Source organism: Myxocyprinus asiaticus, chromosome 41 (assembly GCF_019703515.2).
Source record: "Myxocyprinus asiaticus isolate MX2 ecotype Aquarium Trade chromosome 41, UBuf_Myxa_2, whole genome shotgun sequence".
Lineage (NCBI taxonomy): Eukaryota > Metazoa > Chordata > Actinopteri > Cypriniformes > Catostomidae > Myxocyprinus > Myxocyprinus asiaticus.
In genome coordinates, this window is record NC_059384.1 from 6,396,011 (window position 1) to 6,511,883 (window position 115,873).

Below are 115,873 nucleotides of genomic sequence, written 5' to 3' on the forward strand. Positions count from 1 at the left end.
TTTGAATGATGCAGGATCCAGGAAACTAGGTGTCAGTGTAAGCCATACTTCGATATAAAATTACTGAGTGCATCTTTGCATATTTATGTTCATTGTCACATATCAGATTTCAGCATGGGAAGGCTTAAGAAATAACTCTTATCTTACACTGTTAATAAGCATACAATTCTTAACTTTAATATGTTAATTTTAATAGACTAACAATTAAATCAAGGCAAATCAAAGGCTCATCAAGTTTATGCATTGTAATGTAATTATTATTTTTTACATTGCTTCATAAACAACACATACAATAATACAGCAACAAGCATATTTCATATATATTTTTCTTTTTGCCTAATATTTTTTATAGTCACCTTATGTTTGGATCATTATTCATGTACTCCTTGGTAAACACTGCAGTTTTCGTAATGGCACGGAGCTTCACCTTTTAAAGCGAGTGTTCACTAAAAAGCATCTCACTGACACACCATTCCATGTTTCAAGTAATTTTAAGTTCATTTTGATTTGGATGTGACCAAATGTGATGTTGTCTGTGTCATTTATTTGTTTACTGTGTAAATAGCATTTGTGGCATAATATTGATTAACACAAAAACTTTTACTTGTCCCTCATTTTCTTTAAAATATGCTAAAATCTGGGTATCAGTGAGACCCTTACAATGGAAGTGAATGGGAGCCAATTCATAAATGTAAAAATACTCACTGTTTCAAAAGAATAGCCACAGGATGTAAACAATATGATTGCTAACATGATTTTAGAGTGATAAAATCACTTACCAACCTTTTCTGTGTAAAGTTATAGCCAACTTTACAACTTGGTTGCCATGACAATGTAGTCAACAAACCCTAAAATGACTTTATAAACAATGATTTAAACAACTTTACAGCTCAAATAATACATTAATTTTAACAGATTTAATGTAAGTGCTTTTAGAAAATTATAAGCTTCACATTTCTGCCTTTAAACCCTCCAAAAATTGGCCCCATTCACTTCCATTTTAAGTGCCTCACTGTGACTTAGATTTTTGCTTTTTTTTTTTTTTTAAAGAAATGGACGAGTCGAAAATATTTTTTGTGGTAATCAACATTATGCCACAAATGCTCTGGATTGAGCTTAACTTGCATTGAACCCGGAATATTCCTTTAATTTTACATGGAGCTTTTGCTCTAAATCCTCAGGATTGGGGATGAAGATGTGCTTCCCTGCAAAATGGACCGATATGATTGCATGCCATGCATGCTTGCTTCCCTGCAACTACCTGTAGCTGAAATACGGCATTGCATATTAAGAGCTGTGTGATTCTTTCATTCAAAACCTGGAATCGAGAACCCCCAGCCCCTTTACAACCCTCCCCCAGTGTTTCTCTCTGTCTCACACACATACACACACAAACGATGTGGCTAGGCAGACGATCAGCAGTGGGATGGATCCTGACTACTAAAGAGCAGCAGAGAGAGAGAGAGAGAGAGAGAGAGAGAGAGAGAGAGAGAGAGAGAGAGGGGGGTGGGGGTGGGGGGGGGGGGGGGAGACAGCCAGCTTGCAAAAGAGAGAAAAAAGGAAAGCAGTGGCAAAGGTGCATAAATCCTCATTCCCACATCTAGAGGAAGCAACATTCGCTGTCCGGGAGAGACTACCACCACGTTGGTTTTTCCAAACATCAAGGAGTGCTTCCGCAGCTTGCTGTGCATCTAGGAGAGAGACGAGGAACCCAGTGAGGCAGCGAACCCCCAGCTGTCAAGCACAGAGGTGGGCTAGGAGGAGATCTATGACCCTTCATTTTCAGCAGGGGAGTGGCACACGGAGGGACGTAGCTGCCAACAAGCAACAGACACCCGGCTCTTGTGATCTTCCCATTCACGAATCCATTCCATGCCATTGTCATTGCAATGTAAAGCCGTTCTCTTCTGACTGGAGGAGGCAGGCTCCAATCAACTGCTGAGGCACATCTGCTCTCTTCATGCAAGATCTTTCTGTTACGAACCCATTGCCACACTTGCTCTTTTTCATCAGTCTCTTTTGATCTGCCTTCTCTCTTTGTGCTTTTCATTGTCCCTCTGAAACCGGACGGCTTTTCGGTCTTTTCATGCGACTTGGGTCTTTTTTGGGGGCTGTCATTGTGTTTGGTTCTACACGGAATGACAACTGCTTTTCAGAGGGGGTGAGGAATACATGAAGCCATCACTAACTGGAAAGCTCCTTGAGAAATCGTAAAGAACCTTTGTTGTCAAGTTTCTTCAAAGACTTGCTTCTTTAAACCCCTTTAGATTTGCCTCCTCACACACTATACGGTAGGAAATTTCTACTTTTTGTCCAAGCAGTAAAACTAGTTTTAACTGGATACAGCCATGAAGGGAGACTCGGAAGACAGTATTGAAAGCACTAGGCCATCCAACTTGCAGGTTTTTGCCAACAGCTCTACATTACATGGCATGAGTCACATTTTTGCATATGGGCACATGACATTTCGTCGGTTTCTTTGGACACTGTCCTTCATGGGCTCTTTGGGTCTTCTGATGTTTGTGTGCATGGACCGAGTTTACTACTATTTTGACTTTCCCCACGTCACCAAACTGGACGAGGTTGCGGCACCCAACCTCACCTTTCCAGCTGTTACCTTCTGTAACCTCAATGAGTTCCGTTTCTCTAAGATCTCCAAGAACGATCTGTACCATGTCGGGGAGTTGCTGGCTCTGCTAAATGAGAACTATCAGATAGCAAACCCGCACTTGGCTGAGCCAGAAGTTCTTGCTTTACTGAAAGAGAAGGCTAATTTTGCCAACTTCAAGCCCAAACAGTTCAACATGACAGATTTCTACAACCGTACAGGCCATGATATCAACGACATGCTCTTACAGTGCACCTTTAGAGGGGAAGAATGCTTCCCTCTGAACTTCACCACAGTAAGTTGCCATTGTGGTATATTCTTCTACCACATTTAAAAAGTTTGTAGTCTAAAGTTTCGACTTGCACTGAGTACAGTTCAGTAGGCAAATAGTTCCTTTGCTCAACAAGGGGTTATAGAGGAAAATGGACTCAGACTGTGTTGATCAAATTACACAAAACAGTACAATCTTGTACACTATGATCTAAAGAAATCGTTTTTTCCATCTGAATTCCACTATTTCGAGTAATTATACAATTACAATTATGCATAATTTCCTGGTGGGAAGAAACGTATCAAGAATCACTGTCAGTAACTTTCAAATGTCTACTGTAGATGTGTACCGAAAGATATTTCTGAGAGTTAAAATCAATGACAGTTCTTGACTAAGTCTAAATATAGTTTTACAAATAACTAAAACAAAATATATTTCCATGGCTGACTTCAGAAGGTACACTTGACAAACTTTTTTCTTGCTTTAGAATTGTAACTTTGAGACGAGAACATGCAGTCCTGTAGCCATGTAACTTGTTTGAGGCAAGTTTTGCCATTTAATATTCAATGAGACAAGTAAGCAGTTCTAATATAGAAGTCTTTCCTTGTAATGCAACTCCTTGTAAAGCCAATAAGGATGGAAGTTTGATTATAATTAATACTGAATATATCAAGTAATGCATTTTAAAGAGCAAGTTCTGAAATTCAGATTAACGAATTTCATCAAAACTGACATTGTATTAAAACAGTTCATTTTTTATGTGGCATGTATGGACTAATACATGATAAGCATTTAAATTGGATCGTTATCCTGCTCATTACACTGAACAAAAGCATAAATACCTTCCTGATATAAGATAATTACATAAAAGCAAAAGTAAAATTTCCAAGTTCCAGCAGTTAGTTATTACACAGAAAGGGCAGGATGACTACGAACACATTTCATGTTAAAGGGATAGTTCACTCAAAAATGAAAATTCTGTAATAATTTACTCACCCTCATGTTGTTCCAAACTCATATGACTTACTTTCTTCTACATAACACAAAAGGAGATGTTAGACAGAATGTTAGCCTCAGTCACCATTCACTTACATTGCTTCTTTTTTCCATACATTGAAGGTGAATGAAACTGAACTGAACATAGTCAGTCATACAGGTTTGAAATGATATGAGGGGGAGTGAATGATAACAGATTTAAAAATTTTTGGTGAACTAGTCCTCAAAGATGAGCAATTTCTAGAGAAAATTAGTTATGCAGGAGAGAGGGTAACATACTGTATATGAATTGGTATAATAACATCATTCACAGTGAAAATCCATTTGGTGTTTGTGGTACATTTGTGGTTGAAGTACATAACAAGTAATTTCCTTTAGATGGTTTGAACCAGTGGGGTTCCATTTCTGTTTGTAGCTTTTGCATTTTAGTTATGCCAGTTATATTCCAGCTATACAGTTAATTTCTTCTTTGATCTTGGTTTGGACAGAAAAAATTACTTAGCTATCATTATAGTCAAGGTTACGGTAATGTTTAACATTGGGGTTAATGTAGGTCCTCACCTCATATAAGGAGCCTTCATGAATGCTTTAATAATCAGAATGGATAATCATAATAGGATTTTTGCTGGTGGGATACAGTATTAAGCATGAATAGGATGGGAAGTTTCAGGAAACTAGTGGAAAAGCCTTTTCGTCAGGGGAATCCTCCACCTTTGCATGTTTAGTCTCCATATTTGCTATCCAAAAAAAATAGATAAAGGTAAAACTGTGCATACTGTCATCTTTATTTGCACTGTGGCATATTAAAATGAAAGGTACTTAGATGAAGCTATAGTGATTATTTTGTGTGTTCAACACATCCACCTTCTCATTTTGTTACATTGTATTCATTTGCCTTAATTCCAGTCACAAGTGACCAAATGAGTAAATGAGGTACAATGGGGTCATTAACTAGTCTATGAGTGCAATAAACTCTGAGTGCAAACATTAAACTAATTTGAAACTAAGTGGTTTTTGATTGACTGTAATGAAAATAAGTGTTTCGATCAGGTATGTAGCCTCCAGACAATAGATAGCCTACATCAGTGTTCAGTAGGGTAGCAACACACAAAATTTCTCAAATCATAAATAAGCTATACTGAAGATGATGCTTACTCTGCACATGCCCAGTAAGGGTCTCTGGGTCTCTGAGAAAAAAAGTGTATTGAATGTTTGTGAGAAATTTTCAACAACAATTTTTTTTTTTCGATGTCCAATATTTGTTTTTGCCCTCTGAAGTTTTGATGCATTTATATTTAAACTTAATCCATTAAAAATTAATCTATTAATTTAACACTGTTGTTGTCAGCTTCTGTATAAAATTTAATCAAGGCTGTGAGGTTGGGTGTAATTCTATCACTAGGCAGGACATACAAATTGTAAAGCTAAACTGAAAAATTTCATCTATAATAATAGATTATTGAAATATTAAATTTAGTTGAAGACATATATTTGGTTTTTGACTCATCAGCTGATCAATATACTGTATTTTACTAAAATAAATTTAACTTCAGCTTAAGCTAGCTTTTTAAACTTTAAAACTTTAAACACATATTATTCCTGATAACTAAAATATTTCGTTGCAAACACTCAAAAAATATTTTTGCCTATTTTTAAGATTTACGTATTTCAATGTTTTATTTTAATTAAATTGTGACATTACATTGTGAATTTTCTTTCATTATGAACATTTGACCACCCCCCCCCCCAATTTTCATGACTGCAATGCGAAAAAATAATATATAAAAATGCGAATAAGTATATACTGTATTATTTAAATTGCAAAGTATTTATACATCAAAGTAGTACTTTTTTCGTTACTGACTTTCATTTTTTCGCTGATTCTAATGTACTTTTTTTTTTTTTACTGTTATGCAGTCCAAAAATTACTGTGTTGCGGTATTGAAAATCATCATTAAAAACAAAAAGAATTGTAAAAGTAAAACACATTACGCTAATCAGAATTGGGAGATAAGATGTGCTTGAGTGTCCTGAAAATAACGTCACAATGCAAAATATCTTAATGGTCCTAAATGGGGGCTTAATTTTCTTTATGCAAAATATGATTTTTTATTTTTTATTATTGATTTAGGGTTAAAAATATCATGACATTTCTTGACAGGTTCATCCTATAATTACTTTAAGGTGTTTAAGGTTATTTGAGATCCTGTGGGTTAATATATATATATATATACCTTTTTTTTTTTTTGTGTTATATTTCCCCCAACCACTATTACCGTAAAGTGGCTGATTGTAACAATCTGTTTTCTTGTATTAAATTCACTATTATGTATCTATTAATGCTACACTTACTTCAGGCACATATAAATGTTTCTTATACCAAAAGATGACAGGTAGGTTTTGTTGTAGCCTGTGAGTTATGAAGAAAAATGTTGTTATACAGTAACTGCCTCCAGTCTCCCCTATACCTGTATATTATGTAGTTGTGTAGTTTAGGAAGAATTTAGTGCTTGATGAGAATTAAGCATACTTAGGAAAAACCCAAGCACTGTATTAACATTTGCCATCGCTCTTGAAACCAAGGGCGTAGAATATGAGGGGGATGCGGGGGATGTGTCCCCCTCACTTTCAACAAAATCAAACTTGGTCCCCTGCACTTTTTCATGGGACAAATTTGTTTACGTTGTGCTTCATACAGCAAATGTATATATGTGCAAATCCAAACGTTTAAATTCTCTGGTCAGTCGCATAAGAGACAATAACTGCTCAACCATGTACTGCATGTGCTCTTCATGTAGCGTTGTTTCCATTGTGGCCATGTCAATCCCCCGAGCTGGATCTCAGCCACCGGTCATTGGTCACAAACTCAGTGTGGCAAAATATTCTCCACTCATGTTTTTACTGTGACATCAAGCAATGCAAGTTTTCATATGGCATCTGTTGGATGTTTTTGATGATGATCTATGATATTATTATGGTATTATAGTTCGCATCGGATAGCGGAAGAAGCTTAATTACATGTACAATCGGCATTCGCACTAACATGCGAATTAATACGCATTTTCATCCAACACTGTATCATAGTGGGTGACACAACTTTGCCAGATCATACCAGTTTATTCGCCCATTTTGACGATTGCGTAAGTCGCTCACAGCAATAATGGTAACTACAATTAATTAGGGAAAGAGGTGTTAAATAAATATTTTCTCAATGCTTCCAAGTCTCCACTGAATGATTATTAGATATAATGAATTAGTACTGATTCTTTGCTCTCTAAATTTTCATTATCAAATTTTCACACTTTCATTATCAAGTTTTCTCTGAATCTTTGGTTAGTTGTGCTAAACTAGTCTGTCACAGGACAGATCACGGTAAAAAGTGGTAACCTGCTATTGTTACCTTAAGGAGCTATTTCTACATGATCTAAACACCAAAGCTATCTTTTTGTGTTGTAACCTAAAGTAATAATGTTTATCCAGTTAAGTTAAATAATATTTTTGACTTCAAACCCATTTCCAATAATTTAGATGTTAGGACATGAAGCACATTTTAGTCTAAATAGTCGAAGACTGAAATAGACTCTAAAGAGACCCAGTTCCAGTCATGACTCAGTTGGGACAAAATGTGTTGTTACTGTGTTTTGCCTTTGATATGCTGTATACTTCATATGTAAAACATTTTTTTAGCTTGTGTTAGGTAAAAATGTGCTTCATGTGGTAACACCTAAATTAACTGCTTTTTTTTATTTTTTATGAAAAAGGAAACCATCATTTAATATGATTTGAATCAACCTGATTACATTAAGTTATTAAGTTGATTCTGGACTTAATTAAAAAAATATATCTTATATACTTACAATATGTTCGTATTGTGCTAAACATTTCGTCCCCCTCACTTTTAAAATGATGGCTACGCCCCTGCTTGAAACCCTCGAGGGCTGGATCCTTATCCTGGTCTTTAGCATTCAAAAGGACAACCCCTTTGCACCTTACATACATGTTCTCAATTACTTGAACATCACAGCTGAATCACTGCAATCCGACTCATTTTAAAGCCCCCCTTCTGTTTGTAGAATAACTGGCCCTATACTTTTTACTTAGAGAAACCGCTTTCTTCATTAACATGAGTGTTGCCTGGCAACAAGGCATTGCATTGCCACAGCAAATCATTCGTGGGTAATTGCTATTGTTGTGCACAATGACAAACATTCACTAGGTAGTTGAGATGACTCGAAAGCCATCACTTGTGCATGTTGGTGTGTTTAAACTATTTTGTAAAAGTACATCTAATAGCTGACAGATTACGATTGGTCACAAACAACAATGCTGAGGTGCATGCACTCATTCCTGAGCTGAAACAAATTGTCAAATTTTGTATTCTCCTTGTATATACACAGATGATTATGTATTCCTATGTATACCTTGCTTGGACAATTTAGATGCAAGGGATGGAAGCCAAACACTCATGAAACAATTTTGTTTAGTCCACTGAAACATTGTTTCAGTCTGTATGTGGAAACGGAAGGTATTGTACGAACATAAATCAATTACGCTAAGAGAGAGTCCTGAATGTTTTAAGTCAGAGTAAAACCTTTCTGCCGTGTTTTGCAGCTGTGATAACGATTGTAACACTTAAATGGCATATATTTAAAGGGATAGTTCACCTAAAAAATGTAATTGTTTAATTTGTTCCAAACCTGTATAATTATTGTTGTTAGCACACATGTTCTGTCACATTGAACTGTGGAAGACTTGGGTTCGGTTCAGTTCTGAAATCTATTTAGTTCCATTTTTTGGGCTGTTTACAAGCATAGGACAGGTGTAATGTCTCAGGATGCCTATTTCAGGGAAATCTGTCAGGAAATAGGCACGTGTATGTGTATTTGTCCAAAGAAATTGCTTATATCACAATGTCTGAAAGGAATCTTGTTCCAGAACCAACAAAAGATGTTAACCCAGGAACTCATCATACTTGTCCAAGTCATGGTCGCTATTATAACACAGTTTTGTTTAGCACTAGACTTTATCTGCACTCAAAAACTTGGGACAAAATGTTACAGTGACTGTTTTTATATTTGCCCTGAACCAAGGGCTCACAACCAAGATGTGTTTACTTGTGGATCCAAAATGCAAATTAGCCTTAGTTTCTTTTTAATCTGTTGTCCAACTGTTCAAGTGTGATTAGGTGTGGTTTAACACACACTCTTGTCTGATGTAATGCTCCATATTTCCATTGTTTCCTTTCACATTAAAACAAAGGCACACTGCACTACACAAGAACACATTATCTAATTGCCCTGTTCATACTATGTCAGTATAATACAATGAGTGAGAGAATAAACGTAAAAATCACATAATGGAAGTCTTTCTGTCTGTACAATGCTGCGCTCCATTCAATGTCGGAAAAGAAGCAAAGTAGCAAAGCAACTTAATTATTCATAAGCACTCAGTTAAAATCATTTAAATTACGGTAATTTACAGTAAATGCCCAAGTTCAAGTTGACATGATGATTTCGCATTTTTCATATTTCTCTTTCAGATTTGATACAATGCATTGAAAGAGACTGTATGAGAAAACTGGATTTTTACATTTTCTGAAGAAAAAGGAGGTCTTAAAGTAATATTCCGGGTTCAATACAAGTTAAGTTCAGTCGACAGCATTTGTGGCATAATGTTGATTACCACAAAAGAAAAGAAAAAAAAATTAGACTCATTTGTCCTTTTCTTATAAAAAAAAAAAAAGTTATAGTGGGGCATTTACAATGGAAGTGAATGGAGCCAAATTTAAAGGCAGAAAATGTGAAGCTTATAATTTTATAAAAGTTTATTTTTATAAATTACATTAATTTTTTACATTAATTTATTACATTAATTATTCTGTTAAAACTCATGTATTATTTGTAAAGTTGTTTAAATCCTCATTTATACAGTCATTTTAGGGTTTTAGGTTTTGTTGACATTATATTGTCACGGCAACAACGTTGTAAAAATGGCCATAACTTTACACTGAAAATGTTAGTAAGTGATTTTATCACACTTAAATCATGTTATCACACATTTTGTTTATGTCTTGTGGCTATTCTTTTGAAATAGTGAGTATTTTGATGTTTATGGATTGGCCCCATTCACTTCCATTGTAAGTGCCTCACTGTAACCCAGATTTTTGCTTTTTTTAAGAAAAGGAGGGGCAAGTTCAAATTAATTTTTGTGGTAATTAATATTATGCCACAAATGCTGTCGATTGAGCTTAACTCAAAACCCGGATTATTTCTTTTAGTGATTGCAAAACTTGCCATCACGATGCTAGGGTGCTGGAGCTGGTTGCGAAGGCTTTGCTATGTAGTTGCTAAGGTTTTCTGAGTGGTTGTTATTATGTGGCTATGTGGTTGCTATACAATAAAATGTAAGACTTATCTCTTGAAATAACGTGACTGTGACGACATGTCCAGTGAGTGGCGCTAAATGCGAGTTACATTTTCTCCCAAACAGGTTTGAAGGTTAAGGTATAAATTAGGGCTGAAATGCTTAGTTGACGTCATCGACAGCGTTGACAATAAACGTAACATGAGATCAAATGAAACTCTAATGATGGTGTGCGAGAGCAGCACTGCAGCTTATGCCTGATTAAGGAGAGAAAGAAAACAGCTCACAACCCAGATGCACTCCAAAATTTCCAAACAGACCAAAAGGTGATGTAGATTGCAAAGTATGTCATCATGTGTCATCATGAAAAAAGCAGAGCTGGATCTGGCATTCAGATTAAGCAAAACGTGCATATCAGAGCATCTAAAAAGGAAGCTATATCTTTAATGCATCCTTTATTAAAGTTCAAATAATAAGGAAGTGGGTCATGTAAATAAACAAACTTCGAAACTGGCATTTCTCTGTGCGGTCAGTGCCGCTTCTGTGAGTCGCGTAAAGTGACCCAATCTAAGGGGGAGAGATTCAAACAGCACCTTGCTGATGCACACGTATTTGCTGCAGCTAGATTATAACAATGGCTTGCAACGTATTGAATCATAATATACTATAATGGCTCACGGTGTGTATCTTATTGTGAAGAAAATTGGCTATACGCAGCTCTATTAAGAAGAGAGAGTTTTTTTTGTGAGTTAAAGATGGATCGAAGTGAACAAAAAGGTGAGAGAGTGTAGTCTTAGCCCATTATACACTGCAACAAAATACGTATGTTTTTTGTCTCGTTTTCCAAAATAATATCTAAAACTCCTGTAAAACAACGCACATTTACTTTAAGAGCTATACAGCAGAAGAAAAATGTGTTATCGGAGAATGTTGAATACAATATTTAATATTTAAATATTTTAAAATATCTAAAAATCCTTAAAACAAGATACATCTACCAGAGAAGAAACATATAAGATATTTAGACTTGCTTTCAGAGAATATATTTTGAATATGAGTTTTTTTTTTTTAACTGCACCGGCTGAAGTATGAACAAATGAAAAAATACACTTATATACAAAATACACTTATATTCAAGACACATAAGTCTAAATATCTTATAAATATTTTACATGTTACTTCTCAAGTAAATGTATCTTGTTTTAAGGATTTTTAAATACTTTTAAATGGAAAACAAGACAAAAACTCTTGATATATATATATATATATTTTTTTTTTTGGCAGTGATTTTTTTACTGAATTAAATTAAACTTTTCCTCTTGTAATTCAGTGAATGTCATTTAGAGGTATTTTTTAAAATATTATTTTGTCCTCTTTTTTTGTTAGTAAGCACGTTGAATACAACCTTTAAAGTCGAGGCACTAGCTGAATAGTTGGTTAAAAGCTAATGAGTAATCGTTGCAATAATCGCCTGAATTGTCGAATAATCGTTCTAATAATCGTTAGATTAGTCGATTATCAAAATAATCATTAGTTGCAGCCTGTAATGTTTCTGGCAGTGAAGTAACAGGCAGACGAAGACGATGATGAAGTGAGAACCCAAGTGCAGTTTATTTACAAAGTACAGTATATCCAAACGTGAATGCCAAACAAAACAAAACAAACATAAACGACTTGATGTAACTTGAAAGAACAAAGACACGATGTTACACCAACAATACTTGACAAAAGACAATGGCAAACATGAGGGCTTAAATACATGGACATGGGCAAACACATGACATTGACAACCAATCAACAAACAGAACTGTAAACAAGATAACAAGACTAATAAACTATTACCAGTGAAAAGACAAGACTGCTAACAAGAACTCAAACAATGAACCAATGAAAACAAGACACATGGACAGGGGAAACACATGACAAGATTACATGAGGGAACAAGAAATCACATGACATGAACACATGACTATAAAACAGGAACTAAACTTCCAAAATAAAAGACATGAACAAAAACACATTTAAATGTGACACAGCCTGAAGGCTGATATCAATAAGATATCAAGTTTTAGATCAATAAAATCTACCTCCCTACCCTAAACCTGAAACCTAAACATAACCGATTGTGTCATAAAAAGCAACTGTTACATGAAAAACTCAATTGCCGAAGCAACTGCATCATTTTGTGGTTTTTCTGACACTTTCAGCTCACATGACAACTCGTGCGCTCTACAGGACTCGTACCACTGTTCTTTGCACTACAAGAGCAAAGCTCTATCAGTCGAGCTACCGCTCAGTTTAATCACATTCAAACAAGTTTGTAAATGTAGATGGTTATGTAATGCAAACATTAAAATGTTTCATGCATTATAGTCAAAGCTTTTTGATGTCATAAGATAGCATTGCGTGCGGTACAGGGCAAAATGTAAGTGTTTATAAACAAAAAATCTGCCGTTTTACTTGTGATTTATGAAAAGTGAATAAGTCATTATTTTAGCATCTCTAGTGGTCATTCACCAGGAAAATGCTTTGACTAATTCAATCCTTATGCATGTGGATGGTACAATCATCATGTTCCAAAAGAACACATTTAGCTTGTGTTCGTAAACAAATTGAGTCTAAGGTATCGAAAGAAGTTTATTGGAACATTGTGATTCTTTTGATTTGTTTATTGTTGTTGTACCGCTAATGGCGTGTTGTTGCAATTACAAACGTTCTCTTTTAAACTCGGCTAATACAACCATTTGCCGTTTACCATTTGATAATGACGGTGGTTATTAAAGTCTAATCAGGTTCTGTCTTTGAGCCTAGTCCCTTTGTTCTTCAACTTTCTGATCAATATTCATCTTGACCTGCTGCTTAATGCAGCCGTCTTTGAGAAGAGATTTGCCTCACATTTTTATTTTTCGCAAGGCATCTGCTGTTGTGCTTCAGGGACTTCAACGGATTGAAGTGGCTTATAACTATAAAGGACAAATGTTATTGCTTCAACACTGACGAAAGTAACGTTTCCTCAAAAGGTGATGCTACTTGTCTCCATGATAACCACCTTATGATATTCATAGTTTTACTTGAGGGTGATTTGCCAGAAGTGAAGTCACTACATTAATACATTTTATTATGTTTTTCGGAAACGGGACAAACACTTTGTAGGGAATCTTCCTGGAGTGATCATTCTAGCGTGTGAAGGCTGTATTATAAATGAGTCATGAGAGTCAAAGGCCACTGTTTCTGGCAGGAAAACGAATGCCACCACCATTAAAGGTAATGCTAGGTCAGCTTGCCTTAAAATATGTTCGCAGATTTGCAGTGCATTTTAGAAAGTGGTGCTGAGCTGTACACAACCAGACGTTGCCCAATGTTTCTTTGATACTGACAGTGAATGAATCCCCACATATTTGATAGTTTTATGCAATTGTTCTCTCAGTTTTAATACAGTGTTCTTTATTGTTTTGTGAATAAATAAAAGAAGCAGCAAGCCGAGAGAGAGCGTAAATTAGTGATTTTATCGTGGTTAAGAGCTTAAGTGTGGTAAAATCATTGTTATGCACTCTCGTGGCTCAAATGCCTTTGTGTCAGTGCCTTGAAGGCCATTTTTTGTCCAGATCTATTAATTTATTCAAATATACATTAAAAATGCAATTCAAACAGAGAAATTACTTCAATACACCTGTGTTTTAAATTTTTTAGTTCAAAGTCATTTTTATATTTTCCTAATGATCACTGACGTGCACAGAACGGGGTCTACAGGGGCACAGCCCCTGCCCCTTCCTCTTTCGTACACAAATCTAAAAATGCCCTTTTTGGTCGAGGGGAGATTTAAGCGGAGGTGCCTTTCAGAGTGCGCACTACAGCACAATCCCCCGCTGATAGGCTTAAGCAGGCAGCACAACACAAAAATATTTTTTACCATGAAAACTATGTTTGACATTTTTTTATTTAACTTTATTAATAAGTAAGTTGTGTACACTCACGTGGATTCAGGGTGCAATTAAAGTATTTTAATACCTTTTACTTGAAGGTTTATACCACTTGACATTTTTAAGTCATTAAAAAGTCAAATGCTCTAAATGTTTTTCAAATTTGTGAAGCACCATGGACATAAATATTACGTTTATAATAATACAAATATATCACATTTATATTGCCTCGGACAACCTTATTTTTAGAAAACAATTATATTTTTATAAAAAAAAAATTATAAAACATTTTATAAAAAGCAATATGACAAATAAATGAAAATACATTGTATGGGATGAAATACATGCTGAAAATGCTTTGGATGTAGAGATTTGTTCAAATCCCTAACCCCGCTAAGGGCAGAATTATTGTTTGCCCAAACACTTTATACAGTATGTGCCCTCAGTGACATTTGGCCAGTACTGATAGTGATGAGTGTTTACCCTGAATGTCAGGGGAATAGCTTGTAGATGGTTTGCTGTGGTAGCCTCAAGTATGTTTACTGTTTGTTGCTGAAAGTCTTATTTTATTTATTGGGCTTTACAAGACTCCAACCACATTCAGCTTGGAAAAAGTGAAGGAGAGCTATTATCTCTTCCCTTCTTTTTACCATGGTGCAATCCACCTTTTTCACAGGCAGCAAAATTACCCATTATGCTTAGCGTGTTCTTCCAATGCAGATGCTACAGACTTCCGCTTCGCAGCTTATTCCCATTACCAAGCACTGAAATATCACTAACAACAGTCAAAAACGAGTGAACAGTCTGTATTTACTTAATGTAAATCCCTTTCTCACTAAAGACCACATGTGGACTTTCGGTTTCAATGGCATCCCTGAATAGATAAGTACACAATCACACACATTTACATGGTAAAGTTACTGGGCTCTAGCGCTCTCTGCACGCTCCCTGTATGTGTGTGTGAGTGAAAGAGATAGACATACAGCACGCAGAGAGAGAGAGAATTCACGTATATGATGCGATAGATTTAATTAATTTTTTGTTGAGCAGTTCAATATGAATACAGCCAAATCGCGGACATTTAGGGAATCTAGAAATCCCGACTGGTCACTTTTTAAGGTCCGTGAAAAGAGGGCGTATGGTCATAATAGGTTCCATTTACAAATCGTCAGATTTGATGCACGTACCTTTGCATTATTTCTGAATTAAAAAGTGCCGCCTTCTCACGCACTCTGCCGAGAACAGCATGGTATCGCCCTCATTCACATACACTCACAGCGCGACATGAGATATGAACCTTGTAAAGATTATTAATAAAACAAAGGCTTGGTTTAAATGTTTTTCATCTTTGTTATCTTCCAAAATGACAGACAGTATTTGGAATTATCTGTCAATGCTTACAAAAAAAAAGGCAAGTGACGGAGAATTAGTTTAATGCAACCTCTGATTATTAAATCTGGTTAGTCTCGGAATGTTTCAGCATTGGCAGCTTTTGGGGGGCTTATCATTGTGACATTTATTTTCCAGTAGTTTTTAAGCCACCTGTAGTTTTATAACACCCTATAACAGCACATAATTATACAGACTCTTAGCTGCTCACCATCACCAGTAACGTTAGTCTAGCTGATAATAACAACTAAGCGGAAGCGTGGAGCATCTGAGAGGAAGTCTCTCAACGCAATGGTGCCGCCCATGGAGAAGTCAGGAAAAAGGTGGATAGACCATGGATATGGATTTATTTCCATTGTAACATGTCCAAAAAATATGGTAATACCATGGTGCTTTTTGGTAGTAAGTGCCTTACTATAAATGCTATTATTGCTTTAAAAAAAAAAAAGGAACAAGTAAATTTTTTGTGGTAATCAACATTATGCCACACATGCTGTTGATTGAGTGAAATGTTATTGTATCGAATATGGAGCATTCCTTCAAGAATAAATCTAAATGAGGTGTATGCTTGAAAAAACTATTTGCCAGTGTTGTAAGAAAAATAACTTAATTCACAATATTTTTTTTCCTTAAAAAAGTCTTTAAAAATAAGACAATAAGACTTATAAAAAAAAATTAAATAAAAAAAAAAAACCAGATCAAGAAAATAATTTTTGCTGTGTAGGACAATGTTTTCCTCATTAAAACATGTTTGTCACAATTTGACCATAAATGCTGCCTCATAGACATTGTTAAATCCCCGTCCTTATATTCATTGGCATTAACACTCCATGAGCCCATCTCTCCTGCAGCTCACACTGCCTGTTGTAATCTCCTTCCTTCAATTCATCCATCCTGCTCGCAGAATGCCTTGCTGTGCTCTCTGAGAGTCCATATTCACTCAAACACTCATGATGGTTATATTAATGGATTTCTTGCTAAGACATTATGGTGATACTCTCCTGTTACTGTGTGTAATGCTCAGACATTGGGATGTTATTAATTTAAAAAGTCAGCAGTATTTAATTGATTCTTACCTTGAAATCATGTTCCAAGCTTGTGTATTTCTAAAACTGGCAAAGACATAAATGACATGCAGGGCTTAGCCCATAAATGTAAGTAATTAAAATTCAGAAATTTTCAAGAATGCCCTGGTTGCTCTTTTCCATGCAATTTCAATGAAGAGGAATTGAGCTTTCAAGCTTAAAAAAGGATGTAAAAGTGATATAAAAGTATTATAAAAGTATCATAAAAGTGGTCCGTATCACTTCTGCGCTATTTTAAACATTTACTGAACCCAGAAGATAGCCTTGAATCATTCAGATTGGTTTTGTGAATTGGATCAAATGATTCATTAAGAAAATTGCTTACATTTTCGTCTGTTCCTAACATAAAGCTTTTGTATTTCTATGGAAGACTTGCACAAAATATAACGCATGAGTCATACAGACCACTTTTATGATCCTTCTATGATGCTTTTGTGTTGTTAGGAATTGCATGAAAAAGTGTGACCTATTCCATTGTAGAAAGAAAGTCATACAGTTTTGGAATGACATGTGGGTGAGTAAGTAATGTCAGAATTTTCATTTTTGCGTGAACAATTCCTTCAAATACCCATTTTTATCAGTTCAAGTCAATTTTGTGACCAATGCATTCAACTATGACTTGTCTCAATCTTTATATTTTTTCTGGATGATTTGTGTCCAGTGGAGTGTGGAATTAGTCATTTGTTTCAATCATTGAAATCTCTGCTCAATTTGAAGAGAATGTTTGGATTATAGTCTCACAATAGAGCGATCTGAAGATTTTGTGAACTCGTCCATTGCCAGGAAAGCTGTAGCCAATCAAATTAGATGAGGCTTGAATGGGGACAGCATCTAACGTCTATTGTCTGCTGTAGAGGCCTATGGCCACTCTGGGACAAAGTTGTGATGAGAAAAGAGAAGGAGATGGTGATAAGAAGAGACCTGCTTTGAAGTGAGTTAGTGAATTTCACATTAAAGAGGCTGGTTTTGAAATCATACATTTTTGAGACCATGTCACAATCCCCACATAACAAACCAATCTGCTTAAATTTCAAATGGATAAGGTTTGAAGCCATAAAGTCAAGAAGTTATTGTGAAATCCTTTAGCAGCTTAAGCGAAGTCAGTTTGTAGATGCAAGATGTGACTGCAAAATATGTACGTAATAATGTACAGTCAGCCAGTCATTATTGCAAATAAACCCCAACAAGGTCACAAATAGGTCTTGTATCACCCTGAAGGCACTTATTTATTGATGTTAATGGGCTGACTGGACATGATCATGCTTATTACACACCCACTTGGCAAATATAACAATAAAAGGACATGAAATACTGTTTTAAGTAACTATGTTGGAAATTTAGCCTTGTCTCATGAACATTATGTGACTGTGGCAGCTTTTTTGCAAAACAAAATTACTTTCATTACATATTTAGCTGCAGTTTCCTAGTGAAATATCCAGCGGGGGGCACCAAAAGCGATTGAAATGATGATGTAATCAGACAAGGTTTTTCAGGTGAATATTAGACAGGGGTTTTAATGAATAAAACTTACCTCCCAAACCTAAAACTGTAAACTAAACCTAACCAACAGTGTTTTAAAAAAGCAAATGAGAGGTGAACGAAACCGACAACCATACCCTAAACCAACACCTAAACCTAAACCTAATCAATAGTGTTGTAAAATGAAATACGACATGAAAAGCAAATTTCTTGAAGCAACCACGTCATATCGTGTCACTTCTATGGCACTTTCGCTTCAGTTTCACTTTCGTATTGAGCGTCCTTGGCTGGGCTGGAGCCTCATTCCTCCGAGTCCAAAGTCCAACACTCTGTCAGGTAAGCTACCGCAGAAGCTAGTCACATTGGAATATGTGTGTAAATGTGCATTATAGTAAAAGTGTTTCGATATCATAACATAGCAGTGTGTGAGTAACAGAGCAAAAAATAAGCATTTATACAGTCATAATCGGCTGTTGTAGTTATGATTTATGTAAAAGTGTTCGAGTGTTAGTTTCACCAGGAAACTGCAGCGAAACGTAGAATTCGGCACGTAAAAGTCAGTTGGCAAAAATGTTGTTATAGTGGCCTAATGTTCTTTTGTGGCAAGGTTGAGGAAATTGCTTGCCTGGGAAAACGGTCAATTATACAGTTTAGCGTCATTATACTGTACTTACAACAATATTTAACTAAAGAATGTAGCAACTGACCAATCGGAATCAAGTATTCCAGAAAGCTATGTAATATGCATATTTGAAGTCAACACGAAACTATGTTTTCTACCCATTTTGCTTCCAATATCCTACATATTTCCAAATTTACATTTATGCATTTGGCAGATGCTTTTATCCAAAGCGACTTACAGTGCCCTGATTACAGGGGCAATCCCCCTGGAGCAACCTGGAGTTAAGTGCCTTGCTCAAGGACACAATGGCAGTGGCTGTGGGGATTTGAACCAACAACCTTCTGCTTATCAGTTCAGTGCTTTAGTCCACTACACCACCACCACTCCATACACCACCACCACCACTCCATTGAATATCCAAATAAAACAGGATATTCAATGAAAAAATAAATAAAAATAAATTAGGGTGGGAATTAATTTTATCTGTCCATAATTGATTAGATTATAAAAAGCAGTTAAACATACCAAAATTGGACCAGGTGGTTGGAGGGCAGATATTGAGAAATAAAATGGATTGGTGACATCAGCTAAAAAGCTAAGTTGTTTCAGATGCAAAGCAAGTTATTACACTTTGATGAAAGATCACAAAGACAAACATGTATTTTCTTTGAAATTACATGCACTATATCCCAATAAGACCAGGACAAAATAAGGAAATAGGGTCCATTTTAATTTCAAGTTGACTTAGTTTAAACCCTTATTACAGGATGTATATGTATGAAATCCTGTTTATTTTCAGTCCGAATGGTGAATTTTAGAACTACATAAAGCTAAATGAAAAAATATTGTTTATTGCTGACATGTTTGTATGAGATTTCATGTGTTGTTTTTACTCATTTTATTTACTTTAAGATAACTATTACATTGTGTTCTCTTGAGACTTGTTATCCTTCTTAAACTGAAGGTTTAGAAATAATATTTTGTCAGGGGACCGCATTTAGAATCATTGACGTGAGTGCACAAATTATTGTCCATATCACACCAGTGATATGAAAAATGCTCTCTGGGCTCTGGTGAGAATCTTTTCTCTCATAAAAATTGTCAACTCAATATACTACCTAGTAATTCTGAATTAACCATATATCAATATGCTCTCCTCCATCAATGCATGAAACAAAATCATTGGTAGAACACTGAAAGTGGTGAGCTAATAATGAGCCTGTTTACATGCACAGCAATTCACTGATAACTCCCAAAAAAACAGCTTTTTTAAAAAAAATCAGACAAAGCAAGAAGTTTACATGAGATTTGAAACAATCAAGTTATTCTCAGCTTTCGCATGCAACACAAAATCAGGATAGTAGGCAAAAAAATCAGCCTGTGTCGATCAGTTTATCCTTACGCCGTTTATGATCTTACACCGATAAAGGAAAGTGTTTAATGCATTTACATGACCACCCACGTTGTCGGCTTATTATGCATAATCAGTGTAAGACCGTGCATATAAATGAGCTCTATGATAAGGGACTTTGAAGTGTCATAACATGGCACATGAATATGGTAATACCACTGATACCACTACTATATGGTACTGTCACTGTTCATGAAAACATGAAGACAGATGTGTCTTGGTAACATAATATTCTGGGAACAGACTGAGCATTTACTTTTGATCTAGGAGCAGCTGCAAACCAAATCCAAACCTGAGGTGTTAAAAGCGTAATGGTAAAACTCAATTTAGATCAGCATATGAGCTATCACAATAGAATTTCATTAGAATTTCATTTACATGTGTACAGTATATAGTATCTGAAAGTAGGAGAGAACCAGTTTGGATGACTCAGTAAATGGTATATTGTTAATAACTTCATTTCCAATGCACTCTTTTTAAGTTTTAGTTACAGTAGGGACGTGATTGCATTTACAGTGAATAAAATCATGCAACAATTTAAAATGTATGTCTCCTTCCAAATTTAAATGTTATTTTTGATTTTGGGCCTGATTTAATAATATATACAAAATTCTGTCTACAGTACTGTTCGAGGATGTTTTGTATTGACTAATAATATAAAGATAGAAATTGTAAGGAATTGAGCAATTCTGGTTCCAAAACTTTTTAAAGGAAAAGTTACCCAAAAATGATAATTCTCATAATTTACTTACCCTCACGCCATACCAGATGTGTATGACTTTCTTTTTTCTGCTGAACACAAACAAAGATTTTTAGAAAATATTTCAGCTCTGCAGGTCCCTCACAATGCAAGTAAATGGGTACCAAAATTTTGAAGCTCCAAAAAGCACATAAAGGCATCTTAAAAGTAACACATAAGACTCCAGTGGTTAAATCTATATCTTCAGAAATGATGTGAAAGGTGTGGGTGAGAAACATATAAATATTCAAGTCCTTGTTTACTATCAGTCTCCACTTTCACTTTCACATTCTTCTTGTGTTTTTGGCAATTCGCATTCTTCATGCATATTACCACCTACTGGGCTGGGAGGAGAATTTATAGTAAAAAAGAAGGACTTCAATATTGATCATATTAACAGTGTTCTGTTACAGTATATTGTACAGTGTTCTGTCCACATCTGCTGAAAAATTTACATTCAAGATCCTTGAACAGAACTGAAAGTCATGAAATCCGGATACTTTTTTTTTTTTTTTTTCTCAAATGGAACCAGTTCTGAATAAAAACTGACTCTCAGCTCCCAACCGTATATGTCATGCATTACAATGTGACACTGAGTCCTAACCCGTGAAGTGAAGTGGCAAGGAAAAAATCTCCTACTTGTATGTTTTTATTCTAACTCGCTGCGAATAGTAATGAACAAAAGGACATTTTGTCAGTCGCTTGGTTTTTATTACTGTGACGTCAAACTGGGCAGACATGCTCACATTCTGAAATCTCACTCATAGTAAATGTATATTAAACATCAAATATTTTTTTCAGTGCTTTCAATGTGGACAAATTACTTGTCACTGGAAACCTGTCACATCATGCCTTCCAGTTTAATTGTATTGGACTAGATTAAGTTAGAAATTTAACTAAGATGGGTAATAACTGCTGACATATCAAAGATGTTTGAGGCAAAATGTCAAAACTTTAAGCTAAACATTTTCTGAGTAAATGAAAAAAAAAAAAGTCATCATCCCTGCCCACCTCTATATTTTAGTGTGTTATTTAATGCAATGAGGCCGACCTTCTTTTGTTGGGGTTTCTGAGTGGCTCTATCTGCAGATTTAGCGATTTCAGGCTGTTAGGGTATGAAAATGTGTATGAAGAACATCACATTGTATACTGGATTGATGCCATCAATGGGATTTACTGTGATTAGACAGTCCGTTTTCTCTGTGAGGTCAGGAGTGTGGGAGTGCAGATGAACATAAGGGAATAATTGACATCTGAAATCGTCTCTCTGCCAGGGCTTATCTGCACATGCTCTCCCAGCAGTTGTCACTATGCTGATGAAGTTACATCTAGCTAAACTTATTGACACCGCACACTCTTGAATGACTCACAGTTATCGTTAATTCCTCTGTTCTTGCTTGCTGCTGAAATGTTTTATGTTGGAATGTTACTGTAGCAACATTTTTGCAAAATGATTTTTACGTTGCTCATTGTATGTATCATGGCAGTATTCTGGTGAAATGAAGACTAGAAGCGCTAAAATGATTTTTATTTCCTTTCACAGAAATCACGAGTAAAAGGGCAGATCTAACAATTCATAAAGACTTACTTGACGTCCTGTTTTCTCAGTGCATTCTTATGAAATGTTCAAAGTTATCAAAACACTTTTACGATAGTGCTTGACTTGTAAGGTGATACAGTTTAACATTTACATAACCAACTACATTTATAATCTTGTTCAAATGTGATCAAATTGTGCAGTAGCCCAACTGGCAGAGCGTTGCACTTGCGCTACAAAGGACCAGGGTACAAATCCTGAAGAATATGACTCGACACATGAGTTGAAAGTGTCAGAAGCACCACAAAATGGAGTGGTTACTTCAGCAATTTCGTTTTTCATCTCACATTTGCTTTTTATGACACTATCAGTTAGGTTAAGGCACTAAAATATTGCTCTTTGGCTGAACCTGATTTAATCGTGAACAGGTTCCACATGTTTGAAATGAGTTTTCTTAACTTAAAAATAGTATGTTAACAAAGAACCTAGTTGAATAAGGTAAACCCCCAAAAATTAGACGTCAATGTAACTCAAATCTATTTTATTTTGTTATGTACTTACAAGTGAAAGTGAATGTTAGCATGCTAAATACATGCTGTTTGTTAGCATTACAGAGTGTAGTTTTAATGTGCAACATCTTATTGTTAGCTCAAGCTCCACTTCTCCATAATGGTAACCCCTGAAACTTCAACATAAAAGAAACTCTTCCAAATCTCAACATAAAACATTAAATGCTAACAAGTATCCCACTTTATATTCATATTGCACAAAAACACATTAAATATCACTTAAAATGTATAGTATGTCGGAATGCACAGTATTCATGAAGCAGTAAGTGAGAAATACCCGTATGACATATTATTTCCGGGGAGATTCTGAAGTGCGATCGACTGTACACTTAACATCCCTCGGGAGCTGAGGCGACGTCACGTTCTAAACACTGTATTTAAAGGAATGCTGGTGAATCACGAGGTGGACGGTGCTTCTTAAAAGTGCAATATGTAATGTTTCATGTAATATTCGCCTTTTTTTGCCAATGTGTGAACGGCTTGTAATGCAACTTAAAAAAAATGAGCCCTTCCAGGACTTCCTAGGTTGCCTATTAAAGCCTGTAGACAGATTTTCATGCGAAGGGAGCGGGTCGCTTTTGCTGGGAAAATCCAATGGATGTGACATTTATGCATGCTCCCGAGAGCCTTGCCTCAGTGCTTCCGCTATTCAACAGTGACAACAAACAGTCTGCAACACTAGGCAATGTTATCTTAGAGATGGAATCCAGCAAATGTCCGGCTCCCAGCACAACATTGACTCCTACACAAACTCAGAGTAAGCCCCAAAAAAAAAAAAAAAAAACATTTATCTACTGAATCCCATCTGGATAAGCGGAAATGTGATCGTGGTCGAGCGAAAACTAGAGTGAACATCGGCAGGGCATTTGATTCCTGGAGGGACCTTCGTTCGGTTTTGGGGATCAAAACCGACCCTGAATTGGCATTCTTCTTATTGGACAGGTAAGCTTACATAAATGCAAAGCATGTGAAACATAGTGCCAAAAGGATTGATCTGTGCAATTTTAGCTAACTTGATCTTGCCTGCTAACGCTGACGAATTGCAAGCTTCCTTGCTTCGTAACATTCAAATAATTTCAACTATCTTCTCTTTATACTAAAAGTCAGGTATACAGGATCAGTTTAAGCAAATACGCTGGTTTCTTATTCGTAGTACAACATATGACGTACAAAACATACAACAGTGCAACATAACTGCAGTGCAACAGTAAACTGTCTGGTATAGTTCGGTAGTATGTAGCTGTATGTGTGTATCAGTATGCTATGTTAGCTTATAAGTAGATTTAGTTTAGTCTCAAAGTTTTTAGTATAACAATCATAACTGTATAATTTTAATTATTCTACCTCATTTTTCAGCATGATGCCAGTGAATCACGTTCAACCTCTTTGTACGTTACGTCATTGTTTTGGTCGATGCTCGCTCTCGTCCCTATGGAGTGTATACACGAGGTAGCTGGCTGCAGTTCACTTAACGGTCACAAGTGTCATTAACAACAAGGGTTTCTGAATCTTACATATTGCACCTTTAACTGTAAGTGCTACAGTTGAAGTCAGAAGTTTACATACACCTTAGCCAAATACATTTAAACTCAGTTTTTCACAAATCCTGACATTTAATTGTAGAAAACGTTCCATGTCTGTTAGGATCACTACTTTATTTTAAGAATGTGAAATGTCAGGATAATAGTATAGAGAATGATATATTTCAGCTTTTATTTCTTTCATCACATTTCCAGTAGGTAAGAAGTTTACATACACTTTGTTAGTACTTAGTAGCATTGCCTTTAAATTGTTTAACTTGGGTCAAATGTTTTGGGTAGCCTTCCACAAGCCTCTCACAATAAGTTGCTGGAATTTTGGCCCATTCCTCCAGACAAACCTTTTTTATTACTGAGTCAGGTTGTAGGCCTACTTGCTCACACACGCTTTTTCAGTTCTGCCCACAAATTTTCTTTCAGATTGACATCAGAGTTTTGTGATGGACACTCCAATACCTTGACTTTGTTGTCATTAATCCATTTTTCCACAACTTTGGAGGTATGCTTGGGGTCATTGTCCATTTGGGAGACCAATTTGCAACCGAGCTTTAACTTCGTGGCTGATGTCTTGAGATGTTGCTTCAATATATCCACATATTTTCCTTCCTCATGATGCCATCTATTTTGTGAAGTGCACCAATCCCTCCTGCAGCAAATCACCCCCACAACATGATGCTGCCACCCCCATGCTTCACTGTTGGTATGGTGTTCTTCGGCTTGTAATTTCACCCTTTTTCCTCCAAACATAATGATGGTCATTATGGCCAAACAGTTTAATTTTTTTTTTCATCAGACCAGAGGAAATTTCACCAAAAAGTAAGATCTTTGTCCCCATGTGCACTTGCAAACTGTAGTCTGGCTTTTTTTTAATGGCAGTTTTGGAGCAGTGGCTTCTTCCTTGCTGAGCAGCCTTTCAGGTTATGTCGATATAGGACTCGTTTTACTGTGGATATAGTTACTTGTCTACCTGTTTCCTCCAGCATCTTCAAAAGGTCCTTTGCTGTTGTTCTGGGATTGGATTGAAAATTTTTGCACCAAACTTAGTTCATCTTTAGGAGACAGAATGCGTCTCCTTCCTGAACAGTATGATAGCTGCGTGGACGATAGTGTTTATACTTGCATATTCTATTACTATTTTCTACATATATTTACATACTATTGTTTGTACAGATGAACTTGGTACCTTAAGATGTTTGGAAATTGTTCCCAAGGATGAACCAGACTTGTGGAGGTCCACAGTTTTTTTCTGAGGTCTTGGCTGATTTCTTTTGATTTTCCCGTGATGTCAAGCAAAGAGGCACTGAGTTTGAAGGTAGGCCTTAAAATACATCCACAGGTATACCTCCAATTGACTCCAATTAGCCAATTAGCCTATCAGAAGCTAATTGGCTAATTGCCTAAAGGCTTGACATAATTTCTGGAATTTTCCAAGCTGCTTAAAGGCACAGTTAACTTAGTGTATGTAAACTTCTGACCCACTGAAATTGTGATATAGTCAATTAAAAGTGAAACAACCTGTCTGTAAACAATTGCTGGAAAAACTACTCATGTCATGCACAAAGTAGATGTCCTGAACGACTTGCCAAAACTACAGTTTGCTAATATGAAATCTGTGAAGTGGTTAAAAAAATGTGTTTTAATGACTTCAGCCTAAGTGTGTGTAAACTTCTGACTTCAGCTGTATATATACCAAGATAATTGTTCCTTATGCTTAAATGGTGATTGTTTAATAAAACTAAAGCACATAGTTTTCGCGGTTGTTGTTATTACGTCATATATTCGGGGCATGAGACAGTGCCAACAACTCTGGATGAAGTATGTACAAAATCTATTCATACTAATCGCATGCATACCTAGAAGAACGTACTGTTTTGCCAGCAGATAATGTGTCCTTCATCAAGTACAGTACATACTGTGACATTATGCGGTTTCGTATGCAGCTTTACTCTCCTTATGGAGTCCCATGCAAAGAATGCTTTGAAATAGAAATCCCTTGCCCAGTTTCATCAATGCCACATTAGCACCACAAAAAGTATATATGTAGTCCCAACTCAAATGGATTAAGTAAACTTAAATTTTAAAAATGTAAATTAATATAATGCAATGAAATCAAGTTGTGACAAAATGTTTTAGAATTGTGTTGCTTTAGTTAATTTTAATTAAGTAAATCGAACAAGCAGCAAAAATAGGGAGTCGATTTTGTAGATTTAAAACTATGATAGCACATTAACCTTAATCTCATCTGTTTGGGAGAAAATTTAACTCTAATTAAGCACCACTTAGTGGACAGTTCGCCTCAGAAATCCTGCCATTCATTTAAGGACCCACGTAATATCATTTTGCAAAAGGCTCTAAAAAGTCATTGAAAAGTTTTTGAAATTTCTACAGTACAGTGACTATTATTTTTTCTAGTTTTATTCTGCTAAAATATTTCAGTAACACTTTCTATGAAGCCCATATTTACTGTATAATGCATTGTAAAGGCATCATAATACACATTATAATGTGTTATAACTTCTCATAAATAATTGTAACCACATTTATAATACATTATAATACTTACCTATTCATAGTTATACCTTGAGTATAATGCATTATAGCACAAGCAACATTCAATTTTATCTGCAGAAGTTATAATGTATTATATTTATTTATAATACATATAATAGGTATGCTGTAAATAAAGTGACAAAAGCAATGTCTTCATATAAACATCCATTAGATATTTTTAAATGGTTATAAGACATTACAAGTCAAGCTGGAAGTTATATACATTACACATACACAAAATAAAAAATAACATCCATTCGATGTAAATTGTGAGATATTACGAAAAACACTGCAAGGTTAAAATATTGATCACACATGTAGCCAATCTTCTTGGGTGTAAACACACCCAAGAATAATAATAATAAAAAACTGATTCTAAATTGGACTCTGTTCAACGAAAAGACCACTTATAATATGATCATGTCATAAAGCCTTTTGACTGTTTACACTATACAGCACTTATATGATTAACTTTATTAACTTCTGCTGTGTTAAAATTTGATGTTGCTTGTGTTATGATGTATTATACTCTAAAGTATAACTATGAATAGGGGAAGTCTTACAATGTATTATAACTGTAGTTATAATTATTTATGAGAAGTTATAACTTATTATAAGGTATATTATGAGACATTGTGAATTCAATATAATGCATTTATAATGCCTTTATAAAGATAGGCTTCATAGAAAGTGTTACCAATATTAAAATGTGCATTTTGTGAATGCAATGTCTATTCCAGTTATCTCGAATGACTAGAAAGGTCGTGGGAAAGTTATGGAAATTATTTGGTGAAAGGTTGTGTGAACCCAGACTGTCAAAAGCATTTTTGAAAGATATACACCTAATACATTAGAGTTGTAAAAGGCAACATGAAATGCTGGCAATATCTGTACCTGTGATATCTATTTCTTCACTGAATTTGTTAATCACATTAATGCTATATGGACATATAATTAATGTAAATTATTACAAACAATTCAGTGTGATCTTTTATGGTTATAGGGGACGGGGAGGTATTTCATGCTCACTTAACAAATCATGTTATCAAATATGTGCGGTAGGCCTTCAGAATGCATTCAAATCCATTTTTGAACACTCAAAACCCCCAAAACAGGTTTAGTGAATTCCACGTTCTTTACACTCAAAACTAATTCTGACACCTGAAGCTATTTAGTGCTTAAACTGTCACAATAAAAACACTTTTAAACACCTCCAACCCTGCTAAAAGACAGGATTTCAACTCAAATGTCTTTATCTCAGAAAACACATTGGATAAATGCAACGCAAATAAACAAGCACACTAATCCGACAGTCTAGACTGGGCTCTGTATTGTTGAGTGCTGCTCATATGCTTATTCATGAAAATCATTTGATGTTTTGAGCACTATCAGAAGTAAACACACAACAAAGACTAATAAGAAGTGGCTGCCATTAGAAATGGCTGAAAATTTCTTTTTGCGTATCAAATCGAGACCACTAATTATGCACGTCGGCTTGCAAACCGAGAGGTCATGGACGAATAGTGGTTATGTAGAACAAGCTACAGGCTTTTGGGCTCAAAGCCTTTAAATTTGAGAAATAACCTGGTCTGCTTTCACATGTAGCAACCCCATGGTTCAATCATCCGATAACAATCAAGTAAGTACATTGAGGTACACAGTTGTCTTGGTAACGACACATGGCTATAGATACTCAGCAATGGGCTTCATTCATTGCCATTCTAGCACAGTTAAAACCAATACTAATGGTCCCCTATCAATAGGCTCTTTTGTATGGCATATTGCTTTAAAGGGGATATATGTCTCTCCACTTGAAACAAAAAGTGGAGAAAATTTTTTAATGTAGGAGGTGTAATTAGGCTGCATAAATGAAAGCAATTGAATAGCAGTGTCTCAACCAGATGTTTAAAAGTTAGTTCACTTAAAGCTGAAGTATGTAACTTTTTCAGTGTTAAAATAGTTTCTTCTTTCCCAGCTTAATATGCAAAGACAACTATAAGTAAGACATTCATAGGTTATTTTCTCGAAAACTGTAAACACTGTGTCTCTGTGGCACTATGAAAATTCCTGTTTGTTTAGAGCTTAGACCCGCCCCAACAACATTACTCAACCAATGGCATAAGTTGGGGGCGGGACAATCTGACTGTTTGAACAACTGAAGACGAGGGGCGTATTCAGAAAGCTGTTCTGAAAACACTGTTTATTTTTGCAATTCAATCCGGTGGCGCTAGTGTCGCATAAATTACATCAGCTTTAAAAAATGTAATTCTGTTATTTACTCACACTCAAATTGTTACAAACCCATGTGACTTTTCTTTCTTCAGTGGAACACAAAAGGAGATGTTAGGCAGAATGTCAGGAACTGACAGCCTCAGTCACCATTCACTTTCATTGAATATTTTTCGATGCATGCCTTTAATGTGACTTTAATAGTTTAAATATGTCTTTATCTGAACTGTTTGTATTTAAAGCAAGTGTTTATTTGTAATCTGTCTTGTATAATAGAGTATATCAGTCACTTGTATTCTGTGGTTGAGGCCACACTGAACAGCTTATATAATAATGTTGCCATGAGAACAGTAGAAAGCGTTACAGTGATTTCAGTCCTATGTTTGTCCCAGGTACAGAAATTTGCAATTACAATTACTTCAGCTGAATTATTTTGCAAATACCTATAAAATGTACTTACTTTATAGAGTGGGGACCAAAATTCTGAGACCCTAAGTTCAAATGCTTTTATTATTTTGAATTTTTATAATGTAATGCAACATTTAATATTACAAAAGACATTATCAACAATTCAAGTTAAAAGTTCCCCTTTTGATTTAATAACAGCATGCACTTGAGCTGGCATAAACTACTAAACTAAATTGGTGCAAAACCTGATGAATATGTTATCCAATGTGATTTGAGAATGTTCCAAAGAGCATCTTGTGTGCTTCAATGCAAGCAAGGAAATCTGACCTTTCGTGCAAAAAGTTAACATGGCCAACATCACACATTTGCTTATTTGACTGGTATTTTTCAGCTAGCTTTGGGAGTTATACTGTAGTTCATTGTGTATTCGGTTCACACTCGAGGGCAAAAAAAAGCTTGCGTTTGGATTCTGAAGTTCTTACAATAAGCTTACAATTATGTGCAGTTCTTGCTGGCAGTAAAAATAAAAATAGCAATTCCATCTATTTAATTGTGCATAAGAAAATAATATTTTGGGAGGTTATGGAATCCAATTGGGAATTGAAGGCATTTATTTGATTTCCAGATTTTGGAAGTGTTGCCATATCCCTTCTGTTCTATCTGGAGTTCCAGAATATCTGATGATATTTACTATTTTTGTGTAATGTTCTTATGTTTGTCAGAGACATCGTCATGGTTACTTGTGTAACCTCCGTTCCCTGATGGAGGGAATGAGACGTTGTGTCGATGTAGTGACACTAGGGGTCACTCTTGGGAGCCCGAGACGTGTCGACGTGTCGACCTGGTGTGCTGGCTATGAGGCACACAGCAGTCTGCCCACCACACACCGCCAGTTCACGTAACACAGTTCAGCCAGTTGTGGCATTTCGTATAGGGACCCCTAGTGTCACTACATCAACACAACATCAAGTGAGTGACAGATAGGGAACGTCATGGTTACTTGTGTAACCTCCGTTCCCTGATGGAGGGAACGAGAGGTTGTGTCCCTCCTGCCACAATGCTGAACTACCCGCTGAAATGGCCGGACCTTATATCGGCTCCTTAGCATAAAACCTGAATGAGTGGTTGCATACCAGCTCCTTTTATACTTGTATGTCCGGGGGAGTGGCATGCAAATACCACTCACCAATTTTCATTGGCCTTTTATCAAAGACCAGAGGTGTCTCAGGCTCCCAAGAGTGACCCCTAGTGTCACTACATCGACACAACGTCGAGTGAGTGACAGATAGGGAACTGAAGATTTTCCAGTAATGAATATCTTAAAAAACACAAACAGGTGAGGTAACCATGGAAAGATGTTTATAAAAAGTTTACTTAAAAAAAAAAACATTGTGGTTTTGCAGTAGATACTGTCTATGTACTGTATATAAATCTAAGCGAGACTGCAGCTAGTTGTCACACTGTTTATGCAAGTGAGTATCCTCATCTTAGGTTTATTGTTAAAGTAATATTCCGAGTTTAATACAAGTTAAGATCAGTTGACAGCATTAGTGGCATAATGTTGATTGCCACAAAAATGAATTTCACCTTGTCCCTCCCTTTAAAAAAAAAAAAAAAAAAGGGTTACTGGGAAGCACATACAATGGAAGTAAATGGGCCAATTCGTAAGTGTTAAAACACTCATTTTTTCAAAAGTATAGTCATAAGACGTAAATATTATGCATGTTAACATGATCTTTGTGTAATAAAATCACTTATCAACGCTGTAAACCCTAAAACAACTGTTAAAAAGACTATTTAAATAACTTCACAACACATACAATGCATGAATTTTAACAGAACAAAAGTAATAATAAAAGTGCATTTATAAATTGACAAGCTTCACATTTCTGCCTTTAAACCTTAAAATTTTTTGGTAGTCAAGAATATGCCACAAATGCTATTGATTGAGCTTAACTTGCATTGAACCCGGAATATTCCTTTAAGTCTACAGGCACATACTTTAAAGAATTGGCTACTAAAAAGCAATTGAACATTTGCATGGTTATTGCCCAGGAATAAAGATACAGTTCATTTAGCACATATTTACATTTATCGGGAGCATGTGAAAACCTCTCAGATTCACGTTTTCACAAGTCTTAGTGGATTCCAAATGTTATCCATGTAATTTACTACTTGGTACTAAATACATTTAGAACAAATTTATTACCAGATTTATCACATTACCATGCTTTGAGTTTCCTCCAGTTCCAGTGTGGCTAGTACGAGAATAAACTGCACAAGTCGATGCTTCACCAGTCGCTGACTCAGGTCCAAAGGGAGATCTTTTCCAGATTGTAAATTAAGCAGTGACTTCACTTCCTCCAGCTACATTTTCTGAAGTATTGAAAGCCATTAACAGGGTAACATACAGTATATGCAACAGTGCTTGTGTCAGAGTGCTAATTATAGCATATTTAGATGCATTAGGTAATTATGAATGTATTAATTAGAAAAAATAACCCAAGTTGCAATTGGATGAAGAGGATTGTTGATGATTTTTGATATCTTACATTTCTAGTGGTCACCAACCGCATACTGCGCACAAAACTGGAAAGCACTTGTGAAAGTCGCAAGCACCAAATAAGATTGCCTGACTGCAACACCATTTCTGAAAGTCTGGGTACACATGTCTTTATCAGTCCGCCTGGAAGCAAAATCGTGTTTAAAAGGTACCGGATTGCTATTATCAGATTGCTTCGGAAAACGATCAATTAGACATATTAGTATTATACGATTTAAAAAATATAGTTGATACACTCACTGAGCACTTTATTAGGAACACCTGTACACCTACTTATTCATGCGATTATCTAATCAGCCAATCTTGTAGCAATGCAATGCATAAAATCATGCAGATGCAGGTCAGGAGCTTCAGTTAATGTTCACATCAACCATCAGATTAGGGAAAAAATGTGATCTCAGTGATTTCGACCATGGCATGATTGTTGGTGCCAGACAGGCTGGTTTGAGTATTTCTGTAACTGCTGATCTTCTGGAAAAAAAAAAAAAAAAAAAAAAAACATCCAGTGAGCGGCAGTTCTGCGGACGGAAACACCTTGTTGATGAGAGAGGTCAACGGAGAATGGCCAGACTGGTTCGAGCTGACAGAAAGGCTATGGTAACTCAGATAAACACTCTGTGCAATTGTAGTGAGCAGAATAACATCTCAGAATGCACATGTAAAACCTTGAGACGGATGAGCTACAACAGCAGAAGACCACGTCAGGCACTTTATTAGGACCTTAGTTTCCTAATAAAGTGCTCAGTGACTGTATAATATTTTTTTATATATATTATTAGATACAAGTATTCCAGAGAGTTGTGTAATAAGTGAATATAAAGTGATATCTTGTGCCATCAAACAACAGGAAAGCATGCATGCACTCTACATTACAGAACAATTAGCCTATCTAGCAGAGAAAATTAAGGAATCGAACAGGATATGATGCTGTTTTACACAGGACAGCAACATATCAGTTTAATGGTGCATTGTCTGCTTTTTTCCTAATCCATTATCTCAAAAGCTCTGGTTGTTGATTGTTCAACTGGAGAGTGCACATTCATTTCTGTCAGATATCGGAATCAGGGGTATGCAGAACAGTAGACTGCATGAGTGAATAGTAGAGATCCCGTTCAATTGACATTTTTCTGCACTGGTAATTTACATGTATTTGTCACCACCGTGACCCCTGCGAGATAGAAGCCTGTTTGAATTGTTCAAATATCAAGACCATTTGAATATCAAATATCATTGGTATTCTGCATCGTGCGTCTGTGAGCTTTCGAGGGGAGGCAATGAAATGGGAAGGAGTGATGCCATGGGGAGTGAGCAAAGCCTTTGAGCCTGACGCAAATCAATGAGACAAACATGTGGGTCTGAATGTCACAGTATCCGTTTACGAGAGGACTGTTAAATTACCACTGACTACTTGCATTTACATGCGTCATGCTGAAATTATCCTAAATATACATGTATTGATTTTCCGACAACAAAGGCTGAGGGCAGAAATATATTGGTCTCCATATAGCAGAAAACAATATACAGTATATATGTATGTGTATATATATATATATATATATATATATATATATATATATATATATATATATATATATATATATATATTAGGGCTGTCAATGAATAAAACATTTTAATCAAATTAATTACATGGTATGTTGATTAATTAATCGAATTAAGCGCAGTTAATCGCATACATAAATATTTGTTTAGAAAGCCCTTCAAATAACAATGATTCAATATATAATGATTAAATAATTATAAATAGTTACATTTAAATAATTCTAAATAATATATATATTATAAAATAATACAGATAATTAAAATGCATTATTTTGGAACACAAGTAAAGCATTAAAAAAGACAAAACAAAAAGTGGCTTTAGAATGCAATATATTGTTTGTTTTGTTATTACTGAACATAAGCCCATCATTGGTCTACAGTCCATAGCAATCCATTTTACAACTGAATTCATCAGTCAGTCTGAGATTTAGTAAAAGGGCTTGTTTAAGGACATGTCAGTGTACACCTGCCTTGGTTGTGTTGCATCATAAACATACCGTTTTTAGGTCGCTGTGTCAAGTTAAACAAAATTTGTCTTGATCCCTGCGTTCGGATTTGCGCTCCATCAAGTTGTGTTTGTATGCATGAACGTGTTCTCATCTTGTGCTGTCTGCTGTCTATGAGTGTGGTTCACATTCATACATCTTTACAAAGACGATTCTGCCCGATTCCAGCCTTGCTGAAGCACCCCCAGATCATCACCGATCCTCCACCAAAAGACACCTACTCTCCAGGTCTCTGTCCAAACATTAGACGACCAGGTGGAGGATCGGTGATGATCTGGGAGTGCTTCAGTGAGGCTGGAATCGGGCAGATTCGTCTTTGTAAAGGATGCATGAATCAAGCCATGTACAAGGTTATCTTGGAAGAAAACTTGCTTCCTTCTGCATTGACAATGTTCCCCAACTCTGAGGACTGGTTTTTCCTGCAGGACAATGCTCCATGCCACACAGCCAGGTCAATCAAGGTGTGGATGAAGGACCACCGGATTAAGACCCTGTCATGGCCAGCCCAATCTCCAGACTTGAACCCCATTGAAAACCTCTGGAATGTGATCAAGAGGAAGAAACAAAGCCGAGCTGCTTGAATTTTTGCACCAGGAGTGGCATAAAATCACCCAACAGCAATGTGAAAGACCAGGACTACTTTTCTCAGTATAGGTTTATTTTAGAAAGTGACTTTTTTTAAGCCTTGGCTACAAAAAAACTATTGAACATTTCCCCCTGTTAATGTCCATGATAAAAGATGCTATACATTGAACACACATTGACCTTTTGTGATAACATGCCATAAGTTGTCAGAATGCAAACTGCCATTAAAGAAGTGGTATAGGTTTCATGTGAACATTGGGCAGGAAACATATCCTTGTCACCCCCTGATCACTACCACCACAACAAAATATATGCCTTTTTTAAATCTATGCCTGAATTAAACTTTCTGTTATAGGTTTTTCAGGAAAATGCAAAATGTAAACAATACGCATCACGAAACAACAAAAATGGAAAACGGAATGTGCAGAAATAGCAAACCATTGTTTTTGCCAACAAATATTATAAATATTGAAAAATGAATTGAATACATTTATGACATTCAAACCACATGTGACAACATGCCTCATCATGGCTTTCATGAAAAATACATTTGTCCTAAGAACACAAACATTTTGGTTTAAATCTGCCCTCATAATTGAGGTGACTCTTGCCTTGATGTATGCCAGTGTGGTTTGATTATGTTTGCTTGTTTACCCAAGAGCTACAACACAAATATGATGATAGAGAAAATTCACTTGAGGACAGAATACATAAAAATTATTCAAATTTAAGAGGGTTTTGAAACTAGTTGTTTGAAACCAAAAACTCTGCAAGAGAAAATACAAATTTTTGCAATTGGACTCCTAATTTTGATGACGTTGGTTTGATTGGGTTGGTTTGATGATCGTTACTGCGATATCGCCTTTGTGACAACTTCCTGTGTGACAACTATATAATATTAATACATATACTGTATAATACTATATAAATACAGTCTGCTCTGAAGTGTCTTAAAACTGAAGAAAAAAAAAGAATTGCTAAGTAGATTCAAAATGTGTAAATGCATCCATTTATAAGATCTAATGAGCATTCTACAACAAAAAAATAGAGAAGGAGAGCAGATAAAGAAGGGAGCATTGAGAAGAGAGGGCAATAAATAAATACACTGGTGGCCAAAAGTTTGGAATAATGTACAGATTTTGCTGTTTCGGAAGGAAATTGGTACTTTAATTCACCAAAGTGGCATTCAACTGATCACAAACTATAGTCAGGACATTACTGATGTAAAAAACAGCACCATCACTATTTGAAAGAAGTCATTTTTGATCAAATCTAGACAGGCCCCATTTCCAGCAGCCATCACTACAACACCTTATCCTTGAGTAATCATCAAGAGGATAAGTACATCAGAGTCTCTAGTTTGAGAAATAGATGCCTCACATGTCCTCCGCTGACAGCTTCATTGAATTGAACCTGCTTAACACCAGTTTCATGTACAACAGTAAAGAGAAGACTCAGGGATATAGGTCTTATGGGAAGAAAATCCACTTTTGAAACAGAAAAACAAAAAGAAAAGGTTAGAGTGGGCAAAGAAACACAGACATTGGACAACAGATAATTGGAAAAGAGTGTTATGGATCTTAACCCCATTGAGCTTTTGTGGGATCAGCTAGATTGTAAGGTGCGTGAGAAGTGCCCGACAAGACAGCCACATCTATGGCAAGTGCTACAGGAAGTGTGGGGTGAAATGTCACCTGAGTATCTGGACAAACTGACAGCTAGAATGCCATGGATCTGCAAAGCTGTCATTGCTGCACTTGGAGAATGTTTTGATGAGAATTCTTTGAAGAAGTTTAAGAAGTTCTGAACATTTTTTTCAAATTGTAATAGTAATTTTTCACCTTATTAATGTCCTGACTATACATTGTGATCAGTTGAATGCCACTTTGGTGAATAAAAGTACCAATTTCTTTCCATAAGAGCAAAATCTGTACATTATTCCAAACTTCTGGCCACCAGTGTATATCACTGTTTTAATGAATGCATATTTTGAACTGTACAGTATTTGGGTGCTCTATATGTCAGTGAGATGGACCTTTCCTGTCTAAGTGGGCATTTCTTGACCAGAATAAGCTACAGTGTTTGGGCTGTGAGTCAAAAGTTTGGCTACATGACACTATTGGAGTTCTTACAACAAATATAAAAGATTATTTACTGTCGGCTGGTCATTATCACACAATAAACCCTGACAGTGTTATCAGGAACTTGATGCAATGCGGAAGGATCTTGTTTCACCCTGAAGGAGTTCATTTTGTGATTATAACAGACTTACTGTATACATTATCTTACATTATAGCTTATTACATGGCTACTTACCAAATAAATAAATAAAAGTGGTCATCATACAAAAAATATTTGACCACAGAATGCCACAATGGCCAGAATTAAAGGTATAGTTCACCCATTTACTCACCCTCATTTTGTTCCAAACCAATGATTTTTTCCCCTCTATTGAACACAAAAAGAGATGTTAGGCAGAATGTTACAGATTGACAGCCTCAGTTACCATGTTCTCTCATTGCATCTTTTTTTCATATACTGAAAGGTGGTTAGGGTTAGGGTTATTGAAGGCATTGAAGTATTACCGAGAGCCATGTAATAAGTGACTATAAAGTTTTATCATGTTCATCCATCCACCTAGAAGCTCTAGGTCTAGGCATGAATACATATTTACAGATTTTTGAAATGAATAAAGTAACTTGTTTTGATTCATGTTGAGATGTGGAAATGAGTCTGTCAAACGAGCGACATTGGTTCCCAGTAGCTAACAAATTACACTGCCAATACAGCCCTGTGAGCACACTGTCTGTTTTCCTGATAGTTCTTGCTTTACTTTACTCATCTTGCCGTATCTTTCCCACGCCTTTCAAAACGTCTCTAGTGCTCTTGTTCTTCACTGTTCACTTTAATGAAAACTTGTAGAAAAATGCTCTTGCTGGGAGGATGAGATTTTATTCAGTGTGCGTTGTCTCACGCAGTCGCTCTTATGAATATAATGTCTGTACTTCATAGTGATAGTTTTGGCTCTTGGAAACCACTGTGAAAAGCCCTTAGAGGTTATGTTGCATCTTTAAATTGAATCAGTTCATTTCAGGTGAACTGTAAAAGTGTTATGAATGGTTATGGGCACATCAGATGTGCCGTAACAAACATGGGATTGTTTCCAGTGGGTGTACAACGTTTCATTTTCCCAACACAATATAGCGGAGATCAATGTTATAGGCCTATTTAAAGGAATAGAAAAATATGCAAACCCAATATGTTTCTTCAGTTGAACACAAAAGACAAATTTTAAAAGAACTTTGCAGCATGAACATTAAAAATTTTCTCTGTTCCATGGAAGAAAGAAAATCATGTTTGAAACTACATGAGGGTGAGAAGATGAAACATTTTTGAGTTAAATATTGCCTTTAGTTGAAGGCCTTTTCAACAAAACTGGTTATTTACAATCGCTCTGAAAACATCCTGAATGCTATCAAAGACTATTTAGCCCTGAGTCGGAGCACTTTTATTAAAATGAATGGGAGAAATTGGAACGCCCAGTATGGAGGATATTGAAAAGAAAGTCCCTTCTTACAGGTAAAAGAGCAAATCACCTTTTAGATACATATATCGGCTGTCAGTCAACTCGAGAACACGCATGCATATTAGCTGGACCGGCCTGAAAATGTTTGTTTTTTAGCGTGAACTGAGCTGCCCGAGAGTGTTCCAAAGAGCATTCCTAAAAGACTTCAATGCTGTTTAAAGGAATATTACGGGTTCATTACAAGTTATTCTCAGGTTAGGTTTAAACAAATATTCTGGGTTCAATACAAAGCTCAATTGACAGGATATGTGGCATTATGTTGATAACCATAAAAAAATATTTCATCTTGTCCCTTGTCCCTTTTTCTTTAAAGGTGCACTTAGTAATTTTTCCCTCTTTAAAATGGTTTTATTTAAATTAATAGTACTTTTGAAACATATGTATAAAATCATGACCACTCACATGACATGAATGCTTCAGTCTTACAGTATGAGTAACTTCATAAAAGCTGTTTAAATCTACATGGAGAGGGTCACCTCATTGGGGCCGCCATGTTAGGATCACATGACTAGCTGAATACTTCTCGCTTAATCTCAGTAGCCACCCTGTTATTGGACACTTTCATAGATTAAATTTATCATGGCTGACTGTTAATAGACAATTTTTACAATGGCTTTGGTAACTGAAAACTACTGCGTTTGAATGATGGTGCATCCACACCACTAGGTGGCAAAATATTATTTACTAAATGCACCTTTAAAAAAAATCTAAAAGCTGTGTCTCGAAAAAGCTAAAACTCTGAATGCAGCCTTCGAATGCAACCTTCTTTCATGGGAATTCGGAGGATGCATGAGGTGTATCCGTGGGCACTCACACCCCACAATTCTTTGCTTCAATGGAAATTAACATAATTTGTCTAAAGAAAAAAACTACGCCAATTTGTCCAAAAATATGATGTTCAGACGCAAGTAATGTTAATTCCCAAGTTGAAGTACCTCAGTAGACGGGTGCAGAGTATATAATATGTATAATTATAGTAATATATAATTCAAATGAAGTATTATAGACTAAAAGTACACCTGAAAAATCTATTTTCTTTTCTTTCTACATCATTATATCTCTCCTAAATTTACCTCATACATTCCCTTCCAAAGGGACTTTGTTCCCTTCTCACTCAAATCACTTGTTCTTGTTAAAGAGTGGTGTGCTGTCATAGCAACTATGATAAGTTTGGTTTCCGTTTGCCCTACGAAGGTTGTCTCATTTAAAGGAGCTTGTTTAAAGGAGAATGCTCGGTATACCACTGCCTTCAAAGGACATGTCCTAGCTAGCATGCAGCCTTAGAAACGAGGCACAGCTAAAGTCAAGGTTACAGAGTGTTACTTACAATGGAAGTGAATGGGTACAATCAGTAAACGCTAAAATACTGTTTCAAAAGTATAGCCACAAGACATAAACAATATGTGTTTTAACATGATTTTAGTGTGATAAAATCGCTAACTAACTTTTCTGTCTAAAGTTATTTCCAATTTTACAACTTTGTTGCCATTACAACATAACGCAGAAAACCCTTAAATGACTGTAAAAATGATGATTTACACATTACAGCTCAAATAAATCACAAGTTTTAACAGAAAAATAGATTTGAGTGTTTTTATAAAATTATAAGTTTCAAAAAAACCTTCCAAAAACTGTCCCCATTACAGTGCCTCACTATAACATATTTTTTGTGGTAATCATCAGCATTATTTCAAAAATGCTGTCGACTGAGCTTAACTTGTGATATTCAAAGCAAAAATTTAAAAGAATATAAAATAATGTCATTTAAATTAGAGATGATAACTGTAAGCCGGGATTGCATTCAATTAATTAAACATTTCTCTTTCAATCAGGGTGATTCGATTCCTCTCCACCTTAGACATGTCTAGACGTGATCCAATCATCATAATGCAACACATGAAGGCTAGACCTGAGATCATATTTTGAGTCAAACATTTGATTAAGAACTTTTTTTTTACAGAGAAATCTATCCATAACCTCGCTCAGTCCCAATCCCATTTAATGATCTGGTCTTTTTTCTTGAAAGTTGCCCTGTGCTGTATTACGCATTTCCCATTTTCAGGCTGTCATAGGCGATGAGTCACTTGCTCGCAGGCTGCGGCTGTTACCGGTGGCCACACGAGAGAAACGCAGCATTCACTTTTATTATTGCGGTGCAGACCTGAGCCCTTTGCTATGGCTGTAATTACCTCTGCTCCAGTCACTAGCATTACAGCTGGCTAAAAATAGCCTCTGATAGCACAGGAAATACAGCATTTTAGCACATATGGCCATCATTTGTGTGCTTTGGCAGATTTTATCTGTAGAGCCTGATTTGTTAGGGAAATATTTGTCACATTCTCAACACACTAGATTTTTTATTTTTTTGTCCCACCTGTTTACATTCACTTAAAGGGGTAGTTCACCCCAAAAATGAAAATGCTTTCCTTGTTTACTCACCCTCATGTGGTCCAAACCCATATGACTTAAGCTGCATCCCAAATCGCACTATTCTATGGCATTTTTTTTTTTTTTGTGTGTGTGTGTAAGTAGTGTATTCACAGTGAAAATGCAACTGAAAGAAGAGTACTACGAGTTTCCAGATGATGTACTTCTTCAACCAAAATTAAAGAGTGTGGAAAGTTGAACACTTTGTGCACTTAGCATCTGCGGCTTGCCTTATATAACGGAAAGGGGCGGGGCTACCTGGCTGCGAAGTTGAGCGGACAAAACAATTGTAATTAATGATGAATGTGGCAACCACTGAAACTTCTGTGAAGACAACACCTTACAAAAGTGAGTTAAAAGCTTTTCCATCATCCCACACTGTGTGAATATGTGCATTATCTGAGATATAAGTGTTGGACTGAGGTTGGCTAATGTGCTAAAGTTTTGTAGGGAACTTTGGTAGTATAAATGTACATGGTATGGATTGAAGTGCCTGCATACCTTCACCAATAATATGTAGGAAATTGTATAATGGAATTAGCCGCATTCGACCACCATTTTAAGAAGGTTTAAATGACAAATAATCAGATTAGAAATCTGAATAAAGATTCTCCACCATTTAATATGTAATACAACAGGCTTGTTGTTTCCAGTCACAATTAATATGTAAGGAATTATCTTAAGGAAATTATGATTAATTCACTCATTGAAAGAATTACAGTATACGTCTAATCACTCGGCCACGCTGAGTTGATATGACACAGCTGTGAAATCTTTAGAGTAATACTATTCTCATGGCTATTGAAAATAATATCACAAATATGTTTAGAAATGGTTCAAGCTTCGGAGTGCAGATCTTTTTAAAAATCAAGTGACGAGATTATTTATCAAAATGTACCACAGTCAAATTGTCTTTGAATACAAACAAGACTTTATTGCTAATCTTAACACATAGACAAACGTGACAAACATGTTGGTGAGTAAATTGTAACAGAAGGTGAATGAAATGATCTGTGCAGAGAAATGGAACTTTATGGAGTCTATAGACAATTCCTTGAGAACCAGCGATACTTCATTTAGAATAAATACCTTGATTTGCAATCGGGTTACTCAAATTATTTTAAAGAGACACCAGCACATTCAGCGAAAGTTGGAGATGTACTTGCATTTCCTTCTGTTGCTTTGGTTGTTTGGCTCTTTGTAGGAAGTTCTGGTTGTTCCGTCAATGTTTTGGAATATTGTGGACGTCGGATAGTTCTTTGTCTACTGTATCGATGGATGTGTGATGGAATGACCAGGCGGGGCTTTGAAGCAAGGCCTCCCACATTGGAGACTCGCTACTCCCCGTCACGTGCGTGAGTCGTAGTGCAGAGAAGTGAAAAGATTCCTCTGAACTTTGCATTCTGAGCCTTTCTGGACTCTACATTGTGCAGATCCTGGGCAGATGGGCTAAGAGCCCAGAGGGAAGAGTGTGAAAAGAGGAGAAGTGCGTAAGAGTAAGAAGTAAGAAAGAGTTCTTCCTTGATGGGGAGGCTTTGTACTATTGTGGTTGGTTGCACCCCAAAGGTGTCTTGAGCCAATCAAAAGTGCCTTTTGCAGGGTCACATGATCATTTCTGTCCCTCCTTCAGAAGGTGATTGATGAGCCTTTGTCTGTGAAGACTCAGGTTTCCCGCTCAAATGTACATGTTTTAATCATACATTTTATGTATCACGGATACAACTGAATATATAAAAAAATAATTAACATAAACATTTCTGAAATGCAGAAAGAATCTCAACGATAGTAAACATGATGTGCTTTATCATGAATGTTTACCATTCTAGTAATATGACATGAATAAGACAAGATTAAAGATTATAATCATCAATTCGTCAGTTAGCAAAGTGATTAAAGGTCATAACAACATAATTTTCAGAATTATCTAGCAAGGCTAAGTATTGTGTACATTTTGGTACAAAAAGGTAGATTCTGTGCATTTTAAAGGGTTAAGTCAGCAAAGTACTGTGACTTTGTGTGAAATGTTCATGGATTAAGTCTTAGTATTGGAATTGTGTTGTCCATTGCAAACATGAGGGTCTCATAAGGGAGTTTGCTTTAGCTCTGTGTCTTAGTAATACGTTTTGAGCATTTGACACAGGATATGTCTCATTTTTAAGTGTTCATGTGTTACTAAATGAATGAAACAAAGGGACTTTCTTTTAGATTTCTGGTATGGGGGTTTCTTTAGAAGAGTAGTCTTTAAGTCATGTGATGACCATTTACGTTCAGGGCATTCCTGATTTACAACCTGGATGAGGAGGAATTTTGGTGTGTCCACAGAACTCTCTTTGTTCTCAAGATGGTTGACACTCAACAGAGCAGATTTTAATGGACTCTTTTCAGGCCTCTGTGTCTTAGTTAATAACTTGGAAGGAAAGTTATTTTCACCCTGGATTCAAATCATTTTGTGTAGAAATCGTTTATTCTTCTGTCCATAAGATCCTACAGTTTGCCGCAACACACCGCATATGTTTGAAACATCACTTCCATCAGCTGAAAAACATTGAATGCTTTTGTGTAGTAAAAAAAACAACAAATTTAGTGTTCTATTTGGGACATGATACCCTTCAAATTCATACACTTGAGTGCATCATTTGAGATGTGACTTTTCTTCCAATACAAAAGATATTTCATGCAACTCTGTCCCTAGTCACCATGGAAAAGATGTCTAAAATACAACAGTTCCACATCATGTACGTGAATGAAAAGCATTGCACTCAGTTAAACTTAAAGGAATAGTTCACCCAAAAATGAAAATGTGCTCACCCTCAGGCCATCCAAGATGTATCCGAGTTTCTTTCTTCATCAAAACAGAATTTAAGACTTTTAGGATTTCATTTCAGGCCTTCTCCTCTAAACAACGCAAGTGAATGTCCTCCATTTTTTGACGGTCCAAAATGCATATTTATGGTGCATCAAAATAATCCACACGACTCCAGTCGACACATAAAGGTCTTCTGAACCCAAACGGTTGATTATTTTTAGAAACAAAACAATACTTATATACTTTTTAACTACAAATGTTTGCTTCCGTACATCTCTGTGTCGTGCGCTCATGAGAGGGATGACGTAAGCTCGTTGGTATGGTCACGTGTCATGCAGAGGAGTCAGGAAGCATGCCATTCAAAATTTGAGAAATGAGGCTCTTTTTTATGTCTGTTAGCTTTGAATCCATCTATATGATAGTGTACTCCTAAAAGTTGAAAAATTCACATTTAAAATTTACACACTCTCTCTTACGGGAAACCTTTGTCCAATCAAATGCCCTCTAGAACATTTGATATCATATTATGATGTGACATCCGTCCCCCTAATAACACTTGCCGAGACTAACAATTCGCTAGTCATGGGTCATGGCTGTGACGTAACTAAAAACAGGATTATCCTCTCAATATGTCCTATCCAAACTTCCTGTTTTCATAAGAAATACATCAATAAAGAAAATAAAACTGTGCTTGTGAAGTGATTTCATTGGGCCTTTAAAGGAAGAGTTCGCCCCATTTACTCACCCTCATGCTGTCTCAAACTCATATGACTTTCTTTCTTACTTTTTTCTTACTTCCTTTATTGTGAATAAGAACTTCAATTTTGATCCGTTTCTCACCCAAAGCAATTGTATTGCTTCAGAAGACATGGATTAAACCACTCAAGTCCTATGGATTACTTTTATGTGGCCTTTGTGTCCTTTATGAAACTTGAAAGTTTTGGACTCCATTGACTTACATGGTATGGAAAAAAACACCTCATACTTTCTTCAAAATATATTTGTGTTCCACAGAGGAAAATTATTTGAGTTTGGGAAGGCATGAGGGTGATGAGAGAATTTTTAAAAATGTTTTAGGTAAAGTATCCCTTTAAATGTTGATCTCATTAACTAGAGAATGACATTGTTACTGTTTATTTTATGGTAAAGTTGTGAAATGTATCCAAATTGGACTAATAATTGATAGAAATTGGTTATTACTTCTGCTACAGTCACTAACATTAGCTGGCTAAAAATAGAAGAAATAAAGCATTTTAGCACAAATGCCCATCTATTCATCTATTCATGTGTGTGCCTCAGCAGGTTTGATCTGCAGGGCCCATTATCTGATGTGTTGGGGAAATATTTCTCTCATAGCAGCCCATGGCACTAAATGTACTCATCGTAACCCTGCTGCGGCTAAGCAGGTCTTGATGGATGCCTCTAAATGCCTGTTAAAGGACTGATAGCTAGTGGTCTATGAAGTCCATTTATCCTCCATGCCAACACTGTGCACAAAGAGCCCAGGATGCAACAGTATTTCAATCAAATCAGAGTCCTGTGCTCACTCATCGTTGCATGTCTCTTAAAGTGAACATCCTATGCAGATTGTCAAGGCTTGTATTCCAAAAAAGCAAAAGGAAGTTTGTTTTGATTTATACTGTTGAAATGTTGGCCATAGCCTGTGGTTCTCTGATTGGTGGATATTTCTCTGATGTACCATGGGTAATGTAGTTGTTTACCATGAATTCCACTATCAAACGTGATTTTTATACAATGAAGTTGAGATAATGCGGATGTATGGCTTCAACGGAAACATATACTATTGATGAACAACCTCGTAGCTCACGGTAGGTCTGTCTTTAAAGTTTTATAAGTATCACTGAAAATCAATTAGTCTATGGGATAAATAAATGGGATTTTTACTTCTGGAACCAGACTATTGCACTCTATTGTGAAGAAAGCTATGTGTGCACACAGCTGGCTAAGGTCATGGGGTTTTTACCTTCTATGATTTAAGTAAGTCCCTTGACACTCCCAATATTCCCCTCATCAAACAATTTAACCTTTACATAGACCATATAAATGAATAAGGAAACAGATCTAGCCAAATATTAGTGAGCACATTTACTCTGATACCTCAAAGAAGTTTCAAGAAATCTGAGAAACTATTTATTTAAAGCTGAAAATTGTAAAAAAAAAAAAACAAAAAAAAAAGAAACATTGTTTTTTTAACAGCTTTCCCAATTACTTCCCCCATCTGCCATTGACTGAACAAATGGAGATTACCGCCCCAAACTCATGCCCAGTGTTACACAAAGTAATCCACTACAAATAATTAATTCACTAAAATTGTAATGAGATTACTGACTCATCACTTAATTGTAAAGTAATCACTTATTACTTTCTAAAACACTTTTTTATATAAATGTTTTTGTTTTTCCAGTCAAAAAATTTAAAATAATGTCTATATATTTTCTCCTTGTATATTGTTGCACACAAGTCATACACTCAGCACCACATATTTTTCCCTTACAAAACTCAAAAACATCATGTTTTATATGTATTCTACATAACAACTATTATTTTAGAAATAAAATAATATACTTGAGTCACCTAAGTAATGTACTTAAAGTAATTAACTTAATTGAGAGTCAGTAATTGTAATCTTATTACAATAATTTATAATGTAGTGTTACACATATTTTTGTGCTAAAAGTAATTAAATTACAGTAACTAATTAGTTTGTAATCAGATTACAAACTGAGCCAGTGTTGCTGTGTTGGCCGGTCAGGATGCTCAAACAAACAGAGCAATTTTTATTACACCACAAAATCACTGTGTTTACAGTTTTTGAGTAAATCAACATACAAATGGTTTACTTATAGTTGTTTATGCATATATACAGATTTTTATGCAAAGACAAGCCATTAATTGGTTGATGTGCTCTAAATGCTCTAAATGTACTTTAAATGTATAGGTTGGAAAGGAGAAATTATTTTAACATCGGAAAAGTAACACAATTCAGATTTTTAAGCAATAAGATATGAAAGGCTGGTTTTCATTTATTCTTTTTCATTTAATTTAATTTGATTGTCAGTCCGTGTTTCTTTCAACGCTTCCTGGTCACAAACCGATGAAATCTTAGTGTCAAATGCTTGTCATTGTCAGTCGCTTTTCCCTGTATTTAGGAAATTTTATTCCAGAACTTTCTTTTGAATCAAACAAAGCCTTGTCTCGGCCCCAAAGGACCTTCTTGATTATGTGCCTACTGAGAATTGCAGATAAGAACCAGTTTCATTCTGGTGACTCATCACAGCTGAAAAAGTTTTTTTATTTTTTTTATTTTTTTTTTATGTTTCTCCCCTTAGAACTTTCATTTTCATCTCACAGTGTACAGTGTGTAAAATTTAAATTGCCATTGAAATACACTTTCCTCAGAGATTAAAACACAATGAAAAACCTTGTTGTTCAAGATACCATTTGATCAGTACTCATTTGTAAATAAAGTTAAATTATTATTCAGCACAAGATAATGCTCATGTGTTGCTCTTTGTGATGTGGTCCCAGCTCTCTTTTCTTATCTACAGACTTTTATGCTTCCTCTGCAATTTTTCTTTTCTTTTTCTTTTTTTACTTTGAAAAATCAGTCAAAAGGGCACAGCAGCAAAACAAACTTGCACTGTAGTCAATCCATGCTTTTCTATGCATTCATTATTTTTGTATTGTTTACTTCTTTTTTTGCTAATCAGTCAGGTTTTATTCTTGCTTCTCCGAGTGATCTTCTCAGATCTTTTGAATGCTATTGGAAATGCTTGCTTGACTATTTACAATTTTTTTTTTACAGGTACTACAGAGAGTACATTAAATGTTTTAAGGTGTTGTGTGTTTTTTTTTATGTTAATATTAGAGCTCTCAAAGTTATTGCATGCAATTAATTAAAAAAGTTAAACTCGTAAAATTTTCTTAATCACGATTAATGCATTTATCGTTAATAAAGCATAAACCAGGAAGGAACCTTTGCGATTTGTCCGCCCAGACACCTATGCACACACCACAAACAGCTGACCCACACAACAGCCATCTCAGTGATCAAATGATGGGGCAGTGGTTCCAAACCCTGTTCCTGGAGGCCCCCCAACACTGCACATTTTGTATATCTCCCTTTTCTGACACACCCAATTCAGGTCTTGGAATCTCCACTAACGAGCTGATGAGGTGAATCAGGTGTGTTTGATTAAGGAGATATCCAAAAAGTGTAGTGTTGGGGCCTCCTGGAACAGGGTTGGGAACCACTGTGATGGGGAATTGACCTCTTAATGCTATTTGTTGTACAAAACAAGCCCAGATGGTACTTGTGACAGAAATCAAGTACTTTGCAGCCTCTGTAAGGCACATTTAATGACCACAGAAGCATGTCAAGTCTTAACTGCAGAACAAGACTGTTTTTAAGCGCTTTTGCACGTGGAGTTCAAAGTGGCGCTTGATACTGGCGTTGATGCCCCGATGCGAAACATGAACGCGGCTTCACGATTGCCACAGTCTGCCAGCTGATTAATATTGTGTAGCGTGAGAGTTTAAGAGATTTAATGTGCAGTGCAATGAAAATACAACCTATGGGGAAACTAGTTCTTTTAACTAGTCAACCACCCACTTAGACTTTGCGAAACATTTGATGTTACTTAAATCTGTACTACTTTAGTGCAATTCTAACTTTATGCTGTGGAAGGCTTCATTTGGAAAATATTAATAAAGCATTATTGTTACATTTTGTTTTGTTTTCTTTACTAAAAAGGAAACTGTGCATTTAAAATAAGTATACATAGTGTGTATATAGAGTAAAATTTCAGCACTTTCAAATTCTGCTTTTAAATACGATTAACTATGAAAAAATATGCGATTAATCGAGATTCCAAATTTTAATCGACTGACAGCACTAGTTTAATACTTCTATCCCAGCTAAATATGCAGAGACAACTTTGGCCCCATTTACACCTTGCATTAACATGTGTTTTCGGTAATCGGATCACTATCGGAATGCACTTGACCACATTAAATTACACCCAAGACGCATTGTGATCGGATCACTGAAACCACATTTGGAGGTGGTCAGGGACAGATTCTGACCACATTCAAAGAAGGTGTTAATGAAAATAAATTTTTGTTATCCGGATACAACTACGTAAGTAATTAATTATGGAATGAGGTTACACTACAGTCATCCGTTGTTAAAGTGCTATGTTGTAAGTTCTTGCCTTTAATTGTTTATTCTGCCATTGCAGTGTGAAGAACACAACAGACACTGCCGTTTTGCAATCTTATCACACGAACAATTAATTATTCCATTGGAATACACTTGGAATGTCTCGTATGTCTCCTCAAATACCCACTCACTCGCGTCTCTCTCCTGTTTTCTAATCACTATGTGGCTCGCGCGACACTCACATGAAACCAGGCTTCACTCGCATGTTTCAGAGGAGAAGCCTGTTTAGTACTTCATGATGAATAATCATTAAATTTGCCCACCCAGCCTGACACAGCAATATTAACTCGACCAATGGCACGAGTTTGTGGTGGGGCTATCTGTTTGGCCAAACAATGGCAGATGGGGGAGTGTTCTGGAAACTAGTTTAGGATTTCTGTTTGGTGACAGTAAACTATATTGCCTGGTAAACTATATACTCTGATCGATTAACCTCTATCAAAAAATTATATCAAAACATTTATGCAAATATTTAAGAGAGTAAAGATTTACTAAGAGTTGATGCTGGTTGCTATGAATGTAAAAGTGCTATTTTTAGGTTTTGTGACTCAGTTTATTTTTACTGACCTGATAGCCTACAGCTTTGGTGGTATCAATGCCGTACTAATAGTTATTATGTAATTGCATAATTTTAATGGCGTCCTCCTGGATTCATAAAGTGTGACACTAATTGGCACTTGCGTGATTATGTTCATGTAAGTCATTAGTAAAATGTTGTTGGTAAGAAATGACCTGCTAAGATTAAATGTAAGTGTAAAGGTAGGCAGGAATTCTATGATAAATGAACCATGTTAAAATGGTACTCACTTCATGCAGCATGACAATAAATCAGCAACATTCACGCACAGTATGTTTTATAGTCTTATAATAGAGACACTCTGAGTCAAAGTAAATGCAAAAGTCATCATTTCATGTAAGGGGGAAAAAGTGAAGGCTCAAACCCAGGGTTTTCAACCAGGAGTTTATTGAAATTAAAAAACGCAGCAATTTCTTATAGTATAAAATATTCTATGCATTTCAAAATGTATTTCTACATGTGGTTGTATAGCTTTTTATTTTTCTTGCATCATCCTTTGTGTCATTCTAAATCCATTATGACTTCACTTCGTAAAAGTTTGTCAACTATTTAACCATTAAATAACTTTTTTCCCTCTACTTTTTGACTTTTAGCTACATGCGTAACTCATATTGAGTGATCTCCCTGGTCAGACATGCAAATAAACTTTTTCTTTTCTTTTTTTAAGAGTTAAGAGGTCAGAAATTATTCACCACTTGATACAATCATTAGTCTAAACGTCCTTTGGGACCTTGAGTCAGAAGTCAAAAAAGCAAAAAATTTTCCCCATCTTGAGTGGGCTTTAAATGTACATTTGCATATTTCGACGGGAGTTTGTGTTAGAAAGACTGACGTTGGATGTAAATGATTATGAATTTATGAATGCAGATTTATGCCCTCTGTTAAATCACCTGAATTACTTCAAATCTGAAGTTCATAATTACCACCATTTGTTGTTGAAGAGTCTCTTACTCACCATGTTTTGTTATTTATGACACATTATTTGGTTTCTGGCTGAATTTTCACACCCCGCTCATAATGCTCGAGGGCATATGACTTTGTTTTGATGGCCCTTGAAAACTTGCTGGTTGTACTGAATGAGAACGTGGGTTGTTTACTTGGCTCACGCTCCTGTAGACATTGAGGTACAGTAGAGCGAATACATTAACACCTACCTGCTTTTTCTTTTAACAAGCTCTCAACGTCCTGCCCAAGGGATTCTTCTTCCATTTCAGTTCTGGCTCATCTTCCACCTAGCTATTGCTGAAACTTGTCAAAGATACATGGGAGAATCAGGTCAGTGTTTATAGGGCTTTACAAGTCTTTTTCATGCTCTTGGAGTGAACCCATTGTGCTCTAATTAAAATTAATGCTAGACTCAGCAGGGGCGATTACCAGCAGGAGGCAGTATTGAACGTCCCTGGATCATAATGTTAAATGTCACATTTTTAAGCTGAAATATCATTGGATTTGAGGATAATTAACATCTGGGTCTTATTGATTCTCTGTATGGGCCTTGCTGGTGTATATGTTGTAGAGCAGCATTCCTACATTACACTATAGTTAAAGGAGAATTTTAACCAAAAATGAAAATTCTGTCATCATTTACTCACCCTCATGTTTTTCCAAACCCGTATGTCTTTCTTTCTTCCATGGAAAACACAGATAGTAGAATGACAACCTCAGTCACCATTCACTTGCATTGTGTGGAAAAAAGATGCAATGAAACTGAGTGTGGTGACTGAGACTAACGTCTCCTTTTGTGTTCTGTGGAAGAAAGGAAGTCATACATGAGGGTGATTTAATGATGATAAACTATCTCTTTAAATAATCTTTTACATACTCTTAAACTTTAAATTTGCTGTCTCTCGAGTTCCTCTGCTTGACAGATTTTCTGCCCTGGCTCCTCCGTACTCCAGCGGTTTAAGACTTCCCCTTTATAGAAGCTAAGTGGATTTGGCAGTCTTCATATACTAACGCTGACATTTCCTGCATATCTGGGAAACAGGTTGCGGGGTGTGAAAGAGCGCGCCGGCTGCGATCAGTAATCTGGACACGTGTGCATGCAGCTCTCTGGGTGTTGAAAGAGGGTGAAGACGCATTTGGGCCCCAGTTTGTGTGTGTTAAAGCTTTAGATTGCAGCCTGCATATGAGCGAGTGTGCTGTGCTTCACTGATTTCAGAATTGCAGAGCAGGAGATTAATTGCTGAAATCGCCTGGCCGAAGTAACAGTTTTCTACAATCTTGAACACTCATGCTCACATACGCACTCCTTTGTCTCTTTTGATCCTGTCATTGTAAATTTATTGTGTGTTTGTTTGTGAAACTATTCATAGATAAACACAATTCAGGAACGATTAATGTTTAAAGGAACAATTCAACCAAAAATTTAAATTCTGTCATCGTTTACTCTCCCTTATGTTGTTCCAGACCTGTATGACTTTCTTTTTTTCCACTGAACACAATAGACTTGACATTAGAGGGATAGTTTACCAAAAATGAAAATTCTCTCATCATTTACTCACCCTCAAGCCATCCCAGATGTGTATGTCTTTTTTTTTTTCTTCTGCAGAACACAAATTAAAATTTGTAGAAAATAACTCAATTCAGTTGGTCCATACAATGCAAGTGAATGGTGACCAGACCTGCCAGGCTCCAAAAATTAACATAAAGGCAGCATAAAGGTAATCAATTAGACTCCGGTGGTTAAATACATATCTTTTGAAATGATATAATAGGTGTAAGGGGGGGAAATTTTTACTTACTTTTTTAATGTAAGTCTCCACTTTCACATTCTGAAAAGTGAAAGTGGATATTTATTTAAAAAAAGGATTGAAATAGTGATCTGTTTCTCACCCAAAGTGATTGCATCACTTCAGAAGACATACATTAAACCACTGGAGTCATATGGATTACTTCTATTCTGCCTTTTAGTTCATTTTTGGAGCTTGAAAGGTCTGGTCACCATTCACTTGCATTGTATGGACCTACAGAGCTGAGATATTCTTCTAAAAATCTTCGTTTGTGTTCTTACATCTGGGATGGCATGTGGGTGATTAAATGTTTAGAGAATTTTCATTTTTGGGTGAACTATCCCTTTAACTTTCAAAAACACATCTTGAGACAACTGTGTTCTGTTGTATTAATTGTGCTGCATCTAGCTTTTTTTTATTTTTTTAGCACGAGAACATGTTCGGTCTGAATGGTCTCTAACAATTCTAAGATCTGAAAGGAACAGTATAACAAACAGTGCAGGGAGAGTTGTGCTTCAAAGTTAATACTTGGTGTTAGGGGTTTAAAAAATCTATTAATTACCCTCAGCCCCATTGCTCGACATTCCTGTCTGCCTCTAAGCTGCTATTGGATTTCTGACTAGTTCTTTATTGATTATTTTCTCTGGTTTCTCATGGGCTTCTCCTCAACCCTTATCTACCAAGGCACTAACTTTCATCCCAATGAAACCTAATCTTTGGCCCTTTTTGCCCTACAAGAATGCACAAAACGGAAAACACTGTCAGCAAAAAAGGGCATCTCGTGTTTCCACATGGAAGAGGGTGTTATGATCCTAGAACTTGCTTAGACTGCACCACCCACAGTTCACAACAATCCTGAAAAAGGCTCTTCTAAGAGTGCCAGCTCGCAGGGAGGTTTGCTCGCAGCAATTATGGGTAACACCGAAGAGGATGAGCAGCCGCGGCCATCGGACATTACTGTGTTTGGAGCAAATTGTACGCTTCACGGCCTAAGCCACATCTTCTTGCCTGGAGGAGTGACCTTTAGGCGTCTACTCTGGGCAGCAGCCTTTCTATCCTCGCTGTCCATATTCCTCAACCAGGTGGCTGGAGCCATCATGGAATACTACCGCTATCCTCACGTTACCATCTTGGATGAAATGGACAGTCCGGTTATGTACTTTCCGGCCATCACTTTCTGCAACTACAACAGCTTCAGGCGCTCCAAAATGCTGAGGAATGACCTGTTCTGGATGGCAGGATTGCTTGGTGTGGAGCAAAGCGACTTTGACGACTTCATGACTGCATTGGGGCAGCCACCAGATGACAGCAAGTTCTTTCCAAGCCAGACCTTTAACATGCTGGAGTTTGTGCAGAGGACGAGCCACAGCATTGACGAAATGCTGCTGGATTGCAAATATCGTGGAAAAGATTGTGGTCCAGAGAACTTCACGACTGTGAGTAAAGGGGGTTGACTCTGAACGGTATCTACTGAACGGACAGGGGTTTTACAGACATTTTAACCACTTCTGTTGTCTTGTAGTTCAAAACTTTGGTCCTTTGCTGTAGGGGGTTCAATCATCATATAAAGACAACAATTTCTATGTTAACCAAGAACACTAAGCAGCATTTAAACCTCTACTGATTTGAGAGATTAATCTTTGGTAGAGCTGTCTGGTAGTTCCAAACTTTGGTCATAGCATGTTTCATTAATTTCTGTTTTAAGTTGGGCTTAATTGCTATGTAATGGAAAAAACTCACAAGACCATCGATTTCATTGCTACCACATAAATATGCATTCAGTGTAGACTTCTTTAAAGTTCACCAAAATTGTGCACTGACTTTATCAAGATGGTTGGTCTGAGATCTTTTGAGGCAATTAAAAAGTGTATACATGTAACATTTTAATATCTTCTCTTTTGAAGGAAATTATGCTAGAAAACATCTTAGTCTGCCAGCGAGTGATTGTCACCACAAGCAAAGCCCAGAGAAGAAGGATTGCATTTCAATGATACGGCCCATTGATTTTAGTAATGAAAGTGGAGCTGCGCACAGGGTCTGTTGCTCTGAAAATAATCTGTATTTTTGCACTGATCAGTTGTCCATGTGCTTTATCCAAAACTTCATCTTATTTATCATGACGGAAGAAGCAGAACTGATAAAATGGGTTACTTTTATAAACACCTGGTAAATTTGGATCAAAATATTACTTTTCTTCTTTTGGGTCTAGGGTTTGACTCTGAGCCCTAGATATGATGGATTTTGCATGTCCTTGCTTTCTCTGGACTTTCGATTTCGGCTCAATATCGGTAATTTAAGCTGCCTGGTCAGCTCTAAGTATGGAGGGATTTGATTAAATATGTATGAATGACTTCATCCAGTGCATATGTTTCCCAAGCCTTAGGCACGGTGGCCTAAAACTCTGGTAGGGATCATTAGCAAGAAATATATCCATCAGTCTGCCACTAATGCAGATGAGAGTTGATAGAACTTTTAATTGCTGCAGTAATACAACAAAGCACAAATGACCAAGCAAGGAAGTGAGCCAGAAATGCTGGGTACCGTATAAATTAACAAAATTGAAACACTGTTTGTTTTGTACTTTTCATCTTGCACGTTTGAATCAACTGCAATGCACATGTTCCAACATTTCATTCTCAGAAACTAAAATAAAATGCAACTAAACTAGTCAATAAAGTAGTCGATAAGGTTTGTGTAAAACAATCAGAAAAAGTCCCAAGCATTTCTATACCAAATTAGTTTAGAACTGTTTGTATTAGATACCAAGTTTGAAGTGGCAGGTGTCTATTACTTTTGTCAGACAAAAGCACAACAACCAAACTGATCTATAGCAGATGTCTAAGGCAGTCTTGTATGTTGATGAAATTGTCACTCAAGTTGCCGTCCAGACTTGAGACTAATTGTTTTGCTGGGACTCACCATGTCTACATAATGTTCTGGTTACTTTCGTAACATCCGTTCCCTGATGGAGGGAACAAGACGTTGTGTCAATGTAGTGACACTAGGGGTCACTCTTGGGAGCCCCAAACACCTCTGCTTTTTGAAAAAAGGCCAATGGGAATTGGCGAGTGGAATTTGCATGCCACTCCCCTGGACATACGGGTATAAAAGGAGCTGGTATGCAACCACTCATTCAGGTTTTGTGCTGAGGAGCCGAGACAAGGTCCCGGCCATTTCAGCAGGTAGTTCAGTGTTGTGGCAAGAGGGACACAAAGTCTCGTCCCCTCCATCAGGGAACGGAGGTTATGAAAGTAACCAGGACGTTCCCTATCTGTCACTCACTCGACGTTGTGTCGATGTAGTGACACTAGGGGTCCCTATACAAAACGCCACAACTAGCTGAACTGTGTTATGTGGACTGGTGGTGCGAGATGGGCAGACCGATGTGTGCCTCGTAACCAGCGCACCAGGCCATCACGTAAACTCCCCCAACACTCTTATGAGCGTCGAACGGTCCTTCGGGAACAAGTTCACTGCCCAAAAAATAGGGACAGGCTAGCCCAGCTGTGGCCTCTTTCCCTCTTTTTTTCTCCCCAAAAAGATTGGAATTTGTTAACCGACTGGGGGCCATAATGTCTACGTCGGGGGGGGTGTCACGGAGCCCACACCCTGCCCAGAGAAAAAAAAAGGGGGGGGGGGGGATTTTGAGTGGAAATACGTCACATGGTCTTACCGAGTCTTGTTGGAAGTATGGCATGTGGAGAAGTCCCATGGTAGGTCCTACCCGAGGGGGGACCCATGGTAGGGCCTCTGCCCAAGGAAGACGCAGTTTACCGACAGGGAAAGATTTAGCGGAAGATATCACATGGGGTCACCTACGGGGAACCACCACATGTGGAGCATCTACCTCAGTACAGGGCCTAATTAGCACATGTACTGGGCCGGCAGCGAGTTTCTCCGCAAACTTGTCTACCACAGGGCTAAGGAGGAAAGTCATTCAGGGATTTTAACTTGTGAACACGACTGGGAGTCAAAAGCGCACGTCTTCACCTCATGGGAGGGGAAAGTGGTACACCCGGCCAGCTGTCCCGGAACTTACCTGTTTGGATCTGACAACACACGGGACAAAACCGGCTCAACCTGGAGTTTATAGAACCTCACAAAGGTGTTGCAATTTAAAATCTAATATACACATAATTACAACACAATATACACATAATAACATACAATGTACAGTATACAATACACACAATAGAGAATACACATTATACAATAAAAAAGTATATATAGTATATATAGAATGTACAGTAGGTTGTATTGTACTGTATTGACATTCAGGCTGTTGGTTGATAGTAAGTTGCCAGTGTGTTGTTAAGAGAGAATATAATATAATAATAATATAATTTATGACAGTGTTGCCCAGCCCGTTGCTCTGCAGATGTCTACCAAAGAGGTGCCACTGGTCAGGGCCCAGGAGGCCACTACACTCCTAGTAGAGTGGGCTCGTAACCCCACGGGGGGTGGCATGTCCTGGGGATGATATGCCATCACAATGGCGTCAATGACCCAGTGGGCGATCCTCTGTTTGGAGACAGCGCTTCCTTTCCACTGTCCACCAAAGCAGACAAAGAGCTGCTCGGCGCTTCTAAAGCTCTGCGTGCGGTCCAAATAGATGCGTCAAGCACGCACCGGACACAGCAATGCCAAATCTGGGTCTGCCTCCTCCTGGGGCAGTGCTTGCAGGTTCACCATGGGAACCTTGGGCACATAGCCTGGTCGAGGTCTCAGGATCACATGAGAGTAACCCGGACCGAACTACAGGCACGATTCGCTGACAGAGAACACCTGCAGATCCCCTACCCTCTTGATGGAAGTGAGTGCAGTCAGGAGGGCAGTCTTCAAAGAGAGTGCCTTAAGCTCAACTGACTCCAGGGGCTCAAAGGGAGCACCCCATAGACCCCGAAGGACTACAGAGAGGTCCCACGAGGGCATGAGGTGCGGTTTGGAGGGATTCAACCTCCTAGCGCCTCTCAGGAACCTGATGATCAAGTCATGCTTCCCCAAATACTTACCATCCACTGCCTCGTGATGTGCCGAAATCCACTCTCCCCTGAGCGTAACCTGTCGTGACAGTGCGTCCGCTGGTGTTGAGGTCGCCCGGGATGTGAGTGGCTCGTAGTGACTTGAGGCACTGGTGACTCCAGAGGAGGAGACGGTGGGCGAGTTGTGACATGCAACGGGAGCGTAGACCACCTTGATGGTTGATGTACACTACCATCGCCATGTTGTCTGTCTGGACCAACACGTGCTTGCCCTGGATCAATGGCCGGAACCTCCACAGGGCGAGCAGTACTGCCAACAACTCGAGGCAGTTGATGTGCCAATGCAGCTGTGGGCCAGTCCAGGAGCCTGCGGCTGTGTGCCCGTTGCATATGGCACCCCAGCTCATCTTGGAGGCATCCGTCATAACCACGACGTGCCTGGAGACCTGCTCTAGGGGAACCCCTGCCCGTAGAAATGCAAGGTCGGTCCAAGGGCTGAAGAGGTGGCGACAGATCGGCGTGATGACCACGCAATGTGTCCCGCAGCGCCATGCCCATCTCGGGACTCGAGTCTGAAGCCAGTGCTGAAGTGGTCTCATATGCATCAACCCGAGCGGTTTGGCAACCGCTGAAGATGCCATATACCCCAGGAGCCTCTGAAAAAGTTCCAGTGGAACCACTGTCTTCTGTCTGAACGCCTTCAGACAGTTCAGCACCGACTGTGCGCGCTCGTTCGTGAGGCGCGCCGTCATCGAGACTGAGTCCAACTCCAAGTCGAGAAAAGAGATGCTCTGAACCAGGGAGAGCTTGCTCTTTTCCCAGTTGACCCGAAGCCCCAGTTGGCTGAGGTGCATGAGCACCAGGTGCCTGTGCGCACACAACACATCCCGAGAGTGAGCTAGGATTAGCCAGTCATCGAGATAATTGAGGATGCGGACGGCCACTTCCCTTAGCGGGGCAAGGCCTGCCTCTGCGACCTTCATGAAGACGTGAGGGGACAAGGACAGGCTGAAGGGGAGTACCTTGTACAGGTATGCCCGGCCCTCGAAAGCAAACCACAGGAAGGGTCTGTGTCGAGGTAAGACCAAGACGTGGAAGTACGCGTCCTTCAGGTCTACCGCCGCGAACCAATCTTGATGCTGGATGCTCGCTAAAATGCGCTTTTGCATCAGCATCTTGAACGGGAGTCTGTGCAAGGCCCGGTTCAGTACTCGCAAGTCCAAGATTGGCCGCAACCCACCGCCTTTCTTCGGTACAGTGAAGTAGGGGCTGTAAAACCCTTTCTTCATCTCGGCTGGAGGGATAGACTCTATCGCACCCTTTCTTAGAAGGGTAGCAATCTCCACACGCAAGGTAGCGGCATTCTCGCCCTTCACCGAGGTGAAGCGGACGCCGCTGAACCTGGGTTGGTGCCTGGCAAACTTAATCGCGTAGGGTTTCGACACAACGTCGAGTGAGTGACAGATAGGGAAAGCATTTTATCTAGGAGTGTGCAGTTGCGCCACTGCTGTATATCTTTCAATACACAGTATATGGTGCAGCCTAATCGATGTAGCAAACGAGACTGTTGTCCCATAATGTTTTTAAAGGACAACGCTCAGATAATTACTAAATTAGTTACTGGAATTAGTTGCAATACATTTGGAATTAGTTGCATCAGCTACTTCTGATCTTGTTCACACATGATCAGTGGAGATTCTTCATGTTGCTAACCTTCGTACAATGGTGCAGTCATGATATCAGATGGAAATTCCATGCCACTTCGATATTTAGGCTGCCATGGTACTCAATGATTACCATATTCAAATCTCTGCTGATACAAACCATCTTTAGCTGGCTTGATCTGGTCTTAACTGGTCTCCCACCCTGGCGATGCTGGTGTACAACCAGTTTAGCTAGTTGGCCAGGTGGCAAAAAGCCTTCTAAAGCCATAATAACAGACCAGCCTGGTTGGGAGACCAGCTAACAAACTAACAAACAAGCATTTTTTTTTAAATCGTGCTCCAAAGTTCTTCAATGTATAACATGGTATAACCACAGCAATTAAATGTTACTTTTTTTGTAAGAAATCTGACCGCTGCTGAAAAAAAAAAAAAAAAAAACAGCTTTTGTTTAAGCTAGTCTACCAGCCTGACTAGTTGACAAGTCCCCAAAAGCTGTCTAAAGCCAGCAAACAGACCAGTCGGTCCAGTTTTGGAGAACAGCTAAAGCAAGCAAACCAGCATAGGCTAGTTTAAGCTATTTTTTTCTACAGGGTACTCTTCTTAGAAAAAAGATGTGTGTGCTAGGCAAGCTAAAACTACTTGACTAGAAACTGCTAGGCTAAAAACAGCAACACAAAACACACCAAGCGCTAGTTAGCCAGCTTAGCATGACTTAGCATTTCTATAGCTGCTCAACCAACGGTAGTATGTTCAAAATAAGACTCGTCATTGCAATACATGTTGGTGTGAATGGTTCTGTTTACATCTTTGCTTCAGTGGGAAACTTACATGCCCAGCAGGATTCTTTGTTTGTATCATGTGTAAATGAGCTAGTCAGTTAAGAATGGCTCAAAATATTAGCTCCCTGCCAGCTGAGCGTACCCAAGGCAACAGTGGTAAGAGTATTATGGCTTATGTTCTGATCACTCCAGGGTAATCTTGCAAGGAAAACAGTATGACTATACAGCGCAACTGACACATAAGCTGTTTTCAGCCACATCACTCTGCATTATAGCCAACTAATAATGGGATAGCACAGTTTGGTTCATAATACAGTTAGACGCTCTGGTTTCTTCAGGCACTACAATCATTTTGTTTATATCCTTAAAGCACTAACAAAAAGGTATCAAAAATACTATGTTGTATTATTTTTAGACATGTACTGTCATAGTACCATGTGTTCTGGACATGCACCATGGTAAATCCATGGTACTCTTTGAAGTAGTTCCTACTGGACCAAAAAACATAAAGACCACCAACTTATTAACCTACTAATGTTGGTCGAGCTATTGAATGCAAGGTTTTCTGGCTAACTAGCACTATGACATGTTTAATGTTGCTGTTTTTAGTCTAATAGTAATCTTTTCTTATACTTCATTCCAAAATCAACACGCTAGCTGCCTGACACACAGCTTCTCCAAAGAAATGTCATGGAATATACAGTGCATCTGGAAAGTATTCACAGCGCTTCACTTTTCCACATTTTGTTATGTTACAGCCTTATTCCAAAATGGATTAAATTCATTATTTTCCTCAATTCTACAAACAATACCCCATAATGACAACATGAAAGAAGTTTGAAATCTTTGCAAATTTATTAAAAATAAAAAACGAGAAAAAAAAAATTATACGTACATAAGTATTCACAGCCTCAATACTTTGTTGAAGCACCTTTGGCACCAATTACAGCCTCAAGTCTTTTTGAGTATGATGCTACAAGCTTGGCACACCTATTTTTGGGCAGTTTCTCCCATTCTTCTTTGCAGGACCTCTCAAGCTCCATCAGGTTGGATGGGGAGCATCGGTGCACAGCCATTTTCAGATCTCTCCAGAGATGTTCAATTGGGTTCAAGTCTGGGCTGTGGCTGGGCCACTCAAGGACATTCACAGAGTTGTCCCGTAGCCACTCCTTTGTTATCTTGGCTGTGTGCTTAGGGTCGTTGTCCTGTTGGAAGATGAACCTTCGCCCCAGTCTGAGGTCCAGAGCGCTCTGGAGCAGGTTTTCATCAAGGATGTCTCTGTACATTGCTGCATTCATCTTTCCCTCGATCCTGACTAGTCTCCCAGTTCCTGCCGCTGAAAAACATCCCCACAGCATGATGCTGCCACCACCATGCTTCACTGTAGGGATGGTATTGGCCAGGTGATGAGCAGTGCCTGGTTTCCTCCAGACATGACGCTTGCCATTCAGGCCAAAGAGTTCAATCTTTGTTTCATCAGACCAGAGAATATTGTTTCTCATGGTCTGAGAGTCCTTCAGGTGCCTTTTGGCAACTCCAGGCGGGCTGTCATGTGCCTTTTACTGAGGAGTGGCTTCCGTCTGGCCACTCTACCATACAGGCCTGATTGGTGGAGTGCTGCAGAGATGGTTGTTTTTCTGGAAGTTTCTCCTCTCTCCACAGAGAAACGCTGGAGCTCTGTCAGAGTGACCATCGGGTTCTTGGTCACCTCCCTGACTAAGGCCCTTCTCCCCCGATCGCTCAGTTTGGCCAGCTCTAGGAAGAGTCCTGGTGGTTCCAAACTTCTTCCATTTACGGATGATGGAGGCCACTGTGCTCATTGGGACCTTCAATGCTGCAGAAATTTTTCTGTACCCTTCCCCAGATCTGTGCCTCAATACAATCCTGTCTAGGAGGTCTATAGTCAATTCCTGGGACTTCATGGCTTGGTTTGTGCTCTGACATGCACTGTTAACTGTGGGACCTTATATAGACAGGTGTGTGCCTTTCCAAATCATGTCCAATCAACTGAATTTACCAAAGGTGGACTCCAATCAAGTTGTAGAAACATCTCAAGGATGATCAGTGGAAACAGGATGCACCTGAGCTCAATTTTGAATGTCATGGCAAAGGCTGTGAATACTTATGTACATGTAATTTTTTTAAATTTTTTATTTTTAATAAATTTGCAAAGATTTCAAACAAATGTCATGGTTACTTGTGTAACCTCCATTCCCTGATGGAGGGAACGAGACATTGTGTCGATGTAGTGACACTAGGGGTCACTCTTGGGAGACCGAGACACCTCTTGTCTTTGATAAAAGGCCAATGAAAATTGGCAAGTGGTATTTGCATGCCACTCCCCCCGGACATACGGGTATAAAAGGAGCTGGTATGCAACCACTCATTCAGGTTTTATGCTGAGGAGCCGATATAAGGTCCGGCCATTTCAGCGGGTAGTTCAGTGTTGTGGCAGGAGGGACACAACGTCTCGTTCCCTCCATCAGGGAACGGAGGTTACACAAGTAACCATGACGTTCCCTATCTGTCACTCACTCGACGTTGTGTCGATGTAATGACACTAGGGGTCCCTATACGAAATGCCACAATTGGCTGAACTGTGTTACGTGAACTGGCGGTGTGTGGTGGGCAGACTACTGTGTGCCTCATAGCCAGCACACCAGGTCGACACGTAACCTACCCCAACATAGTTATGAGTGTCGAACGGCCCTTTCTGGGGACAAGTCGACTACCCAAAGATAGAGACAGGCTTAACCCAGTCATGGCCTCTTTTCCCCTTCTCTTTTTCCACTCCCTAAAAAAGAAGGGGGATTATCCGACTGGGCTGCCAGGTCTAGTCGGGGGGTGTCCCTCCCAAGGGGAAGACACAGCGGAGACCACACCTTGCCCAAAGAGAGGGGGGGATATTTAAGTGGAAGAATACGTCACATGGTCTTTCCAACCATGTGGAGAGTCTTCAAGGTAGATCCTGCCCAATGGGGGAGGAGTTACTACAAACATGGAGACTGGGGCAGAGGGACACTGCCCAAGGAAGACGCAGTTTGCCAACAGGGAAACGAATTAGCGGAAGATATATAATTGCATGGGGTTAGCCTTACAGGGAACCGCCACATGCGGAGCACCTACCCCAGAACAGTGCTCTTAGTTAGGGTGTGTACTGGGCCGGCAGCGAATCTCTCTGAAAACTCGACTGCCACAGGGCTCGGAGGAAGTCAACCAGGGAACAAAGTTTGTGAACACTACTGGGAATTAATGGCGCACGTCTTCAGCTCCAAGGCAGGTGGAAAGCGCTATGTGCAAGTGATACACCCGGCCAGCTATCCTGGGCTTATCCGCTTGTGTCTCCTGGGCCTCCTCCTGGGGCAGCGCTTGCAGGTTCACCACCTGGTCCCTAAAAGGGGTGATGGGAACCTTGGCATATAGCCCGGTCGGGGTCTCAGGATCACGTGAGGGTATCCCAGACCAAACTCCAGGCGCGTTTCGCTGACAGAGAACGCTTGCAGTTCACCTACCCTCTTGATGGAAGTGAGCGCAGTCAGGAGGGCAGTCTTCAAGGAGAGTGCCTTAAGCTCGGCTGACTGCAAAGGCTTAAAGAGGGCTCTCTGTAGACCCTGAAGAACTACAGAGAGGTCCCATGAGGGAACGAGGCGCGGTCTGGAGGGATTCAGCCTCCTGGCGCCTCTTTGGAACCTGATGATCAGGTCGTGCTTCCCTAAGGACTTACCGTCGACTGCGTCGCGGTGTGCTGCTATGGCGGCAACGTACACCTTCGAGGTGGAAGGGGACAGCCTCCCTTCCAGCCTCTCCTGCAGGAAGGAAAGCACTGATGCGACTGCGCATCTCTGGGGGCCTTCGCGTCGGGAAGAACACCACTTAGCGAACAGACGCCACTTAAAGGCATACAGGCGCCTCGTAGAGGGGGCCCTAGCGTAAGTGATCGTGTCTACCACCGTGGGTGGTAGACCGCTTAGGTCTTCCACGTCCCGTCCAGGGGCCAGACATGGAGATTCCAGAGGTCTGGGCACTGGTGCCAGAGGGTGCCCCATCCCTGAGAGAGAATGTCCTTCCTCAGGGGAATTTGCCAGGGGGGAGCTAGCAGGCTCTGTGCAAGCAGGCTTAATGGGGGAAATGGGGGCAGCAAGACCGTTCAGCTCCGAAGAGAAAATCTGAATGAGTGGTTGCATACCAGCTCCTTTTATACCCGTATGTCCGGGGGAGTGGCATTCAAATACCACTTGCCAATTTTCATTGGCCTTTTATCAAAGACCAGATGTGTCTCAACCCCTAGTGTCACTACATCGACACAACGTCGAGTGAGTGACAGATAGGGAACTTCTTTCACGTTGTCATTATGGGGTACTGTTTGTAGAATTTTGAGGAAAATAATGAATTTAATCAATTTTGGAATAAGGCTGTAACATAACAAAATGTGGAAAAAGTGAAGCGCTGTGAATACTTTCCGGATGCACTGTATTTCACAAACAAAAGGTAATGGTCTCTTTTTCTTGTGTTGAAAAAAATATTTCAACGTAGATAGTATGGCATTTGGTATGACATGAGCTAGTTTTTAAATAAATGCATGTCTGATCGGAACTCATGATAATGGGTTGTAGCTGTGGCTCTGCAAATGAAAGCAGGTTGGTGGGTACCAGATGGAGTATTATGGGATGAGATGGGTGTAAAGATGAGGTAAAATGCCACTGCGGTTCCCATCGAGTAGCATAAGGATGAGGCATAGTGAAATTGGCCTGAGATGGACTGTTTTGGGGAGGAAATGTATGGATGTGGCATTGATTTAGTGGTGTAGGGGGAGATGGAATGGATAAAAAGCAGATTTAGTGAGTTCGTTTGTCGTTTCTATCTAAGCCACAGACCCAATAGCTGCCCACACTAATGAGCTTGTTTCTGCCAGCCTGGAATGTGAATCACTCTGAACAGATACAGCGAACCAAATGCAGCTAATTTCCCAGACCAGACAAAAGTGTTTTTCTGAACTAAATGATTCTTCTAATGGCTTTCAATTTACAAGTCCTTTTTAATTCTTGATGAATGGCCAAAGTGCATCAAGAAAGACAGTTTTATTTCACCCAAAATGCATTTCTTCTTCGTGCAATCTGAAATGAGTATACACAAATACATACATTATAATGTGTGTGTGTGTGTGTATGTATATATATATATATATATATATATATATATATATATATATATATATATATATATATATATATATATATATACACTGAACAAAATTATAAACTCAACACTTTTGTTTTTGCCCCATTTTTCATGAGCTGAACTCAAAGATCTAAGACTTTTTCTATGTACACAAAAGGCCTATTTCTCTCAAATACTGTTCACAAATCTGTCTAAATCTGTGTTAGTGAGCACTTCTCCTTTGCCGAGATACTCCATCCACCTCACAGGTGTGGCATATCAAGATGCTGATTAGACAGCATGATTATTGCACGGGTGTGCCTTAGGCTGGCCACAATAAAAGGCCACTCTAAAATGTGCAGTTTTATCACACAGCACAATGCCACAGATGTCGCAAGTTTTGAGGGAGCGTGCAATTGGCATGCTGACTGCAGGAATGTCCAACAGAGCTGTTGCCCGTGAATTGAATGTTCATTTCTCTACCATAAGCCGTCTCCAAAGGCGTTTCAGAGAATTTGGCAGTACATCCAACCGGCCTCACAACCGCAGACCACGTGTAAGCACACCAGCCCAGGACCTCCACATCCAGCATCTTCACCTCCAAGATCGTCTGAGACCAGCCACCCGGACAGCTGCTGCAACAATTGGTTTGCATAACCAAAGAATTTCTGCACAAACTGTCAGAAACCGTCTCAGGGAAGCTCATCTGCATGCTCGTCGTCCTCATCGGGGTCTCGACCTGACTGCAGTTCATCGTCGTAACCGACTTGAGTGGGCAAATGCTCACATTCGATGGCGTCTGGCACTTTGGAGAGGTGTTCTCTTCACGGATGAATCCCAGTTTTCACTGTACAGGGCAGATGGCAGACAGCGTGTATGGCGTCGTTTGGGTGAGCGGTTTGCTGATGTCAACGTTGTGGATCGAGTGGCCCATGGTGGCAGTAGGGTTATGGTATGGGCAGGCGTATGTTATGGACAACGAACACAGGTGCATTTTATTGATGGCATTTTGAATGCACAGAGATACCGTGACGAGATACTGAGGCCCATTGTTGTGCCATTCATCCACGACCATCACCTCATGTTGCAGCATGATAATGCACGGCCCCATGTTGCAAGGATCTGTACACAATTCCTGGAAGCTGAAAACATCCCAGTTCTTGCATGGCCAGCATACTCACCGGACATGTCACCCATTGAGCATGTTTGGGATGCTCTGGATCGGCGTATACGACAGCGTGTTCCAGTTCCTGCCAATATCCAGCAACTTCTCACAGCCATTGAAGAGGAGTGGACCAACATTCCACAGGCCACAATCAACAACCTGATCAACTCTATGCGAAGGAGATGTGTTGCACTGCGTGAGGCAAATGGTGGTCACACCAGATACTGACTGGTTTTCGGACCCCCCCAATACAGTAAAACTGCACATTTTAGAGTGGCCTTTTATTGTGGCCAGCCTAAGGCAGACCTGTGCAATAATCATGCTGTCTAATCAGCATCTTGATATGCCACACCTATGAGGTGGATGGAGTATCTCGGCAAAGGAGAAGTGCTCACTAACACAGATTTAGACAGATTTGTGAACAATATTTGAGAGAAATAGGCCTTTTGTGTACATAGAAAAAGTCTTAGATCTTTGAGTTCAGCTCATGAAAAATAGGGGCAAAAACAAATACAAATGTTGCGTTTATAATTTTGTTCAGTGTATATATATATATATATATATATATATATATATATATATATATATATATATATATACGTACATACATATGTTTGGAATTTTAATTACTGCCTTAATCTAACATAATCAAAAAGCACTCAATCTGATCCAATTAAATGTTGCCTAAATGTTAAATTAAAAGGTAAAATACTGTAACTCTAGGTCAAATTGGAGAATTTTACAGATCAATGCGTCAAACGCTGCCTCCAGACATCTTGACTGATCAATCTAATTTAAAATCAAATACTGTGTTTCAGGGTTTTCCTTTGCCAGTTTATTACCCATATGTTAAATTGTCAGAGAGTGTTTATTTTATTAATGCCTTGTTGCAAAAGTTCAGTTATAAATAACTGGATCATTATGATGGATTTTCTTCATTCTGATCCTAAAATAGTATCATATGTTTATATAGAAGTGAAAAATAGACAGGAATATCTCTGTGCTGCTTCTGCAAAGCATCAGGAAAGAAATGCATCTATCAGAGAACTGGTTTCACCACCCCAATGAAAGTTACAGTCAGTTTTCAGTCAGTTTTCAGACAGTGTACAAAATTTGTTGCACCTGCCCATGGCAAGCAAATTAAGAAAATGGACTGCCCATAAATATTTCTTACTGGACATGAAACTATATTTTGCATTATTATAAGGGCTTTCAATTGATTAAAATTGTAAATCAAATTAATGACATGATATGCTGATAAATTAAGTAAATTAATCACAGTCGTATATACTGTATAAATATTTACTGAGAAAGGTCCTTAAATAACAATAATTTAATATATAATTATTAAATAATCAGTTATATTTAAATAATTATAAATACAATATATTTTATAAACAAACATTTTGATAGTTAAAATGCTTTTGGGTCATCTCACTTTGGTTGCACTGCGTCAGAAGCTCAGTGTTTTTAGGTCATTGTGTCAAGTTAACATAGTTTGAAACCTAGAAAAACACGTCTTGAGATCCCTGAATTCAAAATTGCTCTTCATCCAGCTGTTTAAACGGAAGAACGTGATCACATCTTGTGCTGTCACTAGTGTAAAGCAAGCCTGAGTATGTGGTTTGTTGTCTGTACAGCTGCACATCGACTCTTCAGCTGGAGTTTTGCTTACTGCCCCCTGCTGAAAACTTTTAGTACTTTAAGCTTGAATTGCTCCAATGGTAGGAATATTCCTTCATATGGTCCGGGTTATTTGTGTAAAAAAAAAAAAAAGTGTTATTTTGTATATAAATAATTGCCCTGAATTAATGTGTTAAATAATATTGAGAGCCCTACTAATTATATTATATAAAAATATTTATTTGTATTATTATTATTATTATTATTATTTCACTTTTTTTCTTGCAAATTTGTGAAAAAAGTGCACACCATTGTGTAACCGCCCACTCTACCCACCCTAGCAACCGGGCCAATTGGTTGCTTAGGAAGCCTGACTGGAGTCACTCAGCACGCCCTGGATTCAAACTTGCGTGTGGTAGTCAGCGTCTTTACTTGCTGAGCCACCCAGGCCCACCTAGACTATTGCATTTAAAGTTCAACTAAAATCATGTATTGTGTTGTAGTTCCTTATAAACGGTGTTCATTTTTAGCTGAAGTTTTTCATTTTTTGACAAAAATGTACTTAAAATTTAGTCAATATTTCATCTTGTCATGTTTATTAATTTTAGTCAGTTTTACTGTCTAAAATGGTAAACAGTTTTAGTAAAATAATAATAATAATAATAAAAAAACATTCAGTTGTTAATGTGCAAAATGACAAAAAAATTGTGTCAAACCGTAACAGACCAAACTTTAATCAAATATTCAAACATTAAAGAAATGTATAAACAAATAATAATGTAAACATGTATTAAGCATATAAAAGTGTATATATATATATATATATTCGCATTATAATGTTCAGCTCTTTCTGTTCATGCAGATCAGGCTAGGAAATCCCAAACATACTGGATTATGGGATTAGATACTTTCTAGATGTTTCTTCATTGATGTTAGTAATATTTTGCAGTAGTAATTTTTTCTTGTTATTTTTCGTTAACAGTATGCTTTAAGTAAAATCATTTAATTATTGTCAGGATGGGTCTTTTTCGTCTTGTGTTCGTTATCGTAGATCAAATAAAAAAATAAATAAATAAACCTTTGTCAATGAATATTTTCATCAGTAATTTCTTTGATCAGTGCTTAAGTTAGCAGTCGGTTGTAACTTTACTCGCCAAGGCAATTTTTACTTGCGTCTTACAACTTTTACCTTATTTTTACTATTTGGAACTTGGCAATTGTTCATTTTCAAAACGGTTTTCATAGAGCCATTCATCATTGCATACTGGATTATAATGCTGCATAATTTGTTCTGAATAACAAATGTAGTAGATTTTAGCTCTCCCAAAAGTTTCAAACAGTATGACCTTGTGACTCGTATTACATTTGTCTGTGCTGGGCTTCAATTTCCCATAATGCTGTAACAGATCTATACCAAGTATCGCTTAGTCTTATCAAGGCAGCTTTGACATCATTCCAGCATTCAGTTACCACTTCTGTGTAAATCAAGATTTCCCCGAAAGACATGTTATGGATTCAGCTTGCCCTTTCTTATATGCCTGATTAAAAACTTAATTTCCTTTTCGATGTTTAACTTCCCTTTTGATTTACTGTAATGGTAGTATGGTATGAAAATCTTTAATCACCAGTAAGTGCTTTGAAAACAATTGCATTGGCAAACATTTAAATCCCTTTTAAAAATACCTATAATTAATTTAGATTGTGATGAATACTTCTGGGTGGAACATATGCCTATTATGTTCTCACCTAACAACGTTTAATTTGTGTTTGGTGCAACTAGGATGGTAATGCTACCCTGGGTACAGAGGTAATAGGCCAGATATTGGCCATTCTCTGCATCTCTGTTTCTGTTTGATATTAATACCGCAAGGCTCAGCTGTGGTCTGTATGATTCAATGGACACTAGCCTAATTTGATCAATAGCTATTTCTTGAACAATATAATAGTATTGCCCTCTTGAACATTTGTCATGATGTTGTGTTATGTGCTGGCATACACACTAATGTAATGATATGCCGACCTCTCAGCTTGCCAACACAAACAGGAATGCACCGCATTCAAGGAATGTTCCGGGTTCAATACAAGTTAAGCTCTGTCGACATCATCTGTGGCATGCTAGCAATTACCACAGAAAATAATTTTGTAAAAATACACTTACAATGGAAGTCTATGGGGAAAGATACTGCACCACGATAAATGTTAAAATTAGGGATACACCGATACAAAAAATATGAGTGCCGATACCAATATGTGATATTGCAAAGATAGTTTGATGATTCTGCTACTTTTTTGCTACCTTAAAATATTACACAACTCTCTCAACAAAAAAAAACAAAAAAATCTGTAATTTACTCGTGCTCATGTTGTATAACTTTCTTCCTTCTGTGGAACACAAAAGGTGTCAGAATGTCTAAGTCACCATTCAATTTTATTTTATGAAAAAAAAAGAAAAAAAAAAAAAGAAAAAAAAATGCAATTAAACTAAAAAGGAACTGAGGTAATCAGTCCATAATATTTTTCTTAATATCTTCTTCTGTGTTCCACAGAGGAAAGAAAGTAATAGGGGTTTGGAATATTGTCAGAAATGAACTTTTCCGTTAAGGAGCTATATTTGCCTCCTGACATTTTCAGGGGCATTTTTTACTTTTATAAGTGTAACGTTTACCTTAATAAAATTACTTTGTGTCATACTTTTGTTTCAGATACTTAAATTTAATTAATTAATGTAATCTGAATAATGAGATACTCTAGGCTGTTACCAAAAAATAAAAAATAAATCAACATTAACTAATATTTGTAGGGCTGGTTTTTGGCACTCATTTCCCAATTTGACTGGATTCAATTAGATTCCAATTTTAATGCAATTCAATATCGAGTTATTTAGGAATATTCCAGTTGTACAGTGCATTGTGACTAAAACATATTGCGGGTTCACTTTTTTCCTCATGGACGTATTTCTGAAAATGTTCACCTGTTTACTAAAAACAGCTCAGATTTAAAAGATCAATTTTGGGATTTTAGGAATACATATCAAACCGTTAAAATAAAGATTTCGATTGTATGAATTAGTAACTAAGCATAGAATTGAGTTTTGACAACTGGATCAGATGTTATTATTATTATTATTATTATTATTATTAATAATAATAATAAAAGGAACTCATTACAGGAGCATTTATGCCCCCATATTTTTTTTTTCTTCTTTTTCTTCTTGTGGCATTTTTGTCTCAAGCCCCCTTTAATTTCTGACCCTGGTTTGGAATGACCTGAGGGTGAGTAAATGATGGCAGCATTTTCATTTACTGAGTGAACTATCCCTATAACATAAGAACTTAAAAAAAAAAAAAATAATAAATAAAGAGCTTTACATTTCTGCTTTTAAACTCTTCAGGATACTTCCCCCAAGGACTTCCATTGTAATTGCATTATAGACCTTATTCACAGTAGCGGTATATTTGATTTTTGATGTGAATGAAAATGAGGCTATGAGGGATAGACTTACAGTCTCTTCAATGGCATGCACTATTCACTGAGAAAAATGACAAGTAAGATTTACTTAATTTTTTGTTTTGCAAGTTTGTGCACAGTGTAAGTACAAGATGACACAAAGACAAAAGTCACTGAGTGCACCTTAAATTCATGATAAAACATTGGAAAAATAGCAATCTATTAATTAAAATATTTACATGGTTGAATGTAGAATTTACTTAATATGTTCAAGTTCATGCTTAAACTAAATTATTCAATGTAGAAAGTACTTAATCTATTCTGCTGTATTTACTTAACCACAATATATATATATATATATATATATATATATATATATATATATATATATATATATATATATATATATATTTTTTTTTTTTTTTTTTTTTTTAATTTCAGTGTATATAAAACTATAAAGCTTGTAAAGCACATCTAATTTTCAATGGTTCTTTAGGAGAACGATCCAAACCACTTTAAACAACAATACAACCCATTGTAGAGACTGTGAGTCTATCCCTCACAGCCTCGTTGTCATTCCTGTCAAAGCATTGCCATGAAAGCTGTACGTCATAGAATCAACAGCATCTGTTATTTACTGATACAGACACACTGCTCTCTCCCAGCAGAGATGGCATTCAGGGAATACATGAGCTGCCAGGCCGCTGTGTAGACCATGTGATTTCTTCACTGGCTTCTAACTAGCAAAATAATTTGGACAGAACACCTTGGCTCTTTCATTTGCATCTTTTAAATATGCATTTGCTTTGATTTTTGTATTTGTAACTGAAAAGATGGTGTATTGCAGTAATTAACATTCAGTATATGATGCTTGGGGAACACAACTGTTTGCTGATAATGTTTGGGTTGTATCTTATGTGCATGCAAGGGCATAGATGTGGCTTGAATATTGTGTGTGTGTGTGTGGGGGGGGGGGAGCAATATATTTTACAGCATACAGAATATTCTAGGATGTTAAATGAGTCTTTTATGACCACAAATGTGCCAAGTTGCTTGTCTTTGCATCATAATGATTGAGAACTATGGCCACAAGAGGGCGCCGTCACCAAAGAGATGAAATTTCTTTTAACAATAGCCTTAATAATTGTAGATACATTGCACAAAGACCGGTTGTTTGGGCTAAAGAAAAAAAAAAGGAAAAAAATAAAGAAAAATCTTGGCCACATTTTTTGCTGTTCTTACTTGGTTTAGCTCGTCTCCCAGCTTGGCCATCTTGTTTTAGCAGCCTGATCTGTTTAGAACTGCCCCAAACCCTTTACAACCATCAAACCAGACCAGCCTGACCAGTTGAAACCAGCTTGGTGGCCAGCTAAGACCAGTGAACCACCTTAGGCTAGATGTTTTAGAGGGTTATTACTTACTATTAAAACAATGTTTCAGGTTTTATTTTTAAATGAAAACTGAATAAAATAAAAGCTCCTTTCCTATCTATAGAAAAATCCATCAAGCTGCAAAAATCAGTAGTTGCCTCAAAATACATTTTAACTTTTGGCTCATTGTAAATAAAGATAAATCAGTTGTGTGCTCCCAGCAGATCTGCTTTAAGACCGATTCTTACCTCGCTCTGGTAGTGAATCATACATAGTCTGATACATACCTATTTTTAATTCTCTGACCACAGACTCCCTGTAGAATTTACATCTGAATGCGGATGTGATTTTAAAATTTGATCTACATCCGACTGCAGACACTTGATTTACTGATGTGCAACGGTTTGACAGTCCTGTTGAAATGCGAGCAGTGTTGCTTCTATCAAAATGCTCATATTATACATGTGCACTATTTTGATGGGCTAAGTAAAACTGCTATAATGAATTCTATAAAATTCTTGACATTTGGAGCTTGGGCCGAAAAAATAAATAAAAGCACAGATTTCATTTCAGGATTTTAAAACTCTATCTGCTTTACCTGTAATACATTGAAGCCCGGGGCTAGTTGTCCCACATTTTACTCCAGTAAATATTTCTTATAATATGTTTATTTGTGAAGGTCAGTTTCTTCATACCTTAAAGTCTTAGCTTAAAAAATAAATAAATAAATAAAAAACCTATTAAACAGTTCCACCATTATTGCACAGGAAAAAAGACAATGTTGTCACACTATGGGGTAAGTTGTCACAATGGAACCTGCCATTAAATGACATCTTATGGACTTTTAATCAAAAATTTAAATGGGTGAAAATAATTATCAGTTTAGAACAAAATAAATTTAAACAAGCAAAAATAATATCAAAATATTTTATTAAAATACATACAAAATATTGTTATGAATACATTATATTACACTTCTGACATTGCCAACCATGTTAAAATAAAATTATACATTATAAATTCTGAATCTAAGTGCTGATTACTATTGTCCCATATCTGCCAAACATGTTGAGTGGTCCAAACATCATATGCAGTTTGAAACTGAACTTTTGGTAGGAAGTTTGGATTGCACTTGGCTGCCTAGGAAAGCTATTGGATGCTTCCTTGCTCCCTATTTAGTGAATGATTTAACTTCCAGTGTGCTGTCTGTCTGCACTGGTCTCAGAACAGTTCGATTTTCATCCTAACTCCATATACAGCCTCTGAAAGCAAAATGTTTTAGCTTTTGGATGCATCCATTGATTCTCAATGTGATAATGCAGTGAATATAGGATTTCTAAGAAAACAAAATGCACATTAGAGTACATTGTGTTTAGCAGCGTAGCGTTTCGCAATAAATCTCTCAAATTTTAAAAATGCCATATCAGATGAAACAAGAGACTCTATTCTTTTAACTCTAACAGGATTTAGTGTAAAATTAAGTTTCTTACCAGATGCAGTTTTTTTGGTTTTTTTCCTAAAGACAAACTCAGTTGCGATTGGCACCATGTTGTTTTGTCACATGACTTGGTGCGTCAAAATTTGAACCCTTTACAAACAGCTGAACTGAGATCAGTTGGTCATTGAATTTAAATTATGTGTTGCGTATAGTGAAGCCAAAATACAACATCCACGCATGTGTACACAGGGTCGCACGAGGTTAAGTAAAAACGTCTAACATTTAAAACCCATGTGACAACTTTCCCTAGCAAAATATGATAACTTGCTCTAAAATTAAAAAAAAAAAAAAAAAAAATCATTAAAAAAAAAAAATGCCCTTGTCCTGAGAACAAAGTTCAACCTTTCAGTTAAAGTCTACCTTCATTATATAGTTGACTCTTTCCTGAATGTATGCCAGTGTGCTTTATGTTCACTTGTTTACCCAACAGCTTTTGAAAAAGATTTTAATTGAAGAGAGTTTTAAACTAGGTGATTGTATTCAGCGTACATTTGTGTAACTGGAATTTTATCTCAAATCTTTACAGTTACTGAGATGATTTACACATAGCCCTTGGGACAACATCAAGATTTAAAACATTTATAAACCACTGCATACACAAATACTGGCATTTTTTCTAGAGATGCACCCATACTACTCACTGCTAGTGCGCTCAGGCTCGTTTAAATTCTGTTTTCAAATTAGCGCTTAACCACATGCGTTTTATTAAACGAAACCTCATATAAAGTTCAAATTACTACTTAAATGAAATTATGCACTACAGAGCAAGCATATCTCTTAAGGGGCATTAGGAGAATGTACCCTGAGAAAATATATTAATTTAATAGCAAATGAAGATCGCAGCTCAACAATGCTCTATAGATGTAGATTATTTGACTTTTATTCTCGAACAGTCTAATTAGAATTTGGAGTGCATTTTTTAAGAGCACAGCTGTGGCTTATTACCTAACAGTCATAAATTGTATATGTTTACAGATTATAAATATGTCAATTATGCACTTGGAATTTGAGCATTGATTTGTTAAATAACCAAAACTCAAGTGTTCCATACACTGTGTTTCAGAATCATTTGCCACTCACTGATCCAGGGGAGTTCAGCAATATTCCTGCTGTAATTGCACAGTGCCGTGATAAATATTTACAGTCAGCAATGACAGAAATTGATTGAAATAGAGACTGAGTTGCTTTACAAGAGCCAGCAATGCAAATATAGCTAATACAATTTTTCTTTATTGGGACAGAATGAGACTGTATTTGCATCCATTTATACTTTAGAAAAGAGGTTGTTGTTCAGTGTTCATCAAATTTCGTACAGTTACCTTCAATAAGGAGGACTATAAATCTGTATTGATGTTACTCTCCCAGGTTAATTTAGGGGGGTCTGGTTTGCTTGTAAATACTAATATTTATCTCAAATTGTAAAAAATTTTTTTGACTCAACTTAATTTTTTGCTATTCTTACTTGTTAATAAATAATAATCATTAATAACATTTAAGTGGTCCTAATTAAACAGTACTTAAAATGTCATATTTTGGAATCATAACACAATTATATACTGTACATTATTTAAGCTTAGGCTTCAAGCACTACTAACTCAAAATTATCAAGTACAAAATTGCAGCTGTGTGGAATACCCATAAGCCCTTGAACTTGAATAAATTATGTATATTTGTTCAAAATAAAGGAACTTATGTAACAAAATAATAATTTTTATTTAAAAATGTGTATACACTGATGAGCCAAAGCATTATGACCACCTGCCTAATATGCAGTTGGTCCTCTGCGTGCCCCCAAAACAGCGCCGACCCGTCGAGACATGGACTCTACTAGACCCCTGAAGGTGTCCTGTGGTATCTGGCACCAAGACATTAGCAGCAGATCCTTCAATCCTGTAGGCTGCGAGGTGGAGCCGCCGTGGATCAGACTTGTTGGTCCAAAACATCCCACAGATGCTCAATCGGATTTAGATCTGGGGAATTTGGAGGCCAGGGCAACACCTTGAACTCTTCACCATGTTCCTCAAACCATTCCCGAACAATGTATGCAGTGTGGCAGGGCGTATTATCCTGCTGAAAGAGGGCACTGCCATCAGGGAATATAATTGCCATGAAGGGGTGTACCTGGTCTGCATGATGCTTAGGCAGGTGGCACATGTCAAACTGACATCCACATGAATGGCCGGACCCAGGGTTTCCCAGCAGAACATTGCCCAGAGCATCACACTCCCTCCACCAGCTTGTCATCTTGCCACAGTGCATCTTGGTGTTATCACTTCCCTAGGTAAACAATGCACACGTACACGGCCGTCCACATGATTTAAAAGAAAACAGGACTCATTGGACCAGGCGAGATTCTACCACTGCTCCAAGGTCCAGTTCCAACGCTTGCGTGCCCATTGTAGGCACTTTTGACGGTGGACAGGGGTCATCATGGGCACTCTGACCGGTCTGCGGCTACGCAATCCCATACGCAGCAGGGTGCGATGCACTGTGTGTTGTGACACATTCCTCCTGTAACCATCATTAAAATTTTCTTTGACTTGTGCCACAGTAGACCTTTTGTTGGCTCAGATCAGACGGATAGCCTTCATTGCCCTCGTGCATGGATGAGCCGTGGGCACCCAACATCCTGTCACCGGTTTGTGGTTTGTCCCTCTTCGGACCACTGTCGGTAGGTACTCACCACTGCTGACCGGGAGCACCCAACAAGCCTTGCCGTTTCAGAGATGATCTGACCCAGTCATATGTCCATAACAATTTGGCCCTTGTCAAAGTCGCTCAGGTCTTTTCTTCTGCCCATTTCTCCTGCATTCAACACACTGACTTCGATAACCGATTGTTTGCTTACCATCTAATCTACCCAGACCTTGACATGTGACAATGTTAGGAGATGATCAGCGTTATTCGCTTCACCTGTGAGTGGTCATAATGTTTTGGCTCTTCTGTGTAGTCTTAATAATTATGACTACTGTTGTTGTTTTGTTGTAGCTGGTTGATAGCTGTGATTTGTGTGAAGTCACCAGGGTGATCAATGGGAATAGTCTGTTAAATTAAACCATTCTTCTTTACTCAATTATACTTTACAAAGGTGAAGACTTATGTGCACTAAGAAGTTCTGAGGAGAATCCAATGTGCCTTATGGCTAACTGAGATCCCAGTCATAATTTTCCTTATACTGTAAAAGACGTGCTGTAACTCAACTTAAATAATGAAATAAAAACAATGATACTTTAATCACAGAAATGTTAAGTTTACTTGTAAGTAGTTAACGTTACTTAGAAAAAATTACGATCAATTTACTTGAGACAAATAAGTACATTTACTTAAAAAAGCATGCAAACCGATTGCCTTAAAAAAGTCTAATGTCAGCTAATCAAATTTTACAGTGTGATTTGCTGAGAAGGGACATTCTCTTTGTAGCATTGTACTGTATAAAAATTTCTGTATGCCACAGCAAACAAGATAAGTTATAATTTTGTTTTCCGTTTTGCCGGAAGACTGGACATTTTAAGTGTGTATATCTGATGCAAGTCAATTTTGTCAACTTTGAAAATTTTACTTGTGTTAAAATTACTTCAAAGCTAATAGACATAAACTAAAAGCCACAAAACTACTTTTTTGATTTCATGAGATCTTTAAGCAAGGCACTGAACCCTGAGCTGTTCCAAACGGATTGTGCCTGTAGTAAAAGTTTACTATAAAATAGCTGTAGAAATGTACTATAAAGTCATTTAAATTGGCTGGCCATGGTATGCTATATGGCTTTCGGTATCATCAATGCAATTTGGTCTAATGGCATCAAAGACGTTGGAAAACTTAATTACTTTGCAGCAGGAAATAATTTTGGCAGTAAAATTTGCCTTAGTTTTGCTCCTTGACAGACTAATATATATTAATGATTGAAAAGTTTTTTGTCTGGAGTAATTCAGAAGTTGTGATTTGAGCTCACTGGAAAAGATAAAGATCGTAGTTTATCTCTACTTGCAGTTTTACCTCTGAAATGCAGGTTAATCTATTATTTAATGACCCTAGAAAGAGAAAATATTGACTGTAGAACCAATGACACTTAAAAAATTAGTCCCACCTGAGTGAGAGAGGAGCTGAATCTATACTGTGACCGGCCTGAACTAAACCCTGCTACCTGACCAAGAAATAAAGACAGAAATCAATACCTTGTCAGTCTTGTAAATAAACAATGGAGAGTCACAGCTGGTATTGTATGGAATAAAGATTTGTCTTGTGTCTTAACCTTAATCAACTACAAAGCTGCTGGAAGTTTTATTGATTAGATGATGGAGTTAATCTCGTCAGGCTTAATATACTCAAGATTTAGGAATTTAACTAGTTCCACAGCTGTGGGAGCGTGCAGGCTAGATTGAGGAGTTGTTGGTAGTACAGTTGGTTGTATGTAATGAGTATACAGGGAGTTTCGGAGGCAACTTTGTCAGTGACTAGTTATTGGTCTAGACCAGTGGTTCCCAACTCTGTTCCTAGAGGCCCTGAACACTACACATTTTGGATATCTCTCTAATCAAACACACCTGATTCAACTCATTAGCTCGTTAGTAGAGACTCCACATAATGAATTGGGTGTGTCAGAAAAGGGAGATATACAAAATGTGCAGTGTTGGGGGGCCTCCAGGAATAGGGTTGGGAATCACTGGTCTAGACAAACATCTGCCTACTAGCTATATGTTAAAAATCTATAGTCTCAGCTTCCCTATAGTCACACCTATAGACCACTCACAGTCTGTTCATTGACCGTCTGATGCATATTGCACAAAAAAGAAAAAAAAAGAAAAAAGAAAAATACTTGTGAAACTCTCAAGATCCAATCAGATTGCCTAAATGAATACACAACTCCCAGGAGTCAAGGTGCACAGATTTTTACCAGTCCGCCTGGAAAACTGTTGTGTTTATTAGGCGCTGGGTTGTTATGAGCGCTTTTTAGGAAGAACTAATTGTAATCATTAATTGGGCTGGTTGTTCTGGCTCTGCTAAGATGTAATGGAAGGTGAATGGACACCAAATGCAATCTTATATGTGGCCAAAAACTCTATTTACTATTTACCGTGATAAATAGTTGGAAAGAAGTCAGGTTTTTAGGGTTCCTGGGCTTGGTAGAGCCCTCCAAAATGCCCTTTTTGAAGTAATTTGACTATTGATCATTTCACTGCTTTTAATAAGGCAGAGCATTAACAAAACACTTACAACTAAAGCTGATTATGTCATAGATGCCTGAAATTATCTTTTATAGATCATAATTATGGACACTTCCTCTCAGGAAGGCAAGGAAGTTGAATATAGCAAAAAAACAATGACAACAACAAAATAAAAAATAAAATAAATAAATAAAGATTTAATGTGGCTTTTACAGATGAGAAATAATTATTTTGATGCATTAATGGCTGGAAAGGTGGGTAAATTGTATTAGATCTTAAAACAAGAACTGGGACTTTTGTATTAGAAATGCATAATGAAATAGATCATATATATCATGCATAAATAAAATTGTAGTTTATGATATACGTAATATGGGTGTTGGCACAAGTGATGAAATTGTATATGTATTAAATGAAAAAAAAAGAAAACATTTTGTCTCACCTAATTTGAACCATGTAAATTTATTAGAGTTCATACAATAACACATGAAACTTGAGAAGACTATTAATCTTAATCTAAAATCAATGAGGTGAAGAATCAATGAAGTGAAGACATTAAAAATACATGGTGCCTGATAAATGACATCTCAGAAACTCATGCCTGTGAGAATCTCCTGTGCTCTCTTAGCATTGGAGGATATCGTTTGTCTACTTTAATACAAGAATTACATCCAAATCTTTCAGATTCTCAATTCAAGAATGCAAAAACAGAGAAAAAATGGATCTATATGCCTGCTGCAAATCTATCGACAGAATAATTTGAGTGGAACGGGGTGGGTTGGGCTCTCGCACAAAGGGAAAAGCAACAAGAATCTGCAGCCAGCCTCACACAGTTGTTCTGTACAAAAAAAAAATGAAGCCTGAAGAAGAGGAAAGATCTCTTTTTATCCACAAAAACAACCAGATTTGTTTGAATGGTTCACTTGAACCTCGAAACAGCAGGACAACCTGAGGATAACTACAGAAACGATCTTCATTGCAATTGAGATTGAGATTGTAATTAGGTTTTTACTTTGTTGGATCCAGAGCTTGGTAACGTACAAATCCTTTGTCCTTTATTTACTTGTTTTTTTCTTTTTGCATGGGCTGACAAAAATACAAACAAGCAAAATATTAACGACATTTTTGTGAAGGTATTTTTGCTACTACTTTGGTTGATTGATTAATTATCGTCAACTACAGCAGCATATTTCTCCATGACTGAGAATATATTGAAGTATGATGCATTTTGAAACTTTGCAGCCAATGTTCAGAGTCATATAGCAACAAAATGGAGAACTCAGCATCCAATCAGGAGGCAATAAACAAAGATTCTTTGATCGATGAAACCAAATTAAGAAGCCACCAGAGAAGACTCAAAATGACTTTAGGGGACATTACAACAGCATTTGTGCTTAGGACCAAGGTCCATGGGCTAAAATACGCATTCTCGCCGCACAAATCCAAAATCCAACGTTTTTTTTGGCTGCTGGCGCTCTTTGTTTGTTTGGGGCTTCTTTTCACGTGGTCTTGGAATCGAATCCTTTATCTTCTCTCCTTCCCAGCTGTGACCAAGATCTACATGGTTTGGACTCGTAACATCACGTTTCCAGCTGTAACGTTCTGCAACCAGAACCTCTTCCGGGTGTCCAGTCTCACCAAAACTGACCTCTACTATAGTGGCTATTGGATGGACATTATGCACTTGAACCATACGGTTAACCGACAGAGCGCTTCAATGCTCAAACACAGTCGACACAGAGAAAAATTGCTGCATCTTCTTGACTTCTCCAACTATACCCCACTGCCTAACCACAGACTCAACACGACAGAGATGATTGACAGGCTGGGCCACCAATTAGAAGACATGCTCCTGGCATGCAGGTTTCGGGGTGAAAACTGCACTTACAAGAATTTCACGCCTGTATGTACACATGCATGACTTTATTTCCCTGGACGTACTAAAAATTGATCATGCTTTGGACTTTTAAAACACTAATTAGCTCATTCTAATGTGTAAATAATTTCAGCATTGTCAACAATTGTACTTGCTTAAGGTGCCACACTTGTTTTCGACATTCATTCCTCAAGATAAGCAAGTAAATCAAGACAGGCATTCTAATTAATCAATGCAATTAATTACAGAGCCTGAGTAAATTCAGCTAAGGGCTTTTATTGTGTTTCTAAGAATGCCCAGTAACCCCTTTTGGGAAAAGTGCAGGACAGGGTATTTAAATGGATTACAAATTAGATGATATCCCGTTTTAACAGTTTAGATGCTACTAAAAGAGAAATCTTGAAACCATTTTCCCTGCATGAAATAGATTAGAGTGAATATCATATGTGTGTTTGTGTGGCAGAAACTCACAAAAGCCTATCCAGGTTACACTTCACCCCAAAGTCAAAAGAAACTTTTGCATAAAGTGAATTTTCAGGACGATTTAGGACCATTTTTGTAGTTCCCCTTATTATCAGTGGTAATTCTCATTAGATTCGAATTACTGTGCATTGTACTGTGTTAGCAGCCGTTCACATCCTGTCTGATCTCATGAAAATTGCGTGACTGTGGTGACATCTTTGCATAATTATATTACGTCTTTCATTACACATTTGGCAGCACTTTCAAGGTGAAATGTCCCCTTTGTGGCGCTAAAAGAGAGTCACAATTTCTCCCAAACTGATGAGGTGTTTAAGGTTAATGCTCTGAGTTTTTAAATGAACAAAACTTATCTCCCAACCCTAAACCTTAAACCTAAACTTAATCAATAAAGTCATAAAAAGCAAATATGACATGAAAAACTGAAGCAACCACATCATTTTGTGGTGCTTCTATGACATTTTTAGCTCACATGTTGACTTGAGTGCTCTTCAGGACTCATACCCCGGTCCTTTGCATCACAAGTGCAATGCTCTATCAGTTGAGCTACCGCACATTTTGATCGCACTTGAATAAGTTTGTAAATGTAGTTGGTTATGTAATGCAAACAGTAAAATTTATATCTCCTTAAAAGTCATGTGCTATATTAAAAGTGTTTAGTTGTCGTAAAATAGCATTGTGTGAGGACCAGGGCAAAAAGTAAGTACTTATAAACCGATAATCTTGCGTTTTACTCATGATTTGTGTGAAAGGGAATAAAGGTCGCTGCTGAAGCACCTCTAGTGTCAATTTCTCCAGGAAACAGCTGTGATACGTATAACGGTCCATATAAAATCATTTTGCAAAAATGTAGATACAGTAACGTGATTCTATGAGACCAGACTGCTTGCACTGAATGGGTTTTTGCATCCGTCTGTGCTGTTTTTCAATTGTTTTTTTCTATATAAATATGCGCTAGACAGACGTCTTTGACCATTACACTGTGCTAACTGTTTTTTTTTAACGTATCGCGTTGGCGCACCCATTTAAGATGGATTGTCATGTTTAAAGAGCTTGATCTTTTAAAAACCCAAAATACCCAAAATACCTGCGTTCTGTTCCATTAATTGTGCTCTATATATAGACGCAAGGATGCATTCGTGTGAACGGCCCTATACATTACAGAAATTTTTGTTGTTGTTGTTTTTTTGGCAGTACAAAAAATTCTACCACAGTGTATAAATACTTGACTTAAATACTTAATTTAAATAAAATATCACTCTTTTTTTCTCATTACAGTGAGAAGTTTGGGGGTGTAAACGTAATGTCACAATGCAAAAAATTTTATTAGTCCTAACCATTTTATCTAAATGTTTTCTTTAGATTTTGGGTTAAAATATCACCTAGACATGTTCTTATACATGATACACCCAGTTTTACTTTAAAGTATTCGTTAGTGAAATGTTCAGTTCAAATAATTTATTTACAAAATGTTAAACTGCTTTTGTCATTCAGTATTTGCTCTGAAGCAGCAGCATACTTCTGCATTCTTATTTTCTTTCTTAGAGATGTGTGACAGATTCTGAGGACTGTTCAAAGAAGCCCTGAGGCTAGAAATCTCAGTAACATCAACTGGCACTGAAACTGCACTCTGACAAATTTCTGGGTAGAAGACGCATGAATTATTAAAAAGCGCTCAGTGCCTTGCCCAGATGTGCTTAAAATCTGCCTTTAGCTAAACGCTCTTCCAAAGCTGCACTTGATACTCTTTTTATCCATTATCACACAGAAAACCAATATGCTTTGTTGATCCCAAGATCCCTACAGTATTTAAAGTGATAGTTCCCCCACAAATGAAAATTCTGTCATCATTTACTCATCCTGCCTTGTGTTGTTCCAAACCTGTATGACTTTCTCTTTTCATTGGAGCACAAAAGGAGATGTACGGCAGAACGTTCAATCTCAGTCACCATTAATTGCATTTATTTTATTTTATTTTTTTATAAATGAAAGTGAATGGTGGCTGAGGTTGTCAGTTCTTAATAGTCCACAAAAGTAAAAAAGCCATACTGGTTTGGAAAAACATTAGGATGAGCAAATTTTCATTTTTGGGTGAACAATTCATTTAAGCATATGAAATTCATAGCCAAAGACTGATTTGATATCAACATGACTGCTTTCCATGAAACTGTGTACCTCCAGATTATATATGCACAGCGCTTTGAATCGTAACAGTTCAAATTAGTTCTTGCCTGTGGGGTCATGTGTTCCCTGTAGAATGAATGAAGTTAATTACTTGGGAAACAAGGACAAGGCTTATTGTTCTCACACAATGTGCTCATTCGGTGTGTTTTGGTAAACCATGAACTCTGCACAGCAATGCAATGCCTCTGTGATTCTTCCGCATGCTGACAGTAATGTATCATTTTTGGGTCTAAGCACTTTCATGTTAATTGTGATTTTCAGATCAGATAAAACTTAGCCTCGTGTCTCTCTATTCATATGGTTGATAGAAATGTAGGAAATGAACATTGCGATTGTAGCTTTGATAGTATCACACTGATTAGTTGGCTGGCGTGTCCCTTTTTAAAGGGGAAGTGTGTAATTTCTTCACCAATAGTGGAACCAAAGGAAAATGATATCAATAGAGTGATTAGTCACATGACATTTACAGCTCATGTGATTGGTTAAAAAAGTTCTGTGAGTCCGAAAATATATTTATGAATGGCTTACTGTATAGCACTCTCTGCATGTTAAGTTGGGATAGGGATAGGAGAAAGCATTTTAAAATCAAAAGAATATCTTCACCTTTCATTAAGGAGAGCCAACCAGATAATCCGTCTTTAACTGCATTGTTTGTCCTTTGTAATTCTGTATTTACTGTATATATCATTTTCATGTTAAAGCTCCTCAAACCTACAGGAATATAGCAGACAAAATGTTGCCTCGCCTGTTATTTTGGTATTTTGCACGGTGACAAGGTTTAGCTTGATTCCTGCTTTTTCCAAGCTAAGCAGAGAGTGTGAGTCGAGACGGTTCTGGAGCTGAAAGGTCTTCTGCTCATTAGTGCACAGCGGGATCATGAAACCATGACTGATCTCCTCTGTGTGGCCAGTCTCTCTCTCTACATCACTGTCAAAACACTGCCAAGACCATCATATTTTAGGCAGGTATTACCTATTAAAGGGATAAAGGCCATTCTTAAATTGCTGTCGGTAAATGGAATTTCCTTCAGTGAGAGTATGTCGACGTCAACTGAGATTGCCATTTTTTTGTGACAATCCTTTCAGTTCTGCCAATGTGGGGCCCTATTTTAAGAGTGTTATGCCTTAAGCGCAGCGCTATGCAATACGTCATATGTGCAACATCATATGCGCAAAGTCAGTGGGCATGGCCATGAAGTTTTTATAATTTCATGCAAGAATGCGCTAAGTCTAGGTGCAAATGGGTTGGCGAAACCACGCTCGCAAAGCGCTAATGGGCTGGGTCAAGTGCAATTTAATTCTGAGGTTCTTTTCTGGTTATTGCACCCTCTGCGTCCAACTATTTATTCCATTTCATGTCAAGCAACTTCGACATGAATTAAGACAGCCCATTCATAAACATTTGGTAGTGTAAGTGGGCTGTATGCAATGCATCCCTTGCTCTGTTTGTCATCTGCGCTGCTCCAGACCGTGAAGTATCTGATTTATGTTCTTTATCGGCCTCTATGGGATTGTTGGCTCTTGTTGTATTCACCCGTGTCTCACCTGCTTGAAATATATTTTGCTTTTCTCCCATTGGTATGTTTCTATTAATGCTTTATGTTTAATTTCTATACAGTGTCTTTGAGCTTTAGAAAGGCATTATACAAAATAAATGTTTTTTTTTTAATGATTAATCCATCATCTGCTGGTGGAATCCCCAAACTTCAAATGCCGGAACTGATTTTAGACTTTGGACCGAGATTAGACGTGTTTCTCAAACGATGGCCTTTTTCTTAGGAAAATAGCAAATTGTGCTTTGCACCACTTTATTAACATAGAATACACCCACAGTTTGTGCGCATACACCCACAGATAGCACAGACACTCCCACCCATGCCCAATTGCGCTTTGCACTGGCATGAAAATTGCCATTAGAATTAGTGTTCTCTCGAAAGTTGGATAACACGTAGCACATGGTTGTTGTGCTTAGCATTGCGCATATTGATGGCATGAAAATAGAGCTCATGGTCTCATAAAATCATGTTACTAGTTCATTTTTACATGGCTCGTATGTATTGCTTGTATCAGTTTCCTGGTGAAATAAACACTAGAAGCACTAAAACAACAATGACTTTTATTCACTTTCACACAAATCACGAGTAAAACGGCAGATTGTCAGTTCATAAACATTCACTTTTGACCCTGTTCCTCACACAATGCTTTTTTATGACATCAAAATACTTTTGCTGTAGTGCATAACTTGTAAGATGATACATTTTAAAGTTTGCATTATATAAACAACCATACTTTTAAGCATATTCGAGCGCAATCAAGTTTCGCGGTAGCTCAGCTGATAGACCGTTGGACCGGTGTACAAGTCTTGAAGAGCATGCGAGTTGACATGTAAGCCGAAAGTGCCACAGAACACCACAAAATGACTTTGCTTCAGCAATTGCGTTTTTCATCTAACATTTGCTTTTTATTACACTGTCGGTTAGGTTTAGATTGGCCTGTTCTGTCACAGTGAAATATATATAAAAAAACAGGATAGATGTTAGTATTCCTAAAAGGTAGAAGAACTAATGATAATATGTGGGAAAGTTTGCCATTTCCAGGCTGTGTAGCACCTACAGCTCTGCACTAGTGCATTTCCTTCTAAGAGATCCCAATGTTGCTTGTTTTTAACTAGATGGCTTGTTTTTAACAAGATCCCTGATCATTTCAGTCTGATCTTAACAGTTTGTGCAGCAAATTTGTTTTGTCAATTCTTTCACAATGTAATACAGGCTTTGCAAAGAGGCTGTTATTGAAGGCTGAGTGAGTTAAAAACTACATTAGATTCAACCGCAAATCCACAGACGGCATGTGAGCAGAGCCAGATAAAGCGTTCAGTGCTGTTGATCATTTCACATACAAAGTGGCCCTTTCTTAAAGGACCAGTTTCAAGCTGAATTGTGCCATTTCTGCACAATTAGCACCACCATATGGAATTCCAAATATAAACATTGTTTTCAAACAGATTTCTGAATACACCCTTTATCTGCCATTGGTCAAACTAGCATATAGTCCTGCCCAAACTCACGCCATTTGTTGGGCTGGACAAGTCACTCAGAACAACAGAGGAATTTTGAAAGTGTCATAGAGCCACAGTGTTTGCACTTTTCAGGGAAATCAACCTATGAATGGTTTACTTATAATAGTTTCTGCTTATTATGTTGGAATAAAATAAAGTTTAGCACAGTAAACCTTGCTAACATTATAAGTTGATCTCAGGGAAAAAATACATAAAAAAATGTATGATAAATCAGAATCAGAATGAGCTTTATTGCCAGTTATTCTTACACATACAAGGAATTTGTCTTCATGACCAGTGAACAAACAATACAACAACAAGAGATAATACAAAATAGAATACAAATAAAAAGTGAATAGAAAATATATGCATATATAGAAATACACTATAAGACAAAAAATTTGTTTATACATATGAACAAAGACAAATCTGTTATATACAGATAGTGCAAGAGAATGTAATGGCAGAAGAGGTAGGATATGTTGGATAAATATAAATAGACTAAGCTGTGTATTGCACATAATTATTGCTCAATGGGGCAGTTTGAACTGTTCATGAGGTGGATAGCCTGAGGAAAAAGACTGTTCTTGTGCCTGAAGGTTCTGTTGCTCAGTGCTCTGTAGCACCGGCCAGAAGGCAACAGTTTAAAAAGGTAGTTGGCTGGGTGAGTGGTGTCCAGAGTGATTTTTCCAGCCCTTTTCCTCACTCTTGGAGTGTACAGTTCTTGAAGGGAGGGCAGGGGGCAACCAATAATCCGCTCAGCAGTCAGAACTGTCCTTTGTAGTCTTCTGATGTCTGATTTCATGGCTGAACCAAACCAGACAGTTATTGAAGTGCAGAGGACAGACTCAGTGACTGCTGAGTAGAACTGTATCAGCAGCACCTGTGGCAGTTTTTCAGGTCCTCAACTGGTGAAGGAAGTTCAACCTCTGCTCGGCCTTTTTCATAATGGAGTCAATGTGTGTAGGAACCTGAATGACTCCACTGCTGCCACAGTGCTGTTCAGATTGGTGAGCGGATTCAATGTTGGGGTGTTCCTCCTAAAGTCCACTATCATCTCCACTGTTTCGAGTGTGTGCAGCTCCAGGTTGTTTTGACTGCACCAGACAGCCAGCTGTTCAACCTCCCTTTTGTATGCAGACTCATCGTCAAGAGGCCGATGACAGTAGTGCCGTCTGCAAGCTTGGCAGAGGGGTCCTTGGCAGTGCAGTCATTTGTGTACAGGGAGAAGAGTAGTGAGGAGATTACACATCCCTGGGGGGCACCAGTGCTGATCGTGCAGTGAATCAGCCAGTTGTTGATTCCCTACAGTGTTGGGGAATGGTGTCTTGTGGTTAGTAATGTCTTTCAGGCCTCTCCACACTGATGCAGGGTCGGTAGCTGAAAACTTGTTTTTCAGCTTCTCAGAGTAGCTTCTTTTAGCCATTCTAATCTTTTTGTCAGTGTGATTCTGGCCTGATTGTACAATATGTTATCCCCACTTCTGTAAGCATCCTCTTTGGCCTGACAAAGCTGCCTGAGTTTTGCTGTAAAACATGGTTTGCCATTGTTTGAACGTTAAATAATTCCTAGTAGGAATGCACATATCATCACAGAAACTGATATATGATGTCACCGTATCTGTGAGCTCATCCAGATTGGAGTGGAAAAACACTCCAATCAGTGCAGTCAAAGTGGGCTTGCAGTTCCAGCTCTGCTTTGTTGGTCCATTATGGCAGCGGGGGCATGGTCGAGCATCTGCCCGGAGAGAGAGAAAGCGATAAGGGTGCATACACCTGAGCCAGATTATGATTAACACCTGTTTCTAATTGTAGCGAGCTTTGGGAGAGCGGGATATAAGAGACCACGCCACCGACAGAGAGTCAGAAAGAGTCTGGGTCCAGATATTGTGGAGCTAAAGTGATGTCTGTGAAGCTGAAAGATTACCAGTTCATTGTGAAGCTGAAAAGCTATTGATTAATGTGAAAATTTAAGCGCTGGTAAGCTCTGAAGTAAAAGTCCTATCTTTGAGTTCAAGTTCCAAGTTTCCTGTGTCCTCCTTCCCTTCCTGTGTGAAGTTCGTTACATCCATCTTTTTACAGTCTTTACCACAGGTTTAGCTGATTTAATTTTCTACCTGTAGGTTGGAAGAAGATGAACCAGTGATCAGAGAGTCCCCAAGCTGCTTTAGGGACAGAGCGATATGCATCTTTTAATGTTGTGTTGCAGTGATCCAGTATATTTCTGTCTCTGGTGGGGCATGTAATGTGCTGTCTATATTTTGGCAGTTCACAGGTGAGGTTGGCTCTGTTAAAATTGCAGAGAATAATAATAAGTAAGTCCAGGTATTGTTGTTCCATTTCCGTGATTTGATCAGCCAGCTGTTGCGCTCACACACGCTTGTGGAGGAATATAAACACTCACCAAAATAAACGAGGAAAAGTAGAAAGGCTTACAGTTGATAAAGAGCACTTCCAAATTAGGACAGCACATGTTATTTAATGTTGTTACATCTGTACACCAACTTTCATTGATGTATAAGCATGTTCCACCACCTGTCATTTTCCCCATTTACTCCGCAATGCTATCCACTCTGAACAGCTGAAAGCTTGCCAGATGTAACGCGCTGTCCGGTATTGCTTCACTCAGCCAGGTTTCTGTGAAGCACAAGGCAGCAGAGTTTGAAAAGTCCTTGTTTGTACAGTTGAGGAGATGTAGTTCACCCATTTTGTTAGGAATAGAGCAGAGATTTTCTTGATGAATGCTTGGCAGCGCTGTTCGAAAAGCTGCGCTGTCGGAGCTTGACCAGCGTGCCGGGTTGTTTAATATATAATTTTTTTTAACGTATTTGTATACTTATGGCTGTTTTTATGGATTTTCCATTGACAGATTTACACAAGATATGGGAAATGTTACACATTCAACTCTGGTCTAGATGGAAACCCATTGCTGACGACTTTAAAAGGCGGAACTGGAAACGGGCTGGAAATCATGTTGGATATTCAACAGGATGAGTACTTGCCCGTTTGGGGTGATACAGGTAAACAATACAGTAAATGTGTTATGCTTATTAAAAAGAAATTAAAAAATGAACTTCCTTACATGAAAACTTGATGTTTTTTCTCAATTTATTAGGAGCTTCTAATAACTCAAGATACAAAACCAGTCAAATTCTCATCTACTCATTCTTTATTGTTGCCGTTTTCCACATTTTAGAATAATAGTTAAACTATGAAATAACGCAAATGGAAGTATGTGAACTGTAGTGACCAAAAAAGTAAAGTATTTTATTCATATGACCCAAAAAAGTGTTTCTTCAGTGGTGTATTGCTGTTAGTTACATCATATCAAAGCATGATGCTTTAAATGAATACTTTTGTGACTGAAAACTTTATGATGAGATACATCACTCTAGGATTGAAATGCTACTACAGTTTTAATAAGCTATGATATTTCCAGTATGAGTTCTTTGGTTGAATTATGCTCCAGTTAAATCCGAAAATTAAATTGTAAAAATACAAAATATGATATATACACTGATGAGCTAAAACATTATGACCACCTGCCTAAAACTTTGTTGGTCCTCCTTGTGTCAGCAAAAGAGCTGCCAAAGCATGGACTACAAGACCCTTGGAGGTGTCCTGTGGTATCTGGCACCAAGATATTAGCAGCAGATCCTTCAAGTCCTGTAAGTTGTGAGGAGGAGCTGCCATGGATCGGACTTGTTGTTCCAGCACATCCCACAGATGCTCAATCGGATTTTGAGGCCAGGGCAACACCTTGAACTGTTCACATGTTCCTCAAACCATTCCCGAACAATGTGTGCAGTGTGGCAGGGCACATTATCCTGCTGAAAGAGGCAATGGCCATCAGGGAATACCATTGCCATGAAGGGGTGTACCTGGTCTGCAGCGATGTTTAGGTAGGTGGCACGTGTCAAATTGACATCCACATGAATGGCCAGACTTGGTTTCCCAGCAGAAAATTGCCCACAGCTTCACACTCCCTCCACTGGCTTGTCATCTTCCCACAGTGTATCCTGGTGCCATCACTTCCCCAGGTAAACTGCACACACATACATGGCCGTACACGTGATGTAAAAGAAAATCGGACTCATCAGACTAGGCGACCTTCTTCCACTGCTCCAAGGTCCAGTTCCGATGCTTGCATGCCCATTGTAGGTGCTTTCTATGGTGGACAGGGGTCATCATGGGCACACTGCAGCCCCATACACAGCAGGGTGCGATGCAGTGTGTGTTGTGACACATTCCTCCAGTAACCATCATTACAATTTTCTGTGACTTGTGCCACAGCAGACCTTCTGTCGGTTTGGACAAGATGGGATAATCTTCGTTGCCCTCGTGCATCGATGATCCTTGGGTGCCCAACACCCTGTCACCAGATTGTGGTTTGTCCCTCTTCGGACCACTGTTGTTAAGTACTCTCCACTGCTGACTGGGAGCGCCCAACAAGCCTTGACGTTTCAGAGATGCTCTGACCCAGTCGTCTTGCCATAACAGTTTGACGCTTGTCAACGTCACTCAGATCTTTACTTCTGCCCATTTCTCCTACAGTCAACACTTTAACTATGAGAACTGATTGTTCACTTACCATCTAATCTACCCAGACCTTGACATGTGGCCTTGTTAGGAGATGATCAGCGTTATTCGCTTCACCTGAGAGTGGTCATAATGTTTTGGCTCATCGGTATATAGCATATCTGAAGAAAATGTAATAACTGATTATCAGCACTGACAAACTAGCATAATGTTCCCATAACTGGTCACAACAAAATGATTGCACTTGTGATAGAACATTTAGATTCTGAGATAACAAGATTAGGTCGCTTTCTTGCCCATTTTTACTTTGTACAGTTGCCCCATTTTTGCCATGTGAGCTGCCCGATTTATTCTCTGTGGCAAGTGTTATTTATTTATTTATTTAGCATAACCATAACACAGAAAATAAGTATGAAGCAAAAAGAGTAATGAATAACAAAATGTGATTTAATCAGCTGTGAATGAGGTCAGTGTTTAGAATTTATGTCCATGTGTAACACCACCATATGCTACTAAATATCATCTGTGTGTAAAAAATTAATCATGCTCTTTTAATGGCTATGGAGGAGACTCTATATCCAGAGGCAATATGAAGGCTGTAAAGTAATATATATTGGCATTCCATGTAATTATAAAGTTTATTATAAAGTCATTATATTTATACCTGCAGGCAGTGGGCTAGAAATTAACTGTAAATAATCTTTTTTAATTCTGTTCCCACAGATGAAACGTCATATGAAGCAGGCATCAAAGTTCAGATCCACAGCCAGGATGAACCACCCTTCATTGATCAGCTGGGATTTGGAGTGGCCCCTGGTTTTCAAACTTTTGTGTCTTGTCAGCAACAACTGGTACCTAATGCTAAACATATTGCTCATTCAACATGTTTTTATATCAGCTGACCTACATATTAACATATTAACTCCATGACATCATATCTATCTCATGCAAACTTTTATGGATATTTAGAGCTAGTTTAGATTCATGTGTTTGTTATTGAGTTGATCACAACTAGGGAAGCAATGTTTATTTTTATGTATGCTTTTGTATACTGAAGTCACGTGACTCCTCATGAGTACTAATTAACAGGAAGTCAAGAAAAGTGCTTATTTAAGTGGGCTTCGGTAGATCAAAGGCAGCGCTCATGGCCAAGATCAATATGTCTTCATTCATCGACTCTTAGCAATAGATCAATTAGATGAAATAATAGAGTGCTAGAAGCAACTTCTCTCTCACTGTCTTAACTTATTGACCTAATTTCTTTCTACTTCCTCCTCCTTTTTAACATCGAAGGGCTTTAAAACCATCATAAACTCTAGATAATATGATGCTTTTAGCAGTCAACCAGAAAAAAATACTTCACTTTATAGCAGGATTTCTTCTCCACTGGTTCCATTAGATATGCAAAATGATATCAAATTCAATTATTTTTATACAATTCTTATTATCATATTAATTGGATCTTAAATTTAATCAGAAGCATATAATATAATTTCAATGACCTTTGAAATGAGCATCAATATCGCTTCCAGTAACTGACACCTCGCTAAGCCACTTAGCCATATTAGCTTTTACTCTTTCCCTATGGAAGTCTATGGAATTCATGTGTATTTGAATTGTTTAAAAAATAATTGGTTGTGTTTTATAACTTAATGGTTATTTATTTATTTATCTATTCATGTCATAGTACTAGAGATGACAGAAACTAAAAAAAAAATTTTCCTGGCAAAAGTAAGATTTACACAAGTGGTTTGAATTAGACTAGTTTAAATATGCTTATAACTTTGCTTAGTTTAAAATGAGTTCAATTAATGCCAAAGAAACAAATGTAGTTGCTTTGCCATTTACCAAACTCTATTGTTTACAACTTATCAATTTTGTCAACCAAGTTTTAAAAGTTCACTTATTTCATTCATTTTAATCAAATTTTTCAGATTAATTCTCAATTCATAATATGTACACCATTAAGATTATTCAATTCAGTTTCATGGAAATTTGTTACGCAATTGAAATGTTTAAATCTTAAAAATAGACTGAAACCTCTTTATTTTTATTTTTTAGTAGTACCACAGTACCATAGTAAGTATGTTGTAGAAACGTTAGGAAAATTTCTGTTTACTTACACTAATGTTTTCAGTTGCAATTTATATCAAATGAGTTATTGATCAGTTAACCAGCCTGATCTCATGAAATTTATGTGACAATGGCAAAAGTTTTGCAAACCAAAATTACGTGCTTCATTAAATGTTTTACTGCAGTTTCCCAGTGAAATGTCCAGCAGGGGGTGCTAAAAAGGAGTGAAATGAAGTTGTAATGAGATGATGTTTTTAAGCTCAATATCAGAGGTTTAATGAGTAAAACGTGCCTCCCTAACCTAAAACTTGAAGCTAAACCTGACCAATAGTGTTCAAAAGATAAATAAGAGGTGATAAAATCAGACATCTTTGCCCTTAACCAACACCTAAACTTTTTTTAAAAAAGGAAATTCGACTAGAAAAGCACATTTACTGAAGCAACCACGTCATTTCGTGTCGCTTCTATGGCACTTTCGCTTCACTTTCGTTTCGAGCGTCCTTGGCTGGGTCTCTGAGTCCAACACTCTTCTTATCAGGTGAGTTACAGCGGAAGTTAAATGAATAAGTGTGTAAATGTAGGTGGGTCTGTCATACAGTACAAGTGTTAAAAATGTATTGTTTTGCAAATGATTCGTTAGAGTAAAAGTATTTTGATATAATAGCATTGGCAGGAGGAATGAGACAAAAGATCCAAGTGAGGAGAACAATGATCAGTTTATTTAATAAACACAGCTAGGCTGGTAAAGCTTCAAGAGGGGGACCTGGCACGGACTGCAGCGTGGAGAAGGATGGTGTTCGTAGACTTGTGTGCATAGTGGTCATGTAGAGTAGATCCTCGAGGAATCCAGAGAGAGTAGTGTTCATAGGCTTGTGTGCGTAGTGGTCGTGTGCAGAGCAGTTCCGGTGCAGTGAGGTATCACTGAGGAGAAACTCAGGAGAAGCGTCAAAGGAGGTGTGGCAACAGGCAGGATGGTAACCACAATCCCTGCGCACACAGCGCTGACTGAAAACCAATACACAGAACATGAAACAGGATATACTAGGGTAGGGCAGAGGGAGAGAGTGGTAAGCAACAGGACTCAAACAAACCATCGAGAGTGAGGTACGTATAGTCAGGGAACTAATGGCGATCAGGTGCCGCTCGATCGCAGCAAGCTGGAATGATCAGCGTAACCATGGAAATAATCAAGGCTTCCATGGCAACGCTGATTATGCGAGCCAGCAACACCTGAACCAAACAGAGAGAACATGTAATGACAAACTAGAACAAACCAGCGGTCTCACCGAGACAGTGACAAATATAGCAGAGTGTGATTAAAAGAGTAAAAAAAGATGCTTAAAAGTCATAAACAGCCATAGAACCCATGATTTGTGTGAAAGTGAATAAAACGCACAATTGTAGTAGTGCTACTAGTGTTAATTTCACCAGGAAACTGCAGCAAAATGTAGAAAGTGGCATATAAAACTTGGTTTGCAAAAATGTAGTTATAGTAATGTTCATTCAATAAGACTAGGTTGCAGTTAACTGTGGTGAGCAATTGCCTCAATTCTAATCTCCACAGTTGTTAATCACATTTCTGCATAGTTTAGCATTTTCCTTGAAGAAAAACAGCAGATAAAAATGCTTTGCAATGACACACTTCATTCCAGCCCATGTACGAATTACATCTATTAATGTTTTACCACTTTATAACACATTTAACTGAAAATTGTTCTTCAGGATTCATGTAGCAGGGATTTCCAACATGTTGTCCACTCGTTACGTTCTTTGTGTGCTGTATTTCTAATGCAAAATATTTATTCACTGTCAAAGCGGCTGATTGCACTCTGGGTTTTATTATATTCAGTTAATGCTCTCTACTGTTAGTCCTTTGATTGCTACACCCTCTTTTTTGGATTGGCTCAGTATGTTTTGATTTGTTATTGAACAGCTCTGTCCTGCCATTAATTAATAAAACTTTATATTCCAGCTTCAATATCTTCCTCCGCCGTGGGGCGACTGCAAATCCACCCCGATGGACTCTGAATTCTTCTCCACATACAGCATCACGGGCTGTCGCATTGACTGTGAGACCCGCTATCTGTTAGAGAACTGTAATTGCAGAATGGTGCATATGCCAGGTGCGGACACTGACCATTTTTATACCTTTTGAGCTTTACTACTTAAACCATCCCACTGAATATAGCATGGAGATACACTTGCCATATTAAAAGTTTGAATATTGTGGAGAACAGGATGAGTTAAGTACTCCAGTAAATATATTTCTCAGGGTGGGTTTATTTTTTAAAAGCTTTCGAACAGTTTCACTATTATTGCCCAGTGAACATAAATTGACCTTTTGTGGCAACATGCCCTAATAATCACTCAAATTATACCAATAATATAATTTGTAAAACGGGCATTTTCTGTAGTTGTCTCAGTAGTAGGCTTTTGGATCCCAATGTCCATATTTATTGCATAAAACCTGAGAGAATATTGCTTTGTGAAAAGTGTTGATCCGATTTTCTCCAATTCAATCTTCAGTTCAATTCTTACTTTGATAGCTTCCTTAGATGTAGAGTGTTCTTAATTGCCTTATTGATTTTTTTTATTTATTTTTTTTATTCCCTTGTTTTACTACCAGTTGAAACTTTGAGCAATGAGAATTTTTTTTATACTTACTATATTATATTTTTTCCTTTTTACTATCTGGCACAGGCACCTCTACTGTCTGTACACCAGAGCAGTACAAAGACTGTGCTGATCCAGCTTTAGGTAAGATTCTTAATACTATTTATTATTATGTAATTACTACTGAATAAAATGTAATAGTGTGTCAGACTTTTGCAGTTTGGTACTGTTTGACACAGTTTGCATTACTAGAGGATACTGTAATATGTTTGATATTGATTTTTATTTTTCTATAAAAATAATAATAACAAATTAGAGGATTCTGGGGATGGGTGTGCTGGATCACTTTGATGTGTCACTAAAAATATCAGAACTGAATTATTGATGTCATAATTGACAGATTTTCTAGTGGAGAAGGACAATGATTACTGTGTTTGCGAGACTCCTTGCAACATGACTCGTTATGGTAAAGAGCTGTCCATGGTGAAAATACCCAGCAAGGCCTCTGCTAAATATCTCGCCAAGAAGTTCAACAAGACAGAACAGTATATCGGGTGAGTTTACATTTAAATGGTATGTTTAAATTTAAATTTGTATTGAAATATTTTTCATTATTTTGCAAATGGGACTCAATTTTTGATGTAATTTCTAGTGTAGTTCAACTATATCTTAATTGATATACCAGGATATCTGTCCATCCCTAAACCTGAACTTAAAGGTGAAGTGTGTAATTTTCTCAATGTTACAATTAGTGCTGTCAGTTGATTAAATTTGTTAATCGCGATTAATCGCATTATTTTTTTTGTAGTTAATCACAATTAATTGCCGATTTTGAAAATGCTGAAACTTGACACCATATATACTTCTTTAAATGCATTTATTTCCATCTTATGAAAGAAAAAACAATATGTAGAAATTAGTGCTGTCAGTCAATTACAATTTTTTATCGCGATTAATCACATAATTTTTGTAGTTAATCACGATTAATCGCAAATGTTAAAAGCGCTGAAATTTTACACTGTATATACTTCTTGTATTGTCAAAATTCATTTATTTCCATCTTAGGAAAGAAAAGAAAAAAATATGTAGCAATATAATGCTTTATTAACATTTTCCAAATAAAGCCTTCCACAGTATAAAGATAGAAATGCATTAAAATATAGTCTCCCCATAGGTTGCATATTCATTGCAATGGGCATTAAATCTCTTAAACTCTCATCTTCCACAATATTAATCTGCCAGTAGACAGTGGCTATCTGCTTTGCTACAGCAGTCATGAAGCTGTGTTTATGATTCACATCAAAGCGTCAATGCCAACGTCAAGCATTGCTTTGAACTACACGAGAGAAGCACTTGCAGACAAAAACATCTCATTCTGCATTTTGGTGAGAGTTAAGACTTGGCATGCTTCTGTGGTAAATAAAATGTGCCTTACATGTATACTTGATTTCTATCACAAGTCCCATCTGGGCTTGTTTTGTACATCAAATAGCGCTAAGAGTTCCTTTCTCCATAATTTTTTCACTGTCAGGGAAGCGCTGTTTTGTGTGTGTGTGTGTGTGTGTTTGTGGTGTGTCCGTCAGTGTAATGATTCCAGGCGGACACATTACACATTCCGCCCTCCCTACATGTGTTTACAGTATGCTGTTTTTTTGCTGTATTAACGGTAAATGTGTTAATCGCGATTAAGAAAAATTAATGTGTTGGGGGTAACATTTGAGTCCCCAATATGAATATTGAGGAATAAAAACTTAGATTCAGGTTTGCAATCAATTGAGAGAGAGTTTACTGATTGTTCTCTGCAGTTCCAATAAGAATCACAAGACAATGGGATCCAGTGGTTCTGTAATACAGAAGAAGAAGAAAAAGCTTACTTTCAAAAACATTCACAAGCAATTATAGTCAAATGCAAATTGAATTATAGGTCACTTACTTCAAACATCTTAGCCCTTCACAAATATGGTCTGTTTCCACCTTCGTGCAAACAATCATTAGGTAGCCATAATGTTAATCAAGTTCCCATCATTGGTTTTACAGAACTGGGGCCAGATTCACGAAAATGTTCTTAAGAAAAAAATTAAGAAATTTCTTAGGATAAATTATAAGAAGTCCGTAAGAACGTTCCTAAGTGCAATTCTTGAAAAATTCTTAAGAAGTTCTCAGATATTTTCTTAAGAATAAAAAGACAGGTTTTGACATTGTCTGATCAGCCTGCTCATGGGCTTGCCTTGTCTAATAGCCTAAAACAAATTCAATACTTCAACACTGGTCAGTCTTAAAATGAAATAAAAAAATTGTTTTTTTAAGTAGCAAGCACCTCGAATTTTTCAAATTTTTCAATTTCTTTTGAACGTAAAGTGCATGAGATGTGTTAGTTTAACCATCGTAGGAGAATTTACTTGCTGCTAACCATTTGATAACTTTAAATTTGGCATGGAGGAAAAGGAAATAAACAAAAACTTTTGCAGACAAGAGGTTCTTGTTGAAAGCTGTTGAAAAGCTTGATGATAATATCACGTCGGAACTCAACGGTCGCTCAACTCACCACACACCCCACCGAGAACGAACCACATTATAGCGACCATGAGGAGGTTACCCCATGTGACTCTACCCTCCCTAGCAACCAGGCCAATTTGGTTGCTTTGGACACCTGGCTGGAGTCATTCAGCACGCCCTGGGATTTGAACTAGTGAACTCCAGGTGTGGTAGCCAGCTTCTTAACCACTGAGCTGCCCAGGCCCCCAAATACAAAATATTCTTAACTTTTTTGTTAAGTTAGAAATTAAGAAAAAAATGGTAGTTAAGAAGAATTTTCTTCTTAAGAATGTTTCGTGAATCCGGCCCCTGATGTGCAGATGTCAAGGGATAGCGATAAGTTATGACTACTACTTTTTCTCTTTATCAAGAAAGTATCAAGGAGAGCAGTTAAAATCCTTGAGGTTTTTGACTATGGCAGTCACGTGTTAAAGGGCACCATAAACAATCCTAAATGAGTTAGACATTGCAACTGGCAGGCGCTATCATCTCTAGGACAGGAGTCTTTCTCCCTAATCTTTGATGGAATGCAGGTCCTCTTGCCATCTGTGGAAAATTAGGAAAGAACAAGGAGAAAAGCAAAGAGAATCACACACACAAGGCCAAACGCAGCACATAGTCACCTAATATGACAATAAAATCACATAAAGAAACTCGAAGTTCCAGTTCAAATGATTACATGAGGTAGATATGTTATATGTCATGGTTTATTTTATGAACCATATAAAAAAATGGATAATAATAAAATCATAACTAAAATATATCTTTCTCTCATACAATTAATAATGATTGAATTAAAATAGAATCAAATGGTTATAGAATAGTTGATTAATTATGTAATAATTATAACAGATATATATATTTGTGAATAAATGCAGTACAATATAAATGCATATCCTCCAGGAGTCGGGCTAAGAATAATCATTATTGCATTCCTGATGTAAATCAGACCCTTAGTCACCCCTCAGATGACATACGTTATTTGCACCTTATTGTAAAAGGTTGTAAAATACTTTCTCGTGTCCCAGCTTAATACGCAAAGTCAACTATAATTAAGCCATTTTAAGTTGATTCCAGCAAAAAATGTTAAATAATGTGGGTCTGTGGCACAAAATATTGCTCTATTTAATTAGAACATTACTCTGTTTGTTTGAGTATCTTGACCAGCCCAACACAGCAACATTGGCTCAACCAATGGCGTGAGTTTGGTGTGAGACTTCTGTCTGTATGAACAATGGTAGATGAGGGGCTGTGTTCAGGAATCCTAATTGCAAACATTTATTTGTTATTTTGCAATTCCTTAGCACTAGCTGAGAAATTACAAATTCACCTTTAAAGTTTTGCTTTTATTTGAAAGATTATGTCAATTTTCAGTGTTTTCTAAAAAACACTGTTGTGTTAGTGTTTCATATTTCTGTTCTGATATCTTTTAATTAATTCTGAAATGTCTGTCCATCCCTCAACCTGAAATCACATTAAAAATATTTTTCTCAAACAATTTGCAATTTTATTTGTCTAATTTTACAGGGACAACATATTGGTTCTGGATATATTTTTTGAGGCTCTGAACTATGAGAAAATTGAACAAAAGAAAGCATATGAAGTTGCTGGATTACTTGGTAAGAAGATCTAGAGTGCAATCAATTTAGAGAATTGCACTAATTTTGACACTAATAGCCTTCCATATTCCTTGTATTGTAAAGCCATGTTTGAGGTTTTTCTTCTTTAAAGCAGGTCATTCTGCTTTTTTTTTTTTTTTTTATATATATATATATATATATATATATATATATATATATATATATATATATATATATATATATATATATTGCATTCTCTCAGGCGATATTGGTGGACAGATGGGTCTGTTTATAGGAGCCAGCGTCTTAACAATATTGGAGATATTTGATTACTTGTATGAGGTATGTTGCATTCTTATTTCTGTATAATTTTCCTGAACATTTCTTCATCTGAAATAGCTCCAAATAATTATAGTAATTTTCTGACAATATATTTGAATGTTGCACCATTTTGTCGTTTCACAGGTTTTTAAGGACAAAGTACTGGGTTATTTTCTACGCAAGAGACAGCCACATCGGAGTGCTAGTGACAATCTGGTAATTGTGCTTTCTCTGTTTCCCTGCATGTGTATATAAAGTTGTCATTGTGATGATACAATAATATGTTTGCAATTCTTTTTTTGATAATTTTTTTTTTATCCATTTTTTTATTTCTATTCAGTTGGATTGCTTTTCTGAGTGTTGCATGCTTCCAGTTTGCTTTATGTCTTTGGCTCAAATTCTGGGAGAAGGGAATAAAGGGAAATTATTGATGAAGATGCCCTTTCCTCAAAAGACATAGGCCTGTATTTGAATGAAGGCAAATGCAGTGGCGGCCCGAGCATTTAAGTCTAGGCCTTCTGTGCAATTCATGCCATTAAGAAAACACAGTTTCACAATGAATAAGACACCGTATGCCTATCATACATTACGTGGCAGTTGACTAATAATACCAATTGAAATGTTAAAAACATGTTCACGCACGAAAGCCAAAACCAAGGAGGTCTAATATGAAGAAAAAGCTCTCTACTAATATTTGTGATTTAAATGTTGCTTGCAATAAATTTTGTTCCGTAAGGTTACACGGTTACTTTTCAAAACTTGATCCGACACTGAATGCTCAAGCAGCCTGATTTACACTTAGAAAACTCCTGATGTTGCTATAACAATGTAAAAAGCACTTACCACTTTGCTTGGAGAAAATCAGCCCTCATTTCCTGTTTAATTAATCAATTGCATGATCATGCAGAACGTCTCAGGTTTTTAAATCCATAAGGATCTCTTTCTCAATGTCGAGAGCGGCAGTGATGACAGCCGACATGTCAGCAAGATCTCGCACTCTTCGTTTTCAAATTACGTACATCATTAAAGTGTGATTGCGTCACTCAAGGCCAGCTAGAAGGCCTCCACCAGGACATATCCTAAAGATCACACCCACCAAGAACAAATAAATCAATCTGATTGGCTGATGAATCTGACAATCTGACTTTAGATGCCGATTCATTTGCACTGTTGAGGGATTCTGTGGAAATTCTGATGGCCAAACAGGGTGGAGTTCAGACTCACGCGGTGCTTCGGCCAAGGAGCATGCGATTTGTGAAACAGCCGACACGCTTTGCTTATAAGCATCGAGGGATTAATTCTGTTTGGATAAACGTTTCGTTTTTTTTGCTATTCATTTGTAGATGAATTAGGAGTGGAAAGCAATTGAAAATACATAGGCAAAAAAGGTGAATGAGAATGAAAGGATGAAGATATATTTATTTATTAGGCATGTTATGCCAGCAGAGAAGGCTTTGCTGGCCCTGAGAAATCACCACTGGGCAAATGTCAAAACTGAAAATAAGGAACTTTTAGAAATCTTAAGCATTTTTATCACCCTTCGCTTAGCTTTGGTTCCAATGATCCCAAATCATAGATGATTAGGCTTAGATAGATGATTAGTCAAGAGCCATTTACTGTATGAAGTTTTATGTTTTTTTTAATCAGCAGAAATACATTACATAACTATAGCAGGTTTACATGGTAATTGTTTGCTTGTAGAGTTTAGACTGACTGTTTAGAATATGTTTTCTTTATCAAAGAATTTATTTTAAATGTAACTGTTCTACTGTATTTAAGACCCATTTCTTTAGATCACAAAAGAATCAAAATCTGCATCAAAAATGCAGCTGCATGCATATCACCCTTGGAATGTCCTCTACATTTTGTTATAAAGTCTTTTTTTCCCTTTCTAAAATTAAAGAAGTGGCTAACTACATCTGAAAGGAAGAGGTTAGAAGTTAATTCTTGAGTACAAAAAATATGTATTTTTATTAGGTTCTACTAGTTTCCAAACATCATCAACAGCATTAACCCTGTCCGGGATTAATTTTGTTTCCATGACAGGTTAATATTTTATCCAGAAACACAGTTTTATGTGTTTCCATTGGCGTCCTCATTTCCATACCCCCTCCCCCCCAGTAATCATAACAAGCAGGTGCAATCCCCCCATTATTTATACCATGATCAATGGGAATGTTGGTAAATGCTTCACGCTGCAACCCCCAAACCAAATCTACGCCCTTGTGCATTTCAGATCATGGAATACCCTATAACTTCTTGTCACCATCTTGTTAGAACTCATTACATCTTCCTGGATTTTGAGCACCGTCACATTTGTCCTACAAAGAACAATGTTAATTGCTTTATGTAGTATGCAAACTGCTAGCAATATTAAAAGACATTCAAATACCACAAAATAAGTTTCATTCACCATTATTGCACCATACCATGCCATGGACAAAACAATTCGCCATTTTGATCCGTCCCCCAACATTCACTTGGACATCAATTGTCACTTTTAGAAGGCAAGAAAATAGCTAAAATGTTTAGACATATAATAAGCTTAACCTGCACTTTATTAACTAAGGATGTCCTGATACGATTTATTTATTTATTTATTTATTTTTTTTTTTGAGAACGAGTACAAATACCGATACTTTCTTTCTGATACTCTCCGACACCAAGTCCGATACCTGTTTTTTTTCTTTTCTGAACTCAATATCAACAATTTTTCAATTTTCAATTTCAATTTTTATCATCAAAATGGTGTTTAAATAAATTGATTAATTAAAAGTTTAATCAAATGAAAATATAACAATACATTTTCAATGTAATGTTGTATTATTTTTTATCAAATAAAGTGCTTATATACAGAACCTCACAGCACAATCCAAAATACAGCAGTAGAGTTATATTTTGGCAAATAAATTGCTGCATACTATTGATTTATTATTATTATTATTATTATTATTATTATTATTATTACTAGTAGCAATACAGTGTATATTACATAACTTTACAATAGTGATATATTTCTGTCATACTTTTTCATTTAAATTGATCTTTTATTTTGATGTGTTTCTGTGTGATGACGGTAGTTTTTCAGTCCCAAAAAGCCAGGCGCTACTTGACTCAAAGTGATTATTGAACTGCAAAAGGCTGCTATTCAATTAAATAAGTCTGTACTCTGTATGTGCCTCATGCTACAAAGCATTTGCGCTCTGTTCACTGTTATTTGCAACAAACAGAGTACTTGATGCTCAAGATGGTGTTTTCCCAGTATAAGCCAAGGAGGAGCTTTAAAGGTACATGCGGTGCAGCTGGCGTCGGCACACATTCACTAGTGCTCTGCTCACATTTGAAGCGTGCTGCATATGCAAAGTAAACTATATACAGTATTCATCTCATTAAGTTGCAGCTTTTGCAGTTAAATAATCTCACTAGGACATAATGTGAATAGAATTTGTGTGCTGATTGTTTACGTAATGACATTCGTACGTCAGATGGTATGGGTTTTTGGTGTCGGAGCATTTTTACGAGCATGAGGACGAGTACATGAGCATGGTATTGGACCCGATTCCGATACCAGTATCGGTATCTGGACATCCCTAATATTAACACAAACAGAGAAACAGCATACAGAGCCAGACAGACAAATCATTTAAATACCTTTAGAAAATAAGTTAGTTTGGTTGATTGATATTTGACCTTCAGCTTTGAGAGTAAAGTATGCACATGACTTTTCAGTGAAAGTACTTTCATGGGATTTGTTAACAAAGGTTAACACAATAGGTAACATGAACTAACAAAGAATATTACTACTACATTTTTTGCATTTAACATTATACAGTTAAAAGTGTACATTCTCATTAAAGGAATGTTCTGGGTTTAATACAAGCTCAATCAACAGCATTTGGGTTATGATGTTGATTACCGCAGAAAATAACTTTGACTCGTACAGTAACACTTACAATGGAAATAGGGCCAATCCATAAACATTAAAATACATATAAAAGTATAGTATGTATATTAGTATGATTAAAATCTCTCTTCTACATTATTTTAGTGTGCTAAAATCGCTTAAAGGTATACGCCATTGCATTGTCATGGCATGGTAATATTGAATATAACTTTACACAGATAAGATTAGCAAGAAATTTTATCACACTAAAATCTTGTTAATACATATAATGTTTAAGTCATATGGAAATACTTTTGAAACTAAGTGTATTTTAACGTTTATAAACTGGCCCCATTCACTTCCATTGTAAGTGCCTCACTGTAACCGGCATTTTCGAAAAGTCGAAAATATTTTTTGTTGTAATCAACATTATGCGACAAATGCTGTCAATTGAGCTTAACTTGTATTGAACCCAGAATATTACTTTATGTAGTTAATTCAAAACATGAACAAACAATGAACAATAGTATTTGGATAAACATTAACCAAAATGTCTAAATGCTGTAAAAAAAAAAAAAAAAAAGAAGAAAAAAAAGAATTATGTTACCTAATGCATTAACTTATATTAACAAATACAAATTTATCATAAAATGTGTTAACAATTGTTTTAATATTCTGTTATTTACATCCAGTACAATATATTAAATGATTAACAATTAAAATAAACAATATATTTGAAATTTTCATTTTCAAAAATCAGTTGGACCATTGCTTTTCAACACTGTATTATTTTGTCATAAGTCTTTTCAGGGTCAAGGTCAATTCAGTTTCAAAACAAATCAAATGCATTCATTAATGGCATATAGGCTAAATATTTCACACTTATTTATATTCAGTCTTGGCTAAATTGGAACTGAATTGGCCTGAGCTTGGGTTTGGTCATCTTCATCTCTTTCCATCATGTTTATTCCAGGATTTCCCAGAGAATTCCACCAGCCCTGGTGTCACGCCTAACCATGTCCCCAGGTAGCAACGTCATAAATAATATTGCAGAAACATTTCATTGTGTTCTTCTTTAAAATCATTCCTATAAACATTACATTATTCACACCATTTAGAATCTTTTCCCTTTGTGACGTATTCTAGTTGTTCTAGAAGTGTAAAAACAAACTTTACATGTCGACAGGGAAACCATGTCATTTTTAAGCATTCTAAGATACATTTTTTCAAAACCCTGTAGCTTTCAAGATGGAGATGATGTTTTGCAGAAGTTCAGGTAAAATAAAACCTGTCTGTATGAATTAGCTCTCACTTGTTTTTTGTTTTTTTTGTTTTTTTGTTTTTTGTTTTTTTACTTGTTTTTTTCTTTCTGTCCCCCAGTAATTCATGGTTTTATCCTTCTTCCCCCGAATGATGCCCTTTGTCATTAAATCTATTTTTGTGTGTGTTTATTACGAATATGCTTCCCCAAAACAATTAAAGCTACACAGCACATACTGTGGTACTAATGCAATTTTTTAAAAGTTAGGATGTTTTAGGGAAGCTTTTTGAGCATTTATTTAATCATGGTTCCAACAGAATCACATTAGCTATGTTTGGAATGTGATGCTATCTCTTACAATTTCTGCAGGATATAGTATGTATACTGTGCACAGAATATTCTTTATGCATAATATGACCTACAACTACATTTGCTGGGCACTGTATTCCACATAATTGCATTATAATGATGAACGAAACAGAAATAATTAGTTAGTTGAATTTTGTAATTAAATTAAATATTTTTATCGGCCTATTAGTTAACGCAATAGTTAACCTAAATTTACAATGAACAATACTTTCGGAGCTTTGATTATTCTTATTTAATTTTCTTGTTTTATTATTTTACATTTAAAGTTTGTATACTGTACTTTAATATTTCAGTTCCAGAGTCATGAATGTACCAGAATACGCAGTTTGTAATTAATTTAAATCTTTTTCTTGACTCATTATTTGATTGGGCCAATTATTATTGTTTATATATTTATTTATTTATTTATTTATTTTCACAAAAATGCAATAAAACCAAAAATTGTGCACACTGGTTAATTATTTTTATTTTAATTTATTTTATTTTATTTTTTATTTTATTTTTTTGCATATTGCATGCTATTTTGCATACTACTATAAAGAAATGGTAGTTAGCAGTAAGCAGTAATATTCCATTCCGAACATAGGCATGGCTTTTAGAGTAAAGAGTTGATCCAAAGACAGGAAATGCTTGTAATTTTAGAGTTTTTAGTTATTAATTAATACATATATGGACCTATATGGTAGATTGGACTTGTTAGATGATTTTATGGTGGATGCTGTATACAGTTTTGCCCCCTTTGTATTTATTCTGTAAAGCTAACTTGCAACGTTAGTCGTACGTCTTGCAAGAATAAAATGCTGTATTGAATGGTTTGAATATTGAAAGGTCAGGCTTTAGAATATACTGTATATTTGGTGAAAGTAATGTAAGAGCTTGTGCTGAAAGGCCCTTAATTTTCTCTGAAAGACAAGGAATGATGAAATGAGGTGGAAATATGATGAAAAAGAATTACTTAAAATGGAAAGTTTCCATTTTTTATGGCTCCCTGCTGTTCTCCCAAAAAATGCTGTTCATTTCATAAATTTTTAACATACCCACATCAAATAAATTTATAAAAGATTTGTGTGTAGTCACAAAGTATTAGACTGTAATCTAGAAACTACTTTGAATATTTTAGCCATAAAGAAAAGCAAAGGAAAAAAGAGACCCGAAGTTTTCAGCTAAGGAAGCTGCCAAGTGTATTGGTTTATTTCAGATAGGGCAATTATTTTTACCCAACTACTTCGTTCATAAGTCTGTCTGCAAGCTTCAACTCATGAAATATGAAAAAAGGCCAACTGGATGACTTGCCAGAGGAATTATCGCTTGTTTCTTATTGCGACTTATATTAAAGTGTCTAATTTAGTTTTTTTTTTTTTTACTGTTTATCTTAATACAATAACGAGTCCAGTGTGCAGTATTCTTTGCTGAGCTGAGTGAGGTTTACTTAAGAAAAAACTAGGAAACAATTTTCATGCAGAAATTGTTAGTAAATTTAACAGACCATATTTTCAAGGAAAATGGTGGCTTTCATTTAAAATTCTCAAGTAAGTTTACTTTTCAAAACTCTCTTTCAAGTAAATTTTACTCACTCTTTGTACATTTTATTGTGTAGCATTGAATTGAGCCATGCTTTTAAAAGTGTACTACCGTTTTGATGCTTTTTCACATATTTAGTCATGTACCACATAAAAGACAGAAGCCTTCCACAGAGAACCTTAGTGCATGATATGTGTTAGACATCATCACCTTGCTTTACAAGAAGTTATCAAACATAATAACAAAATCAACAATAAATATTTCAAGACATTGTTTGGACAAATTGGACAAAGTTTGAAGGACGTGAAACTTTCAAACTGTAAACATCATAATCAAAGAATGGGCAAAGTTTTAATGTAAGGGGTCCATTTAAATCATCAAGAGGAGAGTAATCAGACAAAAAATAAGAATGCTGTCTCTAGGAAGAAAAGTGAATTTTTGAACTAGTGGTGGCGCTATGGAGTTTTTCCTAGAGGTCCCAAATTTGCTATGGGGACTATTCATGACTACCCATATCAGTACGCCAAATTTCATAATTTTCTTACGAATGGTTCTATGGGCTGCCATAGACTCCCATTGGAGAGGAATAATAATAATAATAATACTAATGCATACAATAGGTACCACTTTCCCAGCACTTTCTGTGCTTGGCCCCTAAAAATGGTGTAAAACAACTTGAAAACAGTGAAACTATTCATGCTTATTCATTATTCAAGCCCGGTGCATGCTGGGAATACCAGCTTCGAAAAGTTTATTAAAATATACTTATTTAATTTACCTGTGAAATTTACTCAAATTAGTGAATAAATATGACAAGGTTTTCTTCTATAGGATTGATACATGATGATGCATGTAAAGATAACAAATAATCATAAATAATATTTACTTATAAGCTAGAGCGTTATTTTTTACATGTTTGAAAGTAGTACAAATGTAGAATTTACTAAATATTTCCAAGTTCATGCTTAAACTAACTTATTCAGTGTTGAAAGTTTCTGTTTTATTTACTTCACCACAAAATCATTTTTCTTCAGTGTATACTTACACAAATAATATAGCAAATTAAATATACACCATTTAGTTTTTTTTTCTTTTTGTAAATTACTACATTCATTAAATGCATAGTTTTCACAAAACTAAAAAAAATGTCATCATATACTCACCCTCATGTCGTTCCAAACCTCTATGATTTTTTTTCTCTTCTGTGGAACACAAAAGGAGATGTTTTGCTGAATGTCCAAACTACACTTTTCCATGCAACGAATGGAAAACTCCAAAAAGGACACAACAGTACCAGGTTTGATGTCAATGACGGAAAAAGCTGTTGGTTCTGCAAGGTCTCTTGACCGATGTGCAGGGTTTAAATATATGCAAATGTGAATGAGTTTTGAGAGCTACAATAAAAAAATGAAAAAATAAAATAAAAAAGATTGACAGTGATGTCTGTTCCTCACCCACTGGAGTATAGTGCACCTTTTACTGTCCTTCTTGGAGCTGAAAAGCCACTGGTATGCTTTATTTGTATGGAAAAGAACAGCGTGAACATTCAGCTAAACATCTCCTTTTGTGTTTCACTGAAGAAACAAAGTCATTGTTTGGAACAATATAACAAGGGTAAATGATGACAGAATATTTATTATTTTTATTAAAAAAATATATATATTTTTTTTATGAGCTTTCCCTTTAAAGCTTTGCAAGAGAAAAGGACATTGTGCAATACACAGGGTACAAATTTGAGCCTAAAGGGCTAAAATGGCTTTCATTGTTTTATTGTAATGAAAACTGTGGCCAATAACACCACTAGATGCATCTATTTGTTGTGTCATAACAGGTATACATACAATGAGTGTGCATCCACTGATAAACACATGAGGCTCAGTTCACTGGAATGGGATGTTTAGCTCTTAATTATTTCTATGCACATTCCTGCTTTATTTAAGCTGTGATTGCACCAGACTTCGTTTGCAACATTCCAAACATCTAAAATCAAGACTAAGAATACCTCTTTCCTCTCCATCCCCTTTCACTCAAACTTTATCCATAAATTCTTCCTCCTTTTTTATACAATTTGACATGGATTTTTCACAACCGCATCATCTGTTGATGTTCTGTTTACTGCTTATGGTCACGATTTTCCCATTTATTCACATTCACATTCCCTTTCCTTTTTCATTTCACTCATTTGTTTACTTCCATGCTCATACTGTATGTCACTTTCTGTTATAAATGTGTTACTGGCATAAATTCACCTCCAAAATTCATCTCCATCCCCCAAATGTTCCACTTCTTGTTTTCCAGAGCACATGCGACACACTCCGGAGTCACTCGGACAGTCTCGGATTCGCGCCGAACGTGCTACCTAGTCACTCGACTATAGGCAACTTTGAGGAATTCGCTTGTTGATGGCACAGTTGGCGGGAACCCGACGGGACAGTTTAGGGTATGACGGAAAACTGTGAAATATCTGATAGACTCCAAAAGAAGTGTAAGTTCACCAAAATGTATGTTAATTAGATGACATAAATAATCTATCAACTACTGAATAGAAGTATATATTATCATGAAATACAAATAGTCAACACTTCCAAAACAAAACTCAGGTTTTATGAACATACTGTAGCTCAACATCACAGCCACTGTTTGTTTGACATTGTGAAAATGCTGGTAGATGTCATGCCATATCTTTCAAACGATGTAAAACATACAAATACTGTGACAGTATTTCATCCAAGAGAGAATTTTGTGCTTTGACTACTGTATGAACACTGTGGGCCTAATTTGATCAAGCCGCCTTTAACAGATATAGAAAGCATTTTAATATTGCACAAAAGTTGTTATAAATACAGTTGGCTCGGCCAAGGTTAAAATCTTTTTTTTTTTTTTTTTACAATAATCGTGAGCTTTAACTATGAACTTGCTGCGGTTTGACTAAATTCAGCCCTGTGATAGTACTCAAATGTGTAATCATTAAGAATGTTTGTCTCTATTCATATTTTGTGTATATTAGTGCAATAATATGCATAATGAATATCGTATATTACCTTCAAGTCTTAATTATTAGCTGTCAGGAAAACAGACAGATGCTTTCAATACAACCTGAGTGACCAGCAAATTGCTTATTCTCAGTGTTTGATTTTGACAGGCTAATATTATGCTATTTATCTATTTGTTTCAACCTCACTAGACAGTGACAAGACAGGACGTTGAATGATATTTACATTTATGAATCATGCGTTTTATAAGTGTGAGGTTCTCATGGAAGCTTCACTGTCTGGATTCATTCAAATCCAAAGCTATAATGTATTGAATACAAGAATTGAGTCTGTTAATCAAATTGTTGTAACTACATGGTTTCATGAGAGCTGGTTCATTATTTAAGTGGCAAAGACTGTAAGCAATGTATTGATGTAGAAATTCTATCAACATAGTCATGGAAGAGCTCTTGAAGAGTTATACACTCATATCTCATATTTGCAAAGCATGAGCACTTCAGCATTAAAGGGATAGGTCACCCAAAAATAAAAATGCAGTCATTGTTTACTCACCCCTGTGTTGTTATAACCCCATATGGCTTTCTTTCTTTTTCTTAACACAAAGGGAGAAATTGTGAAAAAACATTGTGCTCAGTGATGTCATACAATGCCAGTTTATAGTGTGACCACCTCTTCAAGCTTCAAAAGAATGCAAAAGTATAATTCAGAAGTCTAATAAATTATGTCTCATGTCTTGTTCTGAAGGAATACGATAAGGTTTGCTGAGAAACAACCCGAAATCTAACGTATTATTAAGCGAAACCTTTGATGGACGTTTGATCTCCTGTGTGCGTTCATGAATCTGCACGTGAGCTTTAGAGCTCCTTGCATGAGAGCAACAGTTACACTGCCGCTTGCGAGGTGGGCCGTTCAAGCGAAAACTCATTTTATTTAGCTTCAATAGGACCACCAGTGATATTATCAACAGAAAACACAACATAGCTGCACACAAACCAGAGAGCACAACTTACAAAACATGTCTGAAGAGTTTGTAGTCGAAAATAGATGCATTTCTATGCCCAGCCTTATTTGTTTGAGTCCTCAATCAAACAGAGAGATGGGGCTGAAGGTAGCTACAGTCACACCGTGTCCTACTCAGCTGCCAAACGAAAAAGTTATCTTTCCTATGTTAATCTGAGTTTTTGTCCTAAGCAGGACATTCTGTCGATCGCTTGGTTTCTATACTTGGCGTCGCGCCAGGTACCCCTGTCCACTATGAACTGGCACCAGTCCAAAATCATTCTGGTAACATTATATTGAAGCCAGCATCTCACTTGCTGGTTAAAACGACTTGATTTTGGCCAAGAATTTTACACTTACCGACTGACACATGACACTGTTTGATTGAGGACTGTGGTTCAAACAAATAAGGCTAGGCATAGAAACGCATCTATTTTTCAACTACAAACTCTTCAGACATATTTTGTAAGTTCTGCTCTCTAGTTTATGTGCAGCTATGTTGTGTTTTCTGTTGTTAATATTGCTGGTGGTCCTGTAAAAGCAAAACAAAAGGAGTTTTCGCTTGAACGCCCCACCTTGCGAGTGGCTCCCGTGCAAGGTGCTATAAAGCTCGCGTGCAGACTCATGAACGCACAGGGGATCAAACGTCAGTCAAGAGTTTAGCTTAATAATACGTTAGATTTCGGTTTGTTTCTCACCAAAGCTTATCGTATTCCTTCAGAACAAGACATCAGTCGCATACCATAATTTAGTAGACTTCTGAATTATACTTTTGTGTCCTTTTGAAGTTTGTTGAGGTAGTCACCATAAACTGCCATTGTTTGACATCATGACATCACTGAGCATAACATTATTTCACAATTTCTCCCTTTGTGTTAAGAAAAAGAAAGAAAGTCATGTGGGGTTAAAAAAACACAGGGGTATGATGATTGCCAAAAAAAATTATTTCGAATTGTCCATCCTGAAGTCACAGTGAGGCACTTACAATGGAAGTGAATGTGGCCAATATTTGGAGGTGTAAAGGCAGAAATGTAAAGCTTATAATTTTATAAAAGCACTTACATTATTTCTTCTGGTAAACTTGTGTATTAATTGAGCTGTAAAGTTGTTTTAATTGTCATTTTTACAGTCATTTTAGGGTTTTAGGGTTTGTTGACATTACATCGCCATGGCAACGAAGTCTTAAAATTGTATATAACTTTACACAGAAAAGGTTAGTAATCATTTCTATCATACTAAAATCATGCTAACATGCATATTGTTTACGTCTTGTGGCTATAATTTTGAAACAGCGAGTGTTTAACGTTTACGAATTGGCTCCCTTGATTTCCATTGTATGTGCCTCACTGGAACCCAGACTTTTGCTTTTGTTTTTTTTGTATAATTTTTTTTGGTAATCAGTATTATGTCACAAATGCTGTCGATTAAGCTTAACTTGTATTGAACCCAGAATATTCCTTTAAAGGGATAGTTCACCAAAAAAGGAAAATCCTGTAATCATTTACTCAAACTCATGTTGTTCAAAAGAGTATGACTTTCTTCCATGTTTTTTAAAAAAAACAATAAAAGTGAATGGTGTCTGAGGCTACCAGACCCTAACATTCTACCTTTTGTGTTCCATGGAAGAAAGAAAATCATACAGATTTGGAACTACATGAGGGTGAGTAAATGATGACACTGAATCGCTATTCACAGATCACAGTTTCCCATCCAGTAGGAAGTATTAAATTATTTTAGATGATACATTTCAGTGTAGAACAGATTTTTTGGAATCTTCTTGAAGATTGATACATTATATCACTTTTTAATTTAGATTTTTTTTTTAGGCCTGCCTGTTAGTTAGGCTGAAACTAAACAGGTGTCTTCCTATTTACTTGCATGAATCCCTCACCTGCTGAGTCACCACAAACACACACACACACACACACACACACATACATATACAACTTTCAACATACTGTGGTCCCAAAGAGTATTTAGACACTTAAGCCATTCAAAATGTATGAATGTTATTGCATTAAATAAAAATATATTAAGTGGCATTTATTTTAAATAAAGAAAGCATCAGCACACTTTTTTAAGCAAAGCATTTTTACACTTATTTAGACACTTTCTGGTTGTCCAGCTTTAGTGGAAGATGTCCATTGTTAATGTGATGAACCAAACTTGTGTTTACACCTGTGTGAACATTTATTCACTAAAAATAATCTTGGCAACAGCTGGTAAATTAATTGCAAAAATGACATTTTGTTTGCAGACTTTGTTTGATATTTTGTCATCTAATGCAGTGACATTCAAGCATTTGTGAGGTTTGCTTAAGTTGCTTAAGTGTCCAAATACTTTTTTTACGGCTACTCTGTATCACTTCAGTGCATTATTGCATTATAGGCTAGTATCACAAAACATCACAAAACATCTTCCATCAACTTGTTTTATCTGTACTCGTCTGCACTGTATTATTGTATTGTTTTATATAAACTTCTATGGTATTTCTAGTACATGTGTCACAATTTTAAACCAGAGAGTTGTGACATGCAAATTATCCAGTATAATAAACAATATATTTAACCATCTCTTTACCAGTTGTCTGTGTCTACTTATTATGTATGCACGTAATAAACACAGATTAATGAGCTGATATTTGACCATTTTTACTGAGATTATCAGCATCGACTGATAAATGTGTCCTGTATCGGCTTGGCCCGTCAACTAAAGTGTTAGTTCCCTTTTGTCTCTAATCCACTGACAACCTTGTGTGAGAAACTGGGTGAAAAGTGTTTATGATCTACCATTTACTCGTGATTTCTGTGAATAAAAGTCATCGTTGTTGCGCCTCTGGCATTTATTTTCACTAGGAAACTGCCGCGATACAGTGGAAATATAAAGTATGTGAACCCTTTGGAATTACCTGCATTATGTTTAAATTTGTCTTAAAATCTGGTTTAATATTCATCTAAGTTACAATAATGAACAAACACAGTCTGTTTTAACTAATAACACACAAATTATTGTATTGTTCTTGTACATATTGAATACATCATTCAAAAATTCACAATGTAGGATGGAAAAAATATGTGAACCCCTAGGCTAATGACATCAACAAAAGCTAATTAGGGTCAGAGGTTGGTAAACCTGGCATTTAATTAATAAAACGAGATTGGAGGTGTGGGTTAGAGCTACTTTGACTTATAAAAAGCACTCAAACACTTTTAGTTTGCTATTCACAAGAAGCATCTGCTGACGTGGGCCATGCCTCGCAAAATAGAGATCTCAGAAGACCTATAATCAAGAATTGCTTTGCATAAATCTGGAAAGGGTTACGAAGTTATCTCGAAGAGCTTAGATATTCATCTGTCCACAGTTAGACAAATTGTCTATAAATGGAGAAGATTTAGTACTGTGGCTACACTCTTAGAAAAAAAAAAGGTTCTTTGGGGTTCTATTTCATGTTGGGAACCCCTAAAAGGTTCTATATAGAACCTTTTCACTTGGCTCAAAGAACACTTTAGGGTTTTTTTGATGGAACCCTTAAAATGTTTACATTTTAGGGGTTCCAAATATGAAGCGAGCAATAGAACTCTTTTGGGTTCTATATGGAACCTTTTCTCCTAAGAGTGTACTCTCCCTAGAAGTGGGCATCCAGCCAAGATGACTCCAAGGGCACACAGCACAATGCTCCATGAGGTGAAAAAACAAAACAAAAAAACAACCCTAGAGTGATAATTAAGAAAAGAAAGAAAAGAAAATCAACCTTTAGAGTGGCCCAGTCAGAGCCAAGTCCTTAAACCAAGAGAGATGCTGTGGAAAGGAGCCCTTCACACCAGACATCCTAAGAATGTGGCTGAGCTGAGGCAGTTCTGTTTGGAAGAATGGTCCAGAATTCCTTCTGAATGTTGTGCAGGTCATTGTTTGAGGTTAATGCTGACAAAGGAGGCTTGACCAGCTTTTAAATCCAAGAGTTCACTTACTTTTTCCACAGCACTGTGAATGATTAATGGGATGTGTTTAATAAAGACATAAAAGATTAATATTGTTTGTGTATTGTTAGTTTAAGCACATTGTGTTTGTCTACACTTAGACTTTGATGAAGATGACATTTTAAGACCAATTAATGCAGAAAACCAGCTAATTCCAACAGGCTAACACTTTTCTTGTGTACAAGCCATTTAAAAATCATTTAGCAAAAATGTCATTACAGTAACGTGATTCTGAGACCAGGTTGCAAATATGTGTTAATATTATTTCATCAATTGTGTACAAATTGTGTTATATACCTGCATTATATTGGCCATTGATCACCTAGATATTATAATTTATGAATTATTTCATGTTCATTATATGGAAAAAAAATATCCAATGAAAGTGAATAATGACTGAGACTAACATTCTGCCTAACATATTTTGTCTCCAAAGAAGTAAATAAAGTAATTCTTATGGGTTTGGAGCAA

At 37.0% G+C, this 115,873-nt stretch overlaps 1 protein-coding gene across 2 annotated transcripts; it reads left to right on the plus strand.

Annotated features, from left to right (window-relative positions):
• The first annotated feature begins 1,799 nt into the window (after window positions 1-1,799).
• On the plus strand, window positions 1,800-111,027 carry LOC127432165 (acid-sensing ion channel 1C). Of its 2 annotated transcripts, XM_051683019.1 has the most exons (12): window positions 1,800-2,903; window positions 89,608-89,758; window positions 92,001-92,128; window positions 95,323-95,473; window positions 96,051-96,107; window positions 96,364-96,517; window positions 100,026-100,117; window positions 100,341-100,420; window positions 100,544-100,615; window positions 105,256-105,308; window positions 105,523-105,558; window positions 109,732-111,027. In XM_051683019.1, the coding sequence occupies exons 1-12, from the start codon at window positions 2,349-2,351 to the stop codon at window positions 109,808-109,810; spliced, it is 1,608 nt and encodes a 535-aa protein (XP_051538979.1). In that variant the 5' UTR covers window positions 1,800-2,348; the 3' UTR covers window positions 109,811-111,027. The 2 variants fall into 2 exon arrangements, with proteins under 2 accessions (XP_051538979.1, XP_051538980.1); XM_051683020.1 differs by lacking the exons at window positions 105,256-105,308; window positions 105,523-105,558.
• Window positions 111,028-115,873: the final 4,846 nt, after the last annotated feature.

What these genes read in the sequence shown, in the direction of transcription:
- LOC127432165 (XM_051683019.1), top strand. Translation starts at nt 2,349, where the DNA reads ATGAAGGGAGACTCGGAAGACAGTATTGAAAGCACTAGGCCATCCAAC. An exon ending in TGAAGTTGCTGGATTACTTG is followed by an intron (nt 100,118 to 100,340) that starts GTAAGAAGATCT and finishes GCATTCTCTCAG; the next exon opens with GCGATATTGGTGGACAGATG. An exon ending in GGAGTGCTAGTGACAATCTG is followed by an intron (nt 100,616 to 105,255) that starts GTAATTGTGCTT and finishes TGTTTATTCCAG; the next exon opens with GATTTCCCAGAGAATTCCAC.